Below are 141,952 nucleotides of genomic sequence, written 5' to 3'. Positions count from 1 at the left end.
AAAACACAAAAATGTACACTAAACCTTCACCCAGCACTGATACAGTATACACAAAGGTGGGGAAAAAACAGGATCACTTCTAGGTTTAGTGAGTCATGACCTTTCACTTAGATTCTTCCCATGGCACAGATGTGAGTTCACACTCACTGTAATGCTGTAATTCTGTCCATCGTTATTGTCCCAAAAAGGCTCGCTGTGCCCTCCTGGCAAATAACTTAAACAGAACTCAATCTTCCTTTTGGCATCTAGCACTTTAGGAATGGTAATGTCAAATTCAAAGATGTCCGTCTGAGGTCCTCCAAAGCGTTTCTGCAGGTACGTGCAGGGCACGTCTCTGTAGCTCTGCCACGAGTCAAAGGTGATGCGCACACGCACATCCTTCTGGTAGCTGACATTCCTAACTCTCACGGTACCCCTGAGGGCCTTCTCGCTGATACTGCAGTTCTCCAAGATGACCATGCTCTCTGCCAGCTTGCCACGAAAGGCCTGGAAATTTGCAGATGGCTGCGGGAAGCCCAGTTTGAGCTGTGTTCCTGGGCAGCAGGTGCTGACTGTGCAGCTATAGCCATCCTCTGTCATGCTGCCCAAAGACTGCAGCGATGGCAGCAGGTCGAGGTCAGACTGCTCTTCTTCGTCGGAAAACACTCGCACGGCTGTTAGAGACAATCCCCGCGAGTCGGCAAAAACAACACGTTTGCTCTTGATTGGGAACAACACATCATCATCGCCGTCGTCCAAGTCATCGAGGAAAGGTGAGGAAGGATGGGGCGGGAAGACTTGGCTCAAGATGTCAGAGGATAAGTGCTCTGAAGCTGGAGGACGGATGCAGGATCGCTGGGGTTTCAGGATGGGAACCCAGACATGAGGACACAGTTGTTTACGCTGGTTCAAGCACAGCCTGACAGCAATCTCCAGCAGTCCGGCTGACCGAGCCATCGACCCAAAGCCAACCACTGGCAGGACACTAACAAGAAACACACAGGGACCTCAGCACTGACTGGAAATGTGAATATATCTTTGTATATATTGCAGTTGTGTCATTACATGTTTATGCAGGGCTTTTAAGGAAGGCATCATAATGTGAAAGTGATCTGATAAAAAATATTATGGTCATTTTAATTTAACCCCTAAAGAAGTTGTGCAAGCTAATCTGCACAGTTTGTGTGTGTGTGTGTTGTGTCTGCTTACGATGTACTGGACATCTCCATGCTGGTATTCCTATGCTGAGTGATGGGAATATTGTCCTCAATGTTTGGAGTTCTGGAAAACAGAAAAAAAAATCTGTCACAATTACAACAAAATCTGTATTTAAAAAAGAAAAAAAGTTGCACACAAAGATTGGTGTGTGACAACATGCAACAATCTTTGTGTGTAATTCTGACATTTAAAAATGTACTTACAATCTCCCATGAGTAGCGTGTTGTAGTTGTGTTGTCAGTTGTTCCCCACAGGAGACTCTGGCACAACACATTTATATCACCTCAGTTTAGATGTCATATTGTAAACTCCACCCTCTTCGCTGTCCTGACCAATCAGCTTGTGACTTTGTTTCTCTTTATGTCTCCCTGTGGTACTGCATTTCAGTAAGTTTTATGTTTTCATAGGTTGCCACTACTTTGCATAAATAAATAATTTAATTATGGGAAAGAAACATATGAACACACCTAAATGTTAACCATGAATATTTATGTGAAGTTAAATATTTGTATCGTCACCTTGCACATTCATTGTCCAGTGTTGACGATGTGCATTATGTACATAAAAGTCTTCTTTGTGTAATTCCACTCTGCATTATGGAAACTATCCAGGTCATCCTGCCCTTTATTCTCACACCTGTTAGTGGACACAGATCCCACAGAGGCCTGGGCATGGCTCCAAACCTTTGCTATCTAGCGCCTGCTCTAAAGGGATCACTGCCCCACGGTCCATCAGCATGTGCAAACCTGAGGAGGGCCGGATTACAAACAACTCTCAGCAGTCTGGTCACTTAGCCGAGGAAGCTATTCAGGAATCAGTCCATGTGCGTATGCGAGTATATCGAGTTCCACACATATCCACACATGGAAGACCTATCTTTACTGAGACTGTTGCCACCAAACTACAGGACATTTTTATGACTTTACAATTAGTGTGAAATGATAAAAACTGGTACAAATGTCTACAAAGCCTAAAAAAAAAAATAAATGGTGTAGTGTTTAATAAGTGCTATTCTTTCACAATCATTTTATTTTTTCTCCAACTCACATTTCAAACTATCTTCAATGCCTGAAGGAATATTTATTTTATTTTCCAACATTTTAATAGGAATAATAACAGGCCCGTTCCCCTCAAAACCACACTGTATGCTATCAGACATCTAAATCAACTTGATTTGTTCCTGGTTTTACCAGGTCAAGGCACACACTATATGACAGCAGTGTGCTAATCAGAACATCAAGTAACATTTCTTCTCCAGGTCTTCAATGAATGCAGTTTAAGAGTTAGCAACACAGAGTAATCAAGACGACTGTCTAAGCCCACTCTTTCAATCCCTTATTAGTTCCAATTACTGGTGAATTTATGTGAAGGCAAACAATAAGCACTGATTGCGCCCGCTGAAACACTTACATAACAATGCTACCATAACATCTTTTAGGTTAAAGTTTAAAACAAAGTCAAAAAGGAAACTTTCAACAAGTGAAAAAGAGTAATGTCACGATGTACAACAGCTAGGTGAGCATTAACAGGACAATCGATGACATTAAAGCATGTTAATTCAAGTGTGAATGTCCTTAAATTACAGCAAACAAACCCTGATCTTGCAAAGATGCATGCACATCTAGCATGAGCACCTCGGGATGGAAGGCGTTATGATGCCAAGTGAACTGATGAAATTTCACCGTCGGGTCATCTGATGCATCCGGTTATTGAGCAGCTGAGAAATCATCCAATAACATGAATCATTTGGATGGAGCAACATGAAGAGTAATGAATAAACAGATTAGACAGAGCTGTCTTTATCAGTCACATGCACACCAACGTACTACACAACAAAGAATATGTTATAACATGATTAAAAAGATCCAAAAATACAAACTCAGTGCTGCAAAAAACCTAGTTTAGTAAACAGGGTTCATCCACAGCTTTTAGTTCCCGCTGGCAGTGACCTCGATCGTGTCCCCCCACCCCCACAGAATTAAACTCTGGTGCCATGGTGCTACAAACGTCTCTATATTTACATCCCAAAAGTCAGTCCTTATTCTGGATGAAAGGTGAGGATGAAGGGCATGCTTCCTGATGTGATCACTGCGCCGTCTTTATTTCAAGAATGTCTCCTGGATCCAAAGTAACAAGCAACCTGCAACATATAAAAGACCACTATTAATTGCCCTTGACTGTTAACTGTAGTTTAGTTTAGAGATGACAACTAAAATTTGTTGTAAACACATCATGGTGCTTTAAAATTTCAATGCTGTTTTTATATTATCTGTTGCCAAGAGACAATGAACACTCAAGAAGGGAAAAAAGCGAAAGAGAAAAAAGTAAGCGCTAAAAATAAATCCAGATGTCACCGCAAAGCCACGGCTTATGTAAGAGCTGCAGAAATGAATTATTAGATGCCTGTAGAAGAGGGTGTGAGGGCAGTATTGAGTTAATGACAAAGATGGCTCAGTCAAGGCTCGCTGGTACTGACCTTTGCATTCATATCAACTGCACAGCTCCACTTGACACAAGTGGAGCTATAGTTCGATAACGCATTAGGTGCTGAGAGCCCTCTTCGAGATCCACGACATACTCTCTGATAGAAGAGACACAGTGGAGATTTTATCAGTTTAGTATCTATACAGAAAAGGGTTAGCGAATGCAAGAAGGCAACACTGCCACCTACTGCATGACTAGATAATAGCACATCAAGAGAAATATTGACAAACAAACCTCTGATCTTCCGTTTCAGGCTCTACCAGGATGTTTTCCTGTCTCTCTTTCACTCGCAGAAACACAAAGGAGTCCAGGCAGGGCTCAGGCACTAACATTAGGATACACAGTGGTGAAACCAGTGCGATGGTCAGTGAAAATGTCACAGCAAATGTCACCATCTGTCTACATCGGCTAATAGTATCACCATTTTAGACACAGAATGACACCTTACCTGCTTTGAGCATATCCACAGTCTGTAAGTTGGCTGGCATGCGCTTCAGTGCTACAGCCTTCAGGTAGCTTTCTGTGTTGGCATAATACCTGCAAGCCAGATGTGTTGGCATGTGATTTTTTTTTTTTAAATCCCAAGTGTTGCAAGAACCGCAGACGTTTAAACGACTTTATTCCAGCACACTCACTCTTTGGCAAAAGCAAACTCCTCAGGCGACAGCAGAGACGGCTCGCCCTCACCCCGAGACTTCTCTCTCTCCAAGACATGTGGGAAATACTTTTCAATCTAGACATGAAGAGCACAAAAGGTCAGGCATATGTCACCAACAGCCACCGAGTGAGACAAAACTCAGTTTTGTGGCGCTGACCCAACCGACCTTCTGCAGACGAGAGCGCAGGTAGCTGCTGAGAACGTAGCGGATCCTGTCTATTTCCATGCGATGGATGCTGGCCTTTGCATCGCCTTTCTTCACCCGCTGCAAGTTGGACTCCTGTTGGTGATAAGGTCACAAAACTGTCAGGGTCCTTTTATTCAGGCAGGGCTCTAGAGTGCGACCAATTTGGTCGCAAATGCGACCAAATTCTTCAGTGGTGCGACTAAAAAAAAATGTTTGGTCGCACCGGTGCGACCAACTGTTCAGGTAACAAAAAAATCTCTGCAACTCTCTGTGTGGTCAACAACAGACACACATTATGCCCCTATTGTGGACTACACCAATCAGAGATAGTCAGGGGCGGGACCTCTCTGATCGGCTGTGGTCCAGTTGAAAGTGCAGTTGAAAGAGGGAGGTGAGTAGCTTGAATAAAGCGATATCGATTCATTAAATCCTGAATTGACTTTTAAATATAACTGTGTTTTGCCAGAAACGCCAGATTCTCAGGTTAAAGCTCACAAAACTATTTCAACAACCACCAAACAGCAAATGAGAGCAGCTACACGGATTCCACACAAAGACGTAAACACAGACCCGACGCATCAGAATCAGCTTTCTCTTTCTCGGCTTTCTCACCCGATGGCACGTAGACGGACACGCTGTCGGAGCTCACCTATTCTGATGCGTCGAGTCCACGCTGTGTTTACGTCTTTTTGCGCTGATTCTGAGCTGCAGGTTTTGTCTCTCTCCAACCAAAATTTGCCGAGCCAGCAGCAAAAGAAGCAGCAAATTGCGCTTCACATTTGATCAATGTCGTCATGAATTCGCTCTGAGTTTTGCTGTTTTGCTTCCATCACGATAAAAAAAAATCACACTTCATGCACAGCTCTCTCTCTGTACTTCAAGAACAGTTTCCCGTCTCAAATCTCTGTTTTCTGCATTATTCATTCGCTTATTACCCACCAGTCTACCGTTGTTTACAGCGCTGTCTTTTTCTTTTTTCACTTAAATGACCTCGGACAAGAAAGCCTAATTTCTGCTGTTCAATACTGAAGAAATTTAAACTTTGTAAAATTGTGCAAAATTACAGAATATTTTTAAGGTTATCTGCTATAAAATGCCAGGCCAGGAAAATCTCCTTCATGTTTTTCTGTGTTTTATTCTCAGTTACTTTCACACAAAGGCATCTGCTGTGATGTTCACAATTCCGATGAAGTCTCACATGTATCAGTACTAATAAATGATCAGAATTATAATATTTCTGACTGTCTGAGGTTAAATTGAATCGAATGGATTATAGAAATCAGTGATGATACCCAGCCCTAGTGAGTAGCCTAGGCCCGACAGAAGTGGATGTAGCTGTGGGTAATAAGAAAAGATGAAAAGAACTATTGATAACTTTTTTGTTAAGTTAAGGCCTGATCCGTCTGAAATTCATAGCCAGCTCTGACACGGTGCCATCAATCTTTGAATGCTGTAAAAGCACAGTGTATCCAGAAAACACATTATATGCTGCAATAAATGCACTGCCCAAGTGTCCCCTCTCCCCACTGCCTTTCAGCAGCATGCAACAGCAAACAGGTCGTCAGGCCAAGATGATGATTAAGTTTAACATTTTCTACAATATTGACAAAGCACTTTAAGCACAAGTTTGTTAGTTAATAATTTAGAAATGAATATTGTCTGTATGGACTGCAACTTCCCCCCAAAGAAAGTGCACATGTAAAATTGCGGTGTTAAGCGATGCGGTTGAAAAATTTGAGTGCGCCTAACTTTTGTGCCGGTGCGCCTAAATTTTTAAAGTTAGGCGCACCGGTGCGCCCATGTCAAAAAGTTAGTCTAGAGCCCTGTCAGGGCTACTCAGAATGACTAGAAAAGCAAGGGCCTTGGGATATGTTTGAATATCACAGTGTTAATACCATCCTAATCATCTGAACTGAATCAATCTCCACAGCTGGATGTATAGTAATGTAATCAAGGTCGTACTGACAGGCAGCAGCTTTAGATAGTAGTTTGTCACACACGTTGCCCTGAATTGTTTGAGATTTTATTTTGAAACTAGGGCTGTGCGATATGACCAAAATCTCATATCCCGATTTAAAACATCTATCGTCCCGATAAAGATATAAATCACAAAAATTTAACATTTTCTGTAAATTCTGTGAATCTCGGGTAGCTGAAGTATTTCCAGCTGGGTGTCGTGTAACTGGAGTCGAGTGTTTTAACCGATGCATGAAACTACACATTTTTAGACATATGTTGTAACGGCCGCCGTTTTCTTTGTGAGTATTTATTACACGGCGTGCTGCGGGGAAAAGCCTGTTCTAACGTTTGAGTCTAAGGTTTATTTTTTAGCACCTGACGGCTCTTTTTTGCTTCTCCTCCTTAAATACTCTGCATACTTTTTCACGTGATTCAGTTTATTTTGAAAAGTCTCAACAGGATCTTGACCTTTATTGTGAAAGGTTTATGAGGAAAATAAACAAGTGGACTCGCAATGGTTTTACCGTCGTTGCTGCTAACGACAACGCATAAAAACAGTAGTGTGGTTATATTAAATATACGAGAAAGAGAGAACTTTAAGAAATTAATATAGCCACTACAGTGACCATCAAAATGATGACAAAATATTGCCGTAAACAGTTTATTTTGCGACACCACGAAACAAACGATAGCGTAAAAATGAAACGATATTTGTTTTTATATCGTCATCCGATATATATATCGTTATATCGAACAGCCCTATTTGAAACCACCACATTACACATTTGACATGATCATCAAAGTCTTGATATCAATGCACGGCTTCCTATAGATCAATTTATCCATGCTAATGAAACTAAATCATAAGAAACCAGCAATGAAATGCTGATCTGTCAGGTGACAGAATTAAAACATTTTTGTAATAATTCAAGTAAATGATCAAAAAGCAGAAATCTCAGATATTCCTGAATTCCACTTCTTTATTTTGAACATTTGATGATGTTTTTTGACCCACTGAAAAGGAAATTACTTTCTTTAAACTCTAACTGAAAAATAAATTAATTTGGGTGTATAAAGTGGCATTTTGAGCTCTAGTGAATTGTAATGGGTATTTTTCTACAATCCTTTGCTTTTTATGGGTTAAAAAAAAAAAGAAAAAAAGAAAAAAAAAGAAAAATTGACAGTTTAGAAGAGGTGGAATGCACCTACTTTTGTTTGTTGTTTGTTAAGCCACTTAACATTGACCTATGAATCATCCGAGCACGAAAAGGCACCGAATTCGAAGGAAAAGCCAGTAACGTGTCTGAAAAAACAACAGACAACTTAGCAAAGAAGCTATTTTAACGTGTTACTTTAGGCACTTTGCTACTGGGAGCCTGTAGCAAAAAACACATTCTTTGTTTTCACTCCTTTAGTCTATTAAAAATGCCAAAGAAAAAAAAACATTTTACAGGTATGAAATTATATTTCTACACCAACAAGATGATTCTCACTGAGTTACTAACCACTGAGAATCAGCTTGGTATATCTCAGCATGTGTGCCATTAAATAAAATTGTGCAACCTGGACAAGTTTTTTTCCGAACAAGTCATTTTTCAGCATGGCAATGATCCCTAACACACTGCCAATGCAGTAAAAGCATATCTGGATGGGAAAAACAAAAAAAAACCCCAAACATAAAAAACAAAAACCCCACACAGTGGAACACTATCAGTCATGGATTGGCCTCGACATTATTGAAGCAGTGTGGGATCATCTTGACAGAGAACAGAACAAAAGGCAGCTGACACCAAAGAGCTTTTAATGTCCTTTAAGAAGTCTGGAGAACAATTCCTGAAGATTACTTAAAGAAATTACAAGAAAGCTTGCCCGAAAGAATTCAGGCTGTGTATAGCATAAAGGTGGTAATACGGAATATGGACTTTCAAGCTCATTAAAATTGTACCAACTCTGCTTTTGCCTTACATTCTGCATGTCAATTTCACTACATCATAGCAAAACATAAAGAAGTGAGAGGTGGCTCGAGACTTTTGCACAGTACTGTATATAGTTTTCCCTCTGCTGCATTTGAATCAGTCATGCACATTCTCATAGGTTGCAGTCTTTTGCGTTTCAGTTGCTGTTTTGCAATTCAGAAACTCAACTATAACCATGCATGCTACTGAACATTAGAAACAACCCACACAGCAGGAGGTATTCCCCGGGTAGTTTACCATATGAGTCAGCTGCTCCATCACACACTCCACCACCTCTGATTTGTTCTCCAGCAGCTCCGGTGAGAACTTCTCATTTAGCCAAGCCTGTGGGCGACACACACGGACACAACAGTGAAGACGGTGCTGAATATCTAATAGAGGTGAAGAGTCTGCACGTCAGGGGAATAATCTGGCCTACTTCTTCCAGTTTAGCGATCAGCTCCGCCGGGGTCATAACATCCTCCTGGGTGTCATCCTGGTTGAAGTCGCTGCCGTCGTCAGACAAAGCGTCCGACATGGTTTTCAGTAAAAATACAAAGTTTCACCAAAACGCAGAATATCTGTTGAATTAAAAATAAATTAATAATAAAAAATAGAGCAATTAAAACTGAATAATATGAGGGAAAATGTAACAATGCGACTACTACTGTCACAGCAGCCACAAGTTAGCGGAAAAACTCGTTGTTTATTCGCGCCACTGGGATTCTTCTCGCGAGATTTACATGTGCCCGTTTACCTGAGTTTAGCTTGTCAGGCAAGCCTTCACGTAGGCTTAGTATAATTTTTATTAATAATCGGACGGATCATTCAATAAAAGACAGTAAATTCGTTTCTAGACATTCAGGAAGACTATTGATCGGGGATGTTGAGGATTTTCTGCTACAGGAGCGCAAACTTTAAAAGTTCAATGAGCCCGGTTTTTCCTGAAATGCAACACTGAGGGAATCTACTCTACATAACACGTGCACTCAAAATATTGCGTGTTGCTGAAGATTGTTGCAAGTAATGCTAGAGTGGTAGAAAGTGGTGGGAGAAGCATTTCTATGGAGTTTTCACGCATCATAATTATGGTTATGTTATTGTGCTTATATTGCGAGAGATATCTTTATATAGATTTATTATATATTTTATATATTTACAGATAATTACTGCTAATACTATCAAATATATAAAACAAGCATTAATTATGATCTAGGAAAACCTCATAGAAATGCTCCCTATACCACTAATAGACATAATATAATAGACACTAGATAAAAGACAGTGACAGCACAGGGTACGGCATATTCACTCAAGAAATACCAAAAGATTGTGATTATTACAAACACACAAAGACATAACTGATGCCGTAGAAGTCAATTTGATTTGCTAAATCAGCATGTCATTCAATTTGATAAAATTTAATTGACAAAACAACAGCTGTCAGTAAACAGTAAAGGTGCTTTGTATTGTAAAGCAAAGACTCTAAAACCAATAAAAAGAAACTCAGAAACAATCAGATGAATCATTATGAGCAAGTGGCTCCGTTTTAATGGGAAGAAACCCCTGGCAGAACCAGGCTCAGGGAGGCCATGGAGGGAGGAAGCAAAAACGACACTCTGCGGAAAAGAGCCAGAGATTAAAAATAACTAATGATTAAATACAAAGCAGCATATAAACACACAGAGTGTGAATAGAGTTGAGTTAAGAAGAAATGCTCATTGCATCATGGGAAGCCCCCCTGCAGCTTAGGCCTATTGCAGTTTAACTAAGGGAGGGTTCAGGGTCACCTGATCCAGCCCTAACTATATACTTTATCAAAAAATGAAAGTTTTAAACCTAATCTTAAAAGTAGAGATGGTTTCTGTCTCCAAAATCCAATCTGGGAGCTAGATCTACACCTTATCTGGGCTCTTAGTCTGCAGTTTCATTAGTGTGAATTCAGAGATCATCTGCTTCACTCGTTGCAGCTCTTTCAGACAACCTTACTGCAGTATCTCATTTGTCCTATTTGCTCCTTCTTGTAACTCCTCATTGCACTTGCTTCATAGTTCTTTCATATTTGTTGCCTGCACTGCGGCCACCATAGTGATGTTCAGTGTTGCACGCTATCAGCATCCTTTGAACTTATCTGGACTACATCAGACCTGCAAGGTTGCAGCTCTCACCACATGCCTCAGACAGCTGCAGTTTCCTTAATGCACATCAGCAAACACAAACAACAGAAAGACTATATTGAGAAGAATTTGTCACTGCTCACTGACAAAAATACTTATGAGGCTCTGAATTGAGACACAGGTAGTGGTTACAGGAAAAGGTTCATAGAATGTGTCAAGCACTTAGATTAAGACAATGCTGCTGACCAGACCTCATACCACAGGCTGCACCCAGGGGAAACTACACCAAGTCTGTATGGTTTACCGAAGATACAAAAACAGGGTGTACCTTTAAGACCAATTGTCTGCATGATCAGCTCAGTCAGGTATAACATCTCAAAGTTTCTGGCTTTGATCCTCAATCCGTTGGTAGGCAGCTCTAAACGCTACATCCAGAACACTTTGAATTTTGTTGAGAAGCTTAGAGATGTCATAATGGAGGCAGATGAAACAATGGTCTCATATGATGTTACGTTTCTCTTCACTTGTGTTCCAGTCACTGGAGCAGTGGAGGTAGTTCGTAAGAAATTACAGGATGACCCCAACCTCAGCAACAGGACCACTCTCAGCACCGACCAAGTGTGTTTGTTTTTGGAACTGTGTCTTCATTCCACATATTTCAAATACAAGGGTCAGTACTACAGGCAGAAACATGGGTGTGCCATAGGTTCCCCAGTTTCACCCACTGTGGCCAACTTTTACATGGAAGAAGTGGAAAAGAGGGCTCTGTTATCCTACCCTGGAACACCCCCAAGTCATTGGTTCAGGTATGTGGATGACACCTGGTTGAAAATCAAACCCCAGGATGTACCACAATTCACTGATCAGATTAACTTGGTGGAGAAACACATCAAGTTCACCAGGGAGGTTATGAAAAATGACAGCCTTCTTAGACTGTGAGATTTCCATCAGTAATGGGGGACATTTAAAAGTTGATGGGTAACGTAAAATATTGTGATCCTGTTTCTCTTTATTCTTTATCCTTTATTATTCTACTTGCTCCGTTTCTTTGCCGCTTAACTCCTCCCTCAGTTTTCAACCGATTTTCACCATTCGAACTTTAAACTGTTCTGCTCCTTCTGCAGATGTGTGCTATATCTTTTGGTGCTCATAACTGCTATACTTTTTTGAAATATTAAACTTTTTATGCCAGTTTTTGGCCCATTAAAATGAATGGACCACATTACAATTTTTCTGCCAATTTATTACATATCTGCAATGTTTTTATGATTTCAGCAAATTTTTTAATATCCATTTCAGCTTTTTCATGTCTTTTCAGCAAAAAGTTCAGCTTTTTCACCTGTTTTGAGCACAAATTTTCAGCTTCTTCGCCTCTTTTCAGCAGAATTTTCAGTTTCTTCACCTCTTTTCAGCGCAATTTTCTGTTTCTTCATCTATTTTCAGCAGAAAGTTCAAAAAGTTCACCTCTTTTCAGCAGAATTTTCAGCTTTTCACCTCTTATCAGCACAAATCTCAGCCTCTTCTGCTCTTTTCAGCACAATTTTCAGTTTCTTCATCTCTGTTTAGTCACCCGAGAGCCAGTTTGGCTCAGTGAGATGAGCAGCTGCTTTGAGAGCAGTTGGCACAGGTTCAAATCTGACCTGTGGCAATTTTTGCTTGTTTACTTCTTTTCAGCTGAAACTTCTGCTTTTTCAGCTGTTTTCAGCAGATTCCACTACACGGCATTCACACTGCATTTTCTCAGGAAATGCAACTTTTTCTAGTTAAGGTTTGACTCTCATCACCCACTGGAGAACAAACTATGTGTCATCAGGACGCTACGACAAAGAGCGAACAGCATCGCCACAGATACAGCGGCCAGGAAAGCAGAAGAACATCATATCAAGAAGGCGGAGGAGAGAGCCTAATGCTAAAGCTTTCATCTTTCACAATCTTACAGCGCTGTGATTGAACTGAACAAAAAGAACAAAGATGTTTTCATGTTTTCTCTTTATTTGTTGGCTGGTTTAGTCTTTTGTTTAAATACACTTGAATAACATGAGAACAATATAGATATTTTTTTTATATCAAACACTGACCAACATTCATTCAAAATAATAATAATCTTCAGACATAACTACAGTACATCAGGGAACATTAGACAGTTTTTTGTTTTCAAAAACAAAATACTGAAACTGTGCAATTGACGATAACCTTAATATCGCATTCATTTTGACCTGAATTGAATATAAAATTCATTTTAATAATCATAGCAACATATCATTAAAATTTACTAGATAAAATCTAAAGAAATGAAAACTGAAAATAACTGACGGTAATCTGTTTTTCCAAAATTTATATTAGACAGATTACATTATTTGATCCTAGTGTAGCAGCTAAAGAAATATTGCATATTGTAATTTTTTTTAAGTAGTTCACCTCTCAGGTGCACTTGGACAGCAAGTCTTCAACATGATTCATTGGCTCCTATAAATATTTGTAGCTATCACTGCTTGGTGTTAATCCCCAGGATTCATACAGTCACTCAGCAGGAATAACTAAAATATTTAATGTTTAAAACATAAGTCAGGAGGCCTCAACAATACTCCACTGAGCAACAACCCACTGTCTTGTTTTGTGATTATCATTGTGATTTTCTCACAACTTTTGAGGATAAATGGGATTGATGGCAGGAATGGCATATGCAGTTTGGGGATTTAACAGAGGAATGGGGTAGGGGTAGGAGTAAAGAGCAGACCCGATGAGAGCAGAGGGAGGTGGACCCATTGGTACATTGCGGTACATTAGCTGAGAGGGAGGTAGTCTCATTCTGTTGGGGATAAATGAAGGGGGCAGGGGAGGTTGGTGCCTGGAGTCTCTGGCTGTTTTCTCGTAGCCTGACAGGACACACGGCAACGGCAGGGTGGCGGCGGAATAGGACAGGCTCTGCTGAGCGGGAGAAACTTTCTGTTGCATTGTCCTGGATTTCTCTCTCTTCTCTGTCTGACAGGGCCATGGAGACATCCTCTTTGCACAAGTCAGAGAGTCATCCTGCTGAAGCAACCTTCCCGTTTGGCCTTTGGTACTTGGCCGAACTGGAGTGGGTCGTAGAACATTGACAGATTTTGGAATAACTCTGGTGAAGCTAGAGGTAGATGTTGGAGCCCAGCCAGGTTTCACAGAGTATGAGGTGGGTAGCTGGAAAGGATAAAGGTAATGTTTGCTTGCTCCTTTGTAGGACTTCCAGTCTTTAACTTGGTTTTTAATCGAGTCAGAGCCGATTTGAGAAACATCCTTATTCTGTCCTTTAGGTTCTTTGTGTGTCTTACTAACAGTCTTGCTATCCTCACTGCGGCCCGATGGATTTTTGACAGAAGCGTTTTGGGACATTTCTGAGCTTGATGCAGCTTTATCTTCACCTCCTGCTGGACCTTCCTCTGATGAAACAGAGTAAGGGGAGGGGCTGCGGGAAGAGGAGGAGGATAAAGGGAGTGGGGAGCCATCAGAGGAGTTGCAGTTTCTGCTGGAAGAAGCCCTGGCTGGAGACTGGGAGCAGTGGATGACGGAGGGCCTTTCTTTATCCTCGCTCTGAGAACTGGGCGGCAAATTGAGGCTAGCCTGAGCCATTCGCTTTTTTTTCTCCAGAGGAGAGATGACCTCTCCGGCTGCAGTCGATAACTGAGCAATCCACGAGTTGGATGCGGGCAGAAGGTAAACAGAAGGGCAGACATTATTGGTGGCTCTGTTTGGCTCAGTGTGGTGTCTGTCAGCCCAGAGAGCAGAGTGAGGATGAATTACTGCTTCACTTTGACAGGAAGATTCTGGACTTCTCTGGGTGAGTAACTGAAAGACATAGAGGAGGAGGGATTTTAGAACACAATATAAAAAAACACTTCTCTTTTAGGCGTTTTGTCAGAGTTATAATTTGTTACCTCTGAATCAATGTCTCTATCTGAATTAGTTCTTTTCCTCTTCCCTTCTGCCTTAGTCATCTTGCCATCCAAATTTCTCTTGTATGGCTTTCGTGGTTTGCTTGGAGGCAGGGGTTTGTCTTCCTCTCCTTTTATATGCCTCTCAAAGGGAAGCACCAGCCTGTCACATAAGCAGCACAGTTTAAATTGAGTCTCAGCTGATGTTATAGTGTTTGAACCAAAAAAGGTTCTTGAGAAACAGAGTCATCCTCACCTCTCATAATGTCTGCGAGTGCAAGTAGCTGCACTGGTGCTACCGGGGCTTCCTCCCAGCTCATCGTAGACTTTCTTCCAAAGGCGTCGTGCTGTCACCTGTTGACAAAAATGAACGTGTATAACAGTTAAAAATCATTACACTATTTAAACAGTTCCCACTAGGATGGCAGTATCTGGTATCCTAATTTTATGCTGTTTCTATCATGAAACCATAGACTGTATATAAAAGATGGATGTAACCACCTACTGGTCCATTCAAACCATAAATCCTCAATTTTGTATTTATTTATTTTTGGAGACAGAATTAAAATCACAATTGGGCAAGAGGATGGACAGTTAACAACATGCTTGAGTGCCATCTGTGCAGGTATGGGTGCACTGCCACTTGTTAGTGCACAGGCAATTCATTTTCCCAAGGGGGTACATTAGAAACTGAGAAACAAGGAATTCACCAATAAGGTGGAGTCAGTTCTGCTCGATATTAATTCTTTGAAAGGGCGGGCTAAAAATAGGACTGCGGTGAAGGTGTGGCCCTCCACAGAAGTCCCAGTTTATCATGGAGCCCCTTGGAAAAGTTAATTGTCCACCCCTATATTAGAGTTGTGTAACATACCAAGGCAGCAACAGCGTGATTAAAAGGTCCAAGTCAGAGACTTGACCTGGAGTAACACCTAGCAGACAGCGCTTGTGTGAATTAATTTATTCATGTTTGTACCTCAGGTGCTTGGACCCTAATATATTTACTTATAGATCTATTTGTAAAAATGTTTTTGAGGAAGGGCAGTGGTTGCTTACCCTTTAAATGCCATGTCTGCTGGTTTTCGGTATTGAAATTACACTTTCAATTTTAAACCTGTGCTAACGTAGGTGGCTCATATTGGTGTATTTACAACCTGGGACAAAGCAAAGGTGGTCAACACGAGCCTCGATCTAGTTCCATTTCATTATGAGTTTCACTCTCACAACTTATGCCACAGTGTCAACATCAAAGAAAACAGAGCATGGGGAGCGATATGTTGACAGCGTCGCTGTCTGCATCTCTAGCACCTAAACCTACAGCTCATTTCCACTTAAAAGCCCGCCAGCAGTGAAGCCTTTTTTGCATCTGTTACATAAGCTAAATAAAGTACTTACTGAATCATAGCCCCCAAGTTTATCAACAGCTTTGTAGATCTTCCAGAGATTAACTGAGAGTGGGGGGGAGACACACACACACACACACATGAATAATCTACTTCTTTTTCTAATTCCATTTTAACAATGTGTTTATATAAAAGCAATAATAGTGTAAACTCACTTTGTTTAAAGCCCAGGTGGGGAATCCTTTCTATGGGTGTACCTTTCTCCTTCATAAAAGAGTGCAAACTTGAGACAAATGCCTTCTCCTCCATCTGCACCACACTGGCCCTTCCTTCATCTTCACATTCAGTTGTAGAGTCGTGAATCTCAATAACAGCTGGAGAAGCCTACAGTAAGAGGAAACAGATGCATGAAAGGACTACATTAGTATGCTTTGTAAATGTGTCACAGTCCACTGTTTTACAGCTGAAGGTACTGTAAGAGAAATGGGAAAAACGACATGCAGAGTTGTCTCATGAGACACAAATGTTGAAATGAAACGTCAAAATCAGAGAGTAGGGTTTTACCGCTACTTTCAATAGATAACCGCTATACATCCTGTCTGGAGAGAACGCAGCAGACTTGTGGGGTTTTTGGTCTGGAGCTGTCAGTCACTGGTACAAATGTCACTCAGTAAAATGAGCTTGAGCCGAGAAGAGAAGAGTCGTTGCAAGCGCTGTATGTGAGAGTCAGTAGGTGAATAAAGATGTTGTTTTGCAAGAGCTCCAAAAATTGCATACGCTTCTGCAAAAGCAGTGTCAGTGACACTAACGAGGAATTTAAGATACCAAGAAATTTGGCGTCAAGTTCACATTACTCAGAAGTCCAGCAGAGGAAATTCACAATGTCACTATTTGTGGTTTGCAAGAAAACAGAAATGAAACAGAAAAGGCATGCAGAATTAAAATCGTTGCTTCAAAAGATTTCAAAAAGCTGAGACTCAAGAAGAGAAACTGTTGCTTAATTTTAGCTCAGATGATATTTCTATTGTTAAAGTAAAAAAAAAGAAAGAAGAACAACAAAAAAAAAAGGGCAGCTAAAAACGAACCCTTGGGTGTGATAGTCTTCCGTTGTTCACAGCCACTGTGTCGCTCACGCTGTGTAAACACTGGTTCATACATCACAAATGCTGATATAGTCACTTCTCGTAGTGAAAACAAAGAGTTTGGAATTTACAGCAGCTATTTAAATGTGAGATCTCACATCACAGCTGCATTTGATCAATTTCGGTAGATTGGATGTCAAGGGATACCGCAGTGGACGCTGTCAATATTTTACTTTGAATCACCACATATAGAAGCTGCTATTTCTGTGGCACTCATTGTACAACAAAACAGCTAGAGGCGGTTTCATATTGAATCAAGTTCCTCTATGTGGTTCCTGGTTCCGAGAAGTAAACCCCTAGAGTGAGTAATAGTGAAGGTGCAGGCCTCTAACCAAGATAGCCCAACTGAGTCACAGTTCAGTGGCTTTACACTCCTGTTCCCAGCCAGCAGCAAACAGCTCTGACTTTCCACTGTTTTCTAAAGGTTTTCTCATAGGCAATATTTTTTGCACCGCCTAAAAGAGCACCCTGGGCGACCTGCTTTTCTCGCCACATTTGTACAAATCAGGGGATTTTGATTGAATATGCGGCAGAATGTGCGCGCGCAATAAATATTTGTCTAAAAATGTGAGAAAGTGGTGATTGGAATCTTGCACAGAATTCAGCTCGTCTGTTTTCAGTCATTGTATTTTAGATCTGATTCACAAAACTTTCAGGTTTACACATCAATGATCGCCTACAGGAAATGTCTTCACTGTAAGCCACATAATGAAGCCCCTGCGCTGAAGATCGCACTCAAGACCAGAGAACAAATATCATCGTGAAACTTTCGGTTGATTTTCACAGATGAATTTTCTTTTCTTTCTTTTCTTTCTCTTTTTTCTCTCTCTTTTTTTTTTTTTTTGGAAAACTGTGTGGGTGATGTTGATGTCAATGTGTTGATACACAATTCTCACAATGATTGTCAGCGGCGTTCTGGATTGATGCTATCGTCAGGCCAGAAGTCACCACAGAAACCACCATGCTTTCAACTAACATCAGCTTTGGAAATTTCATGAGCTAATTTGTGTTTCTCATATTGTTCCTCTCATTTCACTTACCAGAACAGCGGCTGTGAGTGGCAGTGCTCCCGCAGTTTCTTTATGTGCAACGAAATATTGTGGCGTGTGAGGTGTGTGTGTGTGTGCGCCTTTTCGAGGCCTCTCAGAAAACAAAGCAGAATCACTTATTCCTCCTTACTCATTTCATAATCGACCATAGAGATGAAACGACTGTACGCACATAATCAGCACTTCAAAAAATCGCCACTCAAATCCACTGAAAAGGGGAAATGAAAACACAACACATAACTCATTCTGAGTAGTCATGTCTGTAGTCACTGATTAACTGTAACTGATGGAAATTGCCCAGACGGCTGCCAGAAGACCAACTGTCATTTTTTTTTTTTTTTGTCATTTTATCAGCAGTGACAGAGTTTAGTACCTGCTTTGCGGTCCCCTTCTCTTCGTCACTGGCTGCCGTTTGTTGTGACGTTTCATTCTGGTCCTCTTGAGCTTCAAAGAGACAGAGACGGTAAACTCAACAAAAATCGAGTCATTTGGGTATGTGAATTTACCCGAGCCACCTAGAATTTTTTTTTTAAATTCAAGACCTATCTTGGGTAGAAGTATGCAATCTGATCAAAATTTAAAAGCATCCCTCATACATAATATTAAAGGTGATTTTCATCACTGTTCTTGTAATTTGGTCAACATTTATAATGTTTGATAAGTGCAGGAAAAAAAAAGAAAAACAGTAATCTGTAGAACATATTGTCAACTGGGTGTGATATAAAACCACAGGTTGCAAAACCACTTCCTGCTCATGAACACAACCACTTGTACGCTGCACTGTATGATATTGCGACACAAGAACTACAGTATTTTGGCAAGATAATCTCAAGCAAGATGAGAATCCACTGAGGCACTTTCATTCATTTGCCTGCCCTGCATTAATGTGAACGTTAGTGGTTTGTGATATTTCGCCTGGCAACAGTTTGACTTTTACTTTAGTGCTTCCATGTTCAGGACTGCAAAATATATGAATTTATGAATGTAGCTGGAAATAATATGAATGTTTAAAAAAGCCAAACAAACAAGAAGAAAATACCAAGGCTGGGAATGAAATGCAATTCTGAGAATGACATGTCATTCTTCACAAACTGTCAGCTCAATACCATGAAGCCCTCCACCCACAGTGATATCATTTGTGTGCAAAACCAATATGCTTCTCTTTTGAGATCATTTATTTCCTGTGCTGTGGCTTGAACCTTTAATTCTGCTTTCAGTAGCCCTGAACTTCTCCATTTTGAGTGTTGGAGAAATATTTTTGACATATTGTTTTAAAAAAATGTTCCATTGCCTCTCAGAGGTTATTTAGCTTCACATGAAACACGCGCTTGTGTTGGTGTTCAAAGCAGATATCGATTGGAGTCACATTATTGTGACAGATTAACTGCGGCACTTTAAAAACCAGCGAGAACTCCTGTGACACTTTGTGACGTTTTGGGTCTAACAGTCGCTTCTGTCACAGATGAATGTCATGGACATGAATTTACTTTTGCAAAAATCTTCAAAGTGTTGTTAATAAACAACTTCAAAAGAACTAAAATCATCCCTAAAATGATGTGTTTAACTCGTTTCTATACATTCATAAAGCAACACATGTAAACAGCATCTACTTTTGAGTACAAAATCAAGATCGTTCTTACCCATTTCCAGATGTTGCCTTCTAGTCTCCGGCTTAACTGTGACAGTAATTCATGCAACGCTCACATCAACTTGACACCACAAAATAGGAAGGTGTCTCCACAGGACAGTTTCATTGGTTGACTGATGTAACACCGCAAATGAGTCTGGGAAACTGAGTCCTTTTTTTTCCCCTTCCATCAGCTGTGTTTGAATAGTCAGCTTAAAACTTTATTAAAATCTGCATTTGGGTATCTTACAGTGTAACAGCTGTAGCTCACAGTGTGCTGTTTATCATTTGTGTTTTTCCTGAGGACATGCTATTGTCTATACTCGTGGTGTCATCAACACATGAAACACATATTTCTGATTTTGTAGAGATTACTACAAGTGATTCTATCAAAGATTTCTTATACAGCTTTCATGTTAAACAAACATACCGACTCAACTCCAGTCACATGTAAGTTCAAATATAGTTTAAATGGGGGCGTAACATTTCCTGAACATGTACACTAATGACTATTCTCAGATAAACATAGGAAGCTATCACTTATTAACATCAGTGCTTAAGTAGGTAAAAATATTTTTTTTAAAGCAGACGGTGTCAAACATAGGGCCCGGGGACCAGATTCGGCCTGCCGAACACTCCAATCTGGCCCAATGGAAAATGTGAGGGAGGGTATAGATTTTGAAGTTGCTGTAAGTTCCTACTGATAAGGACCTCCCCCATGACCACTCATAGTGCACTAAAATAACTAGATAAACATTTAAATGACTAACAAGTTCCAGTTTTTTCATTCCATACTATAGAAATATCTATTTTTTTAGAACAAAGATACAAAAATACATTTTCTGTGAATAAAAAAACCCCCAAACTGCTTTTATAATTACAGATCAGTCTGGACAATGTGCTACCAGAACCTTTCCCGTAATTTTACGGTTTTATTTCTTACTATTTAAGCCCAAAGAGTCATGCTAAAAGGTTTCCTGCATTTCCTGCAGCAGCATTTCATTGCACTTCTTATTTCATTCAGTGTGTAGCTAAATTTCTTTAGACTGTTAGAAAAGCCAGTTTCAATGGTCTGGCCTGCTTAAGATTAAAGTGGGCTGTACGTGGCCAACAATGTAAACTGAGTCACAGAGGAATGCTTGTTTACTTCATGAGCAATGGAAGATATGTGGACTATTTTTCACATAGAGTTCTTATACTCTTACCACATTATGTGCGTTCTGACTCGTAAGATTTGAAGGTTTCTGTAATAAAGCTAATAGGATCTTTATGCATACATATACATATATCTATAAAGACTTTTATATGTAAGCTATTGCATCTTTTGCTCACTGTGTACTGTCCCTTAAAAAAGGTCACACCTGGCACATTTACTTCAATCAAGTTGTTGAACCACAGACTGTGTATCTTTGCGTGTAATCAATGCTTTGACCTATATATAACGGTGAGGCTAGGCTAACTGTGCAGTCAAGTTTCTTATTATTTTAAAAGGTCAGCTTTATCTGCTTGTTGCATGTACTGAATACAGGTTTTCAAATTTGCCAGCCTTACAGCAGATGTAAGGTGAATCATCGTTAAACCCGTTAGGCTGTCCAGTCTTAAAAAATCCCTGTCACGCATCAAGTGACAGCACACTTATTCACATGTGTGACGGAGGAAACACAGGGCCAAACAAAGTATAGATAACATAAAACACAGCAAAGATAGGAGTCATCCAAAAGCCAGCAGGCTACAAGAGTATTATTATGCAAGTGGGAGTGTCTGTTTTATTGACATCATTCGAGTATATTCAGAATGTTCATTTTTCAGTGCATCATGTCTAAAAGGTCAAACTTTCCGCTGTTACTAGAGTGGGATGTATGCAAACCTGAAATGGTATTTTAAAATTGCACCATTTGGGTGAAGGTGTTTTAGACTGGATTCACTCATGCATGTGCCTTTGACTCATAGCAACTAATAGAAATTAAAGACATACTCTAAGTGGTAACATGTAGGTAAATGAAAGCTTTGAAATTTCCTGGCAGCTGCAGGGATTTAAGCCCGTAGGTTGTATTTTAAGGAAGTGTGAATGTTCTACTTCTTTAAAATGGTTTCTACTGACCATCGCAGAAAGATATCACGTTTAAAAATAAAATGCTAGGATATGGCAGAAGCAGAATTTTCCACTAGAGATGAGTGCCCCCCCCCCCCCCCCCCCCCAAAAAAAAGAGAAAAAAAGTGCGTGAAAGAAAAACGGTCATCTGTCTCCTTATTACCAGTTATGAGTCAGAGTCTTGAGATTTCCTGCAACTCGGGAGGCACTGGAGTGACTTTTAAACACAAGTTGTTTTTCTTATTTGAGTAATATATATATCTATATATATATAGATATATATTGTTGCTCTTTTTTCACCTGAATCTCATTTTAAAAGTGTATTTTCCCTTAATTTTCCTTTTGCTATGTCACACACAGCAAACCTATATAGATCTCGTGATAAAGCACCCGAGTCAAGAGATGCTGCACTTGACGCGATCCACATTTCCTCCGCATGTTTTTGATCTGTTTGAAAGGGGGATGCCCTATTCCTCCATCTGTTGCGGATAGAGTGTGACATTTCAAAATGATTAACACTTCAAATGTCAAAATAACCAAATATCTACAAACTGCCCAAATTTCAAAGGGCTTTTTTTCACGACTGATAGACATGTTCTTGTTTTGGTCTTTTGAGCAAAAATGAGCAAAATGAGTAAAGCTGCTCAAAAAAAAAGTGGAAGACATGATCGCAGCCGTTAAGACACACTGAGAAAAAATGAACTTAGAAATATCAGGTGTGAGAAAATGTTTGCGCCCTCCCCTTGAGGATTTATAGGAAATGTATCTTAATTCCAAGTAACTGTGACAATAAATTTTGCAGAAATCTTGTGAGCTTTTGTATCTCCTAGCGCTGAAAACAAACGCAGACCTGATGAGCAGATGAGCAAAAGCATCATTCTTAAGAGTGAGAAAATCCCCAGCTTTTCATTTGTGACTTTCACTGACATAAACACTGTGAGGTTGAGAGGAGGGCAGCTCAATGTAAATGAGATGGAGAGAATATTGTGATTTCAAAACACTGATTTCCTGTCTGAAGTGACTCACTATCCTGGGAACAATCTGCAGAGTGTGTAACTGGCACATAACGATTCCAGTCACGGTGACAAATGGTTATTAAGCAGGCTGCAATAAAATCCTCCGTTTGCTTTTTTGTTTTTGTAGGTTAGGGATTTAAAAAACGATCTGCACCTCTCCCCGGTTGTTTTAGGGATCGGCACGGATCTTCAGAAGTGAACTCGCAATAATTTAAAGCAGAGGTTTAAAATTTAGTTTCTAGATTGTGTAGGCGTATGTGGAACTTGTCCTGAAACTATACTGGCTGATTAATTTCTTGACAAGCCAATATTAATTTACATTAGAAAAAGAGTTTCAGTTCAAATTTTGAATTTAAACAAGCTCAGACAAAATATTTATGTATTTAAAGCGAAGCAGGAGGAAGAAGCGCGCTCTTCAGACTGTTATTAAAGTGCCATCTCATTGTGAGAAGTTCTTTAACTGCATTTAAACTCAAGATATGAATGATAAAGGCTCATCAAAGGCGAGAAGATATAAGGCACTTGTGTGACACATGCAACAACAAGGCCTTGTGACAATGTGACGCTGCTAAAACAACAACAGAATAGCTCTTAACTTCTCTGGAAAACAAGTTTGCAATATTATAAAGCAGGTAATTTCTTCACTTGAACACAAGATTTAACTGAAGGATGTGGGAGAAGCAAAATCTGATTTTCGTGTGAAAATGAAACCTATGCATTAGAGGTGAATTCCCCAGCTGTTGTCTCATTCCAGGAAACTGACGTTAAGCTTGTGTATACATCTGAGTTCCTGTTACACCTCTGAAAATCCCTGAAGGTTTTCTATGTTATTTCAATGTGTTTCTAATGTACATCTACGCCTGTTTAAAAAAAACATGACAACACAGATTGCCTATTTATTTTTATTATGAAGGACGTTTGTGCATTACAATAGACTCTGGAAAAAAAAAAAAACCTCAAACATGAAACATTGGAATGGATAAACAATGCCCTTTGCTATTTGCGATCAACTCATTTTTTTCCTTTTGTTAACTGACCTCAAAGTTCAAAAGAGCATGATAAAAAAAAAATAGTGGTCTTGCATAAAATGTGCCGACAAGCTGCTTAAACGTGTCAATAAAATGTTATCACTGCATTCACGCCCCGTCATAATGGCACCATAATATCGTCACTTATCGTCAGACATCTATTATGCACTCAGTCAACCTCAGTCCAGCGAGATCCAAATATAACAGAACAGAAATAATGCTGATTATGCCTTCTTCTTTTCAACTTCTCCCTGAAAAGTTCAATATGTTCAAATGGTGAAATGATGTGGCCCATATGAGGAAGGAATTGAAATGAAATGAAAGCAAAAACATTTGCTCACAGTTAAAAAGGAACCATTTTATGCATTTCCTACTACAGAGCCTACCACTCAGAGCACAGCAAACAAGTTTTGTTTTTTTTAAATATGTAATTAACCACAGTCGTATCAGTAAAGGTTTCAAATTCACACAGGATGTAAATTCAGTCACATAATAACGATAATAATAAAAAAAATTATTCAGTCTGCCGGTACAGAAAGGCAAAAATCAAGGCAAAAGTTTATTCTGTAGCTGGTACCACCACCTTTGATTTTTTTTCTTTCCTGAAATGGAGAGGAGCAATTGCTACAAAGTAACGACGAAATTATACCTGAAATCAAACTGAAGCCACTTTGGAAGAAATGTGAAATAGAAATGCTCACAACAGAATTAAAGAGGCTGACACTGCATCACATTTACAGGACTTAATTCTGGAATGACAAAGGGAGGTTTTTGGTTGGCCTGTAGGTCTTCACAAATCCCTACGCTATGCCATCACTTGCTTATAACATCAACGATTTAATGGAAATACTTTCTTGAAATCAAAAGCTTCAGGCCCGCGATGACCATTCATGTTATTTTTATCCAGGAAGTGGAGGCTCATTTGCTTCACTTCGGCCTGATATCTAGTGTGTGAGGACTGACGTTGCTGTGTGTCGTGTTTACTGCAGAGGTCCTACGGGCCTGCCGCTCCGATCGATGATCGGCGGGGAAAGCGGCGCGCCGGGCTTACATGAGCTCCACGTAATTGGCCGGGAACATTCCAAAATGGCTGTCCGGGCCGTAGCCTCGCCACCAGCCCTCGTCTATCATCTCAATCCCGGTAATGATGTCGTCGGGGTCAAAAGAGATCTCTGTGTCATCAGCTAAAAGAAAAGAAGTTTGGATTTATTTTAAGAAATTTCTCAACACATACTTCAGTCAAACTTCCTAAACACTAAAACCATCAAAGGTGTCACTGAAAGCGCTCTGGCACTAAAATAAAACCCCATGATCTCAGATTTCATGACTTTTCCTAAAATGGGTTTATTAATCATACAGTGAATTCTAGGGTGTGTGGGTAAAAAGAAAAAACACACTTCTACCTAGAAGCACCAAAAGAGTCATTGTGACCCTGATAGGCATCAGTATGAAATACACACATTTTAACATAAAGGCTGAATTAACATGAGTCAGAGCCAGTGAGGTGCGCTTGACAGAGTACTTAGATAAAAGATGAATAGCTGAAGGGCTGAATAGGTTGGATATTTGGGATGTTGAGCCAGGGCAGGGTGGATGCTGCAACTTCTATTTTCATTCTCCCTAATCTTTGTTCACATCCCCCTTTTCTGTCACTCTTTACTGTCTTTTACCCGTTTATTTCTTTTACAAAACATACTGCTACTTTTAGGGTGACTTTTCAGCGTCATTTTCATCTTAACTGAGATACTGAAGCTAACTGGAAACAACAAGCACAGCGAGATAAAGCAATTCTGAACTCTGCATTACTTAGTAGCTACTGTGTCAGAGCTGCTGATGACTGTCATGTGTAGCAGGTATAATTAGGTTTTCCACAAAAAAAATTAATATACAGCCATATTCCTTCTATCAAGAAAGTGTCCCATAGATAAATGTCCATGTGCTTGAATTTGGTCAAATATTTGAGAACTTTAACCCCAGACTGACCAGCTTGGTAGTCATATAAAGCTCTCGCACAGATGCCTCTGTCTGATGTCTCCTCAGCAGTCACTTCATAGGTGTTAGTCTCCTCCGCCTAGGAGAGAACAGAGAAATAAAGTTTTAATAGTGGCTGCTTATGTCTATCACTGTCCAGCCAAAGGTAAGTAAACACTCACTTGAGAAGGGTCTTCATAAACTGGCTCTGTAACGCACGAGTTAGCAGTCGGTGCTTCTTCTGGAATAGAGAGAGAACTGTAAGAATGAGTGTGTGGGGGCCCTAGGCTGTCAGCCTTACCAGCAGGTTTCAGGAACAGCCTTTTACCAAGATGCAAGTTTAGTTATTTTATCACAAAACAGCAAATCACGACAACGTGTTTATACTGAAGCAGATGGAAGGGTCGGGAAAATGATATAAAGGATTAACACTGCCTGTGAAATGAACCCCACCTTGCTGCTCCTGAGGGGCTGCGTCCTGCTCATCATACTCACACCGGGACGGCCCATCATCATCATCATCACCATCAGGCTCTTATCACCCAAAACACCAGCACAGACATGCATGTGGAAGACATTCACAAGAGCACACAAGCTTAAATTCCACCACCAGGCTCAGACATAAGGGCGTTCTTGGTCTGCTTAACTTAAGGAGTATCAAAACAAGTCTTAAGAAAACAGAATGGAAGCATGACTCATGATGAAATGGCAGATTACAAGAAATGTGAAAGATGAGACACCAGAACAACGAGACACAAAGCGATTCGCTGTTGTTAAGTGTCAGTCTGACACCCAACTTGTTGTTTGTGTGTGCGTTTGTATGTTTGTGTGTGTGTGCGCGTGTGTTTAAAGCTCACACCTGTGGCATGGACAGGAGAGGCGGAGCCTGCAGGTACAGGAGAAGCTTGGCGCTGAGGTGAGCTGGCTCGCTCAGATTCAAACACTTGCTTAGACAGAAAGGGGCTTTGAAGACGCCCTGAGCAGAGATGCACATTGAGCCCCCAGAACCCCCCAAAAAAACAAAACAAAAATTGAAGAGACAGAAAACAAAGACCAGACAGGTTGAGCAGAGGAAGAGACAGCGTTATGGCGACAGAGTTAAGTATGAACTACGAGACAACTAGACAGTCTGATGGAACATTTCAACTATGGAAAAGGACAGTGATGGGGAAATAATCTTACAGAATTACAGAATTTATACCTACCACTACCTGAAAAAGATGCTGACATTCAAAGATTTACATGACCAAGTCGTTGTTTACAGTGCGAAAATACCTGGCTGAGGGCTTGCAGGAGCAGCAGGAGGCACATCTGAGTCACTGGGAGTTATTCCTCTCTCTCTCTGCTTGAACATTTCTCTGGGGTTCACAGCACGCTGAGAGATGAGAGAAGCAGCCTCCTGAGAGGAAGAAAACCAATAATATGTACAAAAAGCATTAGACCGAGGTCGTCGGTAATGTGGTGGAAAGTGTTTGTCAAACGACACAAAAATCAATCAAAAATAACAATATATGCAGTGAAGAAAGATGTCATGCGAGACAAAAGCTGGAAGAGAGGTGCGTTCCCCTGAGCATCAAACGGCTTACACTGGATTAGAGATTTAGATTTAGGCAAAAGAAAAGAGAGTAAATTAGCCAGAAGAAGATCACTTGGGTGAAGGGGAACTCACATTAGCCTTCTCCACAGATTCACCTCTCTTGACTGCTCTCGTCTGGGCTGCCTGGTTCTCCTCCTGCTCCTCCTGATAATGTTAACATCAATATTGGCACTGCTGACTTTGCTACCTTCCTGACTTGCGTTTAGAAGATGTATGCACCACCAAAAAGTACTCAAAAATGAACACGGTTAATTAAGTGTAGTCGTGTCAGTGGCCCAGTGAGGCACTCACCCAACGGGGTTTTTCCTGCTCTCTACTCTCTGCTTCCTGCTGCTGCTGGTACTTCCTAATTAATAATGAGAAAACAGAGAAAATGTAATTTGAACCTTTGTTTAAAAAAGAAAAGATAAAAAGAAAGTATTGCAAACTGGTCTCATTATTAGGTAAGCCTACTTTTGCTGGTCGATTTGAGAGGACCTCTCCTTGTCCCTTTTTTCTCTCATCGCTGCCTCCTTGGCCTCTCTGTCTTTCCTCTCCCTTTCCAGGTGCTTGCGCTCCTCCTCTGCCTTGCGCCGCTCCTCCTGTCGACGCTTCTCCTCTTCTTTCTAAAAGCCAATCACAGCAACAAGGTCAAACGTCACAGTCATTGAAAAGCTTGATTTTACAATGATTAATCTAAGAAAACTGCAGGGAAATTAGCGCCACCAAAAAGTTACAACTAAGCGGTTACTCATCACAGTTACACCTGGGATGGAAAAGGCTATGTGCCATGTATTTTTTATAGAGTGAAAAATACATGGCACTAAGGAGCTTAACAGAAAATTTGAGACATTTCTTGCAGTTTCACAGAGATAAGAGACAAGTACATATTGTTTAATGAGTGTACCTCTGCCTGGGCCCAGAAGTTGTCTTTGTTGGTCTTTCTGATTTCTGACATGGCGTTGGTTTTCTGGTAGACTGAGCCCTGCATGACAAGAAAACAAACATCGATATGCCGTCCAGTGTTGGCAGAATTGCCAGAGTAAATTAAAATACAAAAAAAGTATTCTATTTCACAGCTTACTTGTGGATAAACTTCATAAGCACATCCATATCAAATCACTTTTTTCTGTCAGTGATATGACACAAAATCTAAAATCTGCTCAGCTTTTAATCAGTGCTGTGTCATCACTTTGTCATCATTCCCAACACAGAGCGCAGTGGAAAGGGCGAGACTGTACGCTGCTGACACCGGCGGTCAGTAGCACACAGCAGCTGAAATGCAGAATGAGGCCAGGATGTGACAGGATGCATGAAGGCCTGGCTTGCCTTTCCTCAATATGAAGCACCTTTCACATCACATTAACAAGGCTAACTGATAAACCAAAAAAAAAAAAAAAATCTGATACATCAAAGAGCGCTGAAGAAAGTCAGAACAGAGGATGACTCATTTTTCAATATGTGCACAAGTGACCAAGAACAATGTTGCCTTTGTTTATTTTCTGTGTGAACGTGACTGCATTTCCACACCAGGGTGGCTTGAACACACTCTTCCTTCTGCATTCTCACTTGGCACAGACGCACTGTGCAAAAACAGTGAGAGATCTCACACAATCACTGCATGGCACATTTTCAATATAATGCAGATTGAGTTCACCGTGAAAACGCTCATGGAGCAGTACGAGTGCCAATATTTGGATGTCTGGATCGGCAGCTTCATTTCTGTGACTGTTTATGACTGAATGCAGATGTTTGGGCAGGGAAATGATGCTGAAACACGTGTGCAGAGGTAGACTGTGATTTTTAAAAGGAATAATGACTATTTTTAATATGGATCCCATTAGCTCTTATAAATCAGATTGCAGATGACCATTAAACAACAACAACAACAAAAAAAAAAAAAACATTTAAGACGTGTGCATGATCTGAGATAAAGGAGTCTAGTTAAGATCTAGTTCACTGCTTATCTTGTTCTATTGTTGACAGGCAAGTGGAAGTGCATACCACGGGACCCTGAGGACCGCTGTCCTGGAAGCGGCTGGAAGCTTCTTTGTGGAAGCTGTAGTTGGCTCCTGAGGCTTTAGCCACCTTTTGCATAATCGACTCGGGCTCCACATCCTCCTCTGCTCTAGCGTTTATTGTGACATGTGCCCCCTGAAACAGCAAAGAAGAACAGCTCCTTTTAAAACACAAAGGAGGGAAACCCTTCTAGTTTCATCTTGGTTCCGACACACAAACCAGCCACAGCAATGAACTCCTTGCAAGTGTGGCATTAATAACACTGACATCATTCCAGCAAAGCTATTACATGAATGACAATTCAAGGAGCAGGAATGTGTATCCATTTACTTAATGTCATGCGGTAAAGTCAGCATTAAGGTGCATGCAGTTAGGCCTCCTCTGCAAACACAAGCAGACAGCAGTACAAATTCCAATGTGTATTTGAACTAGACTCAAAGGTTTCACACTACCTTCAGAAAATTGGACATGGCACTGACATGATTTGCACATATTCCCTTCCTGGCATCCTTTACTCCCTCTCCAGTCTGAAACGCAACAACATTTAGAGGGTTAGTGACCACAACAGAGACGGCAAACACATGTTTAATAGCTGAGTGTCGCTCTGACCCAGTTGATGAGGACATATTTGGGCAGGCCGGAATTTGGATCCTGGACCCGGCAGAAAGCATACATCACTTTTCCACTGTTGAGTTCTTCAACCAGCTCTTCCAGTCCTCCATCTGATGCATAAACATTGTGGAAAAGTCAAATGGTTATTGTGGTTCATTGTGTAACTGTGGGCATTTTTTCCCCATTGCAAATCATGGGGTGAGAAAGCAGAGGCAAGCAGTCCTTTTGTGCTGATATTCCAGTACCGCTATGCTGACGTTGGCATTCCTGCACACATTTGCTAATATCGTGTCGAGATCATAAAAACTTGATTAAAATATCCACATGGTTACTCACCCCCTTTTTCTGCCAGTCGGATGTCATCGCTGTTTCCCTCATAGGTGAACAAGGCCCTGTATAAAGCACCAGATTACACTTAATTACACCACTGGCTGAAAACAGATCCCACAGACAGAAAAGTGGATATGCATCATTTCACAGTAAACAAGAGTTGTTTTGCAAACCTATTCAAAGTATCACTTAAGCCCCATTTACACACGATACAGGGGAAACAGGTGTAGTGTAAACACTGCTGCAGTTTCTAATCCTCATTTCTATCAGCCTTTTGAGTAATCTTTACAGGCCGCGGGCCCAAGAAGAAAAATTCCACTGAAATTTCTTTGCTATGAAAATCCTAGTAAAAATAAAGACTAGCAGACCTAAACAAACAAGCTTTAGTTAATACATAGCTCCATTTTCTGTGTGTAAATACATTAATAATGGAGGCATTTGAAGAAGCCTTTCATAGAGTCGGGTTTTTCGTGTCGGGGTCAGTCTAAACGAGTTTTTGTGGGTTATTTGTATGCAACAAAATATTTATTTAGGTGATGAATAGCAGGGGAGTTCCACATAAAGTTAATAATGTAAAGATTTGGCTGATATGAACTCATAACTGTGTCAGTTTTTAGTAAGTTGTAGGTAGGTGTATGGTGTTGTGACATTCTTATTTCACTTGGCTTGGAGGTCTCCTTCCAGAGACAACCCAGGATGCATTTATGATTTACTACACAGATGAACTGATCTGCTCCTGCACAGAATTCATAAGAAGCAGCCATATGTTATAATGCTAATTATAGCTCAACACAGGCTGCTAATTTAAGCCCAACAATAAGGCTTACAAAGTAAAAATCCAGTGTGCTGTGGATTTTAAAGGGCATTTGCTTGTTATCAGGACACAGCACGTAGCAGTTCATATCAGAGGAACTTGCTCACTCCGAAAGATCACTTCTTTATTCTACATTTACTTAATCCTGTTAGCAGCACCATTTTAAAAAAGCAAATTGCTGAGCTGGTAGGCGGTGGCTGTCGACTGCTTAAAATGAGGGAAGCAAGGCAAACATTGATTTGATGAGAGACATTTTCAGAGTCCACACAGAGCCAGCAGTCCTCTCTCTGAACACGTCCTCCTGGGGATTATCTAATTCGGGTCATCATTAAACACGGCGGTTGAACTTCAACAGGTTTAAATTTCAAACCACAAACACTCTCTGTAACGTTAGGTAAAACAAAGAGGAAGTTCTAGTATCACTTACTGGTTATAAATTACTTCTGATATCTTACCAGGAAGTGGGCAAGGACGCTAGCGACTTACCTCACGCCCTTTCATGATTTCATTTAATTTGAGCTAAAAATACAGTCAAAGCATGGTAGTTGGCTCAGTATAGCCGTCAGACTGACAACACTGTAACTAGCTATCTCGTTAGCACATCTTTAAGGTTATTAATCAACAGATCACCAATAAATGTCAGAAACTAAACTCCCACATTATACAAAGATGACTCTTAATAAACGTTATCGGTTATATAAAAACTACAAACTCTAATGTGGTTCCCAAATTACCATTATTTCCAGGTAACTGGCTAAGTTTATTTTACGATAGGTTAAGTTACTTGTCGACTCGCTCAAAGCTAGCCAACAATGTAGCTAACAACCTCCCTCGTACAAACAGCTAATACTGCTATGAAAATGTTTCTCCTTACCAGTTAGTATTGGATTTTTCATCTACCACTTCTTTATATGCAGCTGTTAATGCAGGGCCATTTTTGCTGAGGTTAACTGCCATCGTTATTCTGAGTACAGCTAGCCAGCTAGCTACCGGGATGCGCCCTTCCTATTGGGAGGAGTGGCAATGATGCTGCTGACTTTCAGCTGGGGGGGGGGGGGGGCTAGTTTACCCTAGAGGCTAGATGTCAGCCATGGTGCACCCTATATTAACAATAATAATAATGATGATAACAGTGTGGCGTGACGCTGCCGATTTGGGTGTGTTGTGTGCGTTGTTTCTAATAATTTACCAGGTCGACTATAATTAGTTGCAGCGATGTTTCCGAAAAATCATGATGCAAATATCAAAGGTTTAGTGAGATCAGACGAAACTGACCTTTACGCAATCACTGCTGTCTGCACCGCAAAAATCTCCCATAATGTTACTTATCAAACGTCCACAGGACCAGTAAAGGCCTCACCTTTTACTGGAAACTCATTGAAATAAATTAGAAATTCAAAATTCTAACCCTACAGTTATTAGAGCATATTACATGATTATTTTTTTTAACTTGTGTAACTTTAAAACAAACAAACAAAACAAAAAAAATGGTGCAAAATATATGGTTCCTCTCCCGTTTATGATATACATTTCTCCCAAAAGTGTCTATATAGGAAGTATAGGAAACAACTACAGGGGTCAAATGTAAAGGAAAATTATGAACATTTGTCTTGATTCACACTGGGAATTTTCATAAATATATCACACAGGCAACTGCTTCTCAATACCTGGCAAAGCTGCTGTAATATGGTGATAATGTGCTTAAAGTTAATTCACGGAACTGTGCATGTGCATACACCCTAATACAGGTTGTGATACTCTATGGCAGGGTTACTTGATGTTCTGGCATCCACAAAAGAGTCAAGTAGACAGCTCCAAAAGAAAAGTAAGACACATTTTAGTCAATATCCAACCACAGTTGAAGGAATAGTAACAGTGAATAAATTTTAGCAGTAATAGGACTCACAGTAAAAATAAACACCAGTGTATGTAATTTAGGTATAATAAAACCGGCTTTAAGGCCCTAAAACAAACCAAATCACATATTTCTCTATTTCTACCCTGAAAATGTCTTCATAGCAACATTTAAAGGACTGAGACATGAATCACTGCTGTAACTATAGTACATACATATTTCTCTCTCTCTCTCTCCAGAGATAAACCTAAACTTTTATTATAAAATAAAGGAACCATTTACCATTTGTCTTTAAGAAGTATGTAAGAAAATGAATGCAAAATGTTAATTGAATGTTTTTTGGTTATGTCAAGTCAATGCCAACTCAAAAAAATCATAAATACCCAATTTAAAATCCCCCGTGATGAGGAACAAATGCAAACAGGTGCTGCAGTGGTTGCCAAAAGCATTGTAAATGAGTCAGAGAGCACTCTGCTGGACAAGCTGTGAGGTGACACCATTTCTAAATGACCCCAAACATATTTTTTCTGATTATGTTGGGTACAGAAACATTGTGTGATACGCTGAGAAATCAGTCAGACTCTGCATGAAATGACTGCAAACAACAAGAAATCAAGATGAACTTTATTCATGTTATAACAAGGTCATAATTATCTTGTGTAGGTTACGTGAAGACGTGACTGTTCATCATGGCAGTTCAAGCACACATATTCCAGATTTTAAGATGCGTGAAGGCTGGTCCTGCATTCAGTAAAAGCTAAGCTGATTTTTTTTCTTTAAACAAAACATTGTGAACTCTTTATGCAGGCTTCCAGTTCTACTGATGTAATGAATCACCCATTTTGGGAATACAGCCCTGATAGCAAATTTACAGTTTATATGACACATTCTCTCTCTCTCCATATATATATATATATATATATATATATATATATGTATGTATACACAAAAATGAGGGTTAAGGAGGGTTAAGGCTAAACTTTTAGTCAGAGGTGTTAGGCAGATGAAATTCAACGAAATCCCTGATATTCTGCAAAATGGCTGAGAAGGATCACCAGAGTGCAAAGCATGCCAAGCTGCCTATATGAAACCGTACTGAACACGTGGGTTAAAGGAAGTCAATGTAGCATTACTCATATTATGAACTGAGGCTCTTGTTGAATAGTTGGAAGATACCCAGCTTTCTAATAAATAAATAGCTAGATGAACAAACACCAATGCACACAAAGACTGGACTTGTAGTATTACACCAGAGGTGTCGGAGCATTCGGTGGGTACATTTTCAAAACATTTTAGTATATACGGTATACTTTCAGGACAACTTGTTTTGACATGTTTTTATTTTTACAGTAGAATATTAAAAATCTATAGTCAGCATCTAAACAATGGTGTTAATTCTACAATCAAAGCTTCTTAAATAATCATGCTTAGCTATTTACCTTTCTGTATGAATCTATTAAATAATAGCTCAATAGCAGAAATTTCTTGCTCCTTCTAATATCCAATAATTCCCTTTATACTGGCAGCATCGACGCACTGAATTGTGATTTTTGACAACTTTTCCCAACTACTTTGTCCAACAGTTACAATGGATTATCTTACTATTACATTATGACACATCAAAATCGTGCTCAATATTCATGACACAAATGAGAAAAAACAAAACAAAAAAAACCCCAAAACAAAAGCCACAAACATTATACCCTAAAAAAAGGAAAAAAGTTTACTGTCAGTGTTGCTTATTAATGAAAAAAAAAAAAAAAGCAGAACAATGATGAAAATGAACATAAATCCTGATATTTAAAGCATACCAAACTGTAATGTTATGACTTTAAGTGACACAGAGCTGCAAAACATCAAGTCTGTTCAAAAACAGCATCATTTGCAAGCTGTTCACAACCACACAACCAATCGCTTTAAAAACACTGAAATAAGTGGAGAGAAATAATGAGAGTAACAGTATGTTTCGGAAAGCATATATTTATGTGCAGCACATACCCATTGTGGTATGTCTTTGATCACACTGCAGTAAGTTGCAGTCAGTGATGGGTCGCTATTTGAACAGAACCGCAAAATTAGGCAAGTGTTATTTTTGACTGCGTTAACCCTGATCATTTTTCTCACCATGGGTCACTGCATGTAAAAGGCTGATGATCTTCTTAAAGATACCTGAGTAACTGTACTGAGGAAGTGGCGCACAGCTATGACTGTACGACAAAGAGTAGCCACATTCATAGCTACACAGCATAACATGTCAAACAGCAGTAGTTTTTGAGCACTATGGACACCAGCCGTCATTTATTATTCAAGATGCAAGAACGATGGCATGTGTGAGAAAGATGGAGGTGGACGTTAACCTACCCGCTAATTTATAAACAGCAGCTCCCCAGTGTTTTCAAAACAACTCAATACTGTTACAACTCCAATTGCAGCGGATGATGGAGACAAATCCTTCTTAACACCTTTCACATTGTTTCAGGGCAGAGACAGTTACGTGCCAACAGATCAGCTGCTGGTAATGGCACTGCACACTTTTGTGTTCAACAGGAAACATTCTGTCTAAATTGCACATCAACATAACACAGAAAGGCCACCAGAAAACATGAAATACAGTAACAAGACATCCAGTGGGGTGCAGACAGTACCTCTGAAATGAAGGGAGAAATGATCTCCTAAATCAAACATTTTGTTTCTGAGTAGCATGACGATATGACTCAATGATGGTAAAAATGATGCTTATAAAAAGCAACAATTATAATGATCATCACAATAGCAGGAGTAACAGTTTAAAGTCTGAGTACGGTGGTAGGGATTGTAAAGAGTTTTCTGGTATTCCATGTGGGAGTGCTTTAAGGAGTCCATTAGGTCCTGCTCAGCAGATCCATACAAGTCATGAAGCAGAGCACACTGTATCAGCTCAACACACACAAAGTTAAGTGGCACTGTACCTCATAGTACCGCTTCCTTCTCCAAAAGGTGGGCTGTTGTTTAGTTTACCCCCCTCCCCCAAAGTCCCCCAACTACTTTGATGCTCATTTACTTCAAGTTACAAATCATCTGTGTTTCTTTTGTTCTCGTAGTTCTGATCTCGTTCTGATCTCCTTGGTGTTCTCACATTGCATACTTCTGTGTCCATTCTCTTGCTAGTTTGTTGTACCTGTAAAACACATGCAATGTGAAAAGTTTAACTTAACCTCAAACTCAGAACTTAATCTTGCAGCATGAGTGTACCTGGCTGTGAGCTCAACTGTGTCAAAAGCAGTCATGTTTTACACTTACTTTTCCCTGTCAGCTTTGTACGTATGGGCGATCTCTGGTACCAGCGGGTCATCTGGGTTTGGATCGCACAGAAGAGAGCAGATGGACAATAATACTGTGGAAGAAAGAATCAAAGTTAAAAATCTTTGAGAGGTGATTTATTATAGACGTAACTGTGTTCTACTCCTACCACCAGCACAGCAAGATGTCATTTCAACTTCTTAAATAATCAAAATCACATCTAGAAGCACTCCAATCATTTCATATGTGCCATTATAAATAAGTTCAATAATAATATGTTAATCAATCACTACATGGATGCACTAGCCCAAAATTAGCAGATAAATCGGACCCATCTACAATACAATCCAAAAAAACTGAAGGTATAATTTTACCTAAAGTGTAATTTTATGTTATGGCTTTGGCATCATTTTAATTCTCTCAACAAGCAGGCAACAATCTGTTGGCTAAATCTTTTTTCCAAACACTTTTTGGCTCATGTATTGGATATATGTACATCCACACCACACATTTAAAAAAATTTTTTTTACCTTTTGAAACTGTAAGTGCAGGTGACCACTGTGACCTCAGAATGTCCAGACAAATACTTCCATTGCTGTTGATATTTGGGTGGTAAATTTTTGTTGTGAATGCAACCTGTTCCAAAACATAGAAAAAAATGATGTAAGGCCAATTATATGACAGAATAAATTAAAAAAATAAGAAGCATTTTACCTCACTGTTTTACTCACTTTTGGTGGTTTAAAGGGGTAATCCGTTGGGAAGTGAATGGTGAGGAAGAACACTCCACTCTGATATGGACTGTCACTCTGTTTAAATAACAAGAGAAATAAAGTAAGGGGTCATGATTTTCATTTATAAGCGCACTTTAACTGTATTGGGTGTGATAAGTGTTTCACTTACTGGACCCATTATTGTTGCCTGCCAATGAAACACTGAGAGGAGGAAAAACAAAATTATGTAAATCACACATAAATCTTCAAAGATTACTCAACAACTGTTAAACTACTTACAATCCTCTCCAACTGGTCCAGCAGAGCACTGGGCAGGAGGATCCCTCTGCAGGTCCGACAGTTCCTAAAAGTCAGGGCAATTACAAAGTGAATCAGAATGTTTGAAGTTCAAAGAAAACACAAATTAACTCTTGATGTGATGCTATCACAATCCATGTGCCAGCATACTGGCACCATCAACAGTTCTTGATAGACTACACAACAGTCTACAAAACATTGCAGTCTCTGTCTACATAAATAAGAGATGAATTCATTCGCTAAGCATAACCTGGAGGTCTTATGAGCCACTAACGCTGGTAAGTGAAACTGGTGTGGGAATGCTTTTAGAGTGCCTGCACTCTAAAAGGAACAATATTATAACACAAGATGCTGCACTGCAATATAATGTCATAAATATTTTGTCCCACCCATATGTTCCATCTGACAGGCTGTTTTATATAGAAATAACACATCTGTAGCAGGAGAAAATAGGCCAAAACTGAAGCCTCATCAGTAGTTTGATGAACTACATACCCACGGATTAAAAGCATTTATTTTAAATTAAAATCTAATTCTCCTCCCCCCAAGAGGCATGCTGTGATATGTAATTAACTCAAATCAAAGCTTGGTTGACCACAGAAAGAAAAACAGCAGATATTCAAACAGAAATAAGGCCCGTTATTAAACATCTCTTGAATGAAAGCCTATCTATTCTGTTATATAAATATACACAGTGCCCTGCTCCAGTGCCCCATTTGCCATTCCATATATGGCAACACTGACACTAGGGTTCAATTTTGGCAACCAACAAGCAGCTGTCATTCAGCGACTGAACACATCATCAGCCACAGTTACTGATACAAGGATAAAGACAACTGTCCGCCCACTGATTTATCAACAAGTCATCTACATACCCAACAATAATAAAAACAAAGAGCACACACACAATACTGTCAAAGCCGAGCTTTACGTTGCACTGTGAAACACAACTAGAAACACTAACAAGAGTGCTTAGTAACCTTTCAGGAGAAAAATTCATAATTTCACACAAAGAAACATTTAAAATAAACAGCGTGTTTGTTGACTGCAACCGTTACTGTAGCAGTGCACCAATGGGGCCACCGGTGGGTTAGCTTGTCTTTGTCTATAAATTATTTTAAACAGGAGCAGAAAAATCAAGCTAGCACTGCTAATTCGACCCAAAGAAAAGGTTAGACACAGGCAACATCGTTACAGAGGGGGCTCAAGCTTAAAAAATATATATATTGAAGATATGGCTGGCACTTGTAAGCAAATATACACTCACCTTCTGAATTCTTTTCAACGCCATTGCTTCAATGGCTATGCTAGGTAGCCTGTCAGCTAACAGTTAGCACTTCACACATAAAATTTGGCTTCTGAGGCCGCGTACTTTCAAATCTCAGTGTACGTATAAACGACAAATGCCGTCTGAGTCTGAACGTTTGGTTTCTAGTATAAGCAATGTGACCAACAATGAGTTATATGTTGATCTTTCTTAGGAACAACTGAGCTATTTTGCTGCTGTCTCCTTCTCATTACTGCTCTTCTCTGGGTGCCTGGCAGCCAGTTTAAATATCGCGAGACTTTACTTAAAAGTCACGAATTGACCGACCTACAACTTCCATTGTTGTAGTTCAAACTGTAATTTAACCAGTTTCGAGTTACGATAAAAGTAAAAAATCTGTATAAATAAAAAATAAAACTAGAGAAAGAAATCTGATTTCGATTTGTTTAAAAACAAAAACTATTAAATTAACGTATTAACTTTTTGTTTTAAAAATGTATTCATATTTTAATGATTTCATTATTTTTGCTTGCTTGTTTGTTTTAAAAGCGCTCAGACAAAATGCGCATCCTTCAAGTTTAAATAGACAGACAGTGGCAAGCTACATGGCTTCAAGCATTATTACACACAAAGGCTTCAACAATAATTGAGGAGAGGTGTCCACAAGATGTCACTGTTTGAAAAGAGCTAATGCACAAGGAAACCACATAGTCAGAATAGATTATGCTGTTCAACTTTTACTTTAAATAGTTTTTCGGGGTTTGAAGCACAATTTTTCTAACCAAACACTGCACTTCCCAGAATCAAAGAATTGTATTTTACAATGTTGTTTCAAATTATTTATTTCAAGTGCATGACAATCGATGAGTAAAGTACAATGAGGTCAAGCACGTCTATTATTTACACGCACATAAAGAATAGAGAAAAAGACTATAGAATTGTTCATTCAATACCCAATCACTGTAAAGGCATATTCATTTGAGTCAGCTGCATGCTCCAGTTTCTGCATGGCCTTGTCTTGCAAAGCCTCATGAGCTTCCCTTTATATGTCTTAAACAAGAGTGAAAAAAGAGCTCTCATTATTTTAGTGAGTATGCATGAATGGCTCGCAGTGTTCATTCTTCTTAAATGGCTGATTCAGTGTCAGGTTGAGGATCCTATCGTCAATGTGACACTGAGAGGGACCATTTTCCTTTGGAAAACTGAAGATTCCTTCAGATAATATCTTATTGTTTGCTCATCTCTGTGCTCTCAATGACCTGCCTGTCCTCGGGGCTTGCCTGTAATCAGATTCAGCAAGCACCAGAGGTAGCTGAAGTTTTGGGTCTTGTGCAGCAGGGGCCTGAGTTTGTCTTCTTGGAGAGGCTGTTTATCAGCATGAGGTTTTCAGACAAAGCCAAGCCTACACTGTTGGCTTAAGGCCTCAGTTCACAGAGCTCGCCCTGCTGTACAGTTTCCTGTGAAATCTCAAATCACAATGATTTGTTTGCTACTGTGTCCTTCAAATCTATAGGGATTTTGTAGTTGACATAGGGATAAGTGCAATTAAAGGGGGTGGAGGGGATGCTTTGCAAAAAAAAAAAAAGTTCAAGGCAATAAGTAAAATGTCTCTGTTTCAATAAGGTAACAGATCATTGACCTGTATGGGGAATTTCCCACCTATACCCAGAGGTTGAGTTTTTAGTTACATGACCGGTGCCCCAAGTTCCAGTGATGTATGACTCAAAGTGTGAATGTGTCAGAACTGGGATGATATGGGTGGGGGTAGGAGCTTAGCTGACCTGTCTCATGTGGGATATAGCCTATAGTGCTGTTATTTGAAACCACGGGCTCAGCAGACTCCAGTGATCTGTCTTTTTGGTCACATGAATCATCATTAGTCGAAGTTCAATTATATAACAGAAAGCATTCCACTTATTTTAGCAATCATGCAAAAGCTGTGCCCATGCTCCTTTCGATGGCCCTTTTCCCATGGCTGCTGTGACAAAGCACATATATTCCATGTCATTTTCAAAATTAACTTAAATGGGTCTTGCTAATGTCTAAATTAACCAATAAAAGCGCAACCAATTAATGCTGAGCACAAGCTTTGCTCACAATCCCCAGAGGTGTTCTACCTTCAGGTCAGCCTGTTAGCTTTCTGAGGGCTCTCTTATGGAACAAAGATCTATTGTTCATGCATACTAAGAGATATTTGTTCGCCCCTTGTATCAATGGTCTAGATTTGATTATATACTCAGGCAATATGTGCAAGTAGTACTCATGTTTGCAGTGAAGTCAGCACTCTGCACAATCAAATAATTCTTGAGCTAAGCAACTGGAAAAAGGGTCATTATGTATGAAGCAATCACTGTTTCATGGTTCATTTCCTCAGCTGTGATTTGATTTTGCTTGTCAGTGTTAAGGTGGCCTTTGACCTAGAAAAATCTCCAAATTGCTCCTCAAATCTTCCTTTTTTTTTTTGCTTCTGTGGGTATCTGTGAATTTTACAGCTCGCATCAATAAGTAAACAGGCATGATAAGAGCTTTCCCTTTTGTGCTCCCTTGGACATAAAAACAAGCTGGTACATGACTGTGTGCTCCTTTGGCTTGCAGAGTTTACATGATGCAATGATATAAACTTTTATAGCTTCGAGGATGTTATTATTAAATGGCATTAAATGCTATAATTGCGGACATAGAGAGCTCTGCAGGTTTCATTTGTGGAATTTCACTTTTACAAGCAGCAGGGGGCCTAGAAGAAAAAAGTTACAACATTTTAGTGTTTTTGAGAGGCCGTGCGGTGTTTACAGTCACAGGGCAACTAATGACCTGTTTTCTGAATCACAGTCTTTTGTACAATTTGTTCTATATATTATTTCCAGCAAATCTTAAAAAAAGCCCCTCGAATAACAATTGAAGAGTAGAAACACTGTTGTTTAAGAAGCAAACACCGTACTAGATTTAAAGCTTTAACACATGTTTTGCAAGTATGGGAGGTTCAGTAATATTGATATTAAAACAATGTTGCTATTAAAACAGCCATATTTGCCTTTTAAGAGGCTCTGCACAATCCTTATTTATGGATTCATATTCTTTAATGGCTTTATTTCAATTCATCTCTGATTATCATGATTTAATGTCTCTCCGGAGACAGCAGATCCAGGCCTCCTGTGCCTATCCCGTCTGATCCACCCTTATCAGATGTGCATCATGTGGAGCACAGACCCAAACCACACATGTAGTCATAAAGAACCAGTAATCCATTGGGGTTTAGCACTTACAGAAGAATCCCCAGAGGCCTCTGTGACTCTGCGTTGCGCCACACTTGTGGAAAGGTGATTGACAGCTCTGGAAACCGTTTTACTGTGCTGCTCTTGGAATGACTAGTCTCCTGAGTCTCGGTAATAACTAATCTTTAGTGTTGACTATTGCATTCAGTGGTGACTCTCCCTAATCAAATGCGTTCCAGCTGTTTGAGTTCTGATGACAAATTCAGGTTTTCCCAGTTTGTTGAGCTTCCTTGAGAGACAAAGGAGGGATTTCCTCTGAAACAGACAGGCAGTGGCAGCACCAACAAATGGCCTGGTACTGTTATCAAATAGAAAGTCTCACTAAATATAAACTTATCATCTGCAGTCCAAACCATACAGAATAAAAAAAAAGAAGCTGAAACACATTTTTTGTAGGCTGCACACAGGGACACAGATAGCAGATTTGTGTAACAACTGAATGATAAAAGAAGAAAAAGAGTATATATGGAGTTGCAACACATGGTAATATTTTGTGACTTAGGTGAAAGGGACGTGTTCTTATCTCTGCGCTTTCGTCACTGCCAAGCACACACACACACACACACACACACACACACACACACACACACACACACACACACACACACACACACACACATGCACACCCCTTTCCTCGGAAGATACGGGACGTTTGAGTATTGCTGCTGGTGCGTACATCGGCCTTTAAAACAGCCACCTGTTGTTTGACAGGATTTTACTGTGCAGAGGTGCATAGTGAGTGCCGCTGATTGTGCGTGAAAGTAAGTGACTGGGACATGGGGGGCTGTCCATCCTGCTGCACAATAAACAGTTTGTTTCCCAGGAGCACCCCTCATGTTCCTGTTGTTGGCTCCATCGGCGCTCACTGGGAAACGTCCCGGCCTCTATTGTCCGCAAGGTCAGAGGTCACAGGATGCTCCTAAAGGCCCCAAAAGGGAGGTAAGAGGTTGGATAGTGAGGCGCCAGCACAAACGCACACACACACACACACACACACTTCTTAAAACAAAAAGAATGTCAAAATTGCCTCTCTTTTGCCTCCCTCCCCTCTCTTGTCAATTCTGAGTCATTATCAAGAGTTTCAGGAAATGAAATCAGGACAATGCTCCAACTCACTATTTCATATTGAACATCCTGATTAGTTTGAGCGCAGAGCTCTCTGTTTTCTGTTTCTCATGTGCATTCTTCGCATATCTTCAATGGACAGTCAACACGCCTTCTCGTGCAAAACTTGGAAATCGAATCTTAGCAGCGAACGCAGGATAGTCGTATCAAGGATGAAAAAGAGCCCAGAAAGGGATTGTTGTACTGTTTACATTCCTTTACATACATTAACCTCAGATGGAGCTTAAACAATGGCTGTGACATGGAGCAGATGCGTGCCCCCTGATTGCATTAACCTTTTAAGCAGAACTTCATGTCAGATGCAGGTTTTTTTGCTGCTCAATTAAACACGTCAGCTCAGACAAGGAGACAGTTTTTGACAATACGATGCCCGTCAGGAAACATCTTATACGTCTCTTGACACTCGGTACTGAGTGATAGCGGAGGCTGAGGTTTGTGTCCATTTGAGTTCTTCCGTTTATGCAGCAGCGTTGCTGTAATATCATCTATGAAGTTTAGTTTTAAAATGTTTTGAGCAGTAGTCTTCTATTGCACATTAACCAAAGAATTTCTGGGGCCTGCAGTCTGCAGTGCGCTGGTGGAGTCGATTGATTAGACATGCTATTCTCTGGACATTTATCTTCTTTATGAAGCTGAGCAAACCAGAATTTTGAGCTTTATTCCAGATGATTGTTGCACAGCTTTTTTTTCTTTTAAATTTGTTGTACTGTATTTATTACTTTTTCCTGTTTGTGTTATTTCAGTCTCTGACATACTGACACCGTGACGTGCTGTAATGTTTGGATGGTAGGGCCAGAATTTTGCACAAAGAAAACGAAAGCGTGGATCCATCCTGCCTTGTATCAATGGTTCAGACTGCTGCTGGTGTAATTGTGCAAGGATTATTTTCTTGGCATGCTTCAGTTACCCAGATATGGGCACATTAATATTAACTGAGCAATGTTCAAATGCCACCACAGCTCAACGAAGTACTGATGCTGACCATGTCCTTGGTGTACCCATCTCCTGATGGCCGCTTCCAGTAGGGTGCACAGTGTCACAAAGCTCAGATCATCTCAAACTGGTTTCCTGAACATGAAAAGGAGTTAACTGAACTCAAATGGCCTCTACAGTCATCAGATCACAATCTGATAGTGGAGCAGGAGGTTCACATTGTGGCTATATTTACTCTTTTGTAAAGCATCCTTGGGTTCCTTGAAAGGTGCTATTCAAATCTCAGTTATTATTATTTATTATCAGGGATTTGCAGCCAACAAATCTGCAGCAACTGTGTGATGTCATCATGTCAATATGAACCAAAATCTCTCAAGAACGTTTCCAGCAACTTGTTGAGTCTAATAAAGTGACCTGTGAGAGAATGTAGCAATATTACATTATTGTTACATCCTAACCCATGCATTGTAGAAGTAGGTCTTTATAGTTACATGGTTAAATTACTGGCAATTATATACTGTGTAGTAGTTTAGTCTTAAAAAGGGAGTCACGGTTTAAGCTTCCGTCGCCCCTAAAATGTTCATCAGCAGTGCGTGTGTATCAGTGTAGCATACTTAAAAGGAGCTAGCTCTGGTGTATTATCATATAATATTACATATTTGTTCTATACGTTCTTCCTTGCCATGTTATTGTTTGTGGGAAGGCTCGCGCTGTGTGATGTAAGATGAGAAAGTGCTAAAGGTAACATGAGAGACAACAGGCATCTTCATTTTTCAACCACGGGCAATTATGAATATAATGCTCATAGTTTGAGTTACATGTTTTGAATCTTCGTCCAAGCCCGAAGCCTGACCCTTACCTCGCCTTGCCCTGTCATATCAAGTTAGGGCTTATACTGGAGCTGGGACGTGACAGCTGGAAATGGTTTGAGGCTCTCCGGATAGTTTGTTTTCAGAGCACACTGCGGGACTGGATGAGAGACACGTGTAGGTTAGCCTTTCCTTGTAGTTCTTTTGTATCTCAGAGATAGTGTCGCTGCAAAAAACCCGCATTGTAGCATATTTGGTTGCTAGGGGGCATATGATAAGCTGATTTGCGCTGTCCCAGCATCCCAGTAACATGTCACTATAGTTAAATGGCCTCTTCTGTGTTTTTTGAGCTCTTTGACCTGTTGGGGATTCATTTCCTGGTCTGTTGTGCTTCTCAGTCTGCAACTGGGGTTCTGGCATAATTTGCGTTCTCACCTCCCAATCCTTCTCAGATGGTGGGGTGCTTTTCCTTTCTTTATGACCAAATAAATCAGACTGGTGCCAAAGAAAAAAAAAAGGGATTAAAATTCCCCTTTTGCTGTCTTGAGAAGCCCAGCTGCACTGCACTGTTTGTTTTCCACAGCTCACAGTGCAGCTGCAGAGTTAAGCATTACAGAGAGGTGGGCCAAAGCAAAACAGAAATGACTTATTTTTATTGGCACGTACCTTTCCATTCACCGAGTGATAATTGTCTGGTGGAATTAGAAAGAAACAAGAGCAGCAGTCTGGTTGAGATAATTTTAATATGGTTAAAGTTGCTCTCTGTTTACAGGTAATAACTTCAAGGTGGTTTGCTTCACTCTGAGGACTTTTTTTTTTACAGTAGGCTTTTGCTGCGCTGCTAAACCCTCTTTTCTGACCACAGTCTATTTCAGAAGACACCAGCCACACTTAACTGTATTATGTAAAAAGCGCAAGAAGCAAAGAACACAAATAGTCACTGTCGCCAGATACAAAGAATGACAATAACCTTGACTTTATGTAAATATGATATTAACTCTTACAGTGGTCTATTCTGGAAGGACTCAGCAAATGTACAGCAGCTATTTTAACAGCTGCAGATGAGCGCCTCACCATTCATAATGCAGAAAGATAGCGGCGCAGATGCACCAGGAGATAACTCAGGAAGAAATGTGGTGTAGCAGGTAAGACGTGTCTGTGAGTAATATTATCTGGGCTGTTCGTGTGATTCTTTGTAAATGCTGCCTGAATGTAAATGAGCATGACTGTCCAGCAGGTTTTATAGAAGCTTGCTCTCTCAGGTGTACGTGATCGCTCAATACCCGCCTTGACCTCAGAGCAAGTTTTGCCCAAAAAGATATGGGGTGGTGCTCTTTACTTACCCAGCCCACTTTGTGCAATTTCTCCTTCTCAAGCTTTTTTTTTTTTTTTAAATAGTCCAATTTTAGAGTTCGGATGCGTCTAATAAACATGACTCATTTCCCCTTAAACAGTACACTGCTAGAGCATCTGCTGCATTTACTAATAGCAAAACATAGCACCTATTTACCCTCTGTGTTCATAACAGCATTAAAGTACCTGGAAATTATATCCGTACTTTCCACAGATAGCATCTATCCTCCCGCAGCTCACAAACAAGAACATTTTATCCCAAATAACACAATTTAACTCTTTTTATGTCGAATTTGTGGCATAACTTGTTGTTGGACACAGCATTTCTCTGAGTTGTGAATGCGACTTTATTAATTAATGTAAAATGCAAAAATTCACATCTGCAAGATCCAGCAGAGGGTTGTGCAGGAATACTGTGGAAGAGAGATTCAGATGATGGTTTCCAGATCCTGTGCATTATTCTGACTGATCTTGTCCTGGATATGGTCATTCTATAAGTAGTTGAAAAAAAGGAGCCATAGAGACTACACTAATAATAAGCAATCCATGTGAAAAACAGAACTTCACGAGGACTGGGAATAACTTATCTTCTCCTCTGGATACTTGCAGACAAAAACCAGCAAGGACGCTAAAAATATGCAAAAGACTTGTGGTGCAGTTTCCCAAGGCCAGAGAAAGGAAATAGACTGACAGTTTCTCCCTGACCCCTTTACTACCCCCCTGTAACCTCCTAACAACCCCCACGGGGGATCCTGTCTCTATGTGTAAAACAGACAGTCAAAAAAGCATCCTGGAAATTCTAGAGCCACAAAAACAAGGGGACCTGAGGAAGTCCAATAAGCTTGTATGTTGAGGGCTCGGTCGGGAGATAATCTCGAGGCCACACAGAGCAGGCGCCAAGTCTATAGAGCCTAAAAGCTCCACTGCGCAGCACAGCAGCGTGGTCATTGTTGTCTTTGGAAAGTAAGCAGCTCTAGTAAAGGCTGGTGGTGTGAAAGCCACCTCTCTTCTTGAGTGTCTCCTTCAGACCCTGTTGTTGACATACAGGGCAGGTGCAGCTACTCTCTACAACTGCATCGACTAGAAGCCCCCACCACACACACACACACTCAGCGCACACAAACACTCATGCACTCACATACACATAGGGGACTTGGTATCACAAGACAGGGTTATACGGACAAAGACAAATCTACCATTTTCTTTAATATCTCTGCAACAATCAGCAAGGGGCTGCTGAGTTAACACAGGGCCCACAGAGATGAAAACAATGGCTGGATTCTTCTGGCTTGAAGATGGCTATGGGAAATGGCAGGGATGCCAAGGCTGATAAGTGACCGAGGGGCTCAAGTTACTTCCAGCTGTCTGCTGCCATGCATGCCTCTATGGAACGTATGGTTCACACATAATGCAGACCATTTCATTTGCGTAATGCTCATAAAAATCTGGCGGATGTATTAAATAAAGTCAACAGGCTTTTACTCAGGCAGGGCTTACATCACGGGAACTATTCCCCATTCCCCCCCGAGGAGCCGTGCAGTGTGTCCCAAGCTAAGAAAACAGCGGCCTTGCATGCAGCAATGTTAACTGGATCAATAAAAGGAGGGAATATCAAGCAACCTGAATGCAGCATCTGGAAAGAATCTGACTCAGATTATAGTAGCTAGATTGTAGGACTGTACACGTAAACAGTGTCCACGAGGATCTGTAGGCATTGTTGGATGTGTGTTTTTGTAGACTAAGCAAAAAATACATACATTTGTATCTGTCTTCAAGCTGTTAAAATTTATATATAATCAGTCGTGTACAACAATATTATTATTTTAAATATGGGGCTATATTTTTGTGTTACACTTAAAAAAAAGCAAAGAAGAAAAAAAACTAGAGCCACACTGCATTAGCATCACCTCAATACCAGTGAGGGCCTCTTCCTGTCCATTTGGAAAATATAAGTACATTTTCAAGCTGCTGCACACTCCAAAAGGAGAGTGCTTTTGGCAGGCTTTGAAGTTCTCAGAAATAATGCTCCTTAAAAGCATCCTCCACAATACAGAAAAACATGAACATGGATTTTCAGACAAGAGGTGCGAGCGAGCACTTCTTAGCGACCATGTAAATCTCGGCTGGAGGACTTGGACATGTTTGATGTTTTTTAAAGTCTGATCATCTTTTATACTTCTTGCGAATGTCTCATTATAAAGTTAATTTAGTCGCACGTTTATTATCTTTGCTAGAAAAATATGTTAATTTGGCCTGCGCCTCATTGCCGTCATGTTTTATAGCTCGGTCATATAGAAATGAACAGAGTCAGCAGTTGTTTCATTAGGGTAGGATTGATTGCTTTTTCTTTTTTCTTTGTTTTTGGCAGGAAACTCTGTCTCATCTTGAAAACAGGACTCTGCTTGAAAAGGATACTAAAAATGCAACAAAGCGCCAGAGAGAAGGAGAAGGGCAGGAATAAAACTTTGCAACACAGTCTTTTATTTTCCCCTCTCTGCACAGTTTAGTGTTTCAGTTACACCCTTTAGGCAGTAAAAACTGTCATCTAATCATATCCTCACAGTCTTAAATGCCATATACGCCCATACCAGCCTGGAAAGGGGACCTTTCTCTGGATTAAAACGGATATGAGGTTATTTTTGTGAGATCCATGATTGCACGAGGCACTCCCATCTAGACTTAGCGTGATGACTGAGGAGGTGAGCTAATATAGCATAGTGGTGATGCAAAAGAGTTGTGCAAGTTCATCTGCTTTTGGATCCTGCCCTTTGAAAAAAAAAGGAGAAAAAAATCCTGAAATGTTTAGTGTTTTTTTTTTAAATTTTAAATCTGTTGATCCTTCTGCAATGTGCAACTGTTGGTGCATGCTTAATTTTTGCACACTGCGGTTCGAGTGAGTGACACTCGCTGAATGATTTGTAAGCTTTCTCTTCGTGGGTGAAAATGCTCGGCAGCAGATGGGCAGCGGCATGTTTTTACGCAGTGTAAACAAAGCATCTTCTTTGGATTTCGGAATCACAAATATTAAGATACAACATCACATCTATTATAACTGTTCCAGATTCCTGTTGGACAGTTTTCTGTGCTCCAGTTTCAATCTGTAAGAGACACACACACAGACGCGAATGGAGACATTGGGGAGGGTTGAACTGATTAATGGAAGAACATGACTTGGGTACGCTTCAGAGACAATCAAATGAGCCCTAAATCTCCTGAAGTGAGATAGATAGAAGCACTGGTAGCACATTGTGTGATCTGACATGTCCTCCACACACTTTAACTGGTATTATTAAAGAACTTGACAGTGCGGGTTTGGTCTGGCAGGGCATGTTGGACACACTGCCAAAGATCAGATAGAAGACAGGGGAAATGCTTTAGCACCTCTGAAACAGTGTGGGGGGTGCGGTGGTGGTGGTGAAAAAAAAATGTGATAAGGAGATGGGAATTACTGCTGAATTAAGCACCACTTTGATTGGGAACTGATTGACCGATGGTTGGCAAAACATGAAAGGATGACCTTGAATTCTCCAGCGCGAGTATGGATTGGCACACAGCATCTCTCCATCTCTCTCCCGCCTCCCCTGCTTTCCTCTCTCCACTCTCATGTCTGTCAAATACACACACACACACACACACACACACACGCGCACACGAACTACCACAAGTATAAGCCTACTCTGATAGAAGCGCATACATGTGTACACTACTGCTCCCTCTCGGCTTTTTCACACTCTCTTTAGTGAGAGTGGGGAGGGGGGGTTAAAAAAATGAACACACAGTCACGTACGACATGCCAGAGTTGAGAGAGCAACTTCAAAGTAAGGCAGATGCAGGGACAGCACCCTCTGAATAAATTTTCTGGCCACCAGTTGATCTGCCCCCGGGCTAAGATTGTGGCTGTTCACATCTCTCCTGACCCCTCATCAGCTCTCAGTTAAAACCGATCCCGCTCCAACGAGGCAGTCGTACGGAGAAACGGGGATCCGTAGGTTAAAGTCAGAGAGATTAAATCTGCTTTCAGGTGCTGAGGGTGTGAAGAAATTAATTTTTATCAAAGCTGGATTGTTAGAATTTCGCAAAAAAGGAAAAGAACAAAAAGAGAGATAGTGGTGAACAAATCAGCATGAAGGCCTTGGCACTATCACAAAACATATTAAAGATAGCTGAAGTTTATCATCTTGCAAATATACTCGATGCTGTCCACAGACTGACCGAGTTTGCTTTATTATCACCCTTGCTTCAACTATTGTGTGTGTGTGTGTGTGTGTGTGTGTGTGTGTAAGGTTGTCATTATTTAAGAGATACTCCTGTTGGGCAACTGCTTATGCATGTCATTATTATTTTTCTGTGTTGACTTGTTTTAATATTTGATTTCTTTATTAATCATTCATAAGGCTATGGGGCACAAGTGCTGAATTATTGTAATTACACCTGCTGGGACATGCATAGTCTATTGCATCTTTGACACGTAATATCTTTAAGGGGGAGAAATCTGTATTTTTCCTCCACTTTAGGTTTTTTTTTTTTGAGAAGGGGTATAGAAATATGCACACCAGAAACAAAGGGTGTGACTAAAAGGCTGCGAAACAGACTTCGGATAAACAAAATCAGCAACTAACCGGAGCACAATTTGGAAAATTCACTCGTACTTTTTTTCTGCATACTGTAGCCTCCTACATTTTCCACCCCTTAAAAAAAGCAAGGATCTGTAGCCCTGAGGGCAAATACTCACCTGTGTGTGTGTGCAAGTGCACTAGGTGCAGTATGCAACTACAGTATATGTTGCTTTTAACCGAATACACACACACACACACACACACATGACACACACACTGACAAGCACATACTCAAACACTCAGTAGGAATCTGGGGATCTAATGAGGCCCGTGGAGACAACACTGCTGAATTGTCAGTCAGCCCTCAGCTTGCTGACACACAGTCAACAACATCAGTGACTGCTTTTCACAAGCAAGCGAAGAATGTCGAATTGCATCAGAAGTCAGGAAAAGTCTGAGGTCCGCTGGACTTGGAATAAGAAATGCCAAGATAACGTGAGGCATAAAGAAAGAAAAAGCTCCTGAAGAATGAAACCACTTTCCTAAGCGTGTTGCACCTCTGGATAACTTTAGCAACTCTCCATACTTTGCGAGAAAAACAAAACAAACTCAGCTCATTTCATTTGTCGTGGATTTCAAATTCATCCCCGTGTTTAAGATTTATGAGGAGGTTACTTCATACGAATCTTTTAAAAAAAAATGTAACCACTTCCCTTGTTCTTCCAAAGCTTGCAAAACCAGGCTCCAGTCCTGTTCCTCAAATCAACAATGGGGCAATGTGCTTGAGAGAGAGAGAGAGAGAGAGAGAGAGAGGCATGTCACAGGAGGCCTGGATGTTCAGAGCCTTGTTGCCTCACTGTCATGCCTGGTAGCTGTGCCGTAATAGGCCGTGCTTTATCCCGGGTGTTATTGCGCTTTATTGTTTCAGGGCAGCGCAGACGTGCAATTTAAATAGAAGCGTGTAATTACGAGTTTGTCACTAAAAGCTGGCCTGTTATTTCCTCCCTCCCTGATGGAGGCGGCGTGGTCTCTGCTGCTTACCTGAACAATACTGGGAATATCATCTGGTCGCGTCACACGATAGACTGCTGCTGGTGTTTACTTAAACTATTAAAAGGCGATTAGGGTGACGCGCTGTTTCTGCTTTATTCGCATGTTTAAAACAAAGCGAGTCCACCTCGTAATTTGTCTACAATAATAATAATACTAATAATAATACTAATAATACTAATAATAATATATTGGGGTGGTGATGTATTTGTGGTCACGCAGCCCTCCAGTTAAAATGCCCCCCCCCCCCCCCCCCCTCATCACTTCATGGTCTGTATGGAGACTGCGCATTGGTGGCTTTAGGGTTAAGAATAGCTGATGTAGCCTACACGGCGGTGAATGAAGTGTCGGTTTTCAGCGCAAACTCCTCCTCTACGGACGGGCTTGCGCTTTTCTTCCACTTGAACAACCAAGTAGTTTTCAGAGCGCATTCCCCGGCAGCAATGTGGAGGGAAAGGGCGAGCACGTCCAGCTGAACCTTTTATTTTTTTATACTTTTGCACGTCTTTTTTTATTTCTCTTTTTCTAGTTATGAACTTTGTTTACGTTGGGGGCCCACATAACAAATTGTCGGTTCTCGGGGAAAGCAAGCGAGTCCGAAGTGGAGAAAACTGCAGCCCGTGTCGTTGTTGTTTTTTTCCCTTTTTCTTTCCTTATTTTTTTCTTCTTTTTTTAAAAAAAAACTTGAGCAGTTGTTCTCTTACGCATGGATATTAGGAGATGAAATCGGACGTGTTGCTCGTTCTTGAATAACCTCGCTGTCGCGCGTGCTGTAGTTTATATGGTCTCCGGACTCTTGTAGGAGGAAAGAAAGTCCCATTCCTCAGCGGCACAAAAAGTAGAGACACACAGGGACCGTAAGTTGTCCACAACCTGCGAAGGAGACGAAACTTTGCCAAGTTTGCGGCGCATCCGGCCACCGACGCCAAGCTTTCATCGATATTTTCTGTCGCCGTTGCAAACTTTTAATTGTGGATTATTAACTCAAGGCTCGACATGGAGCACAGGATCAAGTTCAGAGGATGAAAAAGGAGTTTTGAAATATGAACATTTTCTTGTAGTTTACTGCTCCAGTGGTTCGCTTGGACTACGCTGATCAGATAAAGAAAGAAAAAAAGAAGAAAAGGTCAATTGTTGCGTTTGTTTTTCGTCCTCCTTGATACTCTCCACTCGTCTGCGAAAATGCCACAGTTAAACGGAGGTGGTGGGGACGATTTGGGGGCCAACGATGAAATGATATCGTTTAAAGACGAAGGGGAGCAGGAGGAAAAGATCTCCGAAAATGTGTCAGCGGAAAGGGATTTGGATGATGTGAAATCCTCCTTAGTGAACGAGTCGGAAAACAACAGCAGCTCATCAGACTCGGAGGTAAGTGCAGAGCACATTTTAAGTGCTCTCCGCGGGGCTCAGCATTAAAAGAAATGGGATTTAATAGCGCTGAAAGTTTCACTAGTTTCCCCCCTCCTCCTCCGTGTGTGTCTAATGTCCGTTGTAGCAAGCAGAGAGGCGCCCCCAAACCAGACCCGACTCAGAAAGTTATGAGAAAACAAGAGACTACTTCAGCGAAGGTAATGATAACAGTAATAATAATAATGATGATAATAATAATAATAAAAAGGAACTCTGGGTCTTTTGCATAGTGCAACTGGTAATTGTTGTGTCTTGCTTAACCATTTTCTTTATCCCTGCAGCACTGAGAAGACAGCAAGATGGTGGCTTTTTTAAGAGTCCACACTATCCTGGCTACCCGTTTCTCATGATCCCAGACCTCACCAATCCATACCTTTCTAATGGTTCGCTGTCTCCCAGTGCAAGAACAGTAAGTGTCCCTGCGGATGTGTTTCCCTCCCCTTGCTTTCTTTTCTTTGTTCCCTCTCACTCTGCAAAAAACTTTGGCCGTGCGTAAAAGTTCCTTGTGCACAACTCAGACGCCATATTCCCTCCGAGTGGCCTCTCAAGGAGTACTAACTACTTCTTTGTTCTTTTTGGGGATATAAAATTCTCCCTGCCACCCACCCCTCGCAAAGGCTCGCATATGAGAACTTCTTATTCAGATGGAAACCTCAGACACGTTGCTCAGTCTTTTTTTAAAATAAGGAGCAACTTTGACAGTCCCTTACAAAAACTGTGCTGCAGTCTTCACACTGGGTCTTCATTATATACTTAATAGTGGCCTCGCCTTACTAAAGCTGATGTTATCTAAAGTGCTGTTATTCCAGGGACTTGTATTTTGCAGTGCAGAGGCTGCTGTTCCTTCTAAAATGCCATTTTAGAATCGCAAGATATTCTCATGTTGTTTTTACTTGCACCACATTTCTTTCTAATGTTGTTAGCTTCAGTGGCATTCCTTTTGATAGGCAGGCTAACTTCTTCTGTTGGCCTGCATATTAAAAGCTACTCTGCAAAAGGGGGGAAAAGGCTCTTGGTCAGGTCATATCCTACAGTAACAACAATGTAATACCTCACTCTGACACACACGGGAGGCATTTCACTGCACTGTGTCCCCTGACAGACGCTGTCCAGAGACTTTAAATGTCCAGATAAGGTTGACAGTCTTAAGCAAGTGTTGCTGATGCAGAGTTTGGAGTGTGTCATTTAACTTGTTGCATTGAGGCATTCCCAGCTTGTGAAGTTGTAAACACTTTATAGTGTTTTAATACTGATTATTGGTTTGGTTGCTGCTTTTTTGTTGTTGTTGTTGTTGCAATTTTTCTTTTTTGCAGTGCTTGGCTTCAAACATGACATTTTCACACAGCAGTGGGTAGCCAGTTAGTAATGATGTGGACTCTTAAGGTCAAACAGGCACACATTTTAGGTAGTTTAATATTTGGAATCGGGAGACTGTTAAATGCAATGTAATTGGTGCTGCACAAACTTCCTTGAAATAATCTCTGCTTGTGAGCTCTGTTTTTCTTGAGATTGTCCATCCCCCAAGCCATGTCACCCCCCCACCCCAAAAAAAGGAAAAAAAAAAACAAGTACTTTCGTTAAGGCCTGGCAGGCATCTGACTGAAAAGACCCAGCCCCCCCTCCCCTCCCCCTTTATCCTTTTCACTGTTCCTTGCCCACTCCCCTTGCCTCCCTGTACCTTCCATTCAATTAGAAAGGCGTTAGTTGACCATTGTTATTCTGAGCAGTCTTGATGGCTTCATTGGAGGTCTCCATTGGGGCTCATTAACTAAATGGCTACTCTCCTCACTCCATGTGATGCACGCTACCTTGTAGTTTGTCTATGTTGTTGGTTTTGGCCACCAGACTTTCCGAGGAGTGACGTCACAACCCAAGAGATAAACGTGCTCGAATAGAAGTGCATTAGAATACTTTTATTCCCCCCAAAGGAAACTGTGGTAGATGTATTTGGTGTAATTAAGAAACAAACCCAACAGCTTTAACTCTGTTATCTCGTCCCTTGCTTTGTTTTGTCATGCGTGTCTGGTATGAATGCCTCTCTCTTCCTGGTATTTTCTCTAGGAAAACAAGAGCTGAAAATTAATACAGCTTATTGCTTGTGGCAAAGTAACAAATAATTACAGGGGATTTTAAATTCTGAGGTATAATCCTCTATATTTGAAGAAAAAAAAAAGAATGGGGTCAATAGGACAAAGTGGGCTGACTGTGTCAATCATCACTGTGGCAGAAAACAAGCAGGCAGACAATAGCTGGCATACTTAGCGGTCGTCTTAAGGTCTCCATATTGTACTGGGCTTTGGACTGGCTTCGTGGCTTAAATGTCGTGAATGTGATTGGGGAAAGGCTCAACATTTTTCTTTTTTTTTCACCTCTCATTGCGAGAGTCCGGTTTATTTACACCTGTGGATCAAGTTTAGCGCAGATGAACTCTGCAGTAAAGTTTATCACGAATCATCATTCTGTGGAATATGCAGATAGGCTAGTGAGATTAAATTTCTTCCTACAGGGTAAATGAATTTGTTTTGTCACCTCTCCCGTCTTGACATAAAAACCATCCCGGTGCCCGCAAATACTTTTATGATGTTGTGCAGCTTGGAACGCCCTGCTGCTGGAACTGCCCCATTTGTTTTATAAGCGCCCAGCAGTATGCGGTTGTACTTGTGCTGCATGAGACGCATTAAAGTTGCGTCTCTCACACAGATCGTGTGATTAGTGCCAGGCAACAAAATCCACCGTTTCCATTTCCTGGTGCAGACTAGGCAGCTTGATACCTTTGAGCGTAATGTAAATGTTTTTTTTGAGTTTTGTATGTATGCGAGACATTCATTTTCACATTTGCATGAAACTATTTATAAGTCCTACTTGTGCTCTCCCAACCAGCTGCTTTTGTGTAGTAATGCTGCATGTGCATTCAGTGCATATAATAGACGTGAGGTGTTGCTCAAGAGTTGTCATGCAGTAATTTTACTCTGCAGTCTTGAAGGTTTTGAGCCCCTAACTTAAAAAAAAAAAAGAATTTGGGATGTGGCAACCCTATCATGAGCAATGAGAGACAGGCCTACATGGGATCAGCACAGAGTTCCCCTGAGGGCCAAGCATAACTGATTTAAAGCCTGCTCTGAGCTGACATTCCGCTGTAATCCACTGAGAGCTGAGGAGGAGGTTTTATGTTTGCAGAGATGTTCCACCAGACCTCTGCCTGCTGTGGGGCGCAGGACCGGAGCATTTTTTTTTACATTTTTGTTTTGTTTTTTTCCCCCTCTTTATCAAAGTTAGCAGCACAAATCCAGCTAAATGTTTGCCAATTCACTGATTTGCATTGTGATCGAAGACTGTCAGATTTAACTTGGCAAAACACGCACTCCGCTCCACGCCACCGCCCCTTGTTGCCTTCATCAGCACTTTTAGATAACTCGGCCACTACATCACCATCATCCTCGCCGACGAGCGAAATGCCTCTTGTGTGTGAGAGGTGGCGAGAGAGTGTGAGCGAGGTTAGCCGCTCAAACATATCTTCATCAAATACACGGTGGGACACTCGAACTCCCGAGCATGATTGTTGAATAGAAAATGGTTTGAGATCGAGATATGAATGGAGAGCTTGTATAAGTCTGGACATGTCAGTGGCTACGATTGCATGCCGCATTGGCTCTCACCACCACCGCCACCCCCCCTCAATTCTTTCTGGTGCTTTTGGTGCTTAAAATGTGCAGACAAAGAAAAGTCAACACAGACATTGTCCCGCTGAATAAAAGGGCCTCTCCCTGCATAAGCAAAGCCTGTTTGTGTGGAGATGTCTTTTCATCAGGTGGCTCACTTGGCATTTCACTCACCTTGCTGCATGTGTGTGTGTGTGTGTGAATGAGCAAACATGCAACCATGCGTGCTGCACGTTTGTCTGTACAGAGCCTGTGAGCGTCAGGAGGGTTGGGGGAGTGGGGGCGTTCAGGTGAGGCTGTGTGGATATTTTGCAACAGAGGGAACAGTGTACGGGGTGCTCACATTCTCACAACGCTCAGTGTTGTATTCCTGAATGTCGGCGTGCAAATATTTTTATACCCAAGCACTGTGTCAACACAGCTAACATTTTTGACTAGGTTTATAGTTTTTAAAGGATTTTTTTCCCTTCAATGGCAAACACATCTACATCAATTTGGTGGCACTATCCAATTAGAAGGAGATCTTGATCGCCCGCAGAAATGCCATCACTGGCTGGGAGCTCTCGCCTGGAGTCATTTTGATAATGAACCCTCTGCTCGGACTTAAAGGAATTAAAAAACAATCGTGATTTAGTTGCAGAAGAAGGGGAGAGATGTTTACATTCTCAGTTTCCACATAATGTGTGAATTGGTACATATTTCACGGCTGTATATCTCAGCAATTAGCTTTTATATTGCACAGGGGTAATCAAGGTCAGTTCTAATTAGTGCAACACAAACCAGTGCAGCTAATAATATGTTGCAAATGTTCCAATTTACACAGCAACTAACCAACAAATCAGTAGATGTTATAACTTTATATCATCTCCAGGAGCGTCACATGCAAATCTTTTTTTGGGGGGGGGGGATGCATGCATCTGGCATTTGATTTTCAGCCCACGGATGCTTTCTTCCTGCCATCCCTCACACACAACTGTGTGAAATGGTGTCAGTCCTGGTCTCTATCCTTCTCTCTCTAATCTCTGTGGAAAGCATGAGCTGGCGTCAATTCCTCCCGCTACCCCATAGCCTGCTGGTTCACTACCTAACCCACCCACTCGCCCGCCTGACATTAGAAATTCTGTTTATAGCGTTCTCTGGCTTCTCGAGCGCGGGGCCCATCAGGAGCATCTCAGCACCCTTTGAGGAAAGGATAACCAACATCTCCCCTCTCCAGCCGCAGACTCCCCATGTTCAGTGACATCAATGAATCCCTTTGATGTGCCAAGATGAATATGTGTGCGAGTGGTTTTTTTTGTTTTTTTTAAAAATCAATTTATGTGTTTTTCTCGTTTGCTGCGTTTGGCCAGAACTGCTGCTCAGTTTGGTACACTGCTTTTTCTCCTTTAAAAAAACCAAACAAAAAATGGGAGAACTTGTGTTTAAGTCGAGATACATTTTGCCAAACAGGTGAACATGTCTAGCGCTTCGGAGCGCACGCCGATGTCTCCGCTGTTCTAGTCTCGGAACACAAAACTCTTGTTGAAGAGTTAAATATAGGCGATAGGCGTTCCTGTGAACAAATAAAGAGTCATGTCTACACATGTCCTTACTCTGCGTTCAAACAATTGCAATGCTTAGTGGATAATCTCTGCATCATGAATCTATTGTGAGACTCAAATATAGTTTAGTTAGAAGCAATGGAAAACCAAAGCTTGCTTTCTTTGTCACTCATTTTTTTGGTCAAACTGTTACATATTAAAAAAAGCTGTTCTTAGAGCAAATTAAAGCTCGCATGAATCGTGTGCGTGTCTCTGCCCTCATAGAAACGGAGAAGGAGTTTTATTCTTAATACAGTTTTTCAGAGTTGGAGTTGGAGCAACTCTGTCGGATACCATTTTTAAATGACTAAATTACCTGTGCTAGACAAATGTCGGATGATATATCGGTCGGGCCTTAATTATGCCTGCATCTAACCATAATTATGTTTATGATCCAGCCAGTTGAATGAAGGTGGATTAACTGTGTAATCGCTTGTGTAATACGACAAAGAAAGGAGATGAACTTGTGATTTTTTGTCTGGATTGGTTAAATTAGTCTTATCGGTTAACTAGTCTTTTCACCTCCAGTACACTGCTTCTCAGTGAAAACTGCAGATAAAATCATAATGATAATGATCCCTACCACAGCAGTCTAACTGGTAGATTAGGGTAGAGTGACTGTTTCCTTATATAAGTGTTTGTATGCCCATGCATACCCATAACCACTACTGTTTAGGTCGCATAAAAAAATGTTTTCCCTCTATAATTGTACCTTAAACTCCTCGCTAGTAAAATGTGATTGTACAGCAGGAAGACAAAAAAAAAAGCTCTAAACAGGGTTTCATCAGTCTGGTATTCCAAGCAGCTGTTTTCAGTTTAAGCACTGCAGGCAGCAGCAGAGGGAGAGGGAGCAGGCATGAGGAGAGATTGTTGATGAGATGTGGTGGTAGAAGCATAAACTGGGGCAGATACGGGTGCTGCTATTCCTTTGCCTGTTATCCTGTGGTGGGCTGCCTTCCAGACCTTGAGGCACTCACTTATCTGAGGGATTCTGTCTCCCACAGAGCACAGCTTCTTCTTCGTAGACCACAATGCCTTACCATTACCTTACAGTCACAACCCAGTCAACAACAGCAGGAGGATATCAGATCATGTGCATGTAGCATCAGTACTACTGAGATTTACACCAGGCCTCGCTTCGGTTCATATGCAGGGCACGGAAGTGCTCTGTGTGCGCACGGCCCAATAAAGGCATGCGTATGCGTTGTACCAGTGAGGCTGTAGTGTCATACTAAATTAAGAAGTGGATGGACATCCTTCCAGAATGAGGTTAGTTGACTGCAAGCAGAGCAGCTGTTCTTCTGGTTGAGGTTATAAATCAGCAATGCTGCTTCCCACCGAGTTAAATGGTGGAGCAGGTTTGGGAGTGCTGTTGGAGCTCGTAGCCCACTGACAGATACATGTCACACATCCACACGTTGCACCCGTACACAACCCGTGACCTGTTCTGCACTGACATTTTAAGAGTTGGTTTAACCCGTGCAGATTTTCACTTTACCCATAAAGTAACTGCATCTCTCACTTTGTCACGCATTTTAAGTTGCCACATGATGATTTCTTGCACGTCGTTGTATTGAAATAGACCAAAACTTGCACGCGCTTGACTATAGAGTCATCGCTGTAACCGATAAGACTGACGCGCCATCTGCAAACTGAATTTAGCTCTGGTAGCTCGTAAGTAATGGATCGTATATGTAACTGTATAAATAAAGACGGAGAGCTAATGTCACGTGTTGAATACATTTATTTAGACACACGCATATTAGCCTGGGGTAAATGTATGTCACAGAAGCATTATTTCACTCTGTTGTTTAAGCCGTTATTGGAACGTGTCCGTGTAATCTTTAGTGGTTTGCATTTTATCATTAAAAATTGTCTGCAACAGTATTTGTAAAAGAATTTATGCATTGCCACTTTATTTGGTCAACTTTAGTGTGTGTTTTTTAAGTGAAGTTTACAAAATGTTCATGAGGGCAGGCCAGATCTTAGATATCTAAAAAACAACAACCAGGAAACCCCATAAAGAAATGCATTTAATGTGAATTTCTTTGTTAAATATCACACGTTGACAATTTTCCCATGAGATCAGGCTGCTTGTCCTGATATTGGTATTAACTTAACCTTTGGGTGCCCCTCTCTTTCCCCGTTAGCCTCATAAACCAATTGCACTTGTTAAGAAGTCACAATGTTCTGCGGAGCAGCAAATTAGATTAAAGCCGAGCAAAGGCACAAGTCATCGAAAATGTGTAGCCTCCTTATCTCGGTCCAGACTTGTGGATCCTGTTAGAATAAACAGCAGGAGCAGCAGAAGCGTCTGATGGCCTGAGCTGTTCGCATCGCCCTCAGCCACAGGATATCCCTCTTCCCTGACCTTATCTGCTCAATTTAAAATTATGAGGTAATGTTCTTGATTAGTTATGAGTAAGGGATGTGATTGAGGGCCTTGTGCTCAGCAGACATAAGACACTCTTTACAGATAGCGGGATTCCCCTAGCGCCTGCCCTCAGATAATCAGCATGATTAGGTTGCTTTGTGTTGAGAGTTTATCATTTGATATACTCAGGTTGGGTGCTTCTTTAAAGAAGTAAGTGTTGGCATGAGGTTGATCTTGTATCAGATGATAATCATGGATGTGGGGTAGGATCAGGATCTCCATCGGAACAATTCCCTACATATTTGACTGACTTATTTGCTTCAAATGTAGAGTAGCTACATTAGAAAAAAAAAAGATCTAATCAAGCCTATATGACATGGAATAGGCCAAGGAGCCCTTTTGTTTGATTTGTACATGGGTTAGAGGAGCTGGCTATTGGAAATCCCTGAAGCAGGCTTTAGGGGCAGGTCTGATTCTCGTGTGAAATGGGAAGGCTCTATAGCTCTCGGCTGACTTGACTGGGGCTGTATGGGTGTGTTGGCAGGGGGAGCGCCGGTCATGAATAGGGTCTTTGACTACCTCAGACTTGCCCTGAAAGGCAGGACAAAGACCCTAGGGCAACGGCTTAGAGCCTCACAGCTGAGCTACAGAATGCTTGGCCCAGTCTTCCTCCCTCCTTGCCTGATTTAAATACTACAGTGGCTTTCAGCATTCTGGCGACGGAGCGCTCGCATTCACCGCAGCACATTTACCATCAACTTTTCCCTCTGTTTTTGTTTACAGTAAACCAATGCCAAAGTTGTTTACGTAATCTATTGTACAGAAATCCATCAGAGGTGCGGGTGAATATGCATCAGTGACTCTCTTTAAAACTGCCTGAAGACGGACTCATGCTGTTCATATTAAGCAGAATTTATTTTGCTGCAGACTAACTGTTGGCATATGTGTGTACCACTGCTAATCACAGCTCCACTCAGAGTTGTTAATTATGGCGCATTTTTGCCTATCCTCATGCAAGATGGAGATATTGGCAAGTAAACGGGATAAAACTCGCTGCGCACCTCTTAATCGCTCGATTATTTTTGACAGATCTGTGTGACTCTTCAGCTTTCGAAAATTGCAGGGGGAGAATAAATAGCCATAAATCTTTTCTGCAGAGTTAATGGGGTTATTTGAGTCCTGTCCAGACACTCTCTCCCCACAGAGTGTCTAGTTTCAGATGTCACTCAGAGCTTTGTTTGCCCCCCTGGGTGAAGGGTTAGAGGTCAAGGTTCAGGGCCAGTTGGCTGAGTGGCCACGAAAGCTCAGGCTTCCCCTCGGCATATCCGATCCCCTCCTCTACATCAGCCCAGCAGCCACAATGAAGGGATCAGTTTGCAGCATTTGTCTTTCCTTTTCATTACCCGAATGATTTTCGACTCATGTCAGAAGTGTAATTAAAAGAGTGCCATTCACGGTTTTTGCAGTGAGTGGTTTTCCACTCACTGCAAAGTTACTGTGCTTGTTTTGAAGTTTCACTGCTTTTCCGGTTTTGTCCATTATTACCCCCAAACTGCCCACCAATCTTTAATTGGGATTATTTGCATAATTTGAACATTTCTGTTAAGACCTTCTTAGCCTTTCTCAATTAAGAATCGCACCTCAGCAAAATCTCACCCGGCCTCAAATAATAATAATAATAATTATAATAATAATTAAAAAAAAAAAAAAAAAACTTCTCAGTTTCTTTGTTCAAAACACCTCAAAACTTTCAGCCCCCACCCACAATCTCAACTTTTCTCCCTGCCCCACCACCGCCACCACCCAAACATGTCCTCCAGCCAGGTTTATTATGCCGTTTCACGCAGACCAAAATTGCAGCTGCATGGAGAACAATCTGGAGCACATTAGCTCAGGCGCTGTGATTTATAAATTGTTTCTCAGGCCATAAATCCCTGCTGTAATTGTGCACAAGCACCCCCCTCCTCTCTCTCTCTCTCTCTCTCTCTCTCCAGTCACCCCCTCCTATTCTCTCCCTCTCTCTCTCTCTCTCTCTGAGCAGCTTACAGTCCTTGGGTTAACATTTAATTGTTTGCAGAAGTGTGCAGCTTGGATTGAGTGGAAGCTTGTTGCATTGTGGCACAGTATCGCAGAAACAGTTCTCCATGAAAGATAAACTTTCCTACTTTTTTAAAGGCTGTTTGTAAAACCCCCCTTTTTTTTTCTGTCGCGTGGTGTGAGCTAAACGTTCAGAATGGGATGTGAGCGTTTTTGTCTTCAGCTCCCTGTTACTGTGGTTCATGCTCTGCATTCCTGAATACTATGTAATTGTAAGGGGGCCTCTCCTCAACCCTGTCCCAGGGAATCTGATATTTACAGCAGCCCCTGATCATAATCACCTTGCCCCTCTCATTAGATTGCATTGAAAGTGAAAGATAGCAGCAGCTGTATTGTTTTAAGTAGCATGTCCAGCCTCGAGGTCTCAGTGGTCTGGTTAATGTCATGAAGATTTTTTTCTATAAAAAGTTGTGACAGCCTGTATAAATTAATATTAGTTGCTCAAAACTGGACATGTTTTCCCAAAATGTGTAAAAAGTGATTTAGTCAATATTAAAATAAACAGATATTCTCAGGCAATTGATGGTGCTCTGCTTATGTTCCTGCTTCATTGTTTTGCTTTCAAGAGACCTGCTGAACCTTGAAGAGGTAAAGGACCTAATGACCCATCCTCATCCCGCCTTGTGATTCCTCTATAGGCTTTTCTTCACACTGTGAACGTGTAGGTTTTGTCTGACGGGTTTCAGGCTTTTCAGAGTTTCAGAGATGTAAGAAGAGCCCTGCACGGGGACAGATTTATAGACAAGTCTATTGCTAAATCGTGATTTAGCACTCAATATCAGCACGATGAAAATGAAGCCTGCAGATTGTAAGGAAATGACTTTTACAAATGTTTCAGGTATTAAAAAAAAAACAAAAAAAAAACCCTGCTGGCAGTCTTCCAGACCTCCCTGCAGTCTGCTGACAGTACGCATAACTAATCCCGGGGAATGTCATGGCAATTTTGTGCTGTGTCACACATTGTGGAGGTTTGAGATTGCTTTTACTGTTCGATTCAAAAGCTACATTGTAGCACATGTAGCAAATTTCTTTCTTTTGTGCCAAATGATTTTTGAATATAGTTTGCATGACTGTTAGAGCTTAAAAACAGCGACATATAGATGGAAATGAATTGATTCCACGTCAAAGCGACTGATTCCACATCTTTGCCACCTTAAATTATATGCCCTCAGTCCCTCTCTGGGTCCCCTGTGTTTGAGGACTGACTGGCTGAAACGTACCTGTGGCATTTGAACGTGTGTGTGTGTGAGTAGGAGAGAGCCGGCGGAGAGTGGAGGGAGTGGAGTTTGCAGTGGGGTGATAGGGATGTCAGGTAGTAAAAACTGAGATGAGGCAGGGCCCAGAAGTCTGCGGGGCCTGGAGATTTGCGCTTTAGCACTCAAGAGAGCAAACACAGGAGGCATCTGCAGGCAGCTGTGTGTGTGTGTGTGTGTGTTTGGGGGGGGGGGGCTGCTGCTGCTCAGGACAGGGGGTTGGGGGAGTGGAGCTGGGTGGTGGTGAAGAGACAGAGGGGAGGGGGGTAGAACTTGCAGAGTGAACACAATCAGCCCTCTGTTTTCATAAGACTTGTGGTATGTGAGAGCAGAAACAAATGTGTTTAATTTAGGCTCTTTTTTCCCTCCTTCTCTCTCTCGCTCTCTCTCGCTTGCCTTCTCCACTACACCCACTTATGCCCACCTCAGTTTTTCAAAACTGACTCCCCCCCCTTCACGACGCTTTGCTGCCTCTCCTCTAGCCCTGTCAGCTACTCTTGGGAAGTTGAAAAAAAAGAGAGAGAAAAACAATTGTGCTCTGTCAGTGAGAAAAAAAAAGGTGCACTTTTAGACGTACGTGTGTTTACTCTCGGAGACTGGGGGTAAATATTTATTTGCAATTTCTGGAAAAAGAAGAGAGAGGGGTTATTTTTATGTCTTCCCTGTGTATTTGGGAGTGATTACCACGCTGTGGTATTTGCCCTGTTCAGCGCGAGGGGGTGGGGGTGCATGCAGAACTTATTATTGCCTCCTAAACGCCTTGGCAAGAAAACGCAGCATTATATTGGTAACCCACGCTGTCTCCGGTCAATTTGTGTTTGGTCATAAATGAAAAATTCAGGTCTCACTTGTGTGTCATTGGCGTAGTGTTGACACACACACACCTAGATTTGTGCACACACACACACATACACATTTGATTTCTAAGTCGAGCTTTACTGTAAACAACCAGCCGACTGCTGGTAACCACCTCGTGTTCTGGAGTTAATTATACAGACGTTTACAGCTGTGAATTTCAATGAAACGAGGCTACTCCCCAAACAATAAAAAAGTTGCGTTCCTGCGCGACTGGACAAACAATGCCGCGGGTCGTTGAGCAGAAAGGATATCTTGAACATTAGAGGGCTAGCCTGTCTTGACATCGGATCATTGTGACATTAGCAGGGAGCAGTTTGTGACAATCGAAAGCAGCTCTCCAAAGGTGCAGAAAACCACATAACTGACTTCACATAATTAACTTTGAATAGCTTTGCACCCTGCTCTCTGTCTTTATGAGATGGCCTTGCTCTTACCAGATGTATAATTATTTTCTCCTGCGTCTAATTACACAGTGAGTTTTTATGTGACCTGCTGTTGTGCTCTGTAACAAAATTACTCACTTATTCCTGACTGTACCCTCACTTTAGCTTTAAACGGCTGATTAAAATTACCTGAAATCCAAGGAGGAGAACAATGGCGGCTTCATTCTAACACACACATTGCAGTTAACGTTGGTTACACTCTAGATGCAGGAAGTAATAACTCAGGACCATGTCATGCTCAAGGAAGACAAAAAAAAAAAAGAGTAGCCTCATGAAACAAATAATTGCTTGAGTTGCAGAAATGCAAACGCCTGCTGAAGTTGCAGCTCACTCACTGAGACAGAATGTTAAAGAAGCTTTTTATGGGGGTTTGTCTTGGCCTTGTATTCTGTTAATGCTGTTTTATTACTGAAACAGCAATAAATTCACTCCAAGGACTTTTCAAATAAACCCGGTTTGCTGGTGAGTTTGGCCTTGTGCAGAATACACATGAGGTAGTCATATGACGGCATCGCTCATTGAGTAATTTAAAGCTGAGACCTTTTGAGAAAAGCGCAAACCCACGTATCTTGCCTGTTTTCGGAAGAGCACGTCATCGCTGCGTACGTCTGACATACAGTGCGTATCCTGCATGAACCATCTTGGAAATGTCGGAAGAAGCTTGACGCTGCACTGTCAGGACCTCCCCGGTGCTGCATCCCCTCATCGTGCTCCTCGCTCCCCTTTTTTTGCACTAATAGTTCTTTTGTGTACAAGAGCATGTTAAGAGGCCAATGAGCCTGGCCTTAATAGGCCACGTCGCCATAGAAACCACAGCACTCTGGATGTCTGACCTTTGACCCAGTTTTTCTACTGGCTGTGAATAAGAGTGCAGGACGACCAACCGGGTCACAATAGAAGCCTGGCAAACCGAGGGAGTGCCCCTGTCATAGTCACTTAACTTCATTCCTCTGTGGGCTAATGGACACTTCAAATGTGGTAGCCATTAGCAGCATGCTATTTCCAGTGCAGCAACACGGGCTTCTCACGGTTAATGTAGTATAAACCAAGAGGACAGGCTTCAACCCCAAAAGTTTTTTATGGGTGCCTAATGTAACTGTATTTATACTCCATGTACTCTGCAATAGAAATATCACCATAACTTACACTCTCACCAAACTAGGTTTTTTTAATCTTCCTCTAATTAACAACCTCCCTACCACCGCTACTAATGCATACTTACCTCATAGTGGACCAGTTGAAAAGTCCACATTCAGTGCAGGCAGTAGCCTCATTCGCAGACGGTATTGCGGGTATTACCAGCTGAACCACTTGTCATTTCCCCATCAATTACACGCTAATTAGCACAATGACTTCCAAGGTTTGCTTAAGAATTGTCTGCGTAATTGTCCTTAATGTCGACAAACAATGGCGCTTAATGCAAACTCTGAGACAAAGGCGGGTGCTACCTATCACACTTTCCTTTGTGCCTTAAAGTCTTTAATTGTGTTTCATGCATAGATCAGGTTTAGGTGTCAATAGCCCCGCGTGGAGCAGGTGATATCAGCAGAGAAAACCTGGGAGGGACTGTTCCTGCAGGGAGCCTGACAGGGTTATTGTCTGAAGTTGCTGTTCATATGGGCCGGGGGGACGGTAATTAACACCTCAGCCAAACAGCAAGCTGTGTGGCCCATTTGTTTTCTGTTGGGGAGGAGGGTTAAAAGAAAACAATGGGGAGGAGTTCTCCACACAGTAGGTGATTGACATTATCTGCCGGGGTGATCCGTGGAGGCATTCCTGCTGCTCGGCTATTCACCGCAAGTTGGGCGAAGCTGTTTTTACAAGCACCAGGCCGTGTCTGAGCTGCCACTTTATGCATATTCGCTCCTTTATTTGTTGCCTGTCTGACTGTTTTTCTGTTGATTTGAGTGAGTTAATCCAATTTAACATATCATGCTAAATGGTAAATGGAATTGTGCTCATATAATTCTTTTCTACTCCAGCTGACCACTCAAAGCGCTTTTTGCCACAAGCCACATTTGCCCATTCGCGCACATTCAAACAGCGCTTCATTTTATGCCCTTTATAACTAAGTAACATTTGGTGTGGGTGGGGGTCCATGTATTGAACCACCTCCTGATCCACCGCCACCAATACGTATGCAAAATCCTGCAATCCGTTTTAGATAATATAGCAAAATTAACATTACCTAGATCTACGCTTAACACGACTCCTCAGTGCGACCTTTAAGTTGACAGATAGTTGTTAGCAAAAGTTTGGATTTTTTTTTCTGTCCCTTTGGCAGACTGTCTGACTTAGTTTGACAGCAAATGTCCAGACATCTGTCTCTTCTCCGTGCTCCGCTGTTGGCCTGGAGTATGGCAGCACACACTTCAGAGATGACAAAGACTCTTGGCTGTGTTTTCCTGTGCTCTGTGAGAGCAATGTAACAATTAGAACCCAGCTCTGGCAGGCCACATGCCCCCGAGCATATGTTGTATTCTCTGTGTTCAAAAACCCAAACGCCTCCAGTGCAGCTTTTTTGGAAAATTTTAGTGGCATCACTGCCACCTTTGTTGCATCTGGGTCCTGTAAAAGTAGCACATTCTACTGATGTCTATTCTGAGTGTTGGAGGCAGCAGGGAAGGCTGGAAGACAATTAGAGAGTTACGAAAATGGATCAGCTAAACTTCACTTTAGTTACACACTTCTTTCAGTACTCTGTCCGAGTGTGTTTACCAGAGCTTCCAGCTCCCATGCTGAAACAGGCATTGCTATGAGACCTCAACCATATGGCTGCGTTTGTTTCTAATAAAATAAGGGCACGTGTAAAGCATTTCCAAATGTCTTGCAGTTTAATTTATATTAGGTTATCTCCTGTTTCACTCTTTTACAAACATCTAGTACCTCTTAAGCCACGGCATTTGAATCAGCCACTTAAAAAAATGCTGGCTCCTATTCTGCAGTGCAAACTTTCTTCTGACACTTTACCTGTTTTTTTTCTCTTTCCTTCTGCACTGCAACACAGAGAAAGTTTTTGCTAAGCAGCATGGCCCCCAATTCCTCGCCTTTTGTTTCCAGAAGCAACTCACAGACTCGAACACCCTCCCTCTCTCCCTCTCATGTATGAGTGAGCGGTGTGTAGCTCAAAGTGTGGACTGGAGCTAATGTGACAGTGTGCGGCTGGCATTACCTGGCTGGATGTTTCGGGGAGTGTGTGAACAGTTGCTACATAGGGCACACTGGCAATTAAAAGAAAAGTAGGTGCTCAGAAAAAAGTGCCCGGGGGCATGTTCCTCAGTCCTGGCAGAAGCTGTCAAATAAGGGATGGATTGGGTGGGAGAGCCGGGGTGGGCACGGCCGGGCCAGACCAAACGCTCACAATAGTGCTCGTTTCATTTGTGGAAGGACTCATGATTGACATAGATTAGACAGAGAAAACTGCATTGTTTTGGATTTTCTCTCTGGAGAGTAGCATTCATTAGGCACTATGCACACAGCAGAGTAAAGTTTCAATAGGGAGCTAGCAGCCTTTAAAAGCAACTGCCTCCTGACAGTTGTATGGACTTGGGCCCATTAGTTGGAACCTACGATTCAGCCTTGAGCAGTATAGTGAAAATGAAGAGGGCTGATGTCAACTCCAAGAATTTCCCCCCTTTTCGAAGGGGAAAAAAAAGGTCCCCTCCCCCTACCTTAGTGCTCTGTTGGACCCCAGCTGTCAGGAAACAATACCCTCTGCCTGCTCCGACAAACTAATTCCTGAAAATGTTTTTTTTTCTTCCCTCCTCTCCCTTTTCCCTCTCCTGCCATAATGTCTTTTCCATTTTTAACCCACAGCCATCCAAGCTTCCTTCCTCCTTACAAACCCGGAGTGATGAATGGAGTTTTAAAAATCAAAACCTGAATGCATGACTCCTCTAGTTTGCCTCTTTGTCATCATTTATCCTGCACCGACTTTCAGAAAATGGACAAAACTTTGCATATATTCTTTAGCTGATTTTTTCCAGCTTTAAAAAAATTATTTTTTAAATGTATTTAAGTGACAGGTGCTATTAATGACCTTCTTTATTAGCAAGATGTTTCCAGTGGGCGGACTTTTTTTTGCACTGGAAGTCATATGTGGAGTCTTATTTATAAAACAATGCTAGTTCACTGCAGACTGATAACAGTGGATGCATGGGGAAATTGCGCAACAACATGTGACAGAATTTATAACGCTACCGAAACAATGACTTGCGAAGGCTTTATGTGTCAACTCAACATGGGCATGAATGAAAAACAAAAAACACTACCTATAAAATAAAACTCTTGATTATTTTTAAATTGTACCAGGGAGAAAATCCACATGCATGACAAGCTGCTGTATCCGGTATTTAAGCTGATTCATAAACCAGATGGTTGGAGCTCTCTGGCTTCATGCTATCTTCATTGCTGTGGGACAAAAAAAAATTGCTCAGCTTGTTGCATCGAGCAGTGAAACCTCTTCTTGAGCGCATTTCTCACAAAGGGAGAGAAGAACAGTAATAATCTGACAAGCAGTTGCAGATTTCTGTCTAGCAAATGCCAGAAAAAAAGAGTATGATTACTTTCATATTTGAAAAAAGTGTGGAGAAGAAAGAAACGAGCAGGCGCTGCGATCAGGTCAAAAGGCCATACGGATTGAGGTGGGTAGTCAGGAGTCTTTTGCTGATCTTTAGATGGTTCTTCCTCTTCCTTCCAGCTGTCTCTTCCCACCCGCTCAGCGATGGGCGCCCACAGCTGGCCTCCTGTTTTTCCCTGACAAACGGCAATTTCACAGTCCTCCACCAGTCCGTTGTGTTCACATCGCTCTTCCTACTCTCCGCTGTGCCAGAACTCACTGTCAGACTCCAGCAGCACTGCGGGTCTCGTACAGGTGTCTGCTGGAGATCTCTGTGGGTTTGACACCATTTTATGCCACTTTTGCACTCTGTAGAAAAAAAGATTGGTCTGCCTACACTCACATTAGAGAGTGACTTTTGCACATGAGACTCTATTTTTGAATGCGTTTTGTTAAATCCATATATTTTATTTTCAGTTTTTTGGTTGTTTTTTGTAACCCCCTTTCCCTGTAGTGTGTACTTGCTGTGGTTCAACGCTGCTTCTTTTTTTTTCTCACTTGCAGTACTTGCAGATGAAATGGCCACTTCTAGATGTCCCCGGATCTGCAGGACTAAAGGATTCTCGCTCTCCGACACCCGGCCATTTAGTAAGTAAATCTCAAAACAGAACAAAATTCAAGCCAGACAACGATAAGATGTGCAAGCGGGGTTCGAGTCCGAATTCTTGGCATTACCGATCACTGACAAACACTTTGGATTGCTGCACGTGCACGCTGCAAGTGTCGGACGTCTTCTGCAGGTTTGCTTCAGTGCGTGCGTCAGAAAGATTGTGGAATAAGTTAAGTGCCTGCTTGACAAGCAGCAGAACAGCTTGCATGAGGGAAGAAATAAACACGGAGTAGAATTTCACACACTGCACAACTCAGCTCAGCGAATCCATTAATGTGCACACCAGCAGAGTCCCACTATTTACCCTCCCTTATTTTTGTGGCGCTAATAAGATGCTTCCTCCCGGCTGCATCCTACAAGACATTAACCCAATTATCAGACAAATCATATAAATGTATTGAGGGAATCAATTTACTGCGAGCCGTATAAATGCTTTAATCAGACCATGAGCGTAATGCGATTATTCACGATAATGAAGTTATCGTGTGCATGCAAATCTGCCGGTTCCCACCCATCCATGTGCAGCTTCCCACCACAGCCTGCAACACCCGCAGTCCAGCTGCTCAGCAGCCTGTCTGTCTTTACCACAATAACTCAGTCTGCAGCATAAATCTCTCAAGTTTGATCCTCCCTGCCATTCCTCAACTTTCCCACACAGGTGTTAGCTAATCATGATGGTGTCTCACTCGGGTTAGACAATGCGGGGTCTCAGCAGACCTGTTTGGTTTGTGGCTTCACTGAGGGATGTGTGTGTTTTTTCAGATGGAAAACACGAGATAACGTGGAGCCTGAAGTTTACTATCTAGCATCTCACCTGCATGATTGTATCGGGGCGTTTTCTGGTTCAGGAAGCCAATTTTTAAAGTAGGAAGCCATTGTCACTGCTCTGTAGTCGAAAACAGTCGCCGTGACTCAGCCCCCTTGACCTTAAATCCTGACTAGACATGCTTGCTGTGTTTGCGGTTGATCCTCTGAATCCTGTAATTGCACTGATGCATTTGACAAAGTCCTCATTGAGAGCAGTTAATGGGAAATTGTGAAGAAAACAGAGTTTGCTCATGGGACTGCAGTCCTGACTTTATGTCTCAATTAAAGATATTCTATTAGAAAAAATGCTGACCTATCAGTGACCCTTTTTGGTTTTCTTTTAGACTCTAAGCAGCTGCTTAGTGAAGTTTTGCTGTTTAGCCAGTACTGAACACTATAAAATTGTCTGAATCCCCATTGTAGCGAGCAATAATTCACAGAAATGAATGCGATGACGGCAGTTGGATTAAAGGAAATTAAAGAACGTTGACTGAGGTTTAGTTCTGCGGTTGGATTGTTTCTGTTCTGTCCTTCAGTAGCTGTTGCTACTTTTTATGTGACTCTATTGTGTCTTGTGGCCTTCATGTCTTTGAATGTCATTAAACCAGAAAAGCTAGTACAGAAAGAAACAATGTAGAAGTCTGAGAATGTGAGGGATCGTTTTCTGGCAAAAACTGTCTGAATACAAAGTATCATTTGTTTTTGTGTATTTCTCTTTGGAAGTTTGGAACATGTGTTCTCTTTTCTTATGCATTTAAATGTTTAAAAAATGTTTTTGTATATGCACAGCAGAACTTGGAAATTGCCTTTAAATTTAACATCTGTACAAGCTCTGTACTGGTGTTGGCATTGTTAATGCTAATACTGTTAAGACGGCTGTAATGGATGGGCGGTGCGCTGTCAAATGTCACGTATGAAACGCTTGCGGAAAAAATAATTATGCTTTTTTTTGCGCTAAATCAGTGTCAGTGATGGGGAAGTTCACTGAAAGTGTAACTGCTTTCATTTTGTCATCTAGATGAGCACGTCGCTACGCTCTATCTTGTGACCTGTGACCACAGGGTTATTTGATGTGGGGTGGGTAGCTTGAACGCTGGGTACGGCGCACTGTGGGCACCGAGGATAAAAAGTGAAACACCCCGCTGTGCCCTTACCACCCCCGCCCCCCACCCCCCCTTCTGGGCCAGGTGCCCACATACTCCTCTGGTGTGCTGCTGCTGACAGGGAGCCAGGCTGATTATGTGCTCATTACTCCAGCCGAGGAGAGAGAAGGAGAGTGGGAGGGGAGCAGCAGGCTGGCTCCCCAGGCCTGCAGGCTCCCTAGGCCCCAACACTGCACTAATGAGAGCAGGGGGAGCGGATGGGCACACACGGGGGGCCAGGGATTACTGCCCAGGGCCAAGAGGAGCCAGAGAGAGAGACCCAAGGAGACGGTGAGGAGACCCCAGCAGGGACTCCTGAAGCGGACCTGTTCCCTGCGTGTGTTAGATTTGACATTGTTTTTTTTTTGTTTGTTTTTTTTGTGAAGATGGACCGCCACAGTTTGGATTATCTGTTGGGGCCTGCTTATAGGGATATGCGTATTCATACATTTTAAAAGCATGTCGACAACTGGGTTCACTGATAAGGTTTTTGCAGTCTGTTATGGAGAGGCCTGCTCAGTCAGGCTCTTCTACACATTAATAACTTTTAGCGAGTTGCCACATGTTGATATGTGAACTTTTTTTGGGGGGAGGGAACAATACGCTCTCAAATTTCTACCTTTGTCTACAGAGACCGGTGCCAATCGGTGTTGCCAGAGCAAAATTGCTCTGACATTTCTGACGATTCTGTCGGCGTGAAACAGGAAAAGATGTTGGTGAATAGAAATTGTGTTCGGTGGGTACGTGAAGTCCGGGGAAAGACCATCTTGCCACAGATTGGGTCCATAAGGCCTGTATGCTAATCGGAGCCTGCTCTTGCCCAAGATCCTCAATTATTCAACAGACAGGTTTGTTTAGCATTCAGTTGGTATTGCTTTTGGTAGTAATGATGATGGTGGGGTTGGAGGACTGGGAAGAAGGGAACAAGCTTTTTTTTCGTGAACATACCACAGCGTGTCTTTCACGCACACACGCACACACACACACACATGCACACTCGAGTGAACCCCAAAAACCCCCATTTCAGCTCCTGTGTTCAGAGGGTTGCCTCATGAATAATGCATCAAAGGCGCTGCAGGGCCAGGTGATGCAGTATGGAGAACTTGTCAGCCCATCAGTAGTGACCCAGCTGGAGGAGAGGAGAGGAATCTTCTATAATATATCGATTCCCACTTTGCTAATAGTGATCACAAGCCTTGCCGTACTTACTTGCAGTAATTTGTCCATTAGGCCTGTTGTCTGTCTCATTACTGAATAATTTTGTTAATCTGGTTTACAGAGAAGCTGTGACTCGTTAATCAGACAGAACTGGCTGTCTGTCCCTCAGATGCTTACTGGATTACAGCACACTCAGTCGTCAAATATGGGCCGATCTGCGCTTGACAGAATCGCCCTCTTTGTTTCAATATGGTATGGAGTAATCACGGCACCAAGGGGCCTGATCCTGTCAGCGTATCACAAGCTACTTAGTCGCCGAATTGTTTAAATGAATCAAAGTGGCAAGGTAGAGAGCAAGATTCCAGAGATGCCATTTTGTCTTCCCACATGCGTCTGGTGTAATTTCTACATCTCTGGGCTCTTAAAACATTTTAAGAAGAAATATTAAATAAAAACGATACATTTTTTTTCCCTCCCCAAAGCGATACACATATTTGCCTTCGACCTATATTCCTTTAACAGACCTTTCAGTGGGAGTCCGGTGAGATTTTCTCGTTTTGCATTAGGCAGCGAACAACCGAGATCCATGAAATCAAAGGCTTTGGGAGGACTGTACTGAATACTGATCTAAGGTCTGCAGTCCTGCTGGGCCACTGCAGAGACAGGATCCTCTTCAGAAATGTGATGAGGAACCAGTGCTTTGATTCCAGTCGAACTCTTTAGAGGAGCGTACTCAGATCGAGTGCTGCAGACTGAATTCTTGAGTGAAAAGATACTGTTTATTAGTGGCAGATTCACCAGAAAGTAATGTTACTGTCTGATAATTTACAAATATTTATCGCTGGTTAGGCTCCAGAGAGATCTGTCCGTGTTTACAGCCATATTTATGGTGCTGACTTTGCTAGCTCTCTTCATTTATTTAATGACCGCTGAGGATGTTCACTCCAGTAATCTGATGCCGTATTATTCTAACCTAGAATTATAATGCCGTTGACCTTGTCAGAGGCGATGACCAGTCGCAAAAGCGCACATTGCCTGTGATGAATGGCATACTTTTTGGAGTGGCTGATTTTAAAGACATACAACCGTACGACACGGTCAGTCCCCTTTCACGTCCGCTTCCTGTTGGCGTTGACAAACAAGGCTCGGATTTCTCAGCATGCCAGGCATTCTTTTCACTCCGTCTTTCCTCGAGTTTTGAAAGGCCTCTGAGCCTCCCACCCAGAATCGCCGAGCATAAAGACACACAAAGCTGCGGGGTTATTCAGTTTGTTCTAAGCTCTCTTCCCCATCGGCTGTTTGCCTAGTAATTCAATTCAGATGTGCAGGATCCAAAAACATGTTTGCTTGAATGAAATCCACTCCTCCACCCACACTGACCAAGGACTGTGCTTTTCTTAGCACCGTTCCAAGTTGGACAGCCAGGCTAGGTGCTGCCACCTCGGCCTTTTTAGCTTTAAACCCTCTTCAGAGACAGACATCTTTTCTCTGCACCGGCTCCGAAACTTTCTGCTCTGGCTTTTTTGTTTTTTGTTTTCCCCCCATCTCTCTCTGTCTTAAACCTTCCTGTTACTATTCCAGATGAGCAGCTCTGAGTGTTTTTACTTGGATAGATGAGCGTTATGCACCATTGCAGGCATGTTTGGAACAAGCACATCGATGTAAAGATTTGTATCTTTCTGGCATAGACAGCGTCTGTACGTGTTGTTTATATTTAAAACGTGGCTCACGACTCCTGCGGTTTTCCTCTTACACTTTGCTTGTGGATAATAATACTACGCCTATGATGGTTTTCACGGGCTTGAGGAATATTACCCCGGACATAAAGCGAGCCAAAGAAGGCACTGATAAACAAGTTGTTTGGTTTTGAGTTATGATGTCTGAGTTCTGGGGAATTTAATTAATTTAAACTAGCTTACAATTATGCTGATTTCTATTCATTTAATTAAAAATATATCTAGAAATAAAAAAGGAATTTGTTAGCTCAAGTATCCATTTTCATCTTTAACAGAGAAGCTCTAACAGGTAGCATGTAGGTCAGAATAGTTTTGCGTCCATGGAAGCTGCACACGGCATTTCTCTCTGCATTTTGTCAGGCTGCCGAACGGAAAAAGCAGCCTGGATTTGAAACTAGTGCCTTCAAACTTAGAAATATGTTTGGAGCGCACGATTCATGTATTCCAAGATATGAATTATTAATGGGCATCATTTCAAATTCTCACTGAACTGCTTCCCAAAATGTGTTGGCACCCAGGTCTAGAGGTCTCAAACAGCTCTCACAATATAGGGAAATTCATAAGTCGGCATATTGTACATGAAGTGGAACAACAAAGCACAACTCAAATATACATGACATGTGGGACCGAGGATTTTAACCTACTAAGTCAACACCATCTCTACCACGATCCAAAGCCCTCCGTTCTCCGTATGCATTTACCTCGCGTCCTCCAAGTCTGGAGACATTTTAAAAAAAGAGAACTCTTGTGGAAAGTGATCTTAATATAGCCATGTTTAACACCAGTAAATATTTTCCCCACTCCATCTGGCATTACCTGAATCAAAGCCTGCTTTAAACAGGAGAAACCACTTTGCTAAAGACTTTTTTTTTTAAAGAGGAAAAGGTTGGACCTTCCTTTTTCTTAAAAAAAAAAAGCTGCAGAGAAAAAGCTAACATTTGGAACAATTCTTAGCAGCATGAAGCAAGAGAGCATACATGACTCTCAATGCAAACCTTGTTCCCTGGCAGACCACGTTAGAGAGAGAGACAGAGGTTGGGAAGGGGGTGGGGAGGGATATTGAAGAAAGGTTAGCCTGGAGGAACAAGACTTCTTTCTCCCCTCCCACCCCTTGACCCTCCCTTGTGACAAGTTGAGCCAACAAGTGCTCTATTCAGCCCTGCAGCCAGGGGAAATGACTGCTAGGCTGAGTGCTGCCTAATGAAAGTAGAGACGCTGGTTATTATTATTGTCTTCATCATCCCTTTCTTAATGCTGGTCAGATCTCACAGAGGATGTGTGCTTTCTTGTTTTTTCACAGTGTGTGAAGTATTGTGGAAATAAGGGAAAGACATACTCTGCGTGTTGCTGGCCTTTCTGCTCGTCACCACTTATCTGAAGTTATACAGAATTTTAAGTGGTTTTCCAACATTAGCAGCATTTGTAATCCGCCCGTGGTGGTTGCTGTCAGACGGAGTGGGAGATGATGGCTCCACATGTTTATGGTCATTTCGTTTACCTTAGCCCCATTGTGTTTATTTGCGGCTTGCTGGTGCGACTTTTGGACTCGGTGGCACCGTTGTTTTTTCTTCTTGGACTGAACAAACAGTTCTCTCCTCAGCTAAATGGCCGTAATGATCTTGGCATGTGTCCGCGAGGCCTTTTTACTGCTTCTTGGTGCCGGTCCAGATTGCATCACAGGGCCAGTCACACGCATAAACTGTGATGTTTACCATGGAGGGCATTCACAAATTATGGCCTATTTATGGCGTGCATTTCTGTTGTACAATAGCCAGCGTGAATCATGCGCAGCGTACACTTATGGGAGACAAAATGTTTGCTTCAGATACAAATATAAATAATTATTTGATATGTAAATAAAACACTAGTACAGAAAAAAAACACATTAGTGTCACTCTCTTCAAACATGATGTCAGGCACTTGTTGCTCACCTTCCGCTCTCTGTGTCTCCTTCAGTCCAATAAAGTCCCAGTGGTACAGCATGCTCACCATGTCCACCCGCTGACGCCCCTCATCACCTACAGCAATGAACACTTCTCCCCTGGCACGCCGCCATCGCACCTCTCCCCAGAGATCCTCGACCCAAAGACAGGTAAAGCATCTGATGGATGGACTAACCTTCACATGGAATCTTTTTGCAAGGAAAAGTGGCGATAAAACTACAGTTGTTGTGTTATAATAATGTGAAATTAAGCACTGAAATGTGCACAGATAAGTGCACATCTTATTGGCTTGAAAGTTTCACATCTTAAAAACAATTTTTGTGACACAAAAATTTGGCATATATTGTGCAAGTTTGATAGACTTTTTTTTTCTATTAAACTGATCTTTCTGTGGCCTCCGCAGGTATTCCTCGGACACCTCACCCATCAGAACTGTCTCCATACTACCCCCTGTCTCCTGGTGCAGTCGGTTCCATTGCACACCCTCTCAGCTGGCTCATGCCACAGTAAGTTCCTTTCATTGTGATCTGTTAGCATAGCCAGATGCATTACTTAGTTATTTATACATATCATATCTCTTTTAACTGGCTGCAGTTACATGTGCTCGCCTAAAAAATAGATTTTTTTGATGGCCATCTTGCGTCACTTTCTTGGAATGAGTTCGCTTTGTGGGCGCGTCCACCTGCTGTGATGATGCATATTAACACACCACCAGAGATGTTAGCTAATTAGCTGCGCTGGCTTAGTGGCCAACTTTAGACCGCTTCTCCCAGTGATCTAAAATTTAAAAAAGCGCAATAAATGATTTATAAAATTCAAGTCAAGCAAGAAAAAAAAGTATTTCTTGTCCAGAAATTTTTTGATTGCTACACCCAGGTTTTAATGCAGCACAGAGCTATATCATGACACTATCATGACAAGAGGAATTTATGAGCATTTATTGGTTTTGCCATGGGTCCTGTAATCAATTGCAGCGGTGCTGTTCCACAAGCAGGGGATTTGAGTTGATGAGGGGAGGATTAGTGCTGATGGGTTAGCTGTCAACTGTGTTTGATCCACCTCACTTTGCAGCTTTCGCTCACTCCGTGTACCTCTGTCTCCCAGGCAGGGCCAGCACATGTACTCCATCCCTCCGGGGGGATTCCGTCACCCCTATCCAGCGCTAGCAATGAATCCATCCATGTCCAGGTGAGTGGATCACGTTCAGTAACACCCCAGTCCTCCCGAAGGGAGACATCTAATACCTGTTGCCTCTATGGCATGCTCTGTTCACATTTTTCCTGCAGTATTAACTTCAGTGGTTAATACTGTAAATGTTATTTCGAGTGGATGTTGCTTTATTTATAGGAATGTAAAGAAAAAATGCAGTATATCCGCTTGGAGAAAACACTGTCAGACGGTGGACAGGCAGTGGTGTCAGGACTACAAAGGGATGTAAGGTCTAAGTCTATTGGAGACAGGTTCAGCTTCTTAAATAGAGCAAATGCATTATTGGCATTCAGGGCTTCTCTCCTGTCTTTTCTTTGAGAGCTAAACTTCTGTGGTCAGGCCAGTGTTCTGAGCCACTCCACATGCGCGCACACACACACACACACCCGTGCGCGCACACACACACACCGAAGAGATGAAAGGGCTGAGAATCGATTAGGACAAATCAAAGCTCATCTGAACCAACACGTCCCTTCAGACTAAACTCTCTGACCCTCTGTCAAAATTGGAAAGATTTGTAGCGAGCCTTCCGGTGTTAGTATGAGATGAAATATTCAGAGGGTTCTCTGTGATCAATAGCATGTGTAACTCCATCCTGAAATGAACTCGCAACAATCAAAGCACGCCTCACACAAGGTTATTTAATGCACCAGACGCACTGTGTGCCAAATATTGTGCCAAAATTTCTGCTTTCGTGGAGATTTGAAATAAACTCGCGGTGAGGCTTTCTGACCCAGGAAGAAACCCGCTGAAACGAAGACGTTACACGAAACACTTTCGACAGTATCAGTAAGATATAAGTTTAAAGCGTAAGTGTAAAGCGTGAATAAAAATTTATGGCAACAATGATGAACACTAATGGAAGCAATATCTTCAAAATACGGAGCTTGACTGCATGCCATCACTCGGAGCAGCTTGAGTTATTCACTGGGGAATAAGTAGGATGTTTACAAGGATAGCTGGTAAAGGTTTATTACCAGGGGAGTCATAAGGGTCCTGTTTGTTTATGCAGTATAAATTATTAAGAATATCAAAGACGAGGGGGGAAAAAAGGAAAATAAAACATGAACTGAGAATTAGCTCCTGTTTACTGAGTTGTTTTTAGGCTTTTTATAAGACAAGAAGTTTGGTTTGAACACATGTCGCTGAGTGTGACGGTTAGAAATCATCAGATATGTAGGTTAATAAGGCACATATATAATACATATGTGTGCTGTCACTAACGACAGCTTGTGTAACATGCTAAAACACTTAAAAGAGGTGAATGTTCCAGTCTTAACATTAACTAGAGTGACTGATCCTGGGCTGTGGAGCTTAATTCCCCCTCTTGTCTGTTACAATGCTCCTTTGTATTAACTACTGGAAATTGAGAGAGACACTTTGTAAAGGTGTTCTGTGTGGACGGCTGTCAGAGCGCTCTCCGCGGTCTGGGACGTGGTAAGGAAAGAGGTTTCAGGTGTCGCAGCCCTGCCGTTGCCATGGTAACAACACACTCCACTTTTCTTCAGCCTTTGGTGAATAAAAGGCCTTTTGAAAACGTCTTTATTTGAACAAAAAAGAAAGCATGTTACTCATTGTGTGTATGAATTTAGTCTAGACGGAGGCAGTAGGCACAGTGAATTTCACCCCGAGGGTGAGGCAGGGCGGTTATGTGCCAGGTTAGCTGAACTTTTTTTTTTTTTATGCCTTGTCAAGCTGACAGAGGTGCGCTGTTACATCCCGCTGTTAAAACGTTGCCTCCTTTTTGCCCTCCCAGCTTGGTGTCCAGCCGTTTCTCCCCTCACATGGTCACCCCACCTCCGCACAGCCTCCACCAGACCGGCATTCCTCATCCGGCCATAGTTTCCCCGGCCATCAAGCAGGAGCCCAGTGGTGACATCAGCCCCTCGATGCACGCGTAAGACGATTCAGCAAAACCTGCCTTCGTTGCTGCCCCTCGTTATGCTAAAATCTACTCGTGCTTACTCGGTCATTCACACGGCTACTTTCATTCTTGTTTTGGATTAGCAGAAAGTCCCCCGTTCCTGCCAAGAAAGAAGAGGACAAGAAGCCTCATATCAAGAAGCCTCTGAATGCTTTTATGCTGTATATGAAGGAGATGAGAGCCAAAGTGGTGGCAGAGTGCACTCTGAAAGAGAGCGCGGCCATCAACCAGATCCTTGGAAGACGGGTAAGCAGTGCAGACAAAGGCATTGGAGTTTATACATACATATATGTGTGTGTGAGAGTGTTTAAAGGTCCTTTGATATACTCTGTCCACAGTGGCATTCCCTGTCAAGAGAGGAGCAAGCCAAATACTATGAGCTGGCCAGGAAAGAGAGGCAACTTCACTCCCAGCTCTATCCGGGATGGTCAGCACGAGATAACTATGTGAGTGGCACATTTCTGTTCTCAGGTCTCATATCGTGACTGGATGATGTTTAAATTCATTTCCCTTTAAAGTTCAGTCCAGCTATGACTATAGAAACTGCCCTTTTAATCTTTGAAGTGAAGTCGGTGAATTTTGTTTGCTTTCACTATGAAAAAAACTGTTTTTAACAGCATTGTTTCATGTGTGCAGGGAAAGCGGAAAAAGAGGAAGAGAGAGAATAAACCAGACTCAAAACCAGAGGGTAAGGGGCCATTTTCTTCCTGACTGGCTTTATTTCGTTTTTTCCCCCCCCTCACATTAGAGAAGAAAGAAAAATTGTAGGAACTAACAGCGAGGGCTTTATTTTTCTTGCAGAGCTCAAGCCCAACCTGACACTGCACATTTCTTCTGTTATTTTCTTTCCCCCTTTTTTTTGTTTCTGCGTGAATTTTGTCCTTCGCTGGCTCTAACTAACTCCTTTCCCTGCTTTTATACTTTGACAAGCAGCTTATGAGGTTCATTGCTAATAGTGGTAGGTATGTCTGCTATTGTGCAATCAAATTACCACGGCAAATTGGCCAAAAAAAGGGAGCTTTCCACTCTTTAGTGCACATTTTGTGTACATTTTATGTTGTTCCTCTTTTGACCCATACACACATACCATTCGTATTATGCTGTGAACATCCTGTTTCAGTCTTCTTGTTGTCAGTTTAAAAAAAGGTCTTGTTTCTAACTTTAACATCGTGCTTCATTGCTTAAATAATCACTCATTCACTTCTGTCGGACGTGGCATAAAGGGACTTGCACCAGATTTGAAGTCAGCGGCGGATCCATAATTCAGTTTGCTCACTTTTCCTCGTTTCCCCGCAGACTTCTCGATAAGAAGCAAGAAGCAGTGCGTGCAGTACCTGACCTCGGAGAAGATGTGCGACAGCCCCGCGTCGTCTCACGGAAGCATGCTGGACTCACCGGCGACTCCCTCCGCAGCCTTGGCCTCCCCCGCCGCCCCCGCTGCCACTCACTCCGAACAGGCCCAGCCGCTATCGCTCACCACCAAACCGGAGGGGCGCATGCAACACCACTTCTCAATACCCGGGAAAGCTTCCGGGTCCACATCCTCCTCTTCCTCATCCTCCTCTTCCTCCACCCCTTCCTCTTCCTCCTCCTCCCAACCCACCATCTCCATCCCCGTTGGTACTTCAGGTAGCCAGTCAAACACACCCATCCTCACCCGGCCAATCCCCTTCACCTCTCTGCACCCCTCCATGCTGTCTCCCCCTTCGCCCTTCCACCAGGCCCTTCATTCCCATCATGCCCTGTTCCAGTCGCAGCCCCTCTCCTTGGTTACCAAACCAACTGAATGAATTCACAAAGGCAATTTTTCTTTCCTCCCCATTTATTGTGCTGTATATTGATTGCTTTTCTTTTAAAAAAAATAGTTATTAGAACAACTTTTTTTTCTAAATAATGAAAAGGATGAAATATTATTGGTCAATATTTGACCGTCTCCTTTTCTACATCTCTCAATGAAAACAAAAATGTATTTTTTGTAAAGTTTACTGCAGAACTGGTTTCTTTTTTTTTTGTTTTGGTTTGTTTTTTTGTTTTTGTTTTTGATGCATTTATCCAATGAACCTCTTGTATAAATGAACCAATGTACATAGTTTCTTTTATAAAAGCAAAAAAGAAACAAAAAAACACACTTTTACTTTAGCCAAAACCTGATTAATGTTAGTATGAAGTTTAAGTCTTAGTACTGGCCAATAATTGCAACCCCCTTCTCCCCCCCAACCCCTCTTTTTTTTTTTTTAAATTCACGAGTGTGTGCCCCTTCTTTGACATGTTAAATAAACATTTGAAATTGTTTCTTAAAAGAAATATCTCAAGTCTGTCTTTTCACTGCTGTTTCTGGTGGTTTAACAAGGAGAAATTGCTTTAACAAGGTGATGTGGTTTGGATTAGCGTTCCTATAAAAAGTGACCACAGGGCATGACACTGTAGGTGTAGAAAATCACATGTAAAGACAAGTATGATTTTATCAGGGCTGCATTTAAACTGGAGGGGGCAGCCAAACAAAAAACAAACACAGCTGTCATTTTTTTATGCCTGCATTATCCTTCAGTGCTAACGTGAGAACGTCTTCAGCAAAACCCTCCTGACGGTGGCAAAGACTTTAATGTTTAATAAAGCAGAATTAGGCTAACCACACTGGAAAATGAGTGCCTGAGCCAGGGTAATGGAAATTTCAAGCCCGGTATAGACGCAAATAAAAAAATAATAGACATCTGCTCATTCTTGGAATGTGGCATCCCTCAACAATGACAAAAAAAAAAAGCAGGTCAACCCTCCATCCCAGTGTACCGTACCCTACTCGGGCTCCCCTTTTTTCCTTTTGCACTTTTGCTGCATCTTTATTCACCGTTTGGCACGCTGCTTAGGCTTTAATTAACTCAGAGGTAATGGGATGGAGCCCTTGGGACCTCATTAGGCATTTCAATTAGTGAAAAAATACACAAGGTAGGTTACAGTTTTTGGTGGCTTTGGAGATGAGTAGTAGTGCCAGGGATGGACCAATTATGTGGGAGCAGAGGGGGGGAGGCCGGCCAGGACGAGATCACTTGCAACCCCTCTATCTACCGATTTAACTTAAGCAAGATGTTACCTGCTGGGAGAGACGCAGGGAACTGGGAAATGTTACTTTTTCACATGCATTTACATATAAAGAAGACTTAACGATAACACAGAGAACGATCTGTCTGTCTTAGCTGATTTTCTACATTCAGATGAAACATAAATAATCAATGACATTGTCAGAGAGGCATCATCCATTTGCCGCCAGCAAAAAAAAAAAGTGGTCTGTGTCATATATATTTTTAAAATTCACTTTAAACATTGTTGTAAAACTGCAGACCGGCGGGACTGAGGATGCGTTTCTGTTTGGGGCCTTATATAGTAGAGGCACCAAACTGTCAAGTGTGCCCTGCTCTGTTTTAAGCAATCATTAGGCACAATAAGTCTTTGCTTGTTTGCCATTCTATCTTACATCATTCCAGACACAAACCGCTCGTGCTCTGATGCCACGGCTGCCTGCTCTGAGCCACCTCACCAATCCATCAGTGAAATTACAGGTAATGAGTTGTCAAAACAGTCAGCAAATCTGTCTCCTCGAGGCCATGCATCCAGCCCGGCGTTCAATTCTCCAAAGACAGTACCCCTATTATGAAGCCCAGTCGCTAAGTCAATAAGTTCATATGTGCAGGTAAATACATTTCCATACCCGTGCCTGCTTATTATTATTTTTTTTAAATGTTAAATTGGTCTTGCTATATTGAAAGAAATATTTTTATTTAATCACACTATCCACTTGAAACCAAACAGAGGCTATCTTGCAGTCAGCATGTAACACACGGCTGTTTATCTCGAGTAACGTGTCTGGATGCTGCTCTGCTCAACATCTGCCATGTAAAGCACGAGGTCAGATTTAATACATGTTAATTTTTGCTCATTAAATTCCTCCAATCTCTTGCCAAGGTTCCTTTTTTGGGCCTTCCTTTGATCTTAAATTTATTCCAGGTTAACCGTTTGATACTTTACTTGCGTAATGCTGCCTCTAGATCTCTTATCTGAGAAGTCACTTAAACTGTGAGCTGCAGCACATTTAAGGCAAGGCCAGTGTTTGTGCCATTTTTTGTTCAGATTACCAGCGGCATGAGCATAATCAGGAAAAAAAAAGCTGAACCTATATCTGCCATTGACTCTGTGACCTTATATTCCTACTAATTACAGGATGCTTCACATGTGGTTTCCCAAAGTGATATTAATTGATTGTTTCTGTAGCATTCACTGAGCTGAGCAAGCCTCAGCTGGCTCCTTTGTGAAGACAGGTATGGCTGGCTGTGAGCTTAAGAACCTCCGTAATGTATTATTCATACCCATTTGACCTTAAAGATGGAAATGCAAATGGGTGTCAAGAATGAGAGGGATCATCGGACTTTTCAAATGTCAAATAGCCTGCCACAATTAAGACAAATTCATTACAAGAGCCTGCAGGTCTCCTGCACCCAACTGAGATGTAAAACACCTCTAATTAACATTTAGATCATTATCTCTAAAACTGCTGAACATGTTCAGCTCCAAGGCCAGCGATATTGGTATTGTCATGGTAAAAGTGGCTTTGTTTTGTGGTGTTTTATTTTGGCCATTGCTTACTAGAAGAAATGCTTTTCCATACCCTTTAAGTTTGGTTTAATGTAACAAAGCAAAGTTAACCTACATAGATAAAGGCACAAGTAAAGTGTTTTTTTTTTTTTTTTAAATTGCACTACATGCCAATACTGCCATCTGCTGATAAGGTGAAATGACACGCGTGAAGGAAAAATATCAACAATGCCTACACTTAACCCGTGGGTGGCAGTATAACACAAATGAGACCCCCATCTCTTCTTCTATGGTGGATAAAAGACATTGAGAATAATAAACACAACTTTTTTTCATGAGGTCAAATAGGTGTGCCCTAAATTTGTGTAATGTGTGTAATTTTAGTGGTTTCCACATAGCTTTTAAATTAAACTAAGTCGAGTAAAGACAGAGCTGCCTCGAACATCCCTGTCTTTACTCATATATGGAATTAAATACAGTAATACCTGCAGGCATATTTGGAGGAAACGGGGGGGAGCAGGACATGAAAAACTGCCCCTTAACCTATAGTGACACGTCTTTATCACAATTTAAGCACCAAAGATATTATAATTGATTATAAGTAACCTGAAAAAAATCTAAAAGTAAATAAAATTAATAAATATAAAATAACTGTATCTTGCATGGTCATGGATTAACTTAAAAAAAAGAGAGAAATACAGATTACTGTTAGTGTCTGTTAATATGACTTTCCAACAAAAGAAGCAAGGTGAGGTATTAGTGCACATGTTTGATGACACTGAGAGGTTTTTCTATTGTAACACCTCATCTGAACGTGTCAAATCTCGCCCCACAACTACCCCACCCCCGCAAAAACAAACAAACAAACAAAAAACCCCAACTTAAACAAGCAGATCCAATTTGGTAGTGAACTGAGACGAAATAAAAATAAATCATAATATTGAATAAAAAAAATACAAAAGTATAATGATTTCGTGCCGTATACTACCATAGATGGGCTCTAGAGATTCAGAGGTGTCACAGGCTGAGCTGGGCAGCTGAAATGATAAAACTGCACAATAAGAAGGACGTGAAAGTAATGAAACCACAATCGCCACGCTTTCTCTGTCAGCACTTCCTTGTTATAAAGGCATGTAGCCTCTAGGTGGCACTAAACTTCACTCACGTGTTTACAATCGCAGAAGAAGAGAAAGGCCAGCTTGTACACGGAAGCAGGAACCGGACCTGCCAAACGTCTTGAACCTGTCGGCCTGCGTTTGTCAGCGCGGATTGCGTCGTGAGCTCTGAGGAGACGCAGCTGAAATTAGACGGATTCGGGTCGCGTTTCTTTGCCGTGTGGACACAGCCGACACGATGAGGACGGTTTTGCTGCTGCTCACAATATCTGCAATATTCCTGTGTTTCAGCTCCATCGGAGGTGAGTCGAGTTTTGTTTTTGCATTTGTCATTTGGCTTTAGGCCTGCGTTGGTTGAGCAAATATGGAATTCCCTACAATCCCTGATGTAAAGATGATAGGCGATATATTTCAAAACAGTCCTTTTTTTAAATGGAGAAAGGAGAATAGACTGATTTACACCACTGCAGAAATAAATAAATAAAAAGAATAATAAAACAATAAAATGAGTAATAAAAACTCGTATATATTGCCACGTTAATGTGTTGACATTTTTTAAAACTGTAAATTTTAAAGTTTTATTTGATGAAGCTATTTTTTAATTTTGTTTTTGATTAGGGGTGGATGGTGGGGATTGCATAATAGGTGCTATTTATTCTGTTTAGTTTTTCATTTGAGCTTTTTCTGTTATTTTAATAATCTTGACTTTTTCCTCATCCTCCTTGAGCAGTGGAACCAGTTTAACAGGTTGGCTCACTCTCGGTGCTACGTGAATAGGATATCTTTCCGCTTCTTAAGAGCTTGGGAGGGATTGCGCTCATCCAGTCTCCTTTTCCTTCACCGCTTTACTTTTGTGATATTATTAACTTATTGTGATCTCTTGCAGGGGTGTGTGTACTTATGTTGTACTCTACTATACACACCTGTGCATAATAATCATAATATTCCCTGTCTTTACAGTGAATATAGCAAAATATGGATTCAAATGCGAGGTTTTCACCGTAATCTGACGTAATTCCTCCCAACTGGAGGCCAACTGACACAGGCGATATATCCATACCAATATTTGGTGATGATTAAAACCCCGACAATATTCTGGTATATTGGCCAATATATATAGTTTATTTTTCATACACATGAAACTTAAAGAGATTTCCCTGACATTTGTTATGCACTTATTTGTTTACTCGCCTAAGCTCTGCCTGGCGTTGCTTGTTGATTTTGCGGTACCTGTTGCCAACAGGGAAGTTGTAGACTGCCCTCTAGTGGTAGAGGGCAGTCTACAACATTAAGACTCATAACACGATTAAAGGGTGTTTCTACCTTTTTCTTCTTTACTTTCTTTAATCAACCTTTATAACAGGATAGGTGAAGTGCCAGTATCGGCTGATAATATCGACCCACCAATAAATCAGTTGGTCTCTACTACATACATTTTCAGACCTGCTGGATAAAACTGTGAACACTGTTGGATCATTTTTTCCGTAGCATAATGTTAAGAAAATTACTCATGAGTTATAACTTATTGTACAGATCTACATTATTTTAGTTAAAAAAAATCTCAGCATTATTTATCTGTTAAACATGGTCTGCACCACTGATCCACACAAGTCATGTGACCAAACACTAATGGCATATACTGTTCTCTCTGCTGATTACTGGCCCAGGTGAAAATCAGGATGATAAAAAATACTGGATTCCTAGTGCGTGTTGCTTATTTTTTTTGTGTTTTTGTATGGTTTATATCTGAAACTCTTAACTGTAAAGGAAAGGAATATGCACATAACCCTAGTTGATTTTGTAGTCAACCTAACAAATTAATGAGGTCAGCTGACATATTGTAGCCCACTGACCTTTTGCTTTGCATGGTGGGTAATCCAGCCATGATAACTGGTGTATTAGTCCTATAGTAGTAGGTCTACGCAGTATGTCACATATGTAAGCAAATGCACTCAAAGTGTCAGTGGTCACTGTCAAAGTCTAGTATTATCCACGTCTGCTATATTGTCCTTTAATTTCTGGAATGTTTTGCTGTCAATCTTTTTCATTGCAGACATGATTCCATTATGTAATTGAGTAATCCCATTTAATGTAATCACTTGGAGGAAGCTGACAAGAAAAATAAATAATGTTCTGAAGATATCGGGAGAGAAGAGGAAAAATAGATTAAATAATATTTCAAAGGTTTGCACTGGAAGAAATAAGTAGTGAGGATCAACAAGCAGATGTGCATGTAATAAATAATTAATTCAAAATCCCAGTTAACACATTTAACATTCAATTAATACTGAGGCTCTTGTTTTTGTATTCAGCACAGGGTGAAGACTCCCCAGATGTAAAAAGCCCACCAGTAGATGATACAAATGGATCAGATCAACCTCAGTTAACCAAGTCTGGTAACCATACCGGAAAGGTGGATAACGTATCAAAACATGAAGAGTCACCCAGCTCACCTAAGAAGGGTGTGAATGCATCAGCTGAACAGTCCAAGGCATTCGAGAAAAATACGGAAAGCGCAGGAAATGAAACAGATACACAGAATCAAACTGAAAAGCAACAGGAGGATGGAAATGATAAGCACGATGGAAAACAGGATTCTGCTCAGCAAACCCAAGGGAAAAACAAGCTGCTCAAAAAGACACACGTGCAAGCCAACCAAACGGAGCCTGAAACCAAAGACAAAGAAGAAGGAAGTCCACAAGAAAAAGCTCCTACAGAAAACAGTTCTAAAAAAAAGCCAATCAACAGCGCATCCACAGAGAAACATAAAGCTGAAGTGAGCACCACGAAGAAAATCCAAGAACATGGTGTAGATGAGGGAGATGATGAAGGGCTTGGTGACGATCTGATAGATGGCAATGAGGAAACACCATACCCTGCTATAGGCGAAGAGGAAGGAAAGGATGGTGGGGAGCAGACTAAAAAAAAAGAGGTGAAAGCTCCATACAACCCATCCAAAATGATGGAAAACGGGGAAAGCAGCCATTTCTTCGTCTACCTTGTTTCCGCAGCTGTGCTGGTGGCAGTGCTCTACATCACTTACCACAACAAGCGCAAGGTACTTTTGCTGTTAGACCGGCTTGATGTCCCAAGTCTTGTACCCAAATACACACATAGAAAAAGATTTTTTTTTAAATTTAACTTTAAAGTTTGACTCTGGTGTTTAAACTAACATAAACTGGATTTTGATTCTAAAATATTTGTGCACCTGTGGTTTCCTTTTGAGGCGCAGGTCATTTCCTGTGTAGAACACAGACAACAATTCATTTGAGAGTTGTGTAAATTTCTTCACTGAGCTTAAGGAAAGAAACACATTTCCCAGCTGTTCTGGTTTAATGCTGAAAACCACTTTTACATTAGCTAAAGCTTTTTTTTTTTTTTTTTTTTACCTAGTTGTCCATTAATGTGTAGCACACTCAGTTCTAACATTGGCTAGCTTAGCTATCCTTATTTTGAAAATCAGACTTATTACAGCAGTCCAAACCAGTCTTGCCTAATCTTTTTTTTTTCTCCGCCAGATAATCGCCTTTGTTTTGGAAGGAAAGCAATCCAGAGCCGCACGTCGACCTAAGTCCACAGAATACCAAAAATTGCAACAGCAGGTGAGTGGCTTGTATAAAGAAATACAACATTTCTTGAAAAGAGCCGCAGAGAAATGTAACTTTTCAATTCTTTCTTTTCTTTCAGATTTGATCTCAAGCCAGCTGTTGGCTGTTTGAAATAAAGGAGTGCAGATACCGGTGTTCGATATATTACTGAAGTACTCTGGGTTACACCTCGGGTTAAATGAACATTCTTCTATTTTGGACCTTTTTAGATGTTTATTGCATGACTATGCAGGTGACACGATTTGCCTTATTGAGGGAATGGGGGAAGTGCAATGAAGGTAAAATAGGCATGCCGTTTTTGCACTTGTGTCATTATTTCACTTGTAGTTTGGCCTGACAAAGGTCCTTGCTCAGGATGTTGAAGTAGCAAATTCCAGCCTTACTCCTAAATAAGCCATCTGAATCTTTGTAAAATACTGTAATGTGCTTTTTATTTGCGGTTGTTAAAAATGTCTTTTAGATTTAAAAAAAATACATCAAGATTTCATTAAGATGTAAAAGTATCATATTGGAGGTCAGACTCTGCAGTGTAGGTCGTGTGAATGTAGTAACAACCGTAATCCAGAAGGAGGTAATGGCTTAAATATACCCATGGAAGAAAGAAAAGTCACTGCTCTCATATCTGCATGCTAAATACACCCACAGCCTGGCACAAATATTGGAAAGCACATCTTTGCTTTTAAGGTGGAGTGTAGAATCAATGAGGACTACAAAGTTAGTGTGTGGTGATTGTGTAAACAGTGTTTTATAGCAGTTTCCCAAATATAACTTCATTACCAGACTTGTTATTAGAGGTTGCTCCTTATTAATAACTGTTCTACCTACACTAAATCACCCTACGTGGGCAGCAGCTCATTGATGCACCTGTTCAATATTACAGAGTAAATGTTTGCGATAAACTGATTGCAGAACAGACACTTTGATGGTTAATTAAAAAAAAAATTAAAACCATCTTTTTTTTTTCGTTTTTGTTTGTAAGACTTTCTAAGCGGGCGTTCGCGTGAACTTTTTCCATTTGTTCAAGACTACATAAGTGCACGATTAGCGATGCACTGCTTAAGACTGGAATCTATATTTATTAACGCTAAGCTGGCTGTAGGTTTCTGTTGGATGCAGATATGAAAGTACTGTCAATGCTGTGATGCAAACTCGTGGCATAAAGGGAGCAACCGTATGATGGCCGACTACTCCTTTTTAAAAATTGAGACTTGTCTTAGGTTTGCTGGGTGCGCATGTTAATCTCTTATTTCAGACAGTATGTCGAGACGACCAGTCTTTTTCAAAGTGGTGTTTAAAGATCTGAAATCTATCCATCATGTCTGTGGTTTAGAAGAATATTTTTACGTTGTACCACTTGATGTGTGTCTCGGGGATGACCACTTAAATATAAAGATTTCACATTTCCTCTGTAACAGATGTGTGTTTATGTTTAAAAGAAATGACAGACTTGTGCCAAGTTGTGAATGAGTTTTACTGTGATCCGTGGCGTCGCTCTGATATTGTACCCGTTTTCCTCAGTTTCCTCGCTGTTCGTTGCAGGTGGCGGGCATGTAAAGCTAATTGTGTAAGAAATAGAGCTGTTTTCTTTTGGCTTAAGGAATCCCATATTATGGTATGAAAATGTATATTTTTATCAAAGAATTAAGTGAAATTATCTTTTTTTTTTTTTTTTTTAAATGAAGCACCGTAATTGGCTAGAAAACATCATGGCCATGTAGACTTTATTTCTCTGTTGTAAGGAGTGACTGTCCATTTAAAAAAACAAAAACAAAAAAAACAAGAAAAAGTAGCTTTCTTACTCATTAGGGTGAGAGGTGAGCCAGCTCAGTTGCATGCTTATTGGAAAATAAATGCTTTTTCTACTGTCTTGTCTCAGTTGAGTCGGACTTGTTAACAGCCTTCAGTGTCACAGCTCTTATTTTGACTTTGTGCCTATCATAGGTAGAAGAGAGTAAAAAGTATCAAAGCATTAATGTTAAAAAATAGTTCAGTTAGCAACGCTGTGAATGCAGGACTTTAACTTTTATCTAAATGTACAATTGATCCACATAAAAAGTATACAAAGAGTTTATTGGAGTTTCTGGACATTTTTAAAAGTAAAGTGAGTGTTGAATCAGAGCTTCCCACCTGAGCCCTCAGAGTCAGCTGATTTTGTTTTTCATGCATAAACTTTCTACATTATTATTATTATTATTATTATTATTGTTATTATTATTATTATTATGAACATTCAGAGTTACAGGATCTCAAAGTACATAATCTGATATCTGACATGAGTTTCCCAGCACTTTTGATCCCTCATAACCTTTACATACATGAGATGGCCACATTAAACTTTCAGGGTTGAAAAACGTATTTAAGCTCAGATCCAAGACCACAACCAAACTATTTTCAAATCAGTGTTGCACTCTAAAGCCAAAAATATTTTTATTATTACAGTGACGCAGAATAACAGAAACAAGAACCGTCACCTGGATGTTTTTCTGATGACTCATCACCCCCCCCCCCCAAAAAAAAGTACAATGTGTAAACTTTACATTTTGGTACTAGGATCATCTTCCAGCAATGATTCCTTATGACTCAAGAGAATTTCGTGGCTGCCATTTTTCTTCGATCGGTGTTAATAGTGCAGATGATACTATTTGCCTTATTGAGGGATTTGGTTAATTTTATGTGGAATAACTCAATGAGAATGGCAATCACTCATTTATTCTGTTGTATTTTATAAGCTTTGAATCCTTTAATATGACATCCTGTAATTTTTCAGATAAATGTTGTGGTATAAAAAGTACACATTGATCTGAAAGATAGTGGAGCAGCATTTAGTCACATTGAGTAGAAGCCTACTACAAGCCTATCTTTAGAGCTCCTGTTGTGGTAAATCTCACTCCTCCTGGATGTTTGAGCATTTTGCAGAATGATGGAGGGTTCATATCTGCAAGCGGTTCCTGAGCTCACCAAAAATCTCACATAATCAAGAGGTGGCCAAATGCACCATGGAAAAACCACGGCAGGCAAAAATTATACAGTAGCTCACTGTTACTCTGCACAACTGCCCATTATTATGAGGGCCTGAAGGAAACGCATTCACTGTTTATGCTTCCTTTCAAGGCTGCACAGGATTTTACAGTTAAGGCCAGCACACTGCAGATCATTGTGAAATTATGTCCCACTTTCCCACCACACACAAAGAAGCGTGCTTCCCTCACAGTGGCATCATATTCCTGGCCTCCTCTTCATAAATGTCAGGTATCTCTCCCATGGATGAGGACACCATGCGGACAGAGTTGCAACCACGAAGCTCCCCCTCATACTGGATGAGCTGTTTCCAGAACCCGTTATTGGGTCTCACGACAGGGCGACAGGTCCTGACCCAGCCGTGGGCCTCTAGGAGGCTCACGCCGCGGTGCTTCATTAGGTAAGCCATGCACAGGGCTGCGGAGCGGCTCACCCCGGCGTTGCAGTGCACCAGCGTGCGGCCGCTGCTCTCCGCTGTAACCTGGATTTTATCCGCCACCTCGTCAAAGTGATCGCTGAGTCGAGAGACCGGGGTATCAGAGACCGGGATGTGGAAGTACTCCACCCCTGGAGGGGGCGAGACGCTGCCCTTTTTCTCAGTGACGTTGATGATGCAGGTTATCCCGCAGCCAGTCACCTGGCGGGGATCACCGGCCGCTCGGGCATTACTCAGGTAAAGACAGTCGGTGACTCGGCACAGCCCCGAGAGAGCCGACGGAGCTGGCTGATGCATAGATAACGTCACATTCAGCGATGCTTCACAGTTTGTTCATTTCCATGATACAAATCGCGCCAGCGCGCGCACGGCTGGGGCAGCGAGGTACATGCAGTGGTACGGCGACTCAGGAAGGCCAAACATCTGTGAGCGCGCAAGCTGGCGCCTCCAGCTGGATGGGGGTTTTATCAGGTGGATACCATGGTCGCGTTTATGAAATGTAAATACCCTTTCTTAGTGACGTACTAGGCAGCTTTATACTGACAGCTATGCAGTGGGTTTAAAGTGGGATCACAATTCAAATAACCTACACTGCGAAAACAAACAAACAAACAAACAAACAAACAAACGTTAAACATCCCAGTTTTAATGAATCATCAACATTATGATTATCATGTAAATGACTTTTTAAAAAAATCAAGATTTGCTGTGTGGCCTCAGTAATTGAACCCAAAGTGCAGGACTGGGAACAAAAGGCATAAAACTGAAAAAACAGCTTTATTGCTACACTCCAACAAAAGCACAAAGATAAGCAGGCACCCAGGACACAGCTCAGAGAGAGGACTGAGACGACATATACTCACAAAGGATAACAAGGGTACAAGCAACAGGTAGGAGGACAGCTGAAACTGCACACGACGAGAGACTATCAAAATAAGACAGGAAATAACCAGCACTGAGACCAGAACTGAGACAGGAATTTGACAAAGAGATAGAAGATAAACGCAGAGACAAGAATGGGAATGCAAAATGGAGATTAATAAACCTTTCACCAACTAAAGCAATCAGGGAACTAAAGGCACAGAAAACAACTGGACTTTAAGTTTCATAAAGATGTTTCCTCTCATCCAAGAGCTTCTTCAGGTAAATGATGCAAAGTCCCGGGTATTTAGAAGAAGCCTCTTGGATGAGAGATGAAACATTTTCACGAAACGTAAAGAAGTCCAGTGAGTTTTTTCCCCCCCAAGCTCCTTAGCCTACCATGACCTGGAAAACTGAGACATACAGAACAGAAAACAGGATCATCCCCCCCCCCCCCCCCCCCACACACACACACACAAAAGCAAACATGAAAACTCTAAATTTAAAAATAATGTAATTTTAAGTTTATTTAAATGTTTAAGTGTTTAAGTGACTGCTGTGGTTTTGAAAGCAACTCATTCTTGCTTCTTGTCAGGTCTCTCAGACTAATCTTCCTCCTCAGTAAGTGGAATGCAGCCCAGTTGAACTGAGATCAGCTGATTAACTCAGCCAGTCAAGAATGTTCCAGGTCCTGATCCAGAAAAGCAGCATTTTATTTAGTTGGCAGTATAATCAAGAGTAAAAGCCAGTGTCCCACTTCCACTGGCAGCCCAGGAGATCCAACCCCTGGCAGAACCACATTCTTTGGGTCAGAATCTTTGTCCCCGTCCACATATGTTCCTCTTTCTAAAGCTTTTCTCTTTGATAGACACTATTTTATTCTACTGTATATAGTATTCTATTTTTATTCTATTCTGTACAGTTGTGTACTGTATTTATTCTTATTTTATTTTATTCTAAGTGTCCTTCATAACTTTTGCACTGTCCACTTCCTGCTGTGACAAAACAAATTTCCCACGTGTGGGACTAATAAAGGTTATCTTATCTTATCTTATCTTGTTTCATCCGTTTATCACTTCACCGGTTTTGTTCTTCTTCTTTTATGGAAACTTTTCATTTCTTTTTCTGAGAGTTATCGGAGGTTAACAGCTTGTATCGGATTCTCTTTTATGCTCATGATTGATAACACGCAGCCTAATGTTGTTCCAGTTTCTGGTTATCCACGTGATTTTTACAACTTGTTTCCAGTTTTCCCGTTGATTTGCTCTGAAATAATTAAGTCCTTTAATTAATAATACCTGAAAATTAAGGCTAAATTAAACTACGTTTGTGGCAATTTCTCACTTAAATCTGAGTAATGTGAGCTCTTTTGCTCATGAACTAAAATCAAGATAATAGCTAGGTGTCTGAAAAAGTATTTAGTTGGCAATTGTGTGGTTTTTTTTAAGAGCTTTTAATATTTGCTGAGATTTACTCGTAAACTTGGCATTTTCAGTCGAGTACCCGTTATTTGAAATTGAATGTGTTGAATCACAGCACCGAGAAGATAAGAAATATTGTTCAAACACCAATTTGGATGAGTGAATGAAAAGCAGGCAAAAGAAGAGGTGTGAGATTATGCGTGTGTACGTGTAGAAAGCAGCTAACAATGAAGAAACATCAACCACTGGTTATGTTACAGTAAGCAGAATCACAGCACGTCACTGTAGTGTGCTTTGATTTGAGGTGGTTGCATGCAGGCCTTGCTGGTGGTGCCTGCAGGCAGTCCTCTCGTTGCCCGGGAAACACAGATGGTGGGTGAAGGGGGCGCATACAAAAGACCATAAACCTGTGGCAGCAGCTGGAGACCGAGACCAGCGATTAATTCAGGTCTGCGCGCTGAGTGAAAGAAGTTACTGTTCTCATTAATACCCTCGGCTCATGTTCTTTGTCCCGAGGCTTCCGACTCCACTCTATCCTGTTTTCCGTGGACTGGACTCCCGTCAGTGCGCAGCTGTTGTTGGCACTCCCACATCTGCTTCTCTCAGCTCGGCAGCCATATAGAGAGGACGCACAGCCGCGGTTCGTGTTAGTAGCGTGCTGCGACTCGATCCAACCAGCCTTTCAGTGCGGGCGTAATCACTGCGCACACACACGACGCCTGTTTTCCCGTCTGATCGGCTTGCGGACAGCCTGGTAGAGGAAGACGAAGAAAGCAGAAAAAAGGCGAAGAAGGAGCGATCTTTTCTTATCGTTTGGTGACAGGTGGATGTGGATCCCGGAGATCACTGGTAGGAAAAAAATAGATAATTTATTTCCAATTATTCTGCTCTTCCGTTGCATTCAACTTTTACCCCCCTCTATCCCTCCCAATCCTTTAATAAGATCTATGTATTTAGGTAAACACTAACTCCTTTAATCCCTCCAGTTGAGGGCCTAGATTATAGAGAATATGTCTTGTAGGTTGTAGGGTGTATACTCATTTACCATAGAATATGAAAAAAAAATCGTGTAGTTATTTTTAATCTCAATACATCTCTCAATACAGCAGGATGCAACCTACCCTATATGTCCTTAATCTGCAGAGAACAAGCTGTAGTCATTATTTTTGCACTGATTTGCCAAGAGCAATGTCAAATAGTCCCAGCCTTAACTTTGATCTTCTAATATTAGATTCACATCTAGTATGAAGTATATATGAAGTATATACATAGTAGATAGTGTATATAGACAAGTCCATTTGACTCAGTATTTTGCCTTTTAGGTACTCCCTGTGGATTCATCCACAGCGCTGCAGACAGAGACACACAGGATGCTGGGAGGATCCAGAAGGGAACCAACAACAGGACAGGTTATGTGTACAGACTGGATTGTCGTCATTATCATCTCTAGGGAGGTCACACGGAAATTTAATAGCATTACTCAGTCATTTAGATAACTGATATTACTGACTCCTATCATAAGTGACTCATATGTTTTTACAGTGGGTGTTTTTCAGTCCACCGTGTCTGAGACTAAATATAAAGCAGTAAAAAGAAACAAAAAAAGATGAAAGAACAACCAGTACCTGGGGGATCTTGTGAGGACAGTTGGGTTGTGTCCCACTTTTTTCTGCTGCTTTGTGTTGTGTGCTCTTCTCCAGTTACATCGATGGAAAAAGCAGATTGTTGGGGGGGCTTGACAGGACTTCATTGTACTCCCGGTGGCTTCGCTCCATTGCCCTCTACTGTGCTGCGTATGGACTGGTACAGGATCTAGCCACAGATTTATACCACTGACTTTTATTCCTCCACATTCACTTTTATGTTGTACACAGTGACTTCTTATATAAGTGCCGATGAATATAAAATACAGAGCCAGTTTTTTATGGACTCAGTCATGCTTTTGTGTGAGTGTGTGTCTCTGTGTGTTTGTGTTAAGCCTCTATGCTGGCAGAGGACAGATAAATGAAGACCAGATAGAACGTGGGAGATCAGTTATGTGCTTAATCACTGACATTTATTATTATTATTATTATGCTTGCTATATGGTACTTTTCTCATGATTATGGTTAAGAGGTGAGATAAACCACAAATTGGATCATGTGACCAAATCATATTAGCATAATCTGCCCCTCGGGTGATTTTATTCAAGATTTTTGTAGAAAAGGAAATATTTGTCAATATTTTTCAAACCAGTACAAAACTATATCTTTGTAATCATGCCATCATTCACTATATCTATATTATTTTATACTACACTACACCATCCTAATTCCCTTTATTGTGACTTGTCTTGCAGTGATGACCACATGGTGCCATTTTCCCTGCCCTGTACCTTCAGAAGAGCGAGTCCGTGTTCCAGTGTTTTCCTACTGAGAGATGACTTCTGCTTTTGCAAATCAGTGAAAACAGTATTTCACTTGTTGCTTCATAGTCAGCATCAGTGTGCTCAGATTTAGCAGGGAGCTATTTCATGGGTGTTGTACAGAATAATTTGCTGCAGTGCGATTTTTTTTTTGTAAGTAATAACCGCGTCTTGGCCCGTTCTCTGACTTTATTTTGCTGTTCAAAAACAGTGACGCGTGCAGTGACCTCTACTCTTTCTAACCCTCTGACGGTTTCTTCCTGTATAAGATACTTCACTCAAAGCGAGCAGTGTTTCACCAAGACTATATTTTGTGTCTTTTCATAGCTGGAGTTTACTCTGCCAGATTTGTGCAAAGCTCTGATATTTGAAAAAAAAGCTGCTAAATTGTGTGAAAATGACAAGTTCCCAATGTGCCATTCACACAGTATGTTTTTGTTTGTGTGGAAACCTCTAAAGTTGATCACACTTGTGTGTGTGTGCGTGTTACGGGGGTGTCTACGTGAGTGCACGTGTTTCTTTGCATGTACCCTATACGTATGTCTGCATGTGTCTCCTATCAGTCAGATGAAATGTATTTGTAACGGGCCTGAAGCTAAAAGCTGCTTTACTGTGATTTTTGTTTTCACAGCTGCACACTCAATAACAGGCCTATATTCTTTTAGCCACTGGATGTACCAGATAAGGGATAAAACAACATTTACAAATGGTTCTTAGCATTTGTTACAACCTCACTGAAGTAGCAGTTATTATACTGATTTAGATCACAAGGATGCCATTGGAAATTAATGGTCTGTAGTTTTCTAAACGATGCCCACTGGCATTAATTAAGTTGTCCCGATGCCTACAGTCCTATCATTTCACACTGAAGCCAATTACAGCAAATGCTAATAATTATGCGTAAATAGATTTTTACCCACATCTGGGTTGTACTAACAGTATCTCACTAATCTCTAACAGTACTAATATATGTGCTAACAGTTGGAGGATTACTAACCTGTATTGAGAATGCTGTTGGCTGGCATTTCTAACCCTAACTTGACTAACCCTCTGCTTTCTGCCCGCGGTCTGCAGCGCATATACTTCCTTTGCATGATTTTGCATCCCTTCTTTTAGAAGTTTAAATAAATTGTTAAAGTCGGGAAAAATGTTGCACTGAGCATGTCAAGAAGGGTTTCGGGACTTGGAAAGGAAAAAAAAAGCGATTAAGCTCAAGGTGAAAAGACAAGCAGGAACAGCTGCTGACATCAAACTGGGTTGACCACATACTTATGAGCAACCAACGCAAAACCGATTGTGATCAGATTCAGAGAGGTCAGTCTTTACGTTTGTACGTGCTCTGTGCGGTCAACCTGCAGGTGAGTGCCTGGCTTGTTGTCAGCTCGGTGGTGCTGTCAGACAGAAGCTGAGCACACCTCAGTACTAACTCCTGATTGGTGCTGATACTAACAGTCCTGATCCTGTAAATGTCCATCTTACTAATGTCTTTGTTTGCTGTTCTTTGCTAAACGTTGAGTAAATCAAAGCATGCCCAGCAATACCAGCAATACCACTGGACAGACCTACTATGAACAACAGTCATCAACAGTCATCAAAACAATTCACTAACCCAAAAGAAGAGTGTTGAACAGCTCTCTACAAACTAACAAACTAACCTACTAATGAACACATACCCTAACAAAAACTAACTAGAATCAATAACTTTCTGCTCAGAATTGTTGAAGCGCCCCAGAATCGAGGAGATGTGTCACTTACTAACAGAATGAAATTCAACAACGTGCTTGAATGTGTGTGAGAGGGAGAGAGAAGAGCGAATGTGTGTTTGTACAAGAGGTGTATTTGTGTGGAAATGCAAACAAGTTGCAAACTGGCTGTGAGCACTGCGAAAACCTCCAAATACTCTTGCAGCCTAAATATAATCCTTGAACCTCTCAGTTTATGTATTATGTGAAAGCAGCATGTTAATTAATGTTTACACTGACATAAATCATAATTTGAAAAGAACAAAACAAAAAAAGCAATACAGGCAAAATGTCCATAAGAACAGCAGGGGGTCTAAGAAAATGTGTTAATAAAGTTTAAAAACAATAATTTGACAGTGATTGTATTGTTTACTGTTTCATGAACAATTTCTGAATATTTTTGTGAAGTTGTAACTTTTGTTTCTAAAACTTTGTATCCAGTTAATAAATTTTTTTGCAACATAGCGTTTCGTCATAAGGCTGTGTACCTGTGGGCCCGTGTTTCCTGTCCTGTTTCGGTCACAGATGGCGTGGAGTTAGTTTTAAGCAACAAGCACAGATCAGAAATGACACTCAAGGTTACTCATTGCTTTAAAATGTGAAGACAATGGCCATCGGAACACAATTGGTATTGCATTTTATCAGCTCCAATATGTATAAACCATAAAGTAGACAATATTGCATCAAAAATAATGAAAATAATATTGCTAGTGATTTGTAACATTATTTATTATTAATTCACAATCAGTAATAAATATATATGCGTAATATAGGTATATGTGCATGTATATTCTGTAAATACGTACATAAATAATATTAGCAATGAGTATAGAAAAAATGACCAGATTGCTTCATATTTTGCATAAAGTAAATAGCTACTAATTCATTTTGTTGGGAGCTGAAGGAGTTTTAGTGTAACGATATGTGTTTACGACCCATAAATACTGCAACACACTCATTGTGTCAGTGCCTCAACAACCTTTAAGAATTCAAGAACCTTTTTTTAACCTGATAACAGGGATGACATCATTCAATATTTATCTTTTGTATTTGTTTCTGACAGCTGCTCAGGTATAAAAAAGGATCTGGTTAAGGTCAAATGATGAAGCTCTGTTTATCTTGAAATGCTTACATACCTGTAGTATTTTATCTCTCAAAGAAATGTCATGGATCTTTAAATCATCATTAATGACAGAGAAGCGCTGGCATTAAAGTGGGAAGTTGTTGTATTACTAAACTAATTTAAATATTATGCATGTGTCTGGCTGATCAGTCAGATCACCATGTTCCTCCTGTGCATTCATGCATACAAACTGTCTAAAATAACTGCATTGTCTGTCTGAGAGTTTTCATGGATGCAAACTTACAGCAGGGGGCAGCAACTCATCATGTTGGGAGATAAAAACGATGCAAGTTCTAGCACAGGTTTCTTCTTATATGTAAGGCAAGCGGACACATATTTGTGATGGCACAATGTTTCAGACTATTCTGTTGATACTCCTTCACATTTACATCAGGCCTAGTTCAAACACTGCATTTATGATTCCTTTTAAACCACATTTTCAGCAATGTTGGTTTTACAAATACACAAAGTGTGTTACAACGCAAAGGTGAAACAAAGTGGTTAGCAATGTTAGTAGGATATGAGTGTATTCCTTTAAAACTCTCTTGTACAAAGAAACATTATGTGCAGACACTGTGTGCATTAGATCCATCACGTCATACAGGTTTGTGTGTCTGCGCCAGAGACAGAAAGAGCGAAACACACACCGCAGTGGACCTTCATTCCAGCATCCTCCTGATCTGCATGGGTCAGACACACTGGGTTCTGCTCTGCCCCCCATTTGAGCCCAATGTGATCCAGATGACAGGGGGGTTTCCACAGGCAGAAGTTGGGGGGCCCGGGGTCTTCATGGGTCAGCGGTAATTCACCACAGAGCTCTGAAAGCAGAGTCTTAACACACACAAAACCCCGCACAGAAAAGTGAGGCTCCACTTAAAGTCTTAAATATCACACAAACCTCAGTTCAAAGGCAGGTATGTTTGCATGAAAAGCCTTAATCGGCTTAATGATGTCCTCTAGCGCATGGTTAGTTTTGAAAACACACTAATGCTCAAGTTTATACAGGCTTGGATACCACAGAGACATTTATGTCCCAAAGACAGAGAGAGGCAGAGACCGAGAGCTTGTGTGCGTGTGTGTGTGTGTGTGTGCGTGTGTGTTGTTGTAAGCAATCAGTAATTTCCACAATTATCTAATTGTGTCAGAATTTCTGCAGGTTTTTACCAATTATCCATTTCCGTTTTCTTCTTTGTTTGAATAAAATAAGGAATGTCTTAGCACACTGCTCATGTGTGCATGCGTAATTATGTGTGCGATCCAGAAGCAGCCCTCTGTAACCAGAGCCTCCATCATATGGAGGATGCCTGCTGAAATAACAGCTCCGCTACTTCCAGCGGAATGTGTGTGTAGGCTGTAAAAGATGGCGAGGAAGAAGAAGAAGAAAACCTAAGCCCGGGAAGTATTTCTCTTTGTGGCACTGTAATCAGCAGTGCTCTGCCCTGTAGAGCTTAAAATAGTAAAACCACTGAAAGACAGTTCAAGGACTGAAAAGAGATCGCTCTCGCTGCAAGTGTGTATTTTTATGTGTCGCTGCTTCCTGAATGAAGACGTGAATCTAGTTACAATATTCTTCAGGTTTTCTATTTTTAGGGGGAAAAGTGTTTTCCAGGCCTGCTGTATGTGCGCTGTTGTCGTGTTTTAGAACCTTTACAACCGGTGTCCTGTTTCCACATACATTTGCAAAAATGTATGTGGAAGTTAATGGAGACTTCCTATTCAGTTCAGTCTGGATAAGAAGCAGACAAGTTACACATGTAAAGAAGAGGAACAAGCAGAAGGAAGAGGGAGTTCCTTTTCCATCGGGTAGAGAGCAGCTAAAAAAGGAGTGCTTGTAGCAGTAAAGCAAACCCAGGGCATTAAAGAAACAAAGAGAACTAAAACTGAAACCAGGCTAGAAGTCCAACTTATACATTATATGTACAGGTGCAACAGTCTTGAATCAAATGGTCTCGCACCAACCATCAGAAATCAGTCTTTGCAGCGGTTGTGTCTTGCTGGGAAACGCTGAGTCCAACTCTTCCACCATATCCGACACCAGTTCCACAGACAATTCCAAGGCCACTCTCCTTGGCATCTGTCTGCACTAGTCATCCTGTTGCTTCCCTGCTGGAGCAATACAGCAGAGCAAGTACAAGTGCTGAAGACAGGAGTACTAAATTGTGGCTCTGGGGTTGTTGGTCTTTCAGCGCACAATGCAGGTTTTGACACATGAACTGGGGGGAGTTCATAAAATATTTTTGTGCTGGAATGTTTATAATCTAGCTGATCTCTATTAAGCTTCACTTTAACTCGAATGCAGGTTGTTCAAAGTGTCGGTAGACTGGCATTTCTGATAATCTGCAACCAGCGCCAACTATTTTCAGATTTTTGGAAAGCAGAGATTGTTTTGTTTTGATGCTAAAATTATTGCACATTTTCTGCAAATTTTTTGCACATTAAACAGCGGCATCACAGCATCACAGTCACCTTCCATTGAGCAACTCATCTCATGGACAGCTTCTATTAAACCCTATGACACATGATCTACTTGGTCATTTCCTCCTCGCTTCTGTGTCTTCCTTCCAAACACTAAGTCTAGTTAATAATGTAAAAAAAAATGGTGATATTAAGTGGAAGACCTGGTGCTTCCTAAACGTCTTTCTTTTCCACACCTCCAGCCAACTCGGAGACTAGATAAGCGGACAGCTGGAGAAGACCAATCTGTCCTGCTGCCTGGTGAATGATGGACAGTAATTAAAAGTTAGCTAATAACCTCTTCACACCTGACATTTCAACAGGGAGGTCCTGGACACCATTATCTACATATAGATTAAACAGCGTAATTGGCAGAGAGATAGGGTTAGGGGGATCGTGAAAGAAAAAGGAGAAAAAAAAAAGAAAAGGGGCCAGGCCATCGCCAAACCATTAAGCAGAATATCTGAGTGACACTCTGATTTTGCTCCTCTTGCTAATGCGACAGGAATTGAGCTGAACTAAAACGCTAAATGAATGAAGCCTATCTCGGTGTGGTTATTACCGGGGCAAACATCGGCCGTGGAAAATAGCTTTAATTTCATAATAATTGCTAGAAGGACGTGACTCGTTAGAGACACAATATGAGAGTGAAAGGAGAGAGGGAGGGGAGGAAGGAAGGAAGGAAGGACAGGAGAAACTCTATTGAGGAGGAATGCTGTTAGTTGAGCTGCAGCACTTGTTCTCCCACACGCTGCCATTTACACAAACTCACTGATAAGTGACACTGTGGACTGATAAGATGAACTGATAGTGGGGAGGGGGTGGTGGGGAAGTTGGACTGTCATTAGCGCTGTGCAAATAGGAAATATTTCATTTTAAAGCTAAAATATTTCTGAATGATTTTCCTCGCAGGTTACAGGTTCCCACAGTACCTGCTGCTTTGTAATCAACTCTAATAGGCTTTTACACATTCACTGCACCATAAAATAAAAAATAATAACAATAATTCTAATAGCTTTATTAATGAATGTGATATTGAGCTTAAAAGCAACCCACTTTCACTACCTGTGCAAACTGTTAAGCTTTTAGTCCACCAGTTTTGTATTTTGACATGTTAAAAAGCACAAATTGACTTTTTTTTTTGTTTGCAAAATAGATTAAATTTGACTTAAATCAATTCAGAATCAAACCACAAGAAAAATGAGTCCAAGGTGCTTTATACTGTGAACACGCTACAGTATTTTAAAGAAAACTCCAACCATCCGACAACCCCTATGAGTAAGCACAAACTCATTTTTAACAGGAAGAAACCACTATCAGGTATCTGATAGTGACGAGATAGTGAAGACTAACACCACTCATTTATCTTTAAGCTAAATATAAACCTAAAAACAGCAGCTGGTAAGCTTGAGGAAAAAAAATCTTGGCTGGCCTCTAAAGCTCACGAGACCCTTATTTACTCATTATATCCTGTTTGTGCATACAAAAAAGCCAGGTGTGAAGGCAGTAGGCAGCAGGACTCGATGCTGAAGCCAAAGAGGAATCACCTTTAAGCACAATGTTGCACACGGTGGCGAGCTCTACACTCACATTTCATCTTCTCTATTAACTTTCTTCAGCTTTTCATTTTTGTCTTAGATGCAAAATTTGGGCCCTCTGCAAAGAGCTGATGGTCATTTTGGAAATGTGTGTTACATTTATACTTATTTGAATTCTTACTCAAGACTTTTTATATCTTCTGCGTGGGGAGTGATTGAACGCCTGCTCTCCCGCTGGTTTCCCACTCCTTAATTCTCCCTGTCTCTGATTTTTTGGAGCTTCTATTTAAAGAACAAGTCACAGTTTGACTCCAGACAGTTGCGCTGGGTTTGTTGTTAAGAAGTTACCCCAAAGACGCACACAATTCAAGTTTAAGCTTTTATGCAAGCGCACACTCTGCTGAAAGTACAGTTACAACACATGATGATGTAGAAGTTCACAGGCCGAATAATGACTTAGTCTTAGCCCAGTTTGGCCACTTCTTTATAAAACTCCCCAAAGACCCAAAGATATAATCGACTCTTCAACAGATTCCTTGAAATGCATTTTTATAAATTTTGCCATGTTTGGGCATGTCATTGCAGCTGCTGCATTATTATTTCGAACTGTACATTTACCCTGTGAAGGAATCTGAATAAGGCTTTGTGCTGCTGAAAAGTATTCCAAAATAAAAGTATCACAAGCCAAACAGGGAATAGATTTTGCACAAAAGGATGAGTGTGACAGACAATGCCACAGACACCTACAATTCCCGAAACACTGAAAGCGAGCCTGTCCACACCTCAGTCCTGAAGCCCTGATGTGCTGTTTGCAGCTCGCCTCATCTGTGTCAGTGGTGTAAAACTGTAGCCGAGAAGAACTAGCTGAAAAACAGCCATCTGCCATGAAAAGAGCTTTATTTCCTTCTCCAGAAAAGGAAAAAGAAAAGAAAAGAGAGAGAGCTGACAGTGAACAAGAATGACAAAAGCATGCAGCTACACGCGGGTCGATACTCGACTGCCCTGAAGCTATCAAACCGCTAATGGTTACCTTCTAATCTGCCAGGTCACAGCTCTGTGTTTTTCTGACTATTATTATTATTCTGACTATAAATACCTTCCCAAGCTATAGGAGGGTAATTTAGTCAAAATTTGGATGGCTCTTTATTTTTTTGCCCATTATTTTCACTGCCTGAAAATGGGCAATTAGCCGACCGCTTGAGTCAATAGCTTTTACCTAAAAGTTACTTTTTCAGGTTTTTTTTTCACATGAGCCATCCATTCAGGAACAATAAAATAAACACACATAAAAGTTGCCTTTCAGAGGAAGACTGTGGCAACTTGGTGGCTGTAACAATTCTTCTCTGTATCTCATTAAATGTCTCTTTGCTGAGGGATTGTCTCTGTGGCAAAGGTAGGTGCAGATATGTTGTCCTGAGGAATGTGGTTGACTTGTGCCGTAACTGAATGTAAAAGCCTAAGAAAGAAATGAACACTGTTTTTATTCATAAATAAACCTGTTTTTTTTAATATACTGTCCTTTGCTATGACAAAACTGACATCTATTCCTTTAATCAACAATAAAATGTAGACAAAATACTCAGATATGCAGCCTAGTTAATGTTGTGTACACATTTTAAACAATTTCAAGGGTTATATTTATATGAGGATTTTAATTAAGATTTGTTGCCTGTAACTTTTTAATTGCACCTGTCACATATCAATGAAAACAGACAGATGCATTTTAAAGATGTTTCAAGCTAAAGCTGCCTTGATAAAATCAGTGCAAGTTCCAAATGGATGTTGAGAGCGTTGGGGAAGTTACGCTCTGTGCCACTAGATGTCCCTGTTGCTTTACTGTAAAAGCTGCTGCAGTGCTGTTGGAGTTTGCATCTGAGCCATCTGTCCATGACTTGTCTCTCCAGACCCTGGGTTCATCCATCATGTCCAGAGGTGCTAGTCTCTTTAAAATCAAACAAGAAAACATTTCTTTATCCCCACTGCTTCATCTGCTCTTTCCTCTTTTTCCTGTCCCATTCTCCGCATTCTCTTCCTACCTCAATCCCACTGTCTGTCTCTTTCTGTCCCTCTGCCTTCAATGAGTGGATCACTTTACTGTTTATACAAGGGGATTGGTGTTGTTAACAGGTGTAGGGTAATGGGATACCGTTACTGGCAGGCGAGCGCAGGAAAGGGTCGCACCCCTCCTCTTCCTCCTCGCGCTCACACTAACTCTAGCTATACTCTGATTCTGATGGATTGCACCCACCATTCATCTAAATTATGCCACTGGCAATGAGCTATCAGCTCAGTCTGGCTCAAACGAAGCACAGGGTTTGTTTCTGTTGACACTTCCTCAGCACTCACTTCTTCTCCTGATTACTGTCAGGCCCTGTAGAGGGGTGATGCAGCTCGGCCGGGCTTGGGGCTTTGCTACACTCTGTTGGCATGTGTGGTCCTGTGCTCTTTGCCATTTTATAGCTGTTAGGAAGCGGCTATCAAGCGGGTAGTTTGGCATTTGTCACCAACTGCATACGACACGAACCCCCCGATTTGCCGTAAACGTGGTACTTATGTTAAACTTTGCTCAAGGTGCAAATGACCTCATTTTTTCAGAGAGGATTTTATCGTAAAGGTCAGCATGTGAAGTCTAATTCTCCACTAGATTCCAGTTAATCATGGCAGAGACATCAGAGCTGTATGACATGCAAGTTCAAACTGGGTAAATAGAAAGGTGTTCTTTACTCCAGCCATTTTAATCCAGTCCAGCCATGTTGGATCCCGTGTTTGTCTTCTCTTCCAGCTTTCCCAGAGATCCCCCCCGCCTCCCCCTTTCTTGTGTTTAATTCCTTTTTCTCCCGGTGTCCCTTAGAAATACTCCCAGCTGCAAAACAGATGTTGAATACGTTCCTTTTTTCCTTGTTTCTTTTTTGCTTTCTTTCTTGATGATGACTACATTTGTAATTCTCTTCACGTAGTAATAATAGCCACAGTAATAGCCACACATAATCCCCATAACAGGTAAGGTAACATAATTTACATTTGATACAGCTGTTTGTTTGTTTTTTAATATTTTTTTCTGTCTTCCGACTTCTTTTCAAACCTTCCCAATTGGCAGTAAGTCTTGAGGAATTCCACCCTCCTCCAGCCATTGCTTTTGGCGAGACTAGTGATGGGGGACCGCAGCGAAAGTGAGAGGGTGCAAACTGTGAAAGTCTCCCCTTCCTCCCTTCATTGACTAAAATTATTCCAGGGATAAAGTTGGACTCATTAAGCATCCTCCTGAAGCTGATTATTTGACCATTGCACTCATGTGGGTAAATTCATTCAACCGTGACGGTGTGAGGTAAAAATCTTCCTCTTTTCCTGATGGCTAACAAACAGCTATTGGTTGAGCCTTTTTAATAGCTGAGCTGGGGGGTGGGGGCAGCAAATAAGCAGAAACTGAGATAAGAGAAAAAGAGTGCACCAGCATTACGTTGCTTTCGTGATTCGCTGCTTAATTGAGCCTATCTAACATGTTTTTAGCTTGTTATTTCAGATAAATAACCCAATAAATGTTCCCCAGATTATATTATTACAGTTATAAAATGTACCCAGGGAATCAGTTCCTCCCCCATGCTCATTGTTTTTTATTGAGTTCCTCACCCACAGGAGCCAAATATAGAGCTGAAGATGTGATAGAAATAATGTGCAATACTCGGTTTGAGTCTACCCTTCCAAACATTTTAAAATGCACATTTTACCCATGCCTGACAGCGAGTTCACAAGACTTACAAAAGAAAGCCCTTTCATAACATTTGCGTCATTCCTTTGATGTCTAGACATTATATGTTTTTCTTTTCTTCTTCTTCTTTTTTTTTTTGAGAAACTAAAAACCCTACATCTGACGGACTAGTATGTCATCTCCTAAGAGAGAGGTACTTGACTGAAGTCACTGTGTAGACAGTACAAAGCTTCCACATTGGTCCATATTCATGAAGGTGGAGCTATTACTGACATATTTTCTTATGGGAACAAATCACCAGTTGGGTGTAAAGATGCAGCAGCTTAGACTACAATCTCTGGAGCTTTGTCGCATTCAGCTGATCTCAGTCCAGTGTGTGGTGCCTGTTATCTGGGAAAGTTCTCATGGATGGGACAGTTTCTGGGCCCACTCCCCAGTATCAGAATCCGTGGGTGGATGGTAAGACGGAGGGCTGGCAGGAGGTGAGATGTGCAGTGGAGATCAAGGTTTTAAAAGCAAAGTTAAAGGGAGCTAAAAGAGACAGAATGTGAGAGCATCTGTTGTGCCTGGTGTGCTCATTTGGTTTCAGCCTCCACTTTTTCAGGATTCAATCAGAAGCTGATTATCTATTTCTGAGAAGGGTGGAAAAATCAAATTATGGTATGTGATAAGCAGACAGACCTCTTTGCACTAAACGAAGCTAAATTGCCCTCGCTCAAGCAGCTGTAAAAACTACAAATGGTCACAGCATCACGACAAATATGTTACATCAGAAAACCTCCAGAGAGGGAGAGCAGATCTGCATTACAGAGCTGCTGTGCACATGCAGGATTTGCTTTAGACCAAGTTGTTCACACTTTGCATTCCAGCTGAAAACAAAAGGTTTCTTTCTTATGACAACAATTACTTCACAAGGGTTAAAGAAAAAGGTCTGTTTCACTTTTAAGAGTTTGATATTTGAAGCCAACTCACAAACGCAAAGAACGAATGCCATTTTTTCTCCTGTGTGTTCTTATGACAACATTTCTGTCTCTCTGCTTGTGTTCCTCCTCCTTTCGATAGCGCTGAACGCTGGAGTGAGGGTTAGCAACAAGTCAATAACCACAACACAGCAGAGCAATGAAGGTTATGGGGGGATTGTATGCATGTAGACTGCTAAATGTGTGTCTACCTGTGTGCGTTAGTGCGTTTGCATGGAAAAAATAGAAGCTTCTATAGTGTGTTACGAGGCCTCGGTATTCCTCCTCTACCTCATTAGTGCTGATTTACGCCACGGCTAGGTGAAAGAAGGCAGCCTGGACCTCCCTCCCCCCACCCTTCCCTCCACCCTCTCCATTTACACACACACACACACACACACACACACACACACACACACACACACACACACACACACACACACACACACACACACACACTGCCCTGCAATCCCACCTATCTCTCTTTTCTCTCCCTCTTCCCCTATCTCTCTCCTTCTCATTCTCCTGCCGCGCGCAGACAATGGGGCCCTGGAGAATACCGGCTTGTGCTGAATTATTCAAATCAGCAGTGGCAGCAAGCCGGAGAGCAAAGGAGAGAGGCAAGGAAGTAGAGGAGAGAGAGGGTGAGAGAGCTAAAACAGTAAGAGAATGCAGGATGATGGGAGGAGGATTTGCAGGGAGAGAGAAGCAGACAGAGACAGAGGAGGAGAGAGCGAGAGAGAGAGAGCGAGAGAGAGAGAGAGAGAGACATTGTAGAAGCGGTGAATCTCGTCTCTGCATGCAAATCGCCTCTTGCTCCTCTTTCACTCCCTCGCTCTCTCCCTCTCTATGAGTCACCCCCTGCCCTTCACTGCTTCATTAATACACATCTGTAACCTGGCCCTCCCCTCCGCCTCCTTCCTCCGCTCACTCCTAAAGAGGAGGAAGAGAGAAACAGAGGAGTGGGGGTGGAGGTGGTGGTAGAAGTGATAGTGTGTGTGTGTGTGTGTGTGTGTGGAGGGGGGGTTTCGACAGCAGCAGCACGCTGCTGGCAGGAGGAGAATGCGCCGGTAATTAGCCAGCACCGGTACAAATAAAAAACCCAAGAAGGAGAAAGGAGAGAGGTAAAAAAAAAAAAAAGAGCAAAGCTCTAAAAACAAGCCTCCTGCCAGGCTGAACTCCCCAGAGGCAAGACCTGGACATGACGGTGTGCAGTCTGGGAACAAAGGAAGGAGAGGCGAGCTGGGAGGAAAGATGGGAGGCTGAAGAGTGGGCCCATGACAGCACCTGCAGAGATGGAGAATCTGATTTTGTGTGTGTGTGTGTGTGTGTGTGTGTACGCGCATGTGCATGTGCTTATGTGTGTGTGTGTGCGTGCGGGCATGTAGGCATTATTTTCTTGTGATTGTATGCGCCTCTCAGTGAAGGATGCCTTTAGATGTACAGATACGAGATTCATCACCAGAGTGTCTGCCTCAGACTGCAGAACAGCTATGTTTATTTGCATTATATTCAAAATAATCTTCAAAGTTACAAGACTACTGCCAAGACAAAGTTCCTGTAACGCTGATTGGCTGTCTAAATCCACTTTCATACTTATTGCTTTGAGGCTGCACAGCATTAGATATTTGGACAAAAACGCTAACAACGAGCCAAATTTTTTCATGTTTCCAGGCAGAACACGAAGCATAATAGCAACAAGAGTAATTGATAATAACAACAGAGGTATGTTAAAATGACGGGGATATTTTTTATAGCAGCCTCGAACATCAAAACATGTAACAATCCATTTTTATACTTGATGGGATTAAAAAAAAAGCAGATGGAGTCTTCTATGATTTCCTTCAACAATATCATAAAAGTGGCTACTCATCATTCAGGTGTCATTGAAGGTTAATGAACTTGAGTCAAATGAACACACTCTGACCTGTCCTTACTAATTAACTAAGAGCCTTTAAATTTTGTATCCCCACATTTTTAATAGAGCTTCAAAAGAGAGTGTAAATGGGAACTGTGTGCGTGTCTGTGTGTGTGTGCGTGTGTGTGTGTGAGTGAGAGAGAGAGAGACAGAAAACTTGACCCTTGAGTCCTTTACTAGCCTCATTAGTGAGAGGACTGGGTTCATTAAATGATGTGAGTGAGTGGTGTGGGCTAAGCGCAGCTCACACACTGAGAAGCGGCCCCAATGTTTTTACTTCTATTAGTTTAGCTTTTTGTTGCTGAGGAAGAAAACAACAGAGTTGTTGGTCTCACACACCTCGGCATGGAATATGACATTGCAAGCTGGGTTCATCTTTCACAGCCGAGTAAAAAATATATTTGCAGGTATGCAATGAAGGGTATTTTAGCGAGTCACCATGTGGATGTATGTTTTGCGTTGCCATAAGTGGGACTAAACATTCGGTTTTATGCATGTAATACAAAAAAGGTGGAATTTCTTCTCTGTAGCAAGGTTGGACCAAACACAGGATATTGATTTTTAGCCAAAATACATTTATAATTTAGCTGAACTTTAAAGATACAACCAGCATCTTCAACCTCTGAGTTCTTTAGAAAATAAAAGTATGAAGCACGTATGGAATTTCAAAACTGACACCTTAAAGGCAGCAAGCACATTGGGCTATACTCCTTTCTTTCTCCCTATCATTGACGCTGGATAGCCTCTCATGACTTGGCTGTGGATCGATGCATCCCCCTGTGTCTGAAAACGTCAGGCCCGTCCAGCCGTGCAGAACCCCTGGAGAGACTGGCTGTGGTTTGACATGCTCCATGCTTTCTTCCAGCACAGCAGCAGCAGCCAGCCAGGCTGCCCAGCTTCCCCGCACACCTTTTGGCGTGTCAGCCCGGTGTGCTCTGTGGGAGCTGGGGTTGGCAGTCCTGGTTACAGGGCTCAGATGGACTGCTGATGGTGCCTTCTGCCCATCAGCCCCACGAGGGCAGGTAGAAAGGGTGAGGGAGACAGGTGTTTTTATGTTCCACTTGTTGCCCCCACCTCCTCACCCGCCTCTGCACGCACACATGCCCCGGCATTGATTTCTGCAGAAAACTGGAGAAAAATCAGAAAAAGGGAAAGAAAAACAAACCACGGAGGGTATGGCTTGGAGGGCAATAAAGGGCCATGACGATGTGATGGAATGAAAACTAGTTTAATAAAATCTGCTCAATAAAAGTCGATAGAAGAGTCCTGTAGGATGGAGTTTGTGACAGAGGCTTTCCTTTTGTGTACAGGCCTGTGCATATGGTTTCCTATGCTAACATATTCCCACCCTAAGGCAAGAAACACACTTCCAGGAAATCTATTTTTCTCAACACTCCCCGGGCAGTCTTGAGTAGTCCCTTCACAGTCATCAGAGCCTTTTTGCAAAATTATATGAATATTACACTAGGAGCAGGCATTATGCAGGGTGTCTAGGTTGACGACTGAAGCGGAGTCAGGTCGTTTGGCCCAGCAGGTTGCAAGGCTCTGAGTAATCAGGGTTTGGGGATTCTAATTAGGACAATTAAGTCCTAATTACAATGTAAACACATACTGCTGCCAAAACCCTAGACCCCTAGAGTGAGGCCTTTGTACCGTAACCTCCCATTCTGCTCTGCTGTCTAAAGAACAGCATGGACCCCATATTGTACAGTCTTAACATGGATAGATTAAAACTACTTTAAGTGGCAGTAGAATATTACTTTTAAAAAATTGCATTTTTTAACCTTTGACCATTAACAGCAAGCTTACCTATCAGGTAATGTTTTAATCATTTATTTTCCATGATGCTTACAGTTTTATCCACGTATTCATTTTCTTTGTTGCTTGTTGAAATATGGCTGCAGCAAAGTCAGTGGAGGCTTTTGAAATGTATAACATCTGAGACATCTTTCATGTGCTAGATTTCCACTGCAATCACAGTTTATGTTAAAAGAGCAGTCCATCACTAGACTGCAGCACTGGATCCCTTCTAGACTTCCTGCAACATGACTTTATGTGAGTAGCAGCCAATGTAGCCTCAAGCCACTTGCCTCAAGCAGCGACGAGTAGGGGAGGCTAAACTGGTCTAGTATGCTTGCTTGTTACCAACTCCACTACTACTACTTTTCTCTTCATAATGGGTTTGTGCTCCACAGAGGCTGTAAAAAGACTTTACCGTTTCATTTCACCAGATTTCCATAAAGTTATTAATTTAAATGAAATAAACTAAGATATTTAAAGCACCTCTTTTTAAAAAAATAAACAACAATGGGAAGAAACAGCACAGCAATAATTGTGTTATTAGTTCCTTTTGATTAATTATAATATAACTTTAATAATATTTCTTTTTTTTTCTGATATTAAGAATAACAACATGAATGATTCATACACGTCTGTGCCATACATAAGTAAATCAGGTTTTTGCTAGTAGCTAAAATGGTGGCTACTCATTATTTACAGTTTCTACTCAAGGGAGCCACTGTGAGATGAACTTTGGTGTAAGGAGGAAGAAGAATTACCCTTCTGGTCACAAAACAGGTGAAATACAACGAGGTTGGCTCACAGGAACAGCAGTCTGGTAAACCTCTGTCATATTTCCTTCTAGTTTGATGTCATCAAATGTTAGCTTAATGTGCTATTCTTGCACTCTTTGCCTAGCTTACTTAGTGGGTAAGTGGCGCGCGACACTCAGTGTGTCATTTTGCTTGCAGCCACTTCCAGGTATTTATTGTTTAGAGACTTTAGTTACGAATTAATCACAAATTATTATGAATTAATACAATTATTAGTAGTATTTTCAAACTGAAGCTAGAAAACTTGTTCATGCTCTCCAGCTAGCTCTCCAGCAGCTATATGGAGACCAGTCCAGAGACTTTATTAACAGTAATCTGGTGTTTCTTTCGACTAAATTATACATAATTCATTTTATTTTTAATATTTTTTTCTTTCTTTACTTTTCAGTTTCTTCTGATTCCCACAGATTCAAAACACGGATTGATATTATTCTGAGACTCACCCACAGAGGAGACGGTTTTACGGGAGTGAGGGTTACAGTGAGACGACTGGGCTATCATGTGTAACTGTGAGGCAGCGGCAAATGGTTTACATGGCTCACAGGTCAGGTAGGAGGGCCCCTTAGCAGAATATTGCTTAGGCCCCCAGGTGGGTCAGGACCAGCTCTGGAACTAGTTAATTCAATCTCTTTTTAAAAGAAACTGGCTGCCTGGTGCTGATTTTCAGATTTATTGAGTGTACCAGTGGTAGAGTGGTGGGATGGCCACAGGGTAAGGCACTAGAAATTTTCTCATATTTTCTAATCTCGGTGTTGACAGATATACTTCAGTTATACTTATAATGTAGATATATGCATATGACTATACTTTCAGACCATTTTAGTGGAGCTGACTGTGGACAGAAATTCAGTGAAATGATGCAGGACAGCATGTAGCAGAAAATACGCTGTATGCAGATGATGGTTTAGAGTAGTACTTTGACTGTTTAAGTAATTATGGATGGTAAGATGTGGGTCTAAGTTATCGATGACTAAATAGCAAAGTCAAGTGAACCTTAACTGAGACTGAAGGAGGTACACATGCAAGAGTTCTAATCTATCCTTACTTGCTGAAGCAGAAAAAGAATAGCACTCTGTTTGAAAGCCAGTAGATGGTGATTGTTAAGGTTGTAGAAAGACTTCTGGTCCTATAGAAATATACAGAAAAACAGTTTTCTGTCCTGACCTCTGTAACCAGTTTCCATTTTAATGATCAAAGAACTGACCTCACAGCCCATTGTTCATTCAGTGGGCTAGGTTCAGTTATTGTGCGAATGAACCTTTTATAAGGTTGGGGAAACCTGCCTGCCAGCTGAGACTGAAGAAGTCACTTGGATGAGTGACGAAGCGTTTTCCCCCCTTAAAACGCTACATCTAGATGAACAGAATCAACCTTTTGGGACCTCTGTAACCACTTTTCTGCTGAGTTTATGGGCTTAATCGCTGGTTTTGGTCATGACAAATAGTAAAATTAAGTCTATTTTGTACATCTTTATCACACCATGTTCCCAAAGGAAGGATTATCTGTGGATGCAGCAGAACTGCGGGTGTCATGAAATAGCAGGTTTTAGTTGGTCTGGCAGTCCTTCTTGAACGCAAGGAGCAGGTTTAGATGGACCACAGCTGTGTGGTATTGGTTTCTAAAGCAAACAGAGATTTGCAAGGAAGCAGATGTTATCTGTCCAAGCTGCTGTACGTGATGTCAAGTAGTTTACCTTGTTCAAAAACAGATATTTGCACATTAAGTGAAACGAAAGTTTACTTGATAAAATAAACTTGGAGAGTACTTAATGCAAAAGTACATCCATCTCCTTTAATAAATTAAATTAGTATCTGTAAAAGCTCTAAAAGATACTGTAAAAGGATGTGACGCTAGAGAGGACGTCGTCATCATTCTTTATTTTATTCTGGACTTACTGAGACATTGCCTGGAGTTTGGTAAATGTTATTTGCTTTCATCTGATCATGTTTGAACTATTGTAATTGGGTCCCAGTCACAAGTCTATCTCATGCCTCCAACTCATTCAAAACTCAGCTACTATAGCAAGCAAAACCACATCACCCCCAGCCTCACTACACTGCACTGGCTATTTGTCAAATAGAATCAGAATTGATTTTAAACTTTTATTCATTAATTCTAAAGCCTTAATAGATTTGCTTGTACCTACATTATAGATTTAGTCATGGCTAATGAATGAAGGTGATGCCTGCGCTCCTCAGGTCAGAAGCTCATAATTGTTCCCACAGCTCGCTTCATTACAAAAGGAAATCTGGAATTTATTTTTCAATCTTTTAACATAGAAAGGCAAATAAAGATTAACACATATGAAATGTTCCAGTGAACAATCAAGAAGAGAGAAATTGTGTTAAAAATAATTCCAACTTTTGCAAGGCTGCAAATTTTGTAGTCATTCAGATTTATTGTAGGCGTCTCTCTGAGCAAAAGGAGAGACTCTCCTGATGAATGGCTAATGTCCAGTTTTTCACTTGGTTTCACTTGGAGGTCAGTCTTGGGCCATTCTGGTAGAACGTTTGTTGTAAAATGAAGTTTTTTCTTTGAATAAACACTTATTTCAGTGAATAATTTGGTTCTTCACAATTGGAATAGCATGGAAATATTAGATCCGAAGCAGAATTAATGAAACTGAATAAATGAAATTAATTAAATGAGTCAACACTCATTTTTAAATAACCATCTAATCTGTTCAAAGCAGTAATACCAGAACAGACGAGTTGGTTGTTTTCTCAAGAGCTCTAGAGGTTGAACCTACGAGACCAAATTTGTACCGCAGAATTTTAATGGAATCATGAAGACATTATGTAAAAATAAATCACAGAACCAGTAACATTACCAGAGCAAAAACCTCATCTGCTGTAGTGTGTGTTTTATAAGTTTGGTCTGCAGACGGATCTTTTACTCTAAAAAAATGACTGGATTCTGTGCCAGTCCTCCATCTGACTTCCTGACCTTCTCATATACTATCTCATGTGCATCTTATTCCCTTTGTAAAAAAGGCTCATCTTAATTTTAAGTAATGATTCCTTGGAAACATTGCTCAGGTGATCCTGTTGGAACCAGTGATTTTTCCACAGCAGATGTGTTTAATGTGGCTTTGACAAAAACTCCATTTTGACACATTCTTCTTAAGTTTATGGCACAAATAATTTCTGCAAGGAATAGAGGGGAAAAATTGTTAACCTTGATCAACATTATGTATGCATCTCCTAGCCCCCTAGAACAGAAACATTGGTAATGCTTCTGACCCTGTTCGAGTTTGGATGAGCTGAAACAGAAGTGTTTGGAAACAAATACCAAGAAACCCATCAGTCATCAGTCACAATAAATAAAACTAAATGTGTAAAGCCTAAAGGTGTAGACTCACATACCTTTATTAGAAGAGTCTTAATCTCAGTAACAGTTTAACCCTATTGTCTGTTCAGACAAAGAAGAAACTACTTACATTCTTATTCAGCTATTTCTTTTGCCTTGAAATAAATACCTATTCTTACTTGTCTGCCATCTTCTGATAGGATGTCATGTGCTAATACTGGCAGGTGGTGGTGGTAATACACCTACAGACTGTTTGCCAACCAGTATTGAAAAACAAAATTAGAAAAAGGTCTTAATAATAACCGGGCGCTGGGCTGCTAAAATGTAGAGTGGGTAAGTTCAGATGTCTCCATGCAAACAGGAAAACCATGCAAGTGCCAAGAACTACCTGCATAGGAGAAATTTAGTAAAACTACAAATTAAAATGAAGCCGGGGCAAAGCTAGCAAGTTGTAAGTTTACATTTGATAAGTGCTGAAGTTCAGATTTTTTAAATAGAAGCAATTTTTATGTAACATTTTAATCTAGATAAACAACCTTTTTGAGATTTTCTACTTTAGACTGAGCCATTAGTGACGGAGTTTATTCATTTGCTATTTTAAGCAATTTGTTCCAAATGTTGTTAGTTACCTGTCATAGCAGTCTGTATTACAGCAGACTGCATTTCCACACCCAGCCCACCTTCAGTACCACATAAGCTTCCTAATTGTCGCGCCACTTCCCATTACACATGTCATTCCTCATGCCATGCTCCCATGCCCATGTGCATGGCAAGCTGCTCACAGGGAGGGGAACGTGAAGCAAGGGCAAGATGGCAAGTATTTATATTGGTGTCACTCAAACCTTAGCCATTAAAAAAAAATAAAAAATAAAAATTTGTTGAACTATTCTTCCTCACCAGACTAAATACATAAAGAAAATCTTTGGAGAAATGAGCAAAAATTGTTAATAATCATTTTAATGATAATAATTTTATCACTCTATCCACTCTGACTCTGTTTAGTAAAGCAAGTATTTGTCTGTCCAGATGCATTAAAAAATGTTATTTTTAAGTTACAGTTTGCGGTATTTTAGCCATGTTAGTATAAGTCTCCTTATATTTTATAAAGGAGGGTGTTGTCATTTTAATGCAACTTCACAAACAGCAAATTTGCCAACGTTACTCAGAGAAGAAAACTATAATCACTGTGAGTTTTCATGCAGCCTCTGGGCAGGAACATCTGGAAAAAGCAGTGTTAAGTACACGAGGAATGCATTAGAACAGCTTGATATTACACAGCTTTTGTTCTGTCTCATTACCTCGGCAAATGTAATCTAGGACTGAGAAAAATATTCTTCTGAGCACATCACATAGTATTTCCCAGGTACACTCTTTCCTTTTTTAGAGCTGTTGCACCCGACAACTCCTCTACCCCAACCTGCCACCATTTGAACAAAAGCAGAAACTATATTTAGCGACTGAGGCAGGGAGCTGAGGCCACTCATGGTTGACTGGTCCTAAGGTGAAGGCTTTGTCCAGGGGAGTAGGGAGGAGGAACCTGAAGCATTTGAAGCAAATGAGACAGTTTCACAGTAGTGATGATCTCACTTCCTGCATGGCAGGTCTTGTGGAGCGACCTGTGATGGTGTTGTTGAGAGGCTGGCCTGAAGCCACTGTAGGAGGAGGTCTGTGCACTGAAATGTGGGGGCAAAAATTCATACAGGCACACATGACACACATTAATCACCGTGAGAAGGAAAGGGAGAGTGAGAAATAATAGAATTCCTCAAACCTTTTTATTTCCACGAGCCATTTTCAATATCCTTCATGGGAAACATACAGTGGGGAGGGGGGCATTTAACCTGACCAACAAGTCAGCATCCTAAATCATTTTCACAATGTGTACGCGTGCGTGTGTGCTTCTACTTTGGTTTAATGCAAAAATTGTTTTCTAGCAGCTTGGAAACTAGTGAGACAGTTTAATGAAAAAGAGAGCAGTTAACAGCGACAGTTACAATTATTACAGAGCCTGTTTAATTCAAGCTCGTTCAGTAATAACTGACAAACATTAGAAAATAATGAACAGTAGGAGTTTACTGGCTTTTTTCGGGGGGATAAAATTTTAAATTGGATGGGAGCAAACTGATCATTTTATCTTGCAGATTTTCTTGTTTATAAAATTTCTGAACTTATGTTAAACAGCTGCTAATGATTATTTCGGAAATTCAGCTCTTTAATTTGGCTTTCGGAAAAGTTATGTGATTTGTTCTTACTGCTTTCATGAGCACTGCTTTAGCTGCAGAAGGCAGCTCCTTAAAGTGCAAACTGCAATACTTAGCATCAAATAGCAGATGGGTGAAGTTGGCACCTTGCTACTAAGCGTAACAGAAAAATGCTACACGTATTCACAATGTGTTTACATGAAATAACCTAACAGTAACAAGTCCTCCAATCACAGTTCCAGAAATCAGCAGTTATAGTTTACATCAAAGGTAAAGCTCTTTAGCTCAGACTTAAAAACAAATGTACTGGACTATCACCCAATGTAAGGTTTATGCCACAGCTGAGCTAAATAAACCTAAATAAGTCATAATTACCACAATCATTGTTTCTGTGATGGTTAATCCACCTGTATGCACAAACTGTTTAATCAGAATTATATTATTGATGCTAAAATACACAGGGGTTGTCAAAAAGAATCATCAGATTTAAAATTACTATACTATGTAAAAAAAATGGGCATAGAAGTTTGCATTACATTTAAAAATACATGGCTGATTTGGTCGTATAAAAAATAAAACTGAAATGAATATAAAGTTTTACAATAAAAACTTACAATGTTCACGAGTGCTCAGTGTGTCCCCCTCTGGACACGTGGCATATGTCTATATGTTAGTCAAACTTGTCCCATAGTTTTTCAAGCATGTCTTGAGTCACTGCAGCCACTGTTGTTGCTATGCTACAATTTTAACAACCTTGTGTTTACTGTATTAAAGATGAATTTTCAAATTTACTGTTTTGCAAAAAAAGAATGAAAAAAATAGTAAAGCACACCTGTGCTATTGTGATTTGAAATGACAGTTATTTACTTGTATTCTTGATCAGAAAAATCAGTTTTACTGGTTGAATGTTATGCTTGATCGTGTAGGTTCTCAGTCATCCAGGTTATAGTAATCTAAGGAGCTTGGAAACAAAAGCAACAGGACTTCTTTAGTTAAGTTTAGTTATTGTTAAACTAATACTTTTACTTCAGAGAAAGGACTACGTAGGCTACTTTTGTGCTTACGTTTGACTTATGCTGTGTCACTACTATTGCACTATAATGCTGCTGCTGCTGGCACCTTGGATCAGTAGATTCACACTTCAGATTAGGAAGTGTGTCATCAGTGACAGCAGCTCATTTGAAAAGACGGATGGAAAATGCCCTTTATTTACTCAGAGCTACGGATTCTGCTGCCTGCAAGCTGCAAGCATCAATAAAACATTCAATTTTTCTTTTTTGTCACAAATATTTTTATTGCAAATTTTCTTAAAACATTGTGATATCATTTGAAGGCTATATCGCCCATTCCAATTTTCCATAAACTGTGTTGTTTAAGTTGCTTTCAAGGTGCCAAAAAGTCTACTTCTTTGTCACTCTTGTGAAAAAAATGATTATTGCAAGTCAGTTACTGTATGTGTTTTTCCATTTTTACCATTATAATTTACCATGTAAGTTCTATAACAGTGGTTTATTTACCAAAAAATACCAAACAGCTAACATTCAGTTTAAAACAAGCCAGTCTGAAATCATCTTAATGCATCAACAACAAAGCAGTTTGTGTTTATGCTCAAAGATGTCACCAGGCAGATGAGAACTGTTAACTTATATTTTGTTTTTTTTTCATTTTTGTGCATATTCATAAGTCATGTGACTATGGTAAAGATTCTCACCTTAGGAAGGATTCTTAGTATCTGTAAAATTATGATTTTATTCAAACAAAAGAGAGAAATCTATAAGTAACTTGTCAAAAACTGAAAGTTTATATTGGTTTTATAGTTCTTATGTCTGTAAGACTGCAGACATTTAAAGAGAGGAGATTATCATCAGTAATGTTAGTTTGGTTTAGCATCTTAGAACATCCTCGGGGTTTTAGATCTTTTGTGTAAAGCGTGTTGATTTAAGCTTTTCATTACATACAGTAATGCTTAAACATGACGGATCATTTGAATACCCTGCAGCTGGTGATAAACTTTTTTTCTGTCTGAAACATGGTTCATAAAACAAATTGTTATTATGAAAGACATAAAGACATTTTGCGAGCAGCAGATAGACTGTGGATCCAGAGATAGCTGAAAAGGACATGTTGTGTGCAGAACCTTTCCTGTGCTTCTTCCTCTTTTATGGTTTGACCTTTCTCTTAATTGGCTGCCATGTCTTTACGCTAAGATTCTGTTGGTCTCCTAGCCAATTTTTTCTCTTTTTTTCCTCAGCTAAAGCGTCTCCTTATGACCTATGAATTGGAAGTACTTTAACCTTTGCTGAGTGTTCACTTTATAGTGCTCGCTTTATTCTTTTATTATGCAGATGAGATGATTTTTTTTCCCCTGAGATTTGAAATTCCCACTTATATCAGTCACACCTGTTGTCTATTTTTTTTATCTTTTATTTTTAACGTTTTATTGTGAAGTCACATTTTAAAGACTGCACTCATAGCAAAATATATGTAAATCCATTAGCAGGTATTCACTTGAGTGTAAAGATTATGAAGACATTTTTCCAGATTGCTCAAAGATTATATGATTGTCAACAATTTCTAGCTTAACTCAAAGTATAATATCCCTCACAAAATAATCATGGCATCTTATTTTGAATGTATTATCCAGTTTTGGATCAAAACCATTACATGTGCATGAATCAACCGTCTATTAGGCTAAACAAGGTTCATAATATATCTGTGAGAGTGTATGTGTGCACTCATAGTGTAATATACTTGATATATTGATATGTTTATTTCAATTTATTTCAAGACCTCATCCTGTGGCTCTGACCCTGAAATCAATACCTTCATTTATGGTCCACCACCTTCAATCAATTGTGCCCCTGTCTCCTCCCCACAATGCACTGCCTGTGACTGGACACATGTAAGCAGAGCTCCAGCTCTCTGTCTCTCTCTTTTCTTGCCCTCTGTGTCGCCTTGCTGTGGGAGGTAACTGGGCACTCAAGTCTTAGATTGGCTACTGGTCACCATCCTACAGCCTTCACTTTGCTCTCGTGACCCCCTTTCATTGGTGTCCTCCCCCAGCTTTCACCTTCCTGCTCATGCTCACGACAAGCAGCTATATGGCTGTGATTCATGAAAAACTGCACAGCTGGAGGAGGACAAACGAGAGAAGCACGTGCAAAACAAATGCAAAGGCTGCCTAGTTCTGTCATGAACCTCTTCTCTCAAACCGCTGAGCTTTTTCGTCTCACTGTTTCTGGCGCTATCAGCAGAAATGCATAATCTTATTCCTTTGAAATATTGATGCTGTGTACATGGAGATATGGTGTGCCATCCTTTTGACCACAATCCAAAATTCTATAAGCAATGCTGTTAGGACCATCGCCGCAATTTAGGCGAGGTCACCTCCTTTTAGAACAGCATAAGGTCGAAGAAAGCCAGGAGGTTTTATTCTTCTTAAAAAGCATGCATGAGCTGGTAGTATTGCTCAAACAGCCCTTTGCCTTCTCTGGATTTATTAGCCAATTTCCACTACCATTGTCTTTCACTTCAATCTCAGAAGTGAGGGTGCAGCGGGCAGAATATAGGGCTGCAATCATCCAAGTGTGTGGCGACAAAACCTCCAGCGCTTGCACCTGGAACTCAATAGATATTCATGAACATTCTCGTATTTAGAGAAGGAAATAACTTAATACCGACAGTGTCGATGGAATAATAGCCATTTCCTGCCTGACTTGCAGCCCCTCAGAAAATGAGATTGCGCTGGCCGTCATTTTTCTTGTCTGCTGGGTGTTTCCACGCTGAAGTCTATGGCCGCCGCTATGCTCCCTGCATTGGCAATGAGGTACAGATAGAGAGAGGGCGAAGAAAGAGCGAGGATGAGTGAGAGAAAGGGTGACTTTAACAGTAAACAGAGGATTTGTTGTCAGATTCACAGTGAATAAAAATGAAGGTTGAAGAGAAAATAAAAACATAAAATGTAGCAGAATCATAATATGTATAATTTTGTGAAACACTAGTACGGTGTATCGCATCCCACCCCGGTTTCCTGTGGTAAAAGACCTTCTAGGTTTTAGTGTAAACAGGAAAAAACCTGATCCAGCCCAGAGAGTGCCGTTCCCTCCCTGAGCCAAGGCAAATATTGCATTCGAACCATGATTAAGATTGATTACTTCTGTAAGAGATGGGGAAACGAGCATATACACTAAGGGAAAGAGACAGAAAAAAAAGGAGAGTGAGAAAAAGAAGATAGAAGAGGAAGCTGAGTGACATGAATGGATGCCTGACCTGAGAGACAAAGGAATCTCTCCAACTATTCCCTACCATTACTTGGCCTGTCACGTTACCCCCACCACTGCTCTTATAAATTAACCAGCTCACAGAGGACTTCAATTCTGCAATCCTCTCTCTCTCCTACACAATTAGGTTTCTCTCTTTGTAAGCTTTCCCCGACTCTTTCTTTTACCAAGGCCTTCATCAGCATGGACATACATCACAATTTTCCCTTTCTTACCATTTTTCAGTCCTTTATCCTCTCCATTCATCATGGTTTTTGTGAAGCAAGGGTTATAAATACTAGGACAATCAAAAATCTTCCACAAACATAAATTTGGACCTATAAGAAACAAACACAGGCACAATTTACTCACCAAGCGATGCATACAATGCCAAAACATATTCTTAGTAAGTTCAACAAAGCTTTTCATGTTAAATTGTAGCTTATACTGAAAGCTCAAGTGCTATTTCTGAGTATAAGCCACTCAAATACTCAAAGTTAATAAATTAAAGGTAGCGTGTGTAACATCTCATCACTAAATGTCAGTAGATTGCAGTCAGCTGAATTCTGTGTTCTTACCACTCCCAATTCAAGTACGTAATCCTAGCTACGTTGGCCGCTGTAGGGCAAACAACTGTGTCTGCTGTTCATCTTTGTAGGTTGTCATCCATTGTTTATCTCAGCTGTCAATATGTGTCCATGCCTATTTACTCTCGAGGAGGCAGTAAAACTTCGTGAAAGGAGCCCGATATGAGTCGGTGAATCAGCAAGGCTATCTTCTGTCCGATGACAGTGAAACTAAGGCGAGCTGTTGAGGATATCCTAAACTTTTTGCTCAGGAAGCATTGCAGTTTTTACAATATATTACAAAATATTACAACATTTCTTTGACGTGGATCTAACATTGTTGGACTCAATAAACTCATACAATGTGAGAATATAATCACACTGTTCATCAGAGGGAAAGTGTGTCAGCTGTCCAGAGACAATATCGGGGATAAATAAGCACTTTTATGCATGTTTTCATGTGTTAGAGCCCTGACTTCAGTTCAGGACATAAGTCTTGAGGTGAGGAGAAAGAGAATGAGGTGGAAATGATGAAGGAGGAAGAGCAGCGCTGGAGGAGGAAAAAGGCATCATGAAAAAGAAATTATGAAAATATGCATGTTGAAATCTTAAATAGTGATATATAGTTTGAAAGAGCTATTTGTGATCTTTAAATTAAAAGGAACTTGTATGTGGCCGGCCTCTAGCCACATACCTAAAATGCAGTTAGGTGGATGTCATACTAGCCACTGCTTTCAAGATGACGGTCGACATGGAGGCTTCCAGAAACTGGCATCACTCTTTTGTATGTTTAATGGATTAATTCTAACTTTATGATAACACACCAAGTTGTTAGAAGACATAATTACACATTTATCGATGTATATTTATGAATACAAAATATTTTTTTCAATTATATAACCTAAAAGATTCTTTACTATAGATTTGAGAACTGAAAAAAACAACTATACTAGCAAATATTTGGACCTCCTGAAAGAGTTATTTGATTATTGTTGATTAAAATAAATGTCTTTACAGAACAAGTAAGTTACCGTAATAAAATTACAGTTCCAATTTACTCATTTCTGTTGTTTTAATGCAAATGTACGTGTCTGAAGTCATCGTGTGTGGAGTAAGGGGTGAAAAACCCATCTTTATCATTATTAATCGTAGATAGAGTGTACATAGATGTGCGTACTGTAAGTATTATCAAGAAAGGCAAGAGGACAGCTAATGAAAACAAAGACCAAATGATTCCTGTTTTTAGCTTTCATCTGATTTTGTCTGTTTATAATGTCCAGAAATAAAGTGTTTGGAAAATTCCAGGTTTTCAGTAGTCTGTGGATATTAGCTAAAATATTATGGGTGTTGCCTTACACCAAGCAGTTCTGCGTTTACAATATGCTGCAAAACTGTACTTGTGACAGGATTAACGTTAGCAAACATTTTGACTGACTGTAGTTCTTACAGTTTCTCAACTCTGTAGCCACTGCATGCTTAGGATCCTTTCACAGTGTCATTGCATTGCAGTTTTTTAGCTATTCATTCATTACTGTCCATAATATATTCTATTCTTTGGTTGTAATGCATATCTTCAGATTAGAGCACTTGTTTGCAAAACCTAATTATCCATTTTCTCACCTCAGCCATGTCCCCAAGCTCAAGTAGGTTTTTGTAACAAAGAAAAACTTTGACGATAACCTGTTTTTCTAATTCAGACTTGAAATAAGTATGTGGCCAACTGTCTTCCTTTCTTGACAGTGATTACCTATTACCATTTGCATTTTGGTTTCCCTAAAAAAATCCTATTGCTTCCACCATTTTAAAAAAAGAAAATTATTTTTATACTTTCATTTATTTGTTTTCTTCACATTGCAGCTTCATATGCTTTTGTCTTCTGCTTGAGGCTGCACTGAAAAACTTAAATTTTTTGTAGTAGTACAATCACTAAAGACCTACCTTCACCTTTAGGACAACTGTTAATCTTTTTTCATTTTTTATTTTAAACCCTTTTTCCAGCTGGTCCAGACAAGGTGCACTGTGACTGCACCGGTGACCCGATTCTCTTTGTTGAATGTTGACCAAAATCCGGGTCTGCAGGGTTGAGCTTTGGCCATTTCTGTGTGCCTCTATGCTGGGTACAAAGAGAATAATCTGGAGAGGAAAGTCCTGCTATTTGTGGCTACATTGAAAGGTACAGCTTAGTCTGTGTATGTGCATGCGTATGTGTGTGTGTGTGTGTGTGGTTACTTTTTGTGCAGTAATACAATAAGTTTGCACTGTTGGAGTAATTGCTTCTTTAGAGTTCAGAGCAACAATAAAGAACATATGGACAGTGAATGAGTGTGCGTTAGAGGTGGCAGTCGTATCTAGGGAGTCAGGGGTTGTGAAGGAAGTGTGTTTAAATAAATTTGATCTTCGAGGCCTTTGAGACGGGGCTGGTGTGAGCTCGCCGTGCGTACAGACAGTATGAGCAGATTGCACCACTGTTTTGTATTCCAAATTAATTGGCCTCTGAAGATTGCCCGCCGCCCCTCACTACACTATGATGCTCATTTTCCTCCCTTCAATTAAAAGTGTGTACCCCACATGCAGCCCTCTTACCTTGTTTCCAATGACTTCTCTCTCCCCTTGTTACCAAGAACAAACTGGACCATCACATCTGAGCTCAGCACCAGTGTGGGGAAAAGGACAATGTAAAAGTAAGAAGCTCAAGAACTTATACAGTCTATGAGAGTATGCAGTGATTGTCACTAACTGTAAACAAATGATAAAGCGGTTTTTGCCTTTTGAAAAGACATAGCTTGCCTGTTAATGAATTAATTCATATATGTTACTTACCCCTGCCATTGCTCTTTACTATTAGTATTAAAGCCCCCCAGTGACCCGATACACAAGGGAATTTATCTTCTTTATGATCAACAGAGGCACTGCCTTTAAAAAAATCAATCCCACATACATTGAGCTGCTGTATTGAAGTGTCACTGAAAACACTAGAGTATATAAATCCCCTGCCGAATTAATCTCATAAAATAATCCAACAGTGAACTGGCCGGTTGTGTTCTGACATTACCAAGATTTTTTTTTTTTTTATGAAACTGTGATCTGCCATTAGTTTGAACTGTCAGACTTACAAATGCCACAGAGAGGCTGATGAAACAGTAAACTGTTGAAAGACAGGACATTTAGCTGGGCTTTAGGCCTGGATTCTGGATCTTTTTACAGGGTTTAATGAAATGAAAGAAAATGATATTATAATCTGTATATGATTCAGCCAGCCTTTAATTTTACTAACATGTTCATATCACTCTAAAAGAACTTATATCAGTGTTATCATATTTTGTCTTTTTCTACACATTTCATACTGTCAAACTCTTTTAAGCCAAACCTAAAGAAAGTTCTCTGTATTTTATTCACTGTTTTGTATATATGATATATTTCCCATCATATATAGAAATACTGTTACAGTAATGGACATAAATAATGAGGTCAGCATATGCCAGTTGTTTTGTGTACTCTTGAATCTTTTTAACTTCTGACAGGTTATTGTCACACTTAGTTGAAATGGATACAAACAAATTATGCAACTAATGTAAATATATCTTTATTAAAATGTTATTCATTTTTTGTCCTTTTGTTATTTATTATTTTAATAGAAAGTAGTAGTTTGGTAAATGCATGTTTTTAGATGTATTAATCGTATTTTACAAAATGCTTAAGCCTGATAGAGCTTTTTGATTTCAGGGCTCAGGCTTGCTATGCCAGAGACTACTAAAGGATCAGGGATTGTTCCCGATGGCCATCAAAAGAATGCAGCTTTGGAGCACAGCACAGATGTTAATGAGGAATTTTAAGTGGTAAGTAATTCTCCTTTTTCGTTAAAGTGTTAAAAATGTTAACATAGATGTGTTATTATAGATGTTAGCACACATTAACGTTAGCATACTATTAGCAGTTACCTGATAGCCACCATAACTGTTTGCTGCATTAAGGCAGCGTAACACTGTAACATTAATAAACAGTTTTAAGAAACCTGGATTTATGGCTGAAAGGTGTTACTTGCTGTCAGTGAAGCTGAGGAAACTCTACTAGCAACAGAAATATTGGCAACTTACTTTACAAACTCTAATTGATCAACAACAAAAATTTGGTGCCAGTTCAGAAACATAGAACTGATTTCCATTGGCCAGTATTGCTCTAGTCTTTAGTTACACCCATTGGTGCATTGGTACCAAGTTTGAAATTCCAGTATTGCAGCAGCCCTTGTAAAACCATGCAAAATATTTAAAAGTAATAAAAATAGACAGTTAAAGCAACAGTATTGTTGCATCAATCACAAAAAATAAGATTGCAGTGATATTTTACAGATATTTGTGAGCTGCTTTATGTGTATAACAGCTGTTATAAGCAATGGTGCAAAGACTATTCAGTTACTCAGCGTCAGCAGAAAATTGTCCTAACTGCTTATTTTCTGACAACATACACAGGACATATAAACATGTTTTGAACAAGGTTGTAACTGAAAGACAAAATCACCATCATGTTCCACAGTAATAAGGTAATGAGCATTAAATATATCAAACAGAATGATCATTGCTGTTGAGGCTTCAGGCAACAACGTGTTCGGATGGATCTGAGAAGTTGCAATGTCCAGCAAAGAACCAGAAATCATGTTGTTAGTAAGTGTACAGGTTGCTGTCAGAACCTGCGCCCTGGCATGCAGAGAAGAAAATACCCACAAGTGCCAGACTGTGATAAGCAGGGGGGCAGTTTACAGCTCCACCTGCAATGCACACAAGACTTTGTTAGCATGCTAGTTATAACAGAAAGCCATATCTGCTATCCTCACAGCAACAATACCATGAATAAAAATACGCACATGTGAGGTCCTGCGTTTGATCCTTTATACCATAAACTTAACTGTAAAGGCAACAAAGTGGAAAGGTGGTCTGTCTTCGAAGTAAAAATAGTAGAAAAGTTCAACTGACATATTTGTTTATGAGAGTTCAGAAGTTTTGAGGGGATGGAAAAAAATGTAGGATAAATCTATTTATTGAACAAAGGACAGCAAAACACCACAACAAACATCGGGCGAAAACACTCAAGATCCAAGATATTTCAGTCGGGAGAGATGTGAAAACGTTCTCAGAGGAGAAATGCCCCCGCGGACGACAAATGCCAAAACAACTCTGACAAAGAAAGAAAGGAGGAAAATATGAGTGAACAGAAGGAACAACAATTATTTATGTAAATAATGTGCCATTGCTGCTTATAATTAGTGGGAAAATTAAGCAGAAAAGAAAGAAAAAAAGGGGGGGGAGGGGGGGTGAAACATCACGCATGTCACCCAACTAATTTTTCTCATGCAAATTAACAATCGAAATTATAAATGGAAATGGTGTTGTTGTGATCGAGAGAGAAAGGGAGAGACCATTGAGAGATGCCCTGCTTTTTCTTTTTTCCCCCCCCCTCTCTTTTCTTCACTCTGTTTGGAATTCATTAGCTGGTGAAGCAAGCACAGGCAGATGTAGTTTGACACAAAGGGTGAAGTCAATAGCAGAAGCAGGAGGAGAGAAGTTAGCATTATTGTTTTGGACAGAAAGGCTGTATATAAATACAGCTACTGTATTCCAACCAAGAGGGAAGATGAACGTTGCAGTGATTTGATAGACGTAAAATAAAATCTCTGCCTCTCATTTGTTATTGTCATGTTGATTATTACACCTTTAACACCTCTTTTGAGCAAATTAAATCTACACACCTGGCCTTATATTTAAAACAGAAACAAGCCAATTAAGCAGGAGTGTCTTTTTTTTCTTCCTTGATATATTTCTTCTGCTTTGGTCCACCTATACTGGCCCTTAAGAGTCCTATTAGTCCCTGTCCTAACACCCGCTGCATCAGTAGGTGCTGATCTGCTGTGCCGAGGTGCTGACACAGTTATCAGACACAAAATCCCTGCCGCTCTCCCAGTGAGAAACGCTGGTTGCAGGGACTATAAAGGCAGTGTCATTGAGGGTGTGATAACTGTGAGAGTCTGTCTACATGTGTCTCCTGTCGGCTCGTCTCTCCTGTTCCTCCAGCTCACCACCAGCACCTCACACACACACACACACATACAACTGCGACCTGCTTTCTGCCTCCCCTCTGTCATTGGGAAGTGTTTTTAAAAGAAGGAGCTGGGATCAAACGAAGTCGGAAAATGCCTGTCTGGCGTTCATCTGACAGCCCTGCATCCTGAACCCTTTTAAAAGAGGGTGCAGAGGAAAAAAGGGAAAGGAAAATAGGACATATTTTGCACAATTTATGCAGCGTTAATTTTCCAGCCCCCGCGTCGACTGTTTACAGAGTCCTGTGCATCTCAAACCTCCCTCTCTTGTTAACTCCCCCTGTTAAGGGTCCGAAATTGGTGGAGAGTACAAAACCAGGACAGTCCAGAAGATTAGGGTCAAAGCAATCTTTATTGAAGTTCACGCGCGGGAAGACAATCACTGCATACATCAGCAAGGGTCTTCGCCAAAATTATACTTCAGATTGCTTTTATATCATCAGAGTATTATGACGCCCCCTCTTGCGTTTACAATCACATAATTTGCATGTACAGAACATTTATGTATTTTAAGAATTAGCTGCAGACACAGGAGTTCCCCTTTTTGGCATCTTCTTCCAAAGAAGGCAATAAACTCAGGCCTCTGTGGTCTCCAGGGGCTGGTCTTCTCCACTCGTCACCTGTTGTCAAGACAGAACCTCCAGTGCAGTATGTTAACTGAGTGCCTTCAGGCCTCTTCTTAAATCTGTTTCTAAGTTATATGTAATGTATATATGTGTTTTGTAAGCCTGTGTGCAATCTTTCTTAAGCTCCCCCACTTCCTTACCAATGTATCACCCAGACATCGCGCTGAATGAAGCTTGTGACCTTTATTTACCTGGGAAAGTTTCAACTCTTTAAGACCATGGAGCTGCAATGTGTGTAAAGATATAACAATATAAAATGGTTATGACTGCACCTGTGAGAGATTAATATGGTGTCAGTATGTTTAAATGTTTCAAGGCCAACTTGAAGCTATAAGCTGTGTGATTAATGCTATTGGCAAGGCTATGAAATATATTGTAATAATGAAGCAATTTCCTTTGATTCTCACAATCCTCCTTTTGACCTCTTGCCACAAGAGGTCACCACACCGTGTGCTGTGTCACTCCTCGGCCCCGTCAGTCGTTTCTACGTCCATTAATGGCATCATAGACACCGGGGTCACCACCCCGGGGTCCACTGCCCTCGTAATTACCTTTTCCAACAATCCTCTGACACAAGGAATGAGACAGCATCCGCAGGTGACCAAAATCCCTAGAAAAGCAGATACAGATAGCATGGCAGACATTACAAACCCTTTCCACTGGCCAAACACGGATGTCATCCAGCCCTCAAAGGGATTCTCAATTCCAGAATCTTCATGCATGGTTCTTGACAGCGTTTTAAGACCTTCCAGAGCTCGGGTAACTGAGCCATCTGGGGCAGTATTGTTAGGAATGAAAGTACAACACAGGTCACCAAACATAGCACAGACCCCTCCCCTCTCGGCCAGAACCATGTCGAGAGCGAGTCTGTTTTGGACCCCCATTAATGAGGTCGGGCCCAACTGCTCCGCCACTCCCTCAAAGGCATCCCTGGTCAGGTTTGAGAGTCTCAGCAGGTTATAATGGACATAATTTATTCTATCCACATTCTTGTTTGGGGTCACTGGAAAAAGAGCAGAAATGATTGGTAAGTTTTCAAAACCAGCTGCTACTTGATCTGCCAGTTTATACTCGTTAGGAACTCCCCTGGGCACTCCTATGGAGTCGATCCAGGTGGGTGAATTCATCCTAGGATCATATGCATGTGTCCCCTTACCCAATACATGTCGCTTACGTCTGGCTGCCAGTGTGCGTGTGTTACTCTGGGGAATTGCTGTCACTCTGTTGCCGATTAATATCAGTTGAGCACCCAACCTTACCATTGCACAGGTCCCGACACTTCCTAGTGGAACACGGACCAAAAGAGTTCTCTCCCCACAATAATAGTACAACCCACTTCTTGCCCATGTACCTATTACTGTGTTTGAGTCATTCTTTGCATTGGTGGTTCTTCCTGTGAGCGTCGTAGCGCACCAGCTGGGATCGATATCTCCCAGCTTGTATTTCACTTTGTCTGTGGAGAACTTAAAGCAAGTATAGTTATCTTTCTTGGGTCTAAATGGTCCTACCTTTGTACCTTTATCAATTGGCGGGAAGAGGCTGGCCAATATTGAACAATTGCCAGTACTCACCGCTTCTTTTGTGATTTGTAGCATGCAGTCATATCCCCATTTGTCCTCTGGATACAGTGGAGCGGGTTCTGTAAACAAGCGCGGCCTGGCTGAAGCACAAGCAACACAGTTAGATACATCTTGTTCTTTTGCATTTTGAGCCACCCAGTCCAGCCACAGGTTACTGTCACTGAAACCGGTGGCGCGTTCAATTAAGTCCTGAGGCTTCAACCTGGTGTAATCCACAATCAGGACTCGCCGCTTTTGCTCCTCACGGGCAACAGTTAACGACCCGTTTCCCCAATCCCCTGTACTATTTATGACCGGAGGGTTGGGCTTTGGGTTTACTAAATTCACTCTAATCACACCTGTCGGGTCTGTCCCTGAAACATCTACCCCAATCACCAGGTAAAACACGCCTCCCGGACTATTTGACCTGGGCAAAGAGCTCCATGGTCCCAGAGAGAGGGTGATAGGGTTCTGTGAGGCAGAAAAGTCCCTCTGGATTGCTATCCCTTTCAATCCTTCAGGGACGTGTGGCTCCCACTTCACTCCAGTCCAGGCTACCACCTTGCTCCACCCCGGGATGCACCAGTGCCCCGCGGTATAAGACGCTAGCACTGGGCGGATTCCCCGGCTGGAGTGAGGGTTCCCTCCCCGGGTACAAATATCCGGGTGACTGCAGATCCACACGTCATATCCCCTCCAGCTGCTGTTTGCGCCTTTGCAGTTAATCACTTCACACAAATCAAAAGAGTATGAACTCGTGGACCCTTTAACGTAGTCCAATTCCATGCCATTATAAGCGCTGAGACACCCATCCCTTTTACCTGATACCTCTCGTTTGGGTCTCTGTAACGGCCCCATTTCAGTCTTCTGTTTTTCAGTCGGTGGAGGGCTGGGCTGACCTCCGTGCTCGGGTGGGCTGTTCCAGGCTATCTGCCAAAAATACACAAAAATACATATTAGCAAAAGTAATACTATCTTATATAACAACCATGTGGTTGTGAGGAGCATTTTTACCAATTTTCTCTCCTCACGCCTCCTGCTACGTGCCTGTATGTCAAATGCGTGCATGTTGTCATGTGAAACTTATACTTCTTTTATCAAAATATACTTATTTAAATGCTTTCCCCTTTTTAATGTGTTACCACTCCCTTGCGTTGGCGTGGGGATCTCCTCCTTTGCTGTTCTTCTTGCTTCGGCCTCCCAGGTAGACTACTGTTCGGCCCGTTGCACGGGGGAGAGGATTTATTCTGCCTCTGGCTGTCGTCAGCCCCCGTGTTCGGTGGAGCTAGGTCGCTGTCCACCAGGCTCTCGTCTGCTGCAGCACACTGCGTCCAGTGGTACCAATTTTCACCTTTTCCTTTCAAACGAACCGCTGTGGCCGTCCGAGCCGTCACCTCGTAGGGTCCGGTCCAGCGAGGCTCTTTCCACTTCCTCTTTATGACTTTCAGCCACACTGCTTTTGCCTCTGGAACCTCTCCTTCTGCCGTGGGCCTCCCGGCGGTCACCTGTTTTGTAAAACTGGACACAAGAGCTTTTACTTCATTAAAATATTCAGCATGAGACTTGTTACTTCTCTTAGACTGTTCTGTCGCTGGAACCACCGTCCAAGGCGCCGGAAACTGCCGTCCTGTCAGCAGCTCATAGGGCGTGAAACCTGTGGATTGGTTAACAGAACATCTTATGGTCATCAAAGCAATTGGCAGGGCTGCAACCCAATTCAGCCCTGTCTGTGCACAGATTTTAGCCAATTTGTTCTTCAAATTTAGGTTCATTCTTTCTACTTTTCCTTGGGACTGAGGATGGTACACTGTCCCGAATTTATGCTGGACTCCCAGCATTCTCTCCACCTCTGCTAGATCCTTATTTCTAAAATGGGTCCCGTTATCTGATCTAATTCTCTTGGGAAACCCATGCCTTGGGATGTAATGGTTAATCAGACATTTAATCACACTTTTTGCATCCTCTCTTTTAGTAGCCCATGCCTCTGGCCAGCCGGTCAGAGCATCCACACATACCAACAAGTACCTCAGTCCTCCTGGTCCCCCATCCACCATGTCAGTGTAGTCAATCACAATTTCTTCTCCTGGTCTCTCTGGCATGAGGAACTTACCTGGTTCTGGCTTCACCGCTGGTTTTGGATTGTGTGCCCCACAGATCAGACACGTTCTGGCTTTTTCTTTTATCATGTCTCTCAGGTGAGGGTGCCACCAGTGACACAAGTTTCTCTCCATCTGTGCCACACCCACGTGACCAAGTCCATGTGCCTCACTTACCTTCTTTTCAGCCAGCTTGGCTGTTAGAGCCGGTCGCCCGTGGGGCCCTCTCCACAGACCTCCTTCTTTTCTGGCTCCTCGGGCCTGCCACACCTCCTTTTCTTCCTGGGTGACTTCTTCCTGCGCCCTTCTGGCTTCCTCCAACACATTAACGGTTGGCTCTTCTTCAGCAATAACCTCCACCATCTGTCTCCGTCCTTTGTAGCCTGCTGCTTCTTTGGCGGCTTCATCTGCTTTCTGGTTTCCTTTTGCTACCATTGTGTTTTCTTGAGAGTGTGCTTTACATTTTATGATACTTACCATGTCTGGGTCGTTCAGAGCGTCTTCCAGTTCCTCCATTTCCTTCTTATGGCATATTGGGGCATTGTTTGCTGTTCTGAAACCTGCTCTCTTCCATTGAGCGAGTTCCACGTGAGCTGCCCCGAATGCATAAGCTGAATCAGTGTAGATGTTCACCTTCATGTTCTTGGCCAGTCTCAGGGCTCGAGTCAGGGCTATTACTTCAGCTCTCTGTGCTGACTGTTGACCCTCTATTCTTCCAGCTTCTTGTACCTCATACTGTCGTCCTCTTCTGGAAACCACCGCGTAGCCTGCTTTCAGTCCTTCTTCATCCCGGTGACAACAGCCGTCTGTGAACCAGTCCTCCGCACCTATGATAGGTTCTGCTTTCAAATCTTCTCTGACCTTCTCTTCAGCTTCAGCTCTTTTGGCACAGTCGTGTGGTTCCCCTGACCCCATCAAGTCTGCCATGTTTATGCCTTCATGTGTAAACGTCAAGTTTGGAGCATCCAGGACTTTGCTCAGTCTCTGTTGTCTCAGTGGTGTCATTGTGAAGGCTTGTGAGTTTACATAGGCTACTACACTGTGTGTGGTGAGCACTTTAAGTGGATGTTCTCTTACTACATGTGCTGTTTTCTGAATGATTTTGGCTACCCCAGCTGCATGCTGTGTACATGGGGGATGTCTTGCCTCTGTTGGATTTAATCTTACGCTGACATACATAAGCACATCCCTACCTCCTCCTTTTTTCTGAAACAAAACGCCATTCACAATCTCATTTGTTTCAGAAACATCAAGATAGAATGGTTCATCATAGTTGGGTGTGGCCAGATCTGTGGCTCTTGACAGGTCTTGTTTGAGTGAAATGAATGCTGTCTCTGTTGGTGGTGTCCATGGTAACTCTGCCTTAAGGTTTCGAACGCCCACCTTTTTGATCAGGTCCCTTAAGGGGGCCGTCTTACCCGCATAATTCGGGATAAACTGTCTGCTGTAGCCTGTCAGGCCAAGAAAGGAAAGGAGTTCCTTCACAGTTCTTGGTTTTGGGTGTGTCAGAATCTGGTCTCTGTGTGTGTTCATTAGACCCACTGACCTGTGTGCGATGACTCGGCCCAGAAATGTTACTTCCGGTCGGACCAGCTGCAGTTTTTCTTTACTTACTTTAAACCCACATTCTGCCAAGCGGTTCAGAACCACCAGAGAGGCTGCTGTGCAGGCGGATGCGGACGGGGCTGCTATTAACAAGTCATCTACGTACTGAATGAGTGTACAACCTTCAGGCAGATGGCACGGTGACAGCGCGTCTTTCAGCACCTGGTTGAAAATGCCTGGAGACAAGGCAAAACCCTGTGGCAGGCGTGTGTATCTGTACTGCTGTCCTCTGTATGTGAATGAAAAAATGTCCCTAAGTGATTCATGCAGAGGGAGACAAAAGAAAGCATTAGCAAGATCAATACATGTAAACCACTTTTGTTCCCACGAGATGGCGGTTAACGCCGTGTATGGGTTTGGTACAGGCACGGTGTCTGTACGTAGTATTGCATTAATCGCTCTCAAATCATGTGCCATCCTGTATTTACCCGTCCCGTGCTTTTCTACTGGCAGAATAGGTGTGTTCCAGTATGATTGAGAAGGCTCGAGCACCCCTACTTTCAACAACCCCTCAATTGTTTCTGCAATTCCTTCCTCAGCTTCCGGTTTATGTCTGTACTGAGGTCTCTCAATTGGCACTTCCGATTTCAGCTGAAAGAGGACGGGTGAACAATTGGCCAGGCCAACATCCGTGGGCCCTGTTGACCACAAACAGTCAGGGAGCTGTGAAAGTGCTGCAACTGCGTCAGGGTGGTCTGTTTTTTCCCTACCGTGTGTTCTTGAAATTTCTTTGTGTTCTACAACCACCGCGTCATTGGACAGACAGGTGATTCGGTAGGTTTTGCACTGTGGTGCATACCAGACATTTGGGATTTGAGTGCTTTGCCACCAGCTGTTATCCAGGGCTCGCTTGACCATCGGACCCAACTCTCGGGCCTGATGACCGACGTGGACCGCCAAAGTGACATGGGGAGCTGAATCGGAGCCCATCTCGTACCAAAGCAGTTGTTCTTCCGTCAATTTTGCAGCCGCTGCTACCCCTTCCGGGCCCACATAAATGTTATGGCAACGCACGCTCCAAATTTGACCTTCGAGGTCATTTTCAAAATTTTCTCGGTACGTGTCATCGTCGTCCCTATCATAAAACAGAGTGACGTGGTAAGGGTCACGCGGCGGGGTGTAGACGGCCAGGCTCATTATCCAGGGTCTCCACAGCTCATATTGTCTCAGAATGCCGTCTTCCACCAGCCTCCCCCAGTAGATGTCGGCTGTAGCTTGTTCAGAGTCTTGGAGCAGATATTGAGTCTTTGTATGTGTCCCCAGGCACGGGAACTGGTTTCCGCCCGGCAAAGTAACCGTCAGGCCATCTGCGGAACAGGTGATGGTAGCTCCTAGCTTCACAAGTAAATCTCTGCCCATGAGATTTACTGGTACCTGTGGCGACACCACATATCTGTGCTTCAAAGTCTGTCTTCCCAGCTCAGTCAGTGCTGGATCAGTTAATGGCAGAGTCATTGGAACCCCGGAGAAACCAACCACGCTCACAGTGTGGTCAGAGATGGTTGCACTGTTTGGTGTGGATATAAGCGTGGAGTAGGTCGCTCCAGTGTCCACCAGGAAGGTCAGTGGTGTTCCTTCCACAGTCATTGACAGCATGGGATCTGCCATTCCCACACCGTCCGGTTTCTCAGGGCCCCGTCAATATTGCTCTTCCCAGCCCCAGTCTGCCACTGGATACTGGGCGAGTGGCGCTGCACCTGGGTTAGGAGCTTGGTGTCCACCTCTGTATACACCTCTTCCTCTGGGAGTTCCACGTGCCTGGGTTTGGTAGCCTCGCCCACGGTAGTTTTGGGGCTGTTCCGGGCAGTCTCTCGCCCAATGTCCCTCTGCTCCACATCTCAGACAGGCATTCCATGACGCATAGCTGGGATTCCCCGTCCCACGAGCCCTTTGTCCTCTCCCGGCGTAACCACCACGCCCTCTGTATGGTCTCGCCACCCCCCAATTCCCCGCAGGTTGTCTCTGCCTTGGTGCGTTGACGGGCCAGCGGTCATCAGGATAAAGGTTGGGGTCCAGATCTGGCCACTCAGGCACGGGATCAGGCTGTGGCTTTGCCACCATCATTTTCTTTGTGGCTTCCTTACTCTCCTTTTTCTTCTCGCTTGCTTTATCTCTCGCCTCCATAAGCTGTAATTTCAAGAGCAGCGCCTGCGCTTCCTCTAGCTCCTTCTTCTGCTTGTTCACGTCATCCCTCTCCAACATCAACCGATGCGTTACATGCCTCTCCCACTGGGTGGAGTCAGCCACAGCAAAGTCTGGATTTTTCTCCAAATCAATTCTCACCTGCTGAGGCAGCCCTGCCAGCACCGCCGCTCTGAACCACGCTCTTGATTCTCCTTCTTGACCAGGATGTATCCCTGTTTCTGACATCCACTGCTCTTTTGCCCTTGCTAGAAACTCTAAAGGTGTGTATTGTGGATCCCAGACTATTTTAGGAATGGCTCCTGTATTTGGGGTAGGGTACTTTTCACGTACTGCATTTGCTAGGGCATTTCGCACCTCACAATATGGTACGTTATTTGCGTAGAGAGTTGTTCCTGCGAGTGCTTCGACGTCTGCCAGAGCGCCCCCTAGCATAACTCTTCCGGCCGCCGCGCGGAAGTCGCCGATGGCAATTTCCTCTCCTTCTGTTAGCATGTTCAGTCTCCTCAGCCATTTTGCTCCTCCTTCTGTGATGGGTGGCAGTTGTCTAACCAATGCTTCCAAATCTCTTACCTTATATGCTCGGTAAATTGGTTCATGTTTGGGGCCCATTATCAGCGGCAAGTTACGGCTTGGTCTTTGGGCTTCATCCTCAGATTCCACTTCTCTGCTCTTCCCAGTCTTTCCTGAATTTCTTGAGGTGTCAAATATGGATTGGCGCTCCCCTTTGACGGTGGGCCTAGGTTTTGTGTCTTGGGCTCTGTACACTGTTCTACTGCGCAAATCCAGATTTCTGTCCTGCTCACAATCGCCTTGTCCTTCAGTCTCCTCCTGTTCTTCGTCCTCCTCCTCTTCCGACGAGGTCTTGCGATCTTTTATGTCCTCCTCCATCACTCTCCTCAGTACTTTCTTCCCTTTCCATCCAGGCTTGAGATCCTTCATTTCCTCCTCCGCAAGTTCCTTCAGGGCTTTTTGCTTTGCGGCGGTCAACGTGTCTACTACCGCCAGTAGGGCGTCTCTGTCCTCGTGCATACGCCCACGAACTTGCCCGTCCCAGAGGTCCTTCTTCTGTGTGTACTGCTTACCTGCTTGGCTCACTCTCTGTCCCATGTGGAACGGCAACTCAGCAAACTCTGACCTTCTTTCTTCTTCATCTGGTGAAGTCACCTCTTCAGTCGGGGCAGCAGGTGAGGCTTCGGTGTGAGACACCACCGTCGCTGCCGGTTCTCCTGCTGAGTCCTGCATCGTCCGGGCCAGGCGACACGATACCACACCTGGACCTGCGGTACAGGCCGTCTGTGTCCCCGCATTCTCCATGCTCTGCTGTCCCACCGCCGTCACTTCCTCAGCTTGTGTTTCCCCGGGCATGCTGGAGTACTGGACATTTACGAGTCCTCCGACCGCAATGCCAGTTTGTCCACCAGGGCCATGCACTTGTCCTCCTTCTATGGTCATTACTGGCATCACATAAGGGGGAGGAGCCTCGGCTCCACCAGGCTGTGGCGGGGCACTGGGAAGTTGAGTGATCCACGGATATATTGTTGGTGTGTGAGGGTTATTCACTCCTTCGCTTTTTAGCGTCAGTTTTATCATTTTGTCCTCCAACTTTTCATTATCTTCCTGTAATTTCTGCATTAATTTCATTATACTTGCCATTTCTTCTTCCCTTGCTCGCTCAGACTCTTCCACTTTTTCCTTCATCCAGGACGATACTGCACTGCACATCATCATCCACTTGCAGCAGTTCCCATGCATTGCCTTCAGGACCGTCATTTCCTTTTTTGTTTTCCGGTTGACTGAGCGGCCTCCTGATTGCTCCTGTAAATTTTTTAGTATCTTCTCACATCTCTCTCCCTCTGTTTTAAGCACGGCGTCCAGTGGTGTCCTTTCATCTAAACCTTTGTGTTGTAATGCAAGAATTTTGCTTACCTCTTCTTCCATGGCTCGACAGTCCTTCTCAGCTGCTTTAGATGAACCTGTACAGGCCATTCTTACGGCCTTTTTCAGCTCCTCCATCTGGTCTTTCAATGTTTTGTAGCTTCTCTGTCCGGTACCCGAACTGTCAGCCATTTTGTATCTTCCTGTAAGACAGCACTTACCTCTTCAAAATGGCTGCTGTCGGCTCCTCCCTTTCAGTCACCCACCGGCACTTCCCAGTTCAGCTCAGTGCTCGTCCGTCCGCTCTAACGGTCACTTCCTCTTTTTTAATTCTGCTTGGTGACACACACACACAGTGAACTCATGATCCACCACATCATGCGTATAATTCGGCACCCATTCAACCCTTATCCAAAGCCAGTCAGCTTAGTAAAATATAGAAAAAATGAAATACCTACCACTCAACTTAATCATTGTTATGTTAGTGTGTTTGATTTGGTGTTGTGTGTTACAATGTGAATAAAACTATTTCTGCACTCCTCAAGGGACCTCAGTATGCCTGTCAGGAAACAGATGCACTGCCATTCACGCACCAGTGAGCAAAGGGGAACCACACCCTAGCTGTCTAGGGACCAAGCTTCTCTTTAGCAAATGTCATCAAATAATATATCACACGTTGTCAGCTAAAGCAATTATGCACAAGCTTCAGATCAACATTTCAAACTAGCACATTACCGCAAATGCAAGGCTACAAAAACACCACATTAACATTATTACTGTCACTCTCCATGTCCTTCATCTTGTGATGTCTCTGGGGAGATCTGAACATCCTCGCACAAATCTACTATAGTGCTAAATAATGAAAAGCTCGTGGTCAGCCACCAGACAATTTCAGCTTCTGTAATAGTTGTGGCCACTTCAATATCTACAGGGTCGTCAGGCGCTTCTGCCCGTTCTCCATGGAAAACCCGAGTCGCCCTGTAGAGACCGTCCCCCAGAGGAATAAGTTTTATGCTGCAGTAACCAAAAGTGAACATCTTCCTCTTTCAAATTGTTATGTGTGTACTGAGAAATAGCAAACAAAATTAATTTACTTCCTACCATGTGCTAGGCTGCACAGCACATGTAATGAAGCTGAAACTGAAAACTATACATATAACAGGAAATTAAACATAGGCCTATAACCCAACAGTGGCCTATAGCTCTACAGTTCTGCGGCCTCCTCGCTATTGTGTTCTACAATCTCCCGCAGGGAGGTTACCAAACGCAGGCAATCATGTAATAGCAGGGGGAATTCTGTTTCAGTCAAATTAAGAGTGATACTAAAGTAATGATCAGTAAGACCAACCTCACAGCAAACCCGCAGTTCAGTTTCTACCCACCACGTGTCACCATATGTCACTGGAGTCAACACCAGACTGAAAGTGAATCCAGTCATATTTCTACTAACCGACTCCAAATCAACATCTTGTGTGTCCTCCATTGAATGTACGTGTGCTCTTTAAGACTGACAGTCCAGTGTCCTACACACACAAATACAATGCGAGCTATCCCGTCCACTGGAAGTTAATGTCAAAATCCTGAAAAGCGCGCTCACAAAGGTCCGGAAAGTCACGTTCCGCCTCAACGGGATTGGTATAGGGATTACAGTATAATTCCAGTGCCCGAAAAATAATCAAACTGCGATTGGTA

The 141,952-nt window shown here is 41.5% G+C and overlaps 9 protein-coding genes and 1 long non-coding RNA gene across 14 annotated transcripts; 3 read left to right on the top strand and 7 right to left on the bottom strand.

Moving 5' to 3' along the window:
* Positions 1-92: 92 nt before the first annotated feature.
* On the bottom strand, positions 93-2,180 carry ppp1r3c2b (protein phosphatase 1 regulatory subunit 3C2, duplicate b). Its single transcript, XM_065471822.1, has one exon. It carries the CDS (start codon positions 934-936, stop codon positions 94-96), a length of 843 nt encoding a protein of 280 aa, XP_065327894.1. The 5' UTR covers positions 937-2,180; the 3' UTR covers position 93.
* A 39-nt stretch (positions 2,181-2,219) lies between these two features.
* gins4 (GINS complex subunit 4 (Sld5 homolog)) lies at positions 2,220-9,085 on the bottom strand. Its single transcript, XM_063488932.2, has 8 exons — positions 8,880-9,085; positions 8,699-8,785; positions 4,506-4,619; positions 4,317-4,414; positions 4,130-4,218; positions 3,916-4,006; positions 3,674-3,778; positions 2,220-3,337 (listed from the first exon to the last, which is right to left on the bottom strand). The coding sequence occupies exons 1-7, from the start codon at positions 8,976-8,978 to the stop codon at positions 3,682-3,684; spliced, it is 675 nt and encodes a 224-aa protein (XP_063345002.1). The 5' UTR covers positions 8,979-9,085; the 3' UTR covers positions 2,220-3,337; positions 3,674-3,681.
* A 3,839-nt stretch (positions 9,086-12,924) lies between these two features.
* On the bottom strand, positions 12,925-19,654 carry arid5a (AT-rich interactive domain 5A). Its single transcript, XM_063490223.1, has 7 exons — positions 19,637-19,654; positions 18,370-18,440; positions 16,021-16,189; positions 15,858-15,910; positions 14,722-14,819; positions 14,469-14,628; positions 12,925-14,379 (listed from the first exon to the last, which is right to left on the bottom strand). The coding sequence occupies exons 1-7, from the start codon at positions 19,638-19,640 to the stop codon at positions 13,195-13,197; spliced, it is 1,740 nt and encodes a 579-aa protein (XP_063346293.1). The 5' UTR covers positions 19,641-19,654; the 3' UTR covers positions 12,925-13,194.
* Positions 19,655-23,617: 3,963 nt separating this feature from the next.
* On the bottom strand, positions 23,618-32,093 carry dbnlb (drebrin-like b). 4 transcript variants are annotated; one of them, XM_063490330.1, is made up of 15 exons: positions 31,956-32,093; positions 30,274-30,329; positions 29,935-30,047; positions 29,778-29,852; positions 29,311-29,460; positions 28,214-28,291; positions 27,781-27,932; positions 27,619-27,673; positions 27,400-27,471; positions 27,006-27,129; positions 26,590-26,706; positions 26,184-26,264; positions 25,913-25,971; positions 25,743-25,830; positions 23,618-24,943 (listed from the first exon to the last, which is right to left on the bottom strand). In XM_063490330.1, exons 1-15 carry the CDS (start codon positions 32,036-32,038, stop codon positions 24,807-24,809), a joined length of 1,440 nt encoding a protein of 479 aa, XP_063346400.1. In that variant the 5' UTR covers positions 32,039-32,093; the 3' UTR covers positions 23,618-24,806. The 4 variants fall into 4 exon arrangements, with proteins under 4 accessions (XP_063346400.1, XP_063346402.1, XP_063346403.1 ...); XM_063490332.1 differs by lacking the exon at positions 26,184-26,264; XM_063490333.1 differs by lacking the exon at positions 26,590-26,706.
* A 1,455-nt stretch (positions 32,094-33,548) lies between these two features.
* Positions 33,549-38,781, bottom strand: ube2d4 (ubiquitin-conjugating enzyme E2D 4 (putative)). The gene is made up of 7 exons (XM_063489877.1): positions 38,514-38,781; positions 37,229-37,292; positions 37,119-37,150; positions 36,947-37,024; positions 36,746-36,851; positions 36,216-36,309; positions 33,549-36,093 (listed from the first exon to the last, which is right to left on the bottom strand). The coding sequence occupies exons 1-7, from the start codon at positions 38,535-38,537 to the stop codon at positions 36,048-36,050; spliced, it is 444 nt and encodes a 147-aa protein (XP_063345947.1). The 5' UTR covers positions 38,538-38,781; the 3' UTR covers positions 33,549-36,047.
* A 13,250-nt stretch (positions 38,782-52,031) lies between these two features.
* tcf7l1b (transcription factor 7 like 1b) lies at positions 52,032-82,726 on the top strand. 2 transcript variants are annotated; one of them, XM_063489717.1, is made up of 12 exons: positions 52,032-52,979; positions 53,107-53,179; positions 53,303-53,430; positions 70,408-70,491; positions 77,313-77,448; positions 77,703-77,805; positions 78,404-78,487; positions 80,265-80,405; positions 80,516-80,678; positions 80,771-80,878; positions 81,069-81,120; positions 81,729-82,726. In XM_063489717.1, exons 1-12 carry the CDS (start codon positions 52,794-52,796, stop codon positions 82,220-82,222), a joined length of 1,752 nt encoding a protein of 583 aa, XP_063345787.1. In that variant the 5' UTR covers positions 52,032-52,793; the 3' UTR covers positions 82,223-82,726. The 2 variants fall into 2 exon arrangements, with proteins under 2 accessions (XP_063345787.1, XP_063345788.1); XM_063489718.1 differs by having other exon boundaries at positions 52,033-52,979; positions 80,519-80,678.
* A 3,484-nt stretch (positions 82,727-86,210) lies between these two features.
* tgoln2 (trans-golgi network protein 2) lies at positions 86,211-91,611 on the top strand. The gene is made up of 4 exons (XM_063490014.1): positions 86,211-86,433; positions 88,444-89,189; positions 89,650-89,733; positions 89,819-91,611. Exons 1-4 carry the CDS (start codon positions 86,370-86,372, stop codon positions 89,822-89,824), a joined length of 900 nt encoding a protein of 299 aa, XP_063346084.1. The 5' UTR covers positions 86,211-86,369; the 3' UTR covers positions 89,825-91,611.
* A 524-nt stretch (positions 91,612-92,135) lies between these two features.
* zgc:153044 (uncharacterized protein LOC751678 homolog) lies at positions 92,136-93,581 on the bottom strand. Its single transcript, XM_063490015.1, has one exon. The coding sequence runs from the start codon at positions 93,488-93,490 to the stop codon at positions 92,945-92,947; it is 546 nt and encodes a 181-aa protein (XP_063346085.1). The 5' UTR covers positions 93,491-93,581; the 3' UTR covers positions 92,136-92,944.
* A 2,209-nt stretch (positions 93,582-95,790) lies between these two features.
* Positions 95,791-100,085, top strand: LOC134639146 (uncharacterized). The gene is made up of 3 exons (XR_010095314.1): positions 95,791-96,324; positions 96,798-97,278; positions 97,814-100,085. It is a non-coding gene; the product is annotated as an uncharacterized LOC134639146 (long non-coding RNA).
* Positions 100,086-131,454: 31,369 nt separating this feature from the next.
* LOC134638231 (uncharacterized) lies at positions 131,455-137,848 on the bottom strand. Its single transcript, XM_065471805.1, has 4 exons — positions 133,682-137,848; positions 133,361-133,469; positions 131,632-131,983; positions 131,455-131,590 (listed from the first exon to the last, which is right to left on the bottom strand). The coding sequence occupies exons 1-4, from the start codon at positions 137,846-137,848 to the stop codon at positions 131,455-131,457; spliced, it is 4,764 nt and encodes a 1,587-aa protein (XP_065327877.1).
* Positions 137,849-141,952: the final 4,104 nt, after the last annotated feature.

Source organism: Pelmatolapia mariae, linkage group LG12 (assembly GCF_036321145.2).
Source record: "Pelmatolapia mariae isolate MD_Pm_ZW linkage group LG12, Pm_UMD_F_2, whole genome shotgun sequence".
In the NCBI taxonomy this organism is placed as follows: domain Eukaryota; kingdom Metazoa; phylum Chordata; class Actinopteri; order Cichliformes; family Cichlidae; genus Pelmatolapia; species Pelmatolapia mariae.
The sequence above is the reverse complement of the archived record's forward strand: the minus strand, read 5'-3'. Positions and strand labels throughout refer to the sequence as shown.

Coding starts and splice junctions, on each gene's coding strand:
- tcf7l1b (XM_063489717.1), top strand. CDS start 52,794: ATGCCACAGTTAAACGGAGGTGGTGGGGACGATTTGGGGGCCAACGAT. Junction 53,431..70,407: donor TGTCTCCCAGTGCAAGAACA/GTAAGTGTCCCT, acceptor TCTCACTTGCAG/TACTTGCAGATGAAATGGCC. Junction 80,879..81,068: donor GGTCAGCACGAGATAACTAT/GTGAGTGGCACA, acceptor TCATGTGTGCAG/GGAAAGCGGAAAAAGAGGAA.
- arid5a (XM_063490223.1), bottom strand. Junction 16,190..18,369: donor AGAAGGGGACCGCAAAGCAG/GTACTAAACTCT, acceptor CTCTTACTGTAG/GCTTCTCCAGCTGTTATTGA. Junction 14,380..14,468: donor ATAGAGACATTGATTCAGAG/GTAACAAATTAT, acceptor TATGTCTTTCAG/TTACTCACCCAGAGAAGTCC.
- ppp1r3c2b (XM_065471822.1), bottom strand. CDS start 936: ATGGCTCGGTCAGCCGGACTGCTGGAGATTGCTGTCAGGCTGTGCTTG.
- zgc:153044 (XM_063490015.1), bottom strand. CDS start 93,490: ATGCATCAGCCAGCTCCGTCGGCTCTCTCGGGGCTGTGCCGAGTCACC.
- dbnlb (XM_063490330.1), bottom strand. CDS start 32,038: ATGGCAGTTAACCTCAGCAAAAATGGCCCTGCATTAACAGCTGCATAT. Junction 30,330..31,955: donor GAAAAATCCAATACTAACTG/GTAAGGAGAAAC, acceptor TGCTTTATACAG/GGCCTTGTTCACCTATGAGG. Junction 26,265..26,589: donor CTCTCCTGTCCATGCCACAG/GTGTGAGCTTTA, acceptor TTGGGTGATAAG/AGCCTGATGGTGATGATGAT.
- ube2d4 (XM_063489877.1), bottom strand. CDS start 38,537: ATGGCGTTGAAAAGAATTCAGAAG. Junction 37,293..38,513: donor CGTTGAAAAGAATTCAGAAG/GTGAGTGTATAT, acceptor CCTGACTTTTAG/GAACTGTCGGACCTGCAGAG. Junction 37,025..37,118: donor AGGCAACAATAATGGGTCCA/GTAAGTGAAACA, acceptor TTATTTAAACAG/AGTGACAGTCCATATCAGAG.
- LOC134638231 (XM_065471805.1), bottom strand. CDS start 137,848: ATGGCAGATCCCATGCTGTCAATGACTGTGGAAGGAACACCACTGACC. Junction 133,470..133,681: donor CACGCCAACGCAAGGGAGTG/GTAACACATTAA, acceptor TATTTTTGGCAG/ATAGCCTGGAACAGCCCACC. Junction 131,984..133,360: donor ACCCAAACGAGAGGTATCAG/GTAAAAGGGATG, acceptor CTCTTTTTCCAG/TGACCCCAAACAAGAATGTG.
- tgoln2 (XM_063490014.1), top strand. CDS start 86,370: ATGAGGACGGTTTTGCTGCTGCTCACAATATCTGCAATATTCCTGTGT. Junction 86,434..88,443: donor GTGTTTCAGCTCCATCGGAG/GTGAGTCGAGTT, acceptor TTTTGTATTCAG/CACAGGGTGAAGACTCCCCA. Junction 89,190..89,649: donor CTTACCACAACAAGCGCAAG/GTACTTTTGCTG, acceptor TTTCTCCGCCAG/ATAATCGCCTTTGTTTTGGA.
- gins4 (XM_063488932.2), bottom strand. CDS start 8,978: ATGTCGGACGCTTTGTCTGACGACGGCAGCGACTTCAACCAGGATGAC. Junction 4,007..4,129: donor TGTGGATATGCTCAAAGCAG/GTAAGGTGTCAT, acceptor TCCTAATGTTAG/TGCCTGAGCCCTGCCTGGAC. Junction 3,779..3,915: donor CCTGAAACGGAAGATCAGAG/GTTTGTTTGTCA, acceptor CTCTTCTATCAG/AGAGTATGTCGTGGATCTCG.